We start from the raw sequence: 144,179 nt of genomic DNA on the forward strand, positions 1-144,179 counted from the left end.
ACAAATTCCGATTTCACAGGATTGAAAGGTTATTATTATTATTATTATTATTTTTTGGTTATGCTATATCTTTGTTGCTGCACGCAGGCTTTCACTAGTTGCAGTAGGGGGTAGGAGGCTACTCTTCCTTGTGGTGGCTTCTCTTCTTCTGGAGCACAGTTCAGTTCAGTCGCTCAGTCGTGTCCGACTCTTTGCGACCCCATGAATCGCAGCACGCCAGGCCTCCCTGTCCATCACCAACTCCGGGAGTTCACTCAAACTCATGTCCATCGAGCTGGTGATGCCATCCAGCCATCTCATTCTCTGTCGTCCCCGTCTCCTCCCACCCACAAACCCTCCTAGCATCAGACTCTTTTCCAGTGAGTCAACTCGTCGCATGAGGTGCCCAAAGTATTGGAGCACATGCTCTAGTAAAATGGGCTTCAGTAGTTGCGGCTCATGGGCTTAGTTACTCTGACGCCTGTGGAATCCTCCCCGACCAAGGATTAAATCCATGCCCCCTGCATTAGCAGGCTGATTCTTATCCACCATACCATCAGGGAAGACCAGAATATGGTTAATTATTGAAAACAGGTAGTTCAGTGCTCACTTTCTTATAGGAAGTGCTCGATAAACGTCACTCTCCAGTCCTCTAAAACACCTTTGACGGTCATGGTTTCTGTATCTACGAGGGTCTCCGGTGTGCATCCACTAACGCTAGGCCCAGCATGGAATGCACCCCTATAGTAACGGCGGCCAAGCGCAGAGCCGCGAGGTTCCAGGAGGTACTAGGAGAGGTCCGGCGCCTGGCTAGCCCAACAGGGAAACCGCCCGAGCGCGCCGGAGGGACTGCAGAATGACAACTCCCGCAGTCCTCAGGGCCCAAGACTTCTCGCTAGTTTATCACACTGTCGCTCCGGCGCAGCGTGCAGGGTTCCGCCCCGAGGGGGCTACGCTTCCCCTCTGTCGTCGCGAGCGCGCCGGCGCCTGGTCACCGGAAGAGGCGGGTGACGTCACGAGGGACGACGCTTTGCGCTGGAGGCGGAGTTGACAGAAGGTCTCCGGCTGAATCTCCGCGGCCCCCGGACCGCGGAAGAGGCTCCGAAGGGCGGCCGCGATGCCCAGCCCCCAGCGAGTCAGTCAGCTCCTGGATCTGTGAGTCAGCCCCGGCCCGCCTTCCTCTCGCCCCGCCCCGGCACGGCCCGCGCCCGCCGCCCCTCTCGGCACCCCATCCCCGCCCCCTTCCTGCCTCCCATCGAGGAGGTCCACAGGCTGTTTCTGCTCCTGGGTCCGTGATTTGTCCTGTCCTGGCTGAGGACGATCGTGCCAAGTGGGCTGCCCGGCAGGCTTGCCCCTCTGTCCCCCGATAGGTGTCCGAACTCAGCCTTGACAGCTCCTCGCCCAGGCGATTCCTGGCAGTGGCCTGTCTCTGACGGGAGCTAAAAGCCTTAGTAAAATAAAACAAAACACTGGATGGGGCTCTCAAAAGCCTTTAGCAGAGTTACACCCAGTTGCATTGGAAGGACTGATGCTAAAGCTGAAACTCCAATACTTTGGCCACCTCATGCGACGAGTTGACTCCCTGGAAAAGAGTCTGATGCTGGGAGGGAATGGGGTGGGAGGAGACGGGGACGACAGAGAATGAGATGGCTGGATGGCATCATCGACTCGATGGACATGAGTTTGAGTGAACTCCGGGAGTTGGTGATGGACAGGAAGGCCTGGCGTGCTGTGATTCATGGGGTCGCAAAGAGTCGGACACGACAGAGCGACTGAACTGAACTGTAATAGGGATAATTATTGATTCTTTGACACCGCGCTTAAATCCTTATTGCGCTTGCTGGGTTCAGCTCCCGGGTCTACCATTCCCCAGCTGTATGACTATGGGAGAGTAGCTTAACCTTACTGTGCCCAAGTTATTGATCTTCAAAGTTAGTATAATAACAGTACCTATCTAATGGCGTTATGTGCTGTGTGTGCTTAGTCGCTCATGTCTGACTCAACGACCGCATGAACTGTAGCCAGCCAGGCTCCTCTGTCCATGGGGATTTTCCATGCCTGTAAAATATTCATATCAAGTTAAGCTCTCTGAAATTTCTTTTAATACTAGGCAGTCTTCTAAGGATTTAAGTAAGTTAAATTTACTCCTCCCTGTACCGCTATGGCCTGTTCAGTTCAGTTCAGTCGCTCAGTCGTGTCCGACTCTTTGAGACCCCATGAATCACAGCATGCCTGTAACTGCCTATTATTAAATTTCAGAGAGCTTAACTTGATATGATTATTTTATAGGCATGTTGTTATAGAATGGCTTATAAAGTGAGCATGAGGAAGTTCTTTAACCTTTCCAATGGTTTATGACGTTAGGAGTTTACAGATGGTAGGAGATTGGTTAAAAGTGATTAGGCTATTTTAAGAAGACAATTTAAGTTGATTGTCAGAGGCATTTACAAGAAATAAGTTTCACTTATGTTCATGATGTAAACTAGATTTGGTTTTGCTTATGTGACTGAACTGGTTTGGTCACCTTGAGGGATTTTTCAAGCCTGGTCTCCATTTATTTTATTTTTAAAAATCCCCGACTTTCAGTCATTCTCTTAGCAAGCTGAGAGTGAACCAATATAGTGTTACTCTCACTACTTCTTCAATGTAGGCATTGGGATGGATGGTCTTGTAATTGCCCTTACCGGCAGTTGCATAGTCACCCTGGACACTGGCAGTAGGATCTTTGTGTTCTTCCAGTTGTCTAACACTAATGGATAACATTTGATGTGTGAGTAGCCACATTTAGAACTCTAGAGAGGATACAGTGCATTTAGGAGGCTAATATGATGACTATAAGGAGAATAATAGCCAAGTATTGAAAAGGATTCTCCAGAGCAGAGATTTCCAACTAAATAATCAAGAGAAGTGTGTGTGTGTTAAATTACCAAAGTCATGTCCAACTCTTTGCGACCCTATGGAATGTGGCCTGCCAGGGTCCACTGTACATGGGCTTCTCTAGGCAAGAATACTGGAGTGGGTTGGCATTTCGTTTTGCAGGAGATCTTCCTGATCCAGGGATTGAACCTGTGTTTCAGAAGTGTTGCCTGTTTGATAAATGATTGGCATCTAGTCTTTCAGATCTTTTTGGTATGTTAATATAGAAACTTTTTTTTTTTTAACCAGTTATGCTGTTAACAAATCACAAGTCTGTGTGCCCAGTGAGGCACATCAATACTAAAACATTAGAGTCTGAAACAGAGATTTATTACAGATTCATACAAGGAGATGGGTGGTTCATGCCCTAAGAACCCCAAAGTTACTGAAAGCTTTCAGCAAGCCCCTTTAAAAGTAAAAGGGGAGGGAGGGGCGTGGTTAGTTGTTATAAACATCTTGTGTAAGATCCTTTGCTCTTGAGATCAGATCATGGTCAGGTAACAACATTCTTGTAAATCTCTACCAAATGAATGTTATTCTGTGTCTCGACAAGAAAGGGCAAGGTCCCAAGGCACAACTTTCACTCTCCAAGAGCCCAGTCCTGGCTAATAGGAGGCAGATCTCAGTTGGCAGCTCTATCAGGGCCAGGTTCCCACATCCTGTCCAGATGTCATCTCTGAGGGAGCCAGGCGCCCAGCCCAACTGGCCCTCAGTCTCCTCAAGCCACCCAGATGGGGAGACCAGGTTCAAGGCCTGGGCCAAGGCTAGTAATGGAGGGCCTTCGTAAGGGCTCTGGAGCCCTATAGAAGAACACAGTTCTTAGTGTGTTCCCTGGGCGCTCCAGCTCACCTGCTTGCCCAAGGCTGAATGAGCTGGAGGGCCTCCAGGAGAAGGCCTGAATCTGCCTCTTACCTCACTCTCCACCTAATGACCACCACACCAATGACCCTTGGGTAAATCACTTCCCTAATGGTCCCTCATTGACAGTTACTTGTGGGCAGGGCCCACTGAGGCACTGAGCAATGACTGAGCAAGACCTGTTGCCTAGTAACAGGGTGCAGAGTAGTGAGGCATAGTAATGGCTACCTGCTAAGGGCTGTGCTCATCTTGCTCTCTTACAATAGTACATGTACCTCCATCTTGGGTAGTTAGGGTGTTTAAGGCTATGCAGTTGTCTAAAATAACTCTGGATAAAGATTGTCTAGATTCTTGCTGTGATTATAGAGATTTTGCAGAGGATAAGGTCTCTCCTAGTGAGATTTAAGTGCAGTTTTTTGTTGATGTCTTTTCCAATAAACAGAGTCTCTAGGTTTTAATATATGAGGCATTGTCTTGTTTTCGAAGCAGACCACAGAAACCTTTATGGACCTGGTGGAAATAAGCCTTTCAATATTACATTAGCATCTTATAGTACTGAACTATGTCAAGGTTACTTAGGATGGGATTAACATGAAGATGCCTTATTTTAGGAGGTTGTGTGATACGTAAGCTTCCATGTAAGTAACCTTCTATATGGTGTAAGCGATCAGTTATTTAATAAGTATTACTATGGAAAGAAAAGAAAGGCAAATATTAAAGATTAGTTGGAACAAAGTATAAATGCAGTTGTTGAGTCTAGAGAGCATTCAAGTCAAGAAAATTTTTGGAGCTGAGCTTAGATTTTTAGATGGTGGAATGAAGATGGCAGTTTCAAACTGATAGATTTTCCTGGTTTGCAGTTTGAATGTCAGTGATGATGTCATCAGGTGTTCTGCTGAGGTCTGAGTGGCCTACGTAGAAGTAAGTATGAAGGTTGTTTTTTTGTCTATATGTGATCCATTGTGGTGAATTCTCTGAAGTCTGTATCAAGAGCTATAGCTTTGTCTTGTAGGGTTTAAGGAAAAGAATACTTTTAGTTTTAATTTCAAATCAGAAGGGTGGGAGAAAATTGAAAATATTAGTTTGGAGAGTTGTAGCCAGATGTTAGAGAAAACCATAAGAGTTCAGGATCCAGTCCATTTTACAGTTAGAAACAAATCCCCAAAGAAAATAAGCAGGACTAGAATTTAATTATGGGTATGCCAAAGTTTTCTGTTTAAACATAATTTTTCTCTCTATAGTCATTTTTACCAAAGATAATCATAGTAAGTAATTTGTTTGTAAAATAAGTCTAGTCTCTTTAAACTTGACTTGTTATTTACATAAGTATAGCAAAAATAGATTTTATGTGCATTCTCAAATATGATATTCCAATCAAAGCTTTGGTAATATCCAAGGGCCTTTATTGACTCTGCAGAGTCAACTTTAGGGACTTCTCTGGTGGTCCAGTGGTTAAGAATCCACCTTCCAATACAGTGGACACAGATCTGATCCCTGGTTAGGAACTAAGATCCCACAGGCCCTAGGGCAAATAAGCCCCCACGTACTACAACTGCAGAGCCCACTGGCTCTGGAGCCTGTGTGGCAACAAAAGATCCCTCATGCAACAACTAAGACCCATCACAAAAATAAAACAAACAAATAAGTATATGTATATATTTATATATACAGCAAACATATATATTTTATATATACAACAAACAAGTATATTTATTTATATATATATTTTAAAGTCAACTTTAGATACTTAAAACTGACTTAACAAGGAAACTCAGGTTACATCTTTAAGAGCCTCTTTATGCTAAGAAGCCAAGCCAAGGACTTAGCAGTTATATCCTATTACAGGGAGAACAAATTCTTATTGAACTTATGCAAATATCTATTGCTGTGAAAATAGGAATACTCAATAACAGGGTTTTTAAAATTTGTTTTATTCTGAAGGAATCAGATAAGGAGAAAAAGAAAAATGTTTCATTTTTGTTTATAAAAGTATACCAAATTGTTGTAGGTTTAGATAACTTAGAAGGAGAGGGAAAAAAAGATTTTTAAATATGGAAAACAAGCATTAAAGAACCAACAATGTTTTAAGAAAAGTCATAAAAGTTAGTTATTTTCATCAGTTCATTTGGTCCCTTGGAATTAATCTTTATTTTCCCTAATCTTGGGTTAGAAGTTTTATTAATTAAGCAGTTTCTCTATTAGAGTTCTAGAAATTCTTACTCAGTTTACTGGTGTGGCCTTAAAGTTATCAGAAAGCTATATTCTAGAGTACTTGTCAGGATCATTTCTATGAATCTCCACAAAGACAAGGCATTCTGGCCTGTAGTTGATCGTAAATGCTTTCCGAGAAGAATTAAGAATAGAACAATAACTCTCTGTAAATGACAAAAGACTTAAAAATAGCCATGGTTAAAGATCTGATGAGAGTTCCCTATTAAAAAAAAATGATGAAATTGTCAGATAAATTCAGTTATTTCTATGATGTACAATATTTTAAGATGACTGATAACATTATACTAGGATTTCTAAGAATTTCATGCAATTTCTGGAACACATATTAATAACATTTTGCTGTTGTTCAGTCACTCAATTGTGTCCGACTCTTTGCAACCCATGGACTGTAGCACACTAGGCTTCCCTATCCATCAGCAATTCCTGGAGCTTCCTCAAACTCATGTCCATCAAGTCGATGATACCATCCAACCATTTCAACTTCTGTTGTCCCCTTCTCCTGCCTTCAATCTTTCCCAACATCAGAGTCTTTTCCAATGAGTTGGCTCTTTGCATCAGGTGGCCAAAGTATTGGAGCTTCAGCTTCAGCATCAGTCCTTATAATGAATAATCAGGATTGGTTTCCTTTAGGATTGACTGGTTTGATCTCCTTGCATTCCAAGGGGTTCTCAAGAGTCTTCTCCAACACCACAGTTCAAAAGCATCAATTCTTCTGCGCTCAGCCTTCTTTATGGTCCAACTCTCACATCCATACATGACTACTGGAAAAACCATAGCTTTGACTAAGCTGGACCTTTGTCAGCAAAGTAATGTCTCTGCTTTTGAGTATGCTGTCTAGGTTGGTCATAGCTTTTCTTCCAAGGAGCAAGCATCTTTTAATTTTATGGCTGCAGTCATCATCTGCAGTGATTTTGGAACCCAAGAAAATAAAGTCTGTCACTTGTTTCCATTGTTTCCCCATCTACTTGACATGAAGTGATAGGACCAGATGCCATGATCTTAGTTTTTTGAATGTTGAGTTTTAAGCCAACTTTTTCACTCTCCTCTTTTATTTTCATCAAGAGGCTCTTTAGAGAACCCCATGAACCCCATGAACAGTATGAAAATTCAGACAAAAATTAGTGTAAATAAATAATTTTTTTTATAAAACCAAAAAGCCTTACCTCTTATAATATTGCAAAGGTTCAGTTTTCCTAACTAATTACAGACCTGATAAAGATAACATGAAGCACAGGAAATTATTTTGCTAAGACACAGAATCTTTAGTTTCTAGATAGATTACACAAAAGGTAAAGAAAAACCTTTTATAATATTAAAAGCGGACCTGTAATCTAAGAAACTTTTTAACACGGCGGGGCGGGGAACCTCCAATTTGTATCAGTTTATTACTGACCTCATTTTTAAGACCCTTATAAATAAATCTATGTAAGATTAGCTAAATTTGACCTTTCAACATAAAATTTATAAACAAGCAACTTTCTATATTCATTTAGACTTTGTATTAGTCCTTTTTTTCATTTTGGAATAATCAGTAATTTTAGTTTACAAAGTTACTGTATAAAATTACTCCCTTTCTTTCCATAACAAAAACACAACCTATGTTCTTTACATATTCTTCCCTGATAGCTCAGTTGGTAAAGAATCCACCTGTGATGGGGAGACCCCAGTTCAATTCCTGGGTCAGGAAGATCCCCTAGAGAAGGGATACGCTACCCACTCCAGTATTTTTGGGCTTCCCTGGTAGCTCCGTTGGTAAAGAATCCACCTGCAGTGCAGGAGACATGGGTTTGATTCCTCGGGCAGGAAGATCCCCTGGAGAAGGAAGCAGCTACCCACTCCAGTTTTCTGGCCTGGAGAATTCCATGGACAGAGGAGCCTGGCAGGCCACCATCGGTGGGGTCTCAAAGAGTTGGACACAACTGATCGACTTTCACTTTCATATAGAAACACATCCCATTTCTCTTTCATACCTTGTATACAAAGTTGTTTTCTTTCATTTTAGTTTCTAGTATTTATTTTTATATATTGATTATTAAATTTAACTTTTATTAACTTTTAGTTTCCAGTGGAAACTCAGAAGCATGCAGTTGTTGAACTGTCTGTCATATAGCAGCATTCTGTAGTAGATTAGAAAATTCATGAATACATAATTACAAAACATTATATTTTTAGAGACATGTTTTTTTACAGTACAACTTTTTCTTACAGTTTCATTGAGAAATAATTGACATGCAGCACTGTGTAAGTTTGAAATATACTGCATAATGACGTGACTGACATATACAGTAAATTCAGTGAACATCTATCATCTTATATAGATACAAAATAAAATAGAAAAAAAGATTTTTCTCATGATGAGAACTCTTAGGAATTATTCTCATAACAACTTTTATATGTGACATATAGTGTTAATTGTATGTATCGTGTTGTACATTCCATCCCTAGCACCTATTTATCTTATAACTGCAAGTTTGTACCTTTTAATGCTTTCATCCAATTCCCCTGGCCTCTGGTAATCACAAAGCTGATATCTTTCTATGAATTTGTTTTTGTTTTTAAAGTATAATTGTCCTACCACACTCTATTAGTTCCTGTTACACAAAATAGTTGTTCAGTATTTCTACACATTTCAAAGTAATAACCGCAATAAATCTAGTTACAATATCTCACCATGTAAAGATATTTTATAGTTATTGATTATATTCTATACACTGTGTATTTCATACCCATGACTCATTTATTTTTCAGCTTTAAGTTTGTACCTCTTAATCCCCCTCATCTATTTCTTCCTCACCCCATCCCCTCCCTGCTGGAAGCCATCTGTTTGTTCTCTATATCTGTAGCTATATCTGTTTTGTTATGTTCAGTTTTGTTTTTTAGATTTCACATATAATTGAAATTACATAGTATTTGTCTTTCTCTATCTGACTTATCTCACTTAATCATCATGCCTTCTAGGCCCATCCATGTTGTTGCAAATGGCTATGTTTCATTCTTTTTAATGGGTGAGGAATATTCCATTTTGCAATGTATATCACATTATCATCTCTTGATGGGTGCTTAGATTGCATCCATATCTTTATTATAAGTAATACTGCATTGAACATAGTGTAGTATATATATTTTTTAAATTAATTTTGTTTCCTAAAAATAAATACTTAGGAGTGGAATTGCTGGATCACATGGTGGTTCTATTTTTAATATTTTGAGGAATCTCCATACTTTTTTCCATAGTGGCTGCACCAATTTACATTCTCACCAGCAGTGCACATGGCTTCCCTTTTCTTCACATCCTTGTCAGCACTTGTTACTTCTCTTTTTGATAATGTCCATTCTAACAGGTGTGAGTTGATATCTCGTGGTTTTGATTTGTTTTTCCTTGATGATTAGTGAAATGATCATCTCTTCACGTGCCTCTTGGCCATCTGTGTGTCTTCTTTGGAGACTAATTATTTATTGGAGGCTAATTATTTTACAATATTATATTGGTTGGTTTTGCCATACATTGACATGAATCCGCCCCGGGTGTACATGAGTTCCCCTTCCTGAACCCCCCCTCCCACCTCCCTCCTCCCTTTATCCTCCCTCTGGGTCATCCCCGCACACCAGCCCCGAGCATCCTGTAAACATGCATCGACCCTGAACTGGTGATTTGTTTCACATATGGCAACATACATGTTTCAATGCCATTCTCCCAAATCATCCCGCCCTCACCCTCTCCCACAGCGTCCCAAAGACTGTTCTATACATCTGTGTCTCTTTTGCTGTCTCGTACACAGGGTTATCATTTGCATCTTTTGAACCGTGGTGTTGGAGAAGACTCTTGAGAGTCCCTTATACTGCAAGGAGATCCAACCAGTCCATTCTAAAGGAGATCAATCCTGGATGTTCATTGGAGGGACTGATGCTAAAGCTGAAACTGCAATACTTTGGCCACCTCATGCGACGAGTTGACTCACTGGAAAAGACTCTGATGCTGGGAAAGGTTGGGGGCGGGAGGAGAAGGGGACGACGGAGAATGAGATGGCTGGATGGCATCACCGACTCTGTGGACATGAGTTTGAGTGTACTCCGGGAGTTGGTGATGGACAGGGAGGCCTGGCGTGCTGTGATTCATGTGGTCGCGGAGAGTCAGACACGACTGAGCGACTGAACTGAACTGAACTGAACTGAAATTCCATATATATGCGTTAGTATACTGTATTGGTGTTTTCTTTCTGGCTTACTTCATTCTGTATAATAGGCTCCAGTTTCATCCACCTCATTAGAACTGATTCAAATGCATTCTTTTTAATGGCTGAGTAATACTCCATTGTGTATATATACCAAAGCTTTCTTATCCATTCGTCTGCAGATGGACCTCAAAGTTGCTTCCATGTCCTGGCTGTTATAAACAGTGCTGCGATGAACATTGGAGTACATGTGTCTCTTTCAATTCTGGTTTCCTTGGTGTGTATGCCCAGAAGTGCGATTGCTGGATCATATGGCAGTTCTATTTCCAGGTTTTTGAGGAATCTCCACACTGTTCTCCATAGTGGCTGTACTAGTTTGCATTCCCACCAACAGTGTAAGAGGGTTCCCTTCTCTCCACACCCTCTCCAGCATTTATTGCATGTAGACTTTTGGGTAGCAGCCATTCTGACTGGTGTGAAATGGTATCTCATTGTGGTTTTGATTTGCATTTCTCTGATTATGAGGGATGTTGAGCATTTTTTCATGTGTTTGTTAGCCATCTGTATGTCTTCTTTGGAGAAATGTCTGTTTAGTTCTTTGGCCCATTTTTTGATTGGGTCATTTATTTTTCTGGAATTGAGCTGCAGGAGCTGCTTATATATTTTGGAGATTAATCCTTTATCAGTTGCTTCATTTGCTATTATTTTCTCCCATTCTGAAGGCTGTCTTTTCACCTTACTTATAGTTTCCTTTGCTGTGCAGAAGCTTTTGATTTTAATTAGGTCCCATTCGTTTATTTTTGCTTTTATTTCCAATATTCTGGGAGGTGGGTCTTGGAGGATCCTGCTGTGATTTATGTCGGATAGTGTTTTGCCTACGTTCTCCTCTAGGAGTTTTATAGTTTCTGGTCTTACATTTAGCTCTCTAATCCATTTTGAGTTTATTTTGGTGTATGGTGTTAGGAAGTGTTCTAGTTTCATTCTTTTACAAGTGGCTGTCCAGTTTTCCCAGCACCACTTGTTAAAGAGACTGTCTTTTCTCCATTGTACATTCTTGCCTCCTTTGTCAAAGATAAGGTGTCCATAGGTGCGTGGATTTATCTCTGGGCTTTCTATTTTGTTCCATTGATCTATATTTCTGTCTTTATGCCAGTACCATACTGTCTTGATGACTGTGGCTTTGTAGTAGAGCCTGAAGTCTGGCAGGTTAATTCCCCCAGTTCCATTCTTCTTCCTCAAGATTGCTTTGGCTATTCGAGGTTTTTTGTATTTCCATACAAATTGTGAGATTATTTGTTCTAGTTCTGTGAAAAATATTGTTGGTAGCTTGATAGGGATTGCATTGAATGTATAAATTACTTTGGGTAGTATACTCATTTTTACAATATTTATTCTTCCAATCCACGAACACGGTATATTTCTCCATCTATTCGTGTCCTCTTTGATTACTTTCACTAGTGTTTTATAGTTTTCTATGTACAAGTCTTTTGTTTCCTTAGGTAGATATATTCCTAAGTATTTAATTCTTTTCATTGCAACAGTGAATGGAATCAGTTCAGTTCAGTTCAGTTCAGTCGCTCAGTCGTGTCCGACTCTCTGCGACCCCATGAATCACAGCACGCCAGGCCTCCCTGTCCATCACCAACTCCCGGAGTTCACTCAAACTCATGTCCACAGAGTCGGTGATGGCATCCAGCCATCTCATTCTCCGTCGTCCCCTTCTCCTCCCGCCCCCAACCTTTCCCAGCATCAGAGTCTTTTCCAGTGAGTCAACTCGTCGCATGAGGTGGCCAAAGTATTGCAGTTTCAGCTTTAGCATCAGCCCCTCCAATGAACATCCAGGATTGATCTCCTTTAGAATGGACTGGTTGGATCTCCTTGCAGTATAAGGGACTCTCAAGAGTCTTCTCCAACACCACAGTTCAAAAGCATCGATTCTTCGGCGGTCAGCCTTCTTCACAGTCCAACTCTCACATCCATACATGACCACGGGAAAAACCATTGCCTTGACTAGACGGACCTTGGTTGGCAAAGTAATGTCTCTGCTATTTAATATACTATCAAGGTTGGTCATAACTTTCCTTCCAAGGAGCAAGCGTCTTTTAATTTCATGGCTGCAATCAGCATCTGCAGTGATTTTGGAGCCCAAAAAAACAAAGTCTGACACTGTTTCCACTGTTTTTCCATCTATTTCCCATGAAGTGATGGGACCAGATGCCATGATCTTTGTTTTCTGAATGTTGAGCTTCAAGCCAACCTTTTCACTCTCCTCTTTCACTGTCATCAAGAGGCTTTTGAGTTCCTCTTCACTTTCTGCCATAAGGGTAGTGTCATCTGCATATCTGAGGTTATTGATATTTCTCCCGGCAATCTTGATTCCAGCTTGTGCTTCTTCCAGCCCAGCGTTCCTCATGATGTACTCTGCATATAAGTTAAATAAGCAAGGTGACAATATACAACCTTGACGTACACCTTTTCCTATTTGGAACCAGTCTGTTGTTCCATGTCCAGTTCTAACTGTTGCTTCCTGACCTGCATACAGGTTTCTCAAGAGGCAGGTCAGGTGGTCTGGGATTCCCATCTCTTTCAGAATGTTCCACAGTTTATCGTGATCGACACAGTCAAAGGCTTTGGCATAGTCAATAAAGCAGAAATAGATGTTTTTCTGAAACTCTCTTGCTTTCTCCATGATCCAGCGGATGTTGGCAATTTGATCTCTGGTGCCCCTGCCTTTTCTAAAACCTGCTTGAACATCTGGGAGTTCACGGTTTATATACTGCTGAAGCCTGGCTTGGAGAATTTTGAGCATGACTTTACTAGCGTGTGAGATGAGTGCAATTGTGCGGTAGTTTGAGCATTCTTTGGCATTGCCTTTCTTTGGGATTGGAATGAAGACTGACCTCTTCCAGTCCTGTGGCCACTGCTGAGTTTTCCAAATCTGCTGGCGTGAATGGAATAGTTTCCTTAATTTCTCTTTCTATTTTCTCATTATTAGTGTATAGCAATGCAAGGGATTTCTGTGTGTTGATTTTATATCCTGCAACTTTACTGTAATCATTGATTAGCTCTAGTAGTTTTCTGGTAGAGTCTTTAGGGTTTTCTGTGTAGAGGATCATGTCATCAGCGAACAGTGAAAGCTTTACTTCTTCTTTTCCAATTTGTATTCCTTTTATGTCTTTTTCTGCTCTGATTGCTGTGGCCAAAACTTCCAGAACTATGTTGAAGAGTAGTGGTGAGAGTGGGCACCCTTGTCTTGTTCCTGACTTTAGGGGAAATGCTTTCAGTTTTTCACCATTGAGGAATATGTTTGCTGTGGGTTTGTCATATATAGCTTTTATTATGTTGAGGTATGTCCCTTCTATTCCCACTTTCTGGAGGGTTTTTATCATAAATGGATGTTGAGTTTTGTCGAAGGCTTTCTCTGCATCTATTGAGATAATCATATGATTTTTATTTTTCAGTTTGTTAATGTGGTGTATTACGTTGATTGATTTGTGGATATTGAAGAATCCTTGCATTCCTGGGATAAAGCCCACTTGGTCATGATGTATGATCTTCTTAATGTGTTGTTGGATTCTGATTGCTAGAATTTTGTTAAGGATTTTTGCATCTATGTTCATCAGTGATATTGGCCTGTAGTTTTCTTTTTTGTGGGGTCTTTACCAGGTTTTGGGATTAGGGTGATGGTGGCGTCATAGAATGAGTTTGGAAGTTTCCCTTCCTCAGCTACTTTCTGGAAGAGTTTGAGTAGAATAGGTGTTAGGTCTTCTCTAAATTTTTGGTAGAATTCAGCTGTGAAGCCGTCTGGACCTGGGCTTTTGTTTGCTGGGAGATTTTTGATTACAGTTTCAGTTTCCGTGCTTGTGATGGGTTTGTTCAGATTTTCTATTTCTTCCTGGTTCAGTTTTGAAAAGTAGTACTTTTCTAGGAATTTGTCCATTTCTTCCAGGTTATTCATTTTATTGTCATATAATTGCTGATAGTATTCTCTAATAATCCTTTGTATTTCTGTGTTGTCAGTTGTGATCTCTCCATTTTCATTTCTAATTTTATTGATTTGGTTCTTCTCCCTTTCTTTCTTGATGAGTCTGGATAGTGGTTTGTCAATTTTATTTACCTTCTCAAAGAACCAGCTTTTGGCTTTGTTGATTTTTGCTATAGTCTCTTTTGTTTCTTTTGCATTTATCTCTGCCCTAATTTTTATGATTTCTTTCCTTCTACTGACCCTGGGGTTCTTCATTTCTTCCTTTTCTAGTTGCTTTAGATGTAGAGTTAGGTTATTTAGTTGACTTTTTTCTTGTTTCTTGAGGTGTGCCTGTATTGCTATGAACTTCCCCCTTAGCCCTGCTTTTACAGTGTCCCAGAGGTTTTGGGTTGTTGTGTTTTCATTTTCATTCATTTCTATGCATATTTTGATGTCTCTTTTGAGTTCTTCTATAATTTGTCCATTATTCAGCAGCGTGTTGTTCAGTCTCCGTATGTTGGCATTTTTAATAGTTATTCTCCTGTAATTGAGATCTAATCTTACTGCATTGTGGTCAGAAAAGATGCTTGGAATGATTTCAATTTTTTTGAATTTACCTAGGCTAGATTTATGACCCAGGATGTGATCTATCCTGGAAAAGGTTCCGTGTGCACTTGAGAAAAAGGTGAAGTTCATTGTTTTGGGGTGAAATGTCCTATAGATATCTATTAGGTCTATCTGGTCTATTGTATCATTTAAAGATTGTGTTTCCTTGTTAATTTTCTGTTTAGTTGATCTATCCATAGATGTAAGTGGGGTGTTAATATCTCCCACTATTATTGTGTTATTGTTAATTTCCCCTTTCATACTTGTTAGTAATTGTCTTACATATTGCGGTGCTCCTATGTTGGGTGCATAAATATTTATAATTGTTATATCTTCTTCTTGGATTGATCCTTTGATCATTATGTAGTTTCCTTCTTTGTCTCTTTTCACAGCCTTTGTTTTAAAGTGTATTTTATCTGATATGAGTATTGCTACTCCTGCTTTCTTTTGGTCTCTATTTGCATGGAATATCTTTTTCCAGCCCTTCACTTTCAGTCTGTGTGCGTCCCTCGTTTTGAGGTGGGTCTCTTGTAGACAGCATATATGCGGGTTTTGTTTTTGTATCCATTCAGCCAGCCTTTGTCTTTTGGTTGGGGCATTCAACCCATTTACGTTTAAGGTAATTATTGATAAGTATGATCCCGTAGCCATTTTCTTTATTGCTTTGGGTTCAAGTTTATACACTCTTTCTGTGTTTCCTGTCTAGAGAAGATCCTTTAGCATTTGTTGGAGAGCTGGTTTGGTGATGCTGAATTCCCTCAGCTTTTGCTTGTCTGTAAAGCTTTTGATTTCTCCTTCATATTTGAATGAGATCCTTGCTGGGTATAGTAATCTGGGCTGTAGGGTATTTTCTTTCATCACTTTAAGTATGTCTTGCCATTCCCTTCTGGCCTGAAAAGTTTCTGTTGAAAGATCAGCTGTTATCCTTATGGGAATCCCCTTGTGTGTTATTTGCTGCTTTTCCCTTGCTGCTTTTAATATTTGTTCTTTGTGTTTGATCTTTGTTAATTTGATTAATATGTGTCTTGGAGTATTTCGCCTTGGGTTTATCCTGTTGGGGACTCTCTGGGTTTCTTGGACTTGGGTGATTATTTCTTTCCCTATTTTAGGGAAGTTTTCAACTATTATCTCCTCAAGTATTCTCTCATGGTCTTTCTTTTTGTCTTCTTCTGGGACTCCTATGATTCGAATGTTGGAGCGTTTAACATTGTCCCAGAGGTCTCTAATATTGTCCTCATTTCTTTTAATTCGTTTTTCTTTTTTCCTCTCTGCTTCATTTATTTCTACAATTCTATCTTCTAGTTCGCTTATCCTGTCTTCTGCCTCTTGTTATTCTACTGTTTGTTCCCTCCAGAGTGTTTCTGATCTCATCAATTGCATTATTCATTGTATATTGACTCTTTTTTATTTCTTCTAAGTCCTTATTAAATCTTTCTTCCATCTTCTCAATCCTTTTCTCCAGGTTATTTATCTGTAACTCCATTTTGCTTTCAAGATTTTGAATGATTTTCACCATCAAAATTCGAAATTCTTTATCAGGTAGATTCCCTATATCTTCTTCTTTTGTTTGTGTTGGTGGGCAATTATCTTGTTCCTTTACTTGCTGGGTATTTCTCTGCCTCTTCATCTTGCTTATATTGCTTTGCTTGGGGTGGCCTTTCCCTCTTCTTGCAGTTTGTGGAGTTCTCTTTATTATGTAGTTTCTTCGCCGTGTGTGGAGTTGGACGGGTGACTTGTCCGGGTTCCCTGGTTAGGGAAGCATGTGTCGGTGTTCTGGTGGGTGGAGCTGGATTTCTTCTCTCTCCTTTTGAAGACAATGGGCTGCTTTTCTGGGTGACCTGATGTCCTCTGCCAGTATTCAGAAGTTGTTTTGTGGACTTTACTCCGCGTTCAAATGTTCTTTTGATGAATTTGTGGGGGAGAGAGTGGTCTCGCCGTCTTATCCCTCCACCATCTTGTTCCTTCCTCCCCAAAACACTGGATTCTTATATTCCACTTGGTCGTGGAGTATCTCTTCCCAGCTGCTCCAGCAAGGTGCAGCTGCTGAACCTTACCTTGGACGAGGGGTATCTCCTCAAGGCCGCCCCTCCTGCTTTGAATGTGGAGCAGCTCCTCTCGGCCCTCCGGTGCCCAAGCAGCCACCGCCTCTTGGACGTGGTACAGCTCCTCTCGGCCACCGCCCTAACCCTGGGTGCGGGGTAGCTCCTCTCAGCCACGATTCTGCACGTGGTCGGTTGTGCCGGAGCCGGGCATCTCTCACGTCTGTGCCGCTGGAGCCGGGCGTCTCTCGCATCTGCCTCAAGCCCGTATGCTGCCAGACGGTAGAGCAGTCCTATCAAGGTGATGAATCAGCCCAGGGAACGGGTTGCACCCAAGGGAGCCACAGATCCCGTGGCCAGCGGGGTGGGCTCTCACCCCGAGCGCCACGTTGGGCACCAAATGTCCAGTCTATTAATATTGCCACACAAAAAAATGAAGACTGAGAAGAACAATTGCTTTAATCTACCAAATGCCTTCTAAAAGAGTAAAATTTGACATTTATGTTATATCTCATAAACTTCTGGCCCTCAGTCCACAATCACTTTTCATAAAAGAGATATCTGTTGATTCTCCTTTATGTAGACTCAGACTTGTATAGAGTCCTGAATAAAGTATCTTGGTTTAGTTCTTGGCATAGTTTTTATACTTCATCTGAACATAATATCTTTTCTGTCAGTAAAGACAGAGTGGTTCGGCATCTGAGAAAGCCAAGCCGCCATGGCACATCAAAGGGTTCTTGGGGCACATCAGAGTTTTCCCAAGGCCCATGGAAGAAGCAAAGTTCTCCTCCACCCACTGACGCCTCAGCCTTTGTTCAGAGCATCAGCCTAAGGCGTCATGGAAGTGAAAACAATCCAGGAGTAAGACAAAACCAATACAAATAAATCCACAAGTCAAAACAGCTACAGTCAAATTCAAGGAAAGCAAAGAACTTGATAAGCAAAAGTTACCAGAAAGATGCTGGAGCAGAAGGACGTGCACTCATCTTCTCCTACGAGAACTCCAAAGTTACAATAGCTGAACAACCGTCGACAGGAGAATGTTCAGTTCAGTTCAGTCGCTCAGTTGTGACCGACTCTTTGCGACACCATGAATCACAGCACGCCAGGCCTCCCTGTCCATCACAAACTCCCGGAGTTCACTCAAACTCGTGTCCATCGAGTCGGTGATGCCATCCAGCCATCTCATTCTCTGTCGTCCCCTTCTCCTCCCACCCCCAATCCTTCCCAGCATCAGAGTCTTTTCCAGTGAGTCAACTCGTCGCATGAGGTGGCCAAAGTATTGGAGTTTCAGCTTTAGCAAAAAAAGATACCACATGTCCAAGGGCAAAGGAGAAACCCCAACAATTCAGTAGGAGGGGCGAAATCATGTTTTGAATCAAACCCAATACCCACCAGAGAAACTCGGAGGGCTCAAACAAAACATGCATGCCAGGACCCAGGGACCCCACAAGAGACTGAGCCAGACCTGCCTTTGAGTGCTTGTCTCCTGTGGGGGCACAGATCAGCAGTGGCCTGCTGCGAGGACAGGGACTCTGGCTGCAGCAGACCTGATAGGAGTGGCATGTGAGCCCCACCATAGAACCACTGAGCAGACAACCCACAAACAGGAGAACAGTCATACCAAAGAATTTCTCGTACTGTTGCAAAAGTTCTAGGGCTGCAACATATTTTCCAACCTGGAGATCCAGTAAGAGGACTGAGAACCCCCAGGGAATTTGACTTTGAAGGCCAGTGGGATTTGATTATAGACCTTCCACAGGACTGGGGCAGCACTCTTGGAGGCCACAAACAAAACCTTGTGTGCACCAGGACCCAGAAGAAAGGAGCAGTGACCCCAATAGAAACTGAGCCAAACTTGCCTATGAGTGTCCAGGAGTCTCTGGGGGAGGCGTGGATCAACAGTGGCTGGCCATGGGGTAAGGAGCACTAAATACAACAGTCCTGGCATAAGTCCTTTTGAAGAAGGTCACCAACCCCATACCATAGTTTGGCCTAAGACCAAACTACAGGGAGGAAACACAACCCCACCCATCAACAGAAAATTCAATTAAAGATTTATTGAGCATGGTCCATCAGAGCAAGACCCATATTCCCCCACAGCCAGGCCCTCCCATCAGGAAGCTTCAGTTCAGTTCAGTTCAGTTCAGTCGCTCAGTCATGTCCAACTCTTTGAGACCCCATGAATCACAGCACGCCAGGCTTCCCAGTTCATCACCAACTCCCAGAGTTCACTCAAACTCATGTCCATCGAGCTGGTGATGCCATCCAGCCATCTCATTCTCTATCGTCCCCATCTCCTCCCACCCCCAATCCCTCCCAGCATCAGACTCTTTTCCAGTGAGTCAACTCGTCGCATGAAGTGGCCAGAATATTGGAGTTTCAGCTTTAGCATCAGTCCTTCCAATGAACACCCAGGATCGATCTCCTTTAGAATGGACTGGTTGGATCTCCTTGCAGTCCAAGGGACTCTCAAGAGTCTTCTCCAACACCACAGTTCAAAAGCATCAATTCTTCGGCACTCAGCTTTCTTCACAGTCCAACTCTCACATCCATACATGCCACTGGAAAACCCATAGCCTTGACTAGACGGACCTTTGTTGGCAAAGTAATGTCTCTTCTTTTCAATATGCTATCTAGGTTGGTCATAACTTTCCTTCCAAGGAGTAAGCTTCACAAGCCTCTTATCTTTATCCTTCAGAGGGCAGACAGAATGGAAACCACAATTACAGAAAACTAACCAAACTGATCACTTGCATCATAGTCCTGTCTAACTCAGTGAAACTGAGCCATGACGTATAGGGCCACCCAAGACAGATGGGTCTTGGTGGAGAATTCTGACAAGAAGTAGTCCACTGGAGAAGGGAATGGCAAACTTTTTCAGTATTCTTGCCTTGAGAACCCCATGAACAGTATGAAAAGCAAAAAGATATGACATGGAAAGATGAACTTCCCAGGTCAGTAGGTGCCCAATATGCTACTGGAGAAGAGTGGAGAAATAGCTCCAGAAAGAATGAAGAGGCTGAGGCAAAGTGAAAACAGTGCCCAGTTTATACAATTATATGTGCAAGTGGCAAATAGTTTCAAGAGATTAGATCTCGTAGATAGAGTGCCTAAAGAACTATGGATGGAAGTTTGTATCATTGTACCAGAGGCTGTGATCAAAACCATCCCCAAGAAAAAGAAATGCAAAAAGGTAAAATGCTTGTCTGAGAAGACCTTACAAATAGATGGGAAAAGAAGAGAATCAGAAGACAAAGGAGAGGAGGAAAGATATATCCATTTGAATGCAGAGTTTCAAAGAATAGCAAGGAGATTAAGGAAACCTTCTTAAGTGATCAATACAAAGAAATAAAGGAAAACAATAGAATGGGAAAGACTGGAGATCTCTTCAAGAAAATTAGATATATCAAGGGAACATTTCATGCAAAGATGGGCACAATAAAGGAGAGAAACAGCAAGGACCTAACAGAAGCAGAACGTATTAAAAAGAGGTGGCAGAAATACACAGAAGAACTATACAAAAAAAGATCTTCATGACTCAGATAACCACAATGGTGTAGTCGCTAACCTAGAGCCAGACATCCTGGAGTGCAAAGTCAAGAGGGCCTTAGGAAGCATTACTACGAACAAAGCTAGTGGAAGTGATGAAATTCCAGCTGAACTATTTAAAATCCTAAAATATGATGTTGTGAAAGTGCTGCATTTAATATGCCAGCAAATATGGATTAGTCAGCAATGGCCATAGGACTGGAAAAGGTCAGTTTTCATTCTAATCCCAAAGGAAGGCAATGCCAAAGAATGTTCAAACTACTACACGATTGCACTCATCTCACACACTAGCAAAGTAGTGCTCAAAATTTTCCATGCTAGGCTTCAGCAGTACGTGAACTGAGAACTTCCAGATGTTCAACCTGGATTTAGGAAAGTCAGAGGAACCAGAGATCAAATTGCCAACATCCACTACATCATAGAAAAAGCAAGAGAATTCTAGAACATCTACTTATGCTTCACTGATTACGCTAAAGCCTTTGACTGTGTGGATCACAGCAAACGGGAAAATTCTTCAAGTGATAGGAATATCAGACCTTATCTGCCTCCTGATAAATCTGTATGCAGGTCAAGAAGCAACAATTAGAACCAGACATGGAACAATGGACTGATCCCAATTGGGAAAGGAGTACGTCAAGGCTGCATATTGTCATTTACTTATTTAACTTCTATGCAGAGTGCATCATGTGAAATGCTGGACTGGATGAAACACAAGCTGAGATCAGGATTGCTGGGAGAAATAACAATAACCTCAGATGTGCAGATGATATCACCCTTATGGCAGAAAGCGAAGAGGAACTAAAGAGCCTCTTGATGAAAGTGAAAGAGGAGAGTGAAAAAGCTGGCTTAAAGCTCAACATTCAGAAAACTAAGATCATGGCATCTGGTCCTATCACTTTATGGCAAATAGATAGGAAAACAATGGAAACTGATAGACTTTATTGTCTTGGACTCCAAAATCACTGCAGACGGTGATTGCAGCCATGAAATGACGCTTGCTCCTTGGAAGAAAAGCTGTGACCAACCTGGACAGCATATTAAAAAGCGGAGACATTCCTTTACCAACAAAGGTCAGTGTATTCTAAACTATGCTTTTTCCTACAGGAAAAACATCTCACATCATGTATGGATGTGAGACTTGGACTACAAAGAAAGCTGAGTGCCGAAGAATTGATGCTTTTGAACTGTGGTGTTGGAGAAGACTCTTGAGAGTCCCTTGGACAACAGAGAGATCAAACCAGTCAATCCTAAAGGAAATCAGGCCTGAATATTCATTGGAAGGACTGATGCTGAAGCTGAAGCTCCAATACTTTGGCCACCTGATGCAAAGAACAATGAGCCATCATTGGAAAAGACCCTGATGCTTGGAAAGATTAAAGGCAGGATGAGACAGGATGAGATGATTGGATGGCATCACCAACTCGATGGACATGAGTTTGAGCAAACTCCGGCAGTTGGTGAAGGACAGGGAAGCCTGGCATGCTGCAGTCTTTGGGGTCGTTAATAGTTGGATACGACTTAGTGACTGAACTGAACTGAACTGAAAGACACAGTAAGTTAAGAGTAGAAGTTAGGAAAACAAGACTACCTGGGTTCTATACATACACTTAACATTTACTAGTTATACAGTCTTATGCAAATGATATAACTTGTCTGGGTTTCAGTTTTCTCATCTGTAAATGAAAGATCATGGTAAAATTACCTGCCTTATTGAACTGCTATGAAGATTAAATGCCAGTCATGTAAATTCCATGAAATAGTGGTTGGCACATAGTAATTATTCATTTATATTAGTTATTAATCTTATTTCCTACCTACCATGGAAAGCAGTGTACCAAGGGCTCTGTTACCTAAGGCCTGATCTTTTTTTCCTAAGATGTGGCTTAATTCCTATATCTTAGTTCTGAACTCTATTCTAAGGTTCCTTGAGGGTTCCATGCAAATGATCCTCTGAATCTCTGTGGAAAGAATCAAGTCTTCCATCTCTTTGTACCCATACTTTCTTATTATTAGGAGTTAGTATTCAGGTAAGCACCCTCTTCCAACAACACAAGAGATGACTCTACACATGGCCAATGTGTAGATGATCACCAGATGATCAATGCCAACATCAGACTGATTATATTCTTTGTAGTCAAAGACGGAGAAGCTATATACAGTCAGCAAAAACAAGACCAGGAGCTGATTATGGATCAGATCATGAACTCCTTATTGCAAAATTCAGACTTAAATTGAAGAAAGTAGGGAAAGCCACTAGACCACTCAGGTATGACCTAAATAAATCCCTTAAGATTATACAGTGGAAGTGACTAACAGATTCAAGGGATTAGATCTGATAGACAGAGTGCCAGAAGAACTATGGATGGAGGTTCCTAACATTGTACAGGAGGTGGCTATCAGAACCACCCCCTAAAAAGAAATGCAGGAAGGCAAAGTGGTTATCTGAGGAGGCCTTAGAAATAGCTGAGACAAGAAGAGAAGTGAAAGGCAAAGGAAAAAGGGAAAGATATACCCAACTGAAAGCAGAGTTCCAGTATAGCAAGGATAGATAAGAAAGCCTTCTAAAGTGACCAATGAATGCAAAGAAATAGAGAAAAACACTAGAATGGGAAAGACTAGAGATCTCTTCAAGAAAATCAGAGATACCAAGGAAACCTTTCATGCAAAGATGGGCACAATAAAGGAGAGAAACAGCAAGGACCTCACAGAAGCAGAAGAGATTAAGAAGAGGTGCAAGAATACACAGAAGAACTATGCAAAAAAGGTCTTAATGACGTGAATAACCACCATGTTGTGGTCACTACCTATAGCCAGATATCCCGAAGTATGAAGTCAAGTGGGCTTTAGGTAGCATTACTGCAAAGCTACTGGAGGTGATGGAATTCCAGCTGAGCTATTTCAGTTCCTAAAAGATGATGCTGTGAAAGTGCTGCACTCAATATGCCAGCAAATTTGGGAAAAATTCATCAGTGGCCACAGGACTGGAATAGGTCAGTTTTCATTCCAGTCTCAAAGAAAGGCAATGCCAAAGAATGCTCAAACTATGCCACAGTTATGCTGATTTCACATGCGAGCAAGGTAATGCTCAAAATCCTTCAAACTAGGCTTCAACAGCATGTGAACTGAGAACTTCCAGATGTACAAGCTATATTTAGAAAAGGCAGAGAAACCAGAGATCAAATTGCCAAACATCTGCTGGATCATAGAAAAAGCAAGAGAGTTCCAGAAAAACATTTACTTCTGCTTCACTGACTACACCAAAACCTTTGACTCTGTGGATCACAACAAACTGTGGAAAATTCTTAAAGAGATGGAAATACCAGACTACCTTACCTGCCTCCAAGAAACCTGTATGCAGGACAAGAAACAACAGCTTGAACTGGACATGGAACAACAGACTGTTTCAAAATTGGCAAATGAGTATGTCAAGGCTGTAGTCACTCTGCTCATTTAACTTATGGGGAGAGTACATCATTGAAATGCCAAGCTGGATGAAGCACAAGCTGGAGTCAAGATTGTGGGAAGAAATATCAGTAACCTCAGATATGCAGATGACACCACCCTAATGGCAGAAAGTGAAGAACTAAAGACTCTCTTGATGAAGGTGAAAGAGGAGAGTGAAAAAGCTGGCTAAAAACTCAACATTAAAAAAACTAAGCTCTTGGCATCCAGTCCCATTGTGCATACAGGCTAAATCGCTTCAGTCGTGTCAGACTCTTTGTGACCCTATGGACTGTAGCCTATCAGGGTCCTTTGTCCACCAGATTCTCCAGGCAAGAATACTGGAGTAGGTTGCTGTACCCTCCTCCAGGGGATCTTCCCCAGCCAAGGATTGAACCCACATCTCTTGCAGCTCCTGCAGTGCAGGTGGATTCTTGTTTGTTTGTTTTTTTTTTAATTTTCAAAATTTTTTATTAGGAAACTGAAATTTACAATGTGTTTATATCACTGAGTACATGGCATTTAAAAACAACACCATTACAGAAAGATAACAAAAATACAGTCTTAAAACCTACGGGATATGGAAAACATTATCCACTGAGGCCTTAAATGTAGTAGACTTTACATAAAAAGGAAAAGCAATGAGTATACAAGTATACAGCCAGTTTAAGAAGTTAGCAAAATAAACAGAATAATCATAAAGAAAAGAAAGCAACTAATACATAGCAGGTATTAATGCAATAAAAATAAAGATAAAATTGATAGGCTCAACAGAGTCAAAGCTGCCTTAAAAAGCTTCTCTAAAAAGGAAACATCAGGTAACAATAATCAACAAGAAAAATCTCGCAAATAAACAATACACAAAATGGGAATTACTAATGGAAGCATTAAGAATATAAATTATAGAAACAACTTTGTGCCTATACATTCAAAAATTGGTTGTCTCATGTACAGGGTTATCATTTTCATCTTTCTGAATTCCATATATATGCATTAGTATACTGTATTGGTGTTTTTCTTTCTGGCTTATTTCACTCTGTATAATAGGCTCCAGTTTCATCCACCTCATTTGAACTGACTCAAATGCATTCTTTTTAATGGCTGAGTAATACTCCATTGTGTATATGTACCAAAGCTTTCTTATCCATTCGTTGCCATATTCTTTATTGTTTTGGGTTCGAGTTTATATACCCTTTCTGTGTTTCCAGTCTAGAGAAGATCCTTTAGTATTTGTTGGAGAGCTGGTTTGGTGATGCTGAATTCCCTCAGCTTTTGCTTGTCTGTAAAGCTTTTGATTTCTCCTTCATATTTGAATGAGATCCTTGCTGGGTACAGTAATCTGGGCTGTAGGTTATTTTCTTTCATCACTTTAAGTATGTCTTGCCATTCCCTCCTGGCCTGAAGAGTTTCTGCTGAAAGATCAGCTGTTATCCTTATGGGGATCCCCTTGTGTGTTATTTGTTGTTTTTCCCTTGCTGCTTTTAATATTTTTTCTTTGTGTTTGATCTTTGTTAATTTGATTAATATGTGCCTTGGGGTATTTCGCCTTGGGTTTATCCTGTTGGGGACTCTCTGGGTTTCTTGGACTTGGGTGATTATTTCCTTCCCCATTTTAGGGAAATTTTCAACTATTATCTCCTCAAGTATTCTCTCATGGTCTTTCTTTTTGTCTTCTTCTTCTGGGACTCCTATGATTCGAATGTTGGGGCATTTAATATTGTCCCATATGACTCTAATATTGTCCTCATTTTTTTATTATTCTTTTTTCTTTTTCCGTCTCTGTTTCATTTATTTCTACAATTCTATCTTCTAGCTCGCTTATCCTGTCTTCTGCCTCCGTTATTCTACTGTTTGTGCCCTCGAGAGTGTTTCTGATCTCATCTATTATATTATTCGTTATATATTGACTCTTTTTTATTTCCACTAATTCCTTATTGAACATTTCTTCCATCTTCTCAATCCTTTTCTCCAGTTTATTTATCTGTAACTCCATTTTGCTTTCCAGATTTTGAATCATTTTCATAATTAAAATTCGAAATTCTTTATCGGGTAGGTTCCCTATATCTTCCTCTTTTGTTTGTGTTGGTGGGCATTTATCCTGTTCCTTTACTTGTTGGGTATTTTTCTGCCTCTTCATCTTGCTTATATTGCTGTGTTCGGGGTGGCCTTTCCGTCTTCTGGCAGTTTGTGGAGTTCTCTTTAGTATGTAGTTACCTCGTTGTGTGTGGGGTTGGATGGGTGACTTGTCAAGGTTCCCTTGTTAGGGAAGCTTGTGTCGATGTTCTGGTGGGTCTCTCTGGAGTGCAATGAAGTGTCCAGTAATGAGTTTGAGATGTCAGTGGGTTTGGGGTGGCTTTGGGCAGTCTGTATATTGAAGCTCAGTGCTATTCTCCTGTGTTGCTGGATAGTTTGCGTAGTATGTCTTTCACTGAAACTTGTTGACCCTTTGGTGGTGCCTGGTTTCAGTGTATGTATGGAGGCATTTGATGAGTACCTATCAATTAATGTTCTCTGGAACAGGAGATCTCTGGTGTTCTCAGGATTTGGCCTTAAGCCTCTGCCTCTGGTTTTCAGTCTTATTCTTCCAGTAGGCTCAAGTCTTCTCCCTCTGTTACTTCCAAGGCAGTTCCTTCTGTTGAAAAAGCTCTTCTGTTTTCTGGTCTCCTCAGTGTCTAATTCCCATCCTGACACCAGGATGCAGTGGTGGACACTGTTTTATTTCTTTTTTTTTTTTCCCGGCTCACCTACTCCGTCCTGCTATGGGGAGGGAGGAACAGCTAACAAATATCCCTGGCGTCTGTGGGGAGTGCTCACAGTGTCTCGGCTACACTGGGAATGCTCCCGCCGAGGTCTGTGTGCTTTCCCTGTTTATGCTGCTTAGGCTTTAGTTTGCTCTGCTGCGAGCTGTCCGCGGCTGGTGCTGGGTTGCATGCACTTCCCAGGTCTGAGCGGCTCAGGTTCAGGTCCTCGGGTACTCGACAAAGGCGCACACTTGGCTGGGCCTGCGTTTTGTGCCTTCCCCGGTACTAGCAGCTCAGGTGACCAGGCGTTTGGCGAGCGTGGTCGCTGCGACTTATCGCCTTCCCGGTCCCTGCCACTTGGTTTTCTGGGAGTACAACCGGCACGCTTTCTCAGGCGGATATCGACCGGCCGGAACCCAGCAAGGAAGCCTGCCTGCAGCTTGGCACGGGAATCCTCTCTGGGGCCGCAGCTGCCCCCGCTCCAGCGTTGGCTGCCCTCCCCGCCCGTGTTGGCAGGGGCTGGGGGATCGGCCGCCCGCTGCCGGCTCGCTCCGCTCCCTGCCGGTTCTGTGGGCAGGGCTGGCAGAGTCCTGGCTTGGGGCTTTTCACAGGCTTTTCCTAGCCTTTTCGCCTTTTGGTATCTTAAGTTCGAGCCCTCAGTTTGCCCTGGGGCGTTCAAGCCTGGTTCTCCCTCTAAGCGCTGCTGCCAGTTCTCCCTCTAAGCACCGCTGCGCTGCCGGCGCCTCCCTGCCCAGCCCCTGCCTGCTAGTGAGGGGCGCAGGCGTCTGCGCCGCTTCTCCGCTGAGAGTTTCCTCTGGGCACTTAGTCTGTGAGATTTAATTATTTATGTCTTTTGTCTCCCAGTTATGCGGCCCTCTGAGATTCCACTTGCCAGTGTTTCCAGGTGTTTGGAAACTTCTCTTTTTTTTTTTTTTTTAAGCCTCCCTTCCCGGGACGGAGCTCCGTCCCTCCCTCTTTTGTCTCTCTTTTTATCTATTTCCTACCTCCTTTCGTCGACTATGGGCTGCTTTTTTGAGTGCCTGATGTCCTCTGCCGGTATTCAGAAGTTTTTTTGTGGGATTTACTCAGTTTTCAAATGTTCTTTTGTTGATTTTGTGGGGGAGAAGTGGCCGCCCCGTCCTATTCCTTCGCCATCTTCCCGTGCTCCACCTCTAGTTGGCTTTTTTTAAAACTCCATTTATCTCTTACTGAAACCAGCAACTCAAGGATGATAAGGGATATGAAATGTCCATCAAATACTTTGACTATTGGTCCAGTGTTGAGTGGACTTTTGCATTAAAAGATATCACACGGTCTGACTGAATATGGTCTAAAAGGCCAAAAACATAATACATTTTATGTTATGGTCATTGTGGCTGGAGTTGGTTGATCAGATTGGAACAGTGGCACCATAAACTGAAAAGATATCAACAAGAGGCTTCAGTGGAGACGCCAAGACAAGTGGTCAAAGGCTCAATATCGCCAGCTTGTCTGGAGTGAGAGGGCCTATTTCACTTGGAGACAAACACGTTAACTTTGGAAAGGAGGCACAAGACTGGCATGTAATGGAAGTTTTAACATCAGGCACATGTAATCCTTACTTTCCTAAGCCATGATGGTGGATGTGTCACCATGTTCAGTATAATGATGAATTTCCAGTAGAAATGTCAGGGTTCTGGGTAGGGCAAACTTAATTAACAGTGTCATCCCAGCCCATTCCATTAGAGAATGAGCCATTGCCATATATATATCAGCTATAATTTGTTCTATAGTTCACAGTCCTAAAGAGAAATATCTTTAATCTTCCCATCTGTAGTCTTCCAAATTGCAGACTAAGTGACTAGGCTGTTGACAATAGTCCAAAAGTCAGTAAAAACATATGGCTTAATCTTATAGTATTACATTATCTAAGGTAGGTGTTGGCAAACTGCCTATAAGTTCTAGACAGTAAATATTTTCAGCCTTTCAAGAAATACAGTCTCAGTTCTGTCACTATAGTGTGAAAGCAGCCATAGACAACACATAAATGAACAGATATGGCTGTGTTCTAAGAAAACTTCATTAACAAAAGCAGATAACAGGCCAGATTTGGCCCATAGGTCATAGTTTTCTGACCACTGGACCTAAGGGAGGCCCAGGTCAATGGTAACAGCTTTTATTTACCAGAAAGCTTCCCTGGTGGCTCAGAGGTTAAAGCGTCTGCCTCCAATGCAGGAGACCCGGGTTCGATCCCTGGGTTGGGAAGATCCCCTGGAGAAGGAAACGGTAACCCACTCCAGTATTTTTGCCTGGAGAATCCCATGGACGGAGAAGCCTGGTAGGCTACAGTCCACAGGGTCGTAAAGAGTCGGACACGACTGAGCGACGGAACGGACGGACCTTTAAGAGGACTCAGATGTTGGACTTAGCAAAATCTTAAAGAAACTACTATAAATATGTTCAAAGAAATAAATTATGCCATACTTAAGGGTAAGGGTACAAAATAAGAAGTAAGGGTAAAAATAGTCTGGCAGTTCCTCAAAAAGTTAAACATAGAATTACCATTTTTACCCAGAAATTCACTCTTAGATATATAACCAACATAATTGAAATTGAGTACTCAAATATTTCTACACAAATATTCATTGCAACACTAATCACAGCAATCCAAAGGTGGAAACAACCAATATGTCCATCAACAATGAATCAATACACAAAATGTGGTATATCCATACAATGAAATATCATTCAACCATTAAAAGGAATGAAGTACTGATACATGCTACAACATGGATGAACCTGAGAAACATTATGCTAAATGGAAGAAACCAGACATAAAAGTTCACATTCATATGAATAAATTTATATGAAATACTTGAAACAGAAAATTCCATAGCAAAAGAAGCATATTGATGGTTTCCTGGTACTGGGGAAAGAGAGGAATGGAAACTGACTCCTAAGTAAAAGTAAATTTTCTTTTGGGCTAATGAAACCATTTTGTAAGTGGATAGAAGTAGTGGTTACGCAACATGAATATACAAAATGCCAAAGAATTTTACACTTTAAAAGGTTAGTCTTATGTGAATTTCACCTCAATTTCAAAAAAAAAAGGAAAATAAGTAAAGGTATGATGACAGTGTCTTATGATATAGATAAAATCGTCATCATCATTCAGTTGATCAGTGGTGTCTGTTTGGGACCCCCATGGACTACATACAGCACACCAGGCTTCCCTGTCCTTCACCATCTCCCGGAGTTTGCTCAAATGCATGTCCGTTGCATCAGTGATGCCATCCATCTCTGTTGTCCCCTTCTCCTTCTGCCGTCAATCTTTCCCAGCATCAGAGGCTTTTCCAATGAATCAGCTCTTTGCATCAGGTGACCAGAGTATGGGAGCTTCTGCTTCAGCATCAGTCCTTTCAATGTACATTCAGGGTTGATTTCCTTTAGGATTGACTGGTTTGATCCCCTTGCAGTCCAAGGGACTCTGAAGAGTCTTCTCCAGCACCACAGTTCAAAGGCATCAGTTCTTTGGCGCTCAGCCTTTTTTATTGTCCAGCTCTCACATCCATACATGACTACTGGAAAAACCATAGCTTTGACTATACAGACCTTTGTTGGCAAAGTAACGTCTCTACTTTTTAATATGCTGTCTGGATTTGTCATTGCTTTTCTTCCAAGGAGCAAGCATCTTTTAATTTCATTACTGAAGTCACCATCCATAGTGATTTTGGAACCCAAGAAAATAAAGTCTGTCACTGTTTCCATTGTTTCCCCATCCATTGCCATGAAGTGATGGGACTGGATGCCATGATCTTCATTTTTGAATGCTAAGTTTTAAGCCAGCTTTTTCATTCTCCTCTTTCACCTTCATCAAGAAGCTCTTTAACTCCTATTCACCTTCTGCCATAAGAGTGGTGTCATCTGCATATAACAGATAATATCGATATCTAAGGTTATTGATATTTTTCCCTGAAATCTTGATTCCAGCTTGTGCTTCATCTGGCCAAGCATTTCACATGATGTACTCTGCATATAAGTTAAATAAACAGGGTGACAATATACAGCCTTGATGTATCTCTTCAACAATTTTGAACCAGTCTGTTGTTCTATCTGGTTCTAACTGTTGCTTCTTGATTTGCATACAGGTTTTGCAGGAGGCAGGTAAGGTGGTCTGGTATTCCTATCTCTAAGAATTTTCCACAGTTTGTTGTGATCCACACAGTCAAAGGCTTTGGCATAGTCAATAAAGCAGAAGTAGATGTTTTTCTGGAATTCTCTTGCTTTTTCTAGGATGCAGCAGATATTGGCAATTTGATCTCTGGTTCCTCTGCATTTTCTAAATCTAACCTGTACATCTAGAAGTTCTCAATTCGGGTACTATTGAAGCCTAGCATGAAGATTTTGAACATTACTTTGATAGCATGTGAAATAAGTGTAATTGTGCAGTAGTTTGGACATTCTTTGGCATTGCCCTTCTTTGGGATTGGAATGTAAACAGACCTATTCCAGTCCTGTGGCCACTGCTGAGTTTCCCAAATTTGCTGGCATACTGAGTGCAACACTTTCACAGCATCATCTTTTAGGATATGAAATAGGTCAGTTGAAATTCTATCACCTCCACTAGCTTTGTTTGTAGTGATGCTTCCTAAGGCCCACTTGACTTCATACTCAAGGATATCTGGCTCTAGGTGAGTGATCACACCATCATGGTTATCCACGTAATTAAGATCTTTTTGTATAGTTCTGTGTATTCTTGCCGCATCTTCTTAATTGCTTCTGCTTCTGTTGGTTCCATACATTTCTCTCCTTTATTGTGCCTATCTTTGCACCATAGAGGCTATTACTTTAGAAATACAATAGAGACTATTAATAAAGAAATATAAATTATATATAAAAAGAACCAAATGGAAATTCTGGAATTGAAAAAGTACAATAACTGAAATTTAAAAATCACTCGAGGGATTCAGTAGTAGATTTGAACTGACAGAGAAAGAGTTATGAAGTTGAAGATAAATAATAGTATGCAATCTGAAGAATGGAAGGGAAATGGGGTGGAACCTCAGAAAAGTACAGAATAAGCATGGCAACATATATGTGGATGGGAACACAAAAACAAAAAGAAAGAGAAGAAAATAGATTCTTGAAGAAATAATAGCTAAAAGCCAGATTTAATGAGAAGTATTAATCTACACATCCAAGGAACTCACTGAATTGAAATTAACTGAATGAATTGTTAGGATAAATACAAAGAAATATAAACATACATATCAGGAGAATTCCCTGGTTGTCCAATAGTTAGGACGCCACACTCTTACTACTGAGGGCCCAGGTTCAATCCCTGATCAGGGAGCTAAGATCCTGTAAGCTGCAAGACATGGCCAAAAACAAAACAAAAATATTATAGTAAAATTGCTGAGGCCAAAAGAAAATCCTGAAAGCAGTAAGAGAAAAATTACTCGTGTATAAGAGAACCTTAATAAGATTAACAATGAACTCCTCTTCAGAAACAATGAAAGCAGAAAACAATGGGATGACATGTTTAAAGTGCTGAAAGAAAAACCTCAACTAAGAATCATATAAATAGCAAAACCCAACTTAAAAGTGGGAAGAGGATCTAAATAGATAGTTCTATAAAGGAGATATACAGATGACTGACAAGCACATGCAGAGATGCTCAATGTCCTTAACTAGCAGTGAAATGTAAGTCAAAACCATAATGAGCTATTATTACTTCATAGCCACTAGGATGGCAATAATAAAAGACAGATAAGATCAAATATTGGAAAGGATGTTGAAAATTTGGAACCCTCATACACTTCTGGGAGGAATATAAAATGTTGTAGCCACTTTGTAAAAATAGTTTGGCAATTCCTCAAATGTTTATACTTAGAGTTACTGTATGACTCAACAGTTTTATGTGACCCAGTAAGTGAGCTCTTAGATATGTTCCCAAAATAAATGAAAACATATGTCTACCCCAAAACTCATACATGAACATTTGTAGCAGGATTATCCATAATAGCCCCAAAATAGAAACAACCCAAGTATCAGTAAACTGATACATGGATAAACAAAAGGTGGTGTATCCATATGATGGAATATTATTTGGCAATAAAAATGAAGTGCTGATACATGTTACAACTAGATAAACTTGAAAATGTTAAGTGAAGGAAGCCAGTAATAAATTATCACATATTTTATAATTCCATTTATTTGAAAAATGCAGAGTAGGCTAATCTAGACAGACAGAATGAGGCACTCTGTCTCTATGTGTCCTCACATGTAGAAGGGCTTGAGATTTCCCTGGAGTTTCTGATAGTTCCCTGGGCTATAGAACGTGGGAGGATTGGGAGGTGACTGCTAATGGGTATAAAATTATTTTTAGTGTATTGAAAATCTTCTGGAATTAGATACTGATGATGGATGCATAACTCTGTAGATTCACTAAAAACCACTGTTATGTCAGTTATATCTTAATAAAACAGTTACTCCCCAAATGATCCTTTTTTTGCTAAACTTTTAACTTTTAAAATAAGTGACATAAATTTCTGTTAATGGTAGAGCATCTGATTTCAACATCATAACAGAGTTGAAGAGAATGAGATCTGAGAGTGTGTAAACTTGTCACCCTTCTTATTCCTTGCAGTCTATTAAATGTGAATTACTTAAAATGTACAAACATAATGATACATAGTTTTGGTAAGTGAGAGTGATAGCCATGGAGATGTGCTACCCAGATCACGCTTCAAGGAAGGACTTTCTGCCCATCTTCAGAATCTACTTCTGCTGACTCTGCAGTCACCTCACTTCAAGTCACACTCTTCCAAGAGCAGTCCACATCGATGGCAAGGGTATAAAATCCCAGTCAAAACTAGAATTCCTGTTTAAAACCTAGTATCTCATGCCTTTATTATGAACAGGTATATGGTCTGAATTTTCACTGTTAATATCCTGAGATGGAAAAATACCATTTAACTATGCTTTGGAATTTGTGAATATTCCTAAGGCCCTATTATGGTCTAAATGTTTTTGTATCATATGTTGTAATCCTACCTCTAAAGGTGATGCCTTTAGTAACTGGAGCCTTTGGGAGGTGTTTAAATCATGAGGGTGGAGCTGTTATCAAAAAGTGTGGGATCTGGCTGCTCACTGCCCAAAATCCAGTAAACAGGCCAGGTTGGTGGAAAGGAACGTTTGCTTTATTTCAGATGCCGGCAAATGGTGGGGAGGGCGAACATATGTCCAAAGGCCAACCAACACCCCACCCCAACAAGCAGAGAGTATATACAAGAGCTTTTATACACAGAGTCGGGAGTGGGGGTTGCTACATGGAGAAACAGAAGTCATCTCTGACAGTAATCCTCAAATTGGTCATTAGTGATCTGACCAGTGTCATCTTGGTTGTTTTCAGTTCAGTTTAGTTCAGTCGCTCAGTCATGTCTGACTCATTGTGACCCCATGAACTGCAGTATGCCACGCTTCCCTGTCCATCACCAACTCCCGAAGCTTGCTCAAATTCATGTTCATTGAGTCGGTGATGCCATCTAATCATCTCATCCTCTGTCGTCCCCTTCTCCTCCTACCTTCAATCTTTCCCAGCATTAGGGTCTTTTCCAGTGAGTCAGTTCTTTACATCAGGTGGTCAGAGTATTGGAGTTTCAGTTTCAGCATCAGTCCTTCCAATGAATATTCAAGACTGATTTCCTTTTGGATATACTGGTTGGATCTCCTTGCTGTCCAAGGGACTCTCAAGAGTCTTCTCCAACACCACAGTTCAAAAGCATCAATTCTCTGGCATTCAGCTTTCTTTATGGTCCAATTCTCACATCCATACATGACTCCTGAAAAAACCATAGCTTTGACTATATGGACCTTAGTTGGAAAAGTAATATCTCTGCTTTTTAATATGTTGTCTAGGTTTGTCATAGCTTTTCTTCCAAGGAGCAAGTGTCTTTTAATTGGTTTTAATTGGTTGTTTTAGGTACGGTTAATCTTGAGTTCCAAAATCCATTTGTTACCATTTCTTTGAGGCCAGTTCTGGGAGTTGTGACAGCTCATGTCATGGGTACTGTCTGGTCATTATGTAGTTAACTTCTTCACCAATATGTTTTAATAGCTATAAGACAGTTCACAGGATATGGCTCAGAATATTGTCTGTAGCCCTTGAGAAAGAACTAAAGGTCCTTGACTATGCTTAATGCCTACATTTTTATTTGGTCTCTTTTGACTGTTTTTCTTTGTTTTCCACATTTCTCACTTCTCTGATTAAACTTTCTGTTTGACTAAAGTTTTACACAGACAAAAGGCAGACAGAGGACATGGGGTAGGGGTAAGGACGATAGGGTTCTGCTCCATTTCAAAATCTTACAAATTGGATTAGTGTCTTTACAAAGAAGCTCCAGGGAAATCTCTAGCCCCTTCTACATTGAGAAGGTGCCAGCTGTGAATCAGGAAGAGAGTCCTAACTCAACCATGCAGGCACTTTGATCTTAGACTTCTAGCATCCAGAACTGTGAAAATTAAAGTTCTTTTGTTTAACAAATCTATCCAATCTATGGCATTTTGTTATTGCAATTCAACCAGATAAAGACAATGTCCTTAAGTGGAGGAAAACTCAAACTTTCACCATGAAGTTTGCTTTCACAACACAAAGAACACAGGATTCTCACGCAAAACTACTTCTGCCAAAGAATGTTAACAGTCAAAATTTACAAAGTACCTAAAGAACAAAATAGCATGAAAGAGACTCAACAGAAAATAGGACAATTGACATTTTATTAACTACGGACAATAGAATAACTTGAAAGATATTTTAAAACAAATATATTGGAAATGTTCAAAAACAAAGGAACAGCTATCCTTAAGAGATGAATATAGACAAAATAACAGATAAATTAAAAAAAATTAAAAGCCCTAAGAAAGAAAAATGTAGTCATTGAAATAACCACCTAAATTCTCTTGTAAGTTTCCTAAGAGGTGATAGATTGGACTTTGACCACATCCTGTTTGTTGAAAATAAGACCTACTGGTTCCCTTCCCCCACTCCACACTTTTTCACAGTTAGCTGAATCTGGGGCCCAGCAGTTACTTTTGAGGTCGTTACTGCAGGTTGACCCTATCCTGCTACTTGGTGTACTATTGATATGTCAGGAGACGTTCAACTTTAAGGAATCCAACATGTTGTTTTCTTCCTTTGTGTGCTGTTTCTCAAGGGCCCTCTGTTCCTTATCAGTTCCTGGAAAACAGGAAGGAGCAGAGCTGCACACAGTTCTCAGGACTGAGGTCATGAGACAGAGCACATACATGGATTGCCTTCAGTGACCTTTTAATTTAATGTAAACTATTCAGTCACGTCCCTATTACTCAGATATGGATTGTCTTTTGTCCCTGTGATGATTGTTATTCACCTGGTTATTCTATTTTTTTTCCCGTGGTCATGTATGGATGTGAGAGTTGGACTGTGAAGAAAGCTGATCGCCGAAGAATTGATGCTTTTGAACTGTGGTGCTGGAGAAGACTCTTGAGAGTCCCTTGGACTGCAAGGAGATCCAACCAGTCCATTCTAAAGGAGATCAATCCTGGGTGTTCACTGGAAGGACTTATGCTAAAGCTGAAACTCTAATACTTTGGCCACCTCATGAGACGAGTTGACTCACTGGAAAAGATTCTGATGCTGGGAGCGATTGGGGGTAGGAGGAGACAGGGACAACAGAGAATGAGATGGCTGGATGGCATCACCGACTCAATGAACATGAGTTTGAGTGAACTCCGGGAGTTGGTGATGGACAGGGAGGCCTGGCGTGCTGTGATTCATGGGGTCGCAAAGAGTCGGACACGACTGAGCGACTGAACTGAACTGAACTGAACTGATTCTATTTTTGCTCAACTTTATTTTTGCTGCCTAAAGCTTCCTTGTTTGGGGATATATAAGCACACGCTGCCACAAATAAAGCACCCTTGTTTCACTTGAGACTTGGGTCCCCTGCATCCCTCTTTTTGTCGACTCCAGTCCCCAGGTGCCAGTCTATAAAGACCATGACATTGATAGTTGTTCACTCAATAAGTGATATATCCAACTCTTTGTGACCCTATGGACTGTACACACCAGGCTCCTCTGTCCTCCACTATCTCCAACAGTTTGCTCAATTTCATGTGCACTGAGTCAGTGATACTATCTAACTGCCTCATCCTCTGCCACCCCTTTCTCCTTTGCTTTCAATATTTCCTTGGATCAGGGTCTTTTCCAATGAGTTGGCAATTGATAGTAGCTTTAATTAAGTGCTTTAAGAGACAAATTGAACAGATTAGGTTTTAGCCTCTGTTGGTCAAATTAAAGTAGCGGATAGAGTGACATACTTCCATGAATATTTGAATTCATCCAAGAACTTATTGGGGTGGATTGTTAGAAGAGGCAACACTATGGACCTGCACATTCTTGCTGGGTATACCAAGAATGCAGGGCCTTGATTACCTAGGCCATTTCTCAAGGTTGCATTTGTAGTAAACAGCCTTGAGAGATGAAGTATTTTCTCCTCCAAAAAGAGCAGTCTTGCTTCAGTTTGCTATAAAAATGGTGAACCCCCTCAAGCTCAGTGTTTCTGTCTTGTAATACAACCCACTACATGAGTAAACATCTATCTGGACCAACCTTCCTACATTATACTATGGGACTAGGGGCATGGAGAACTAACACAAACATGAAGCTCCAGCTACTACTCTTTTTCTTTTTTTAAACTTATTTATTTTTGACTGAGCTGAGTCTTTGTTGCTGCCCATGGGCTTTCTCTAGTTGCAGTGACCAGGGGCTACTCTGCTCATTGCTGTGGCTTCTCTTGTTATGGAGCACAGGCTCTAGTGTGCACAGACTCGTGGTTGTGAAGTATGGGGTTAAGTTGCTTAATAGCCTGTGGGTTTGACCAGGGTTCGAACCCCAGTCCCCTGCATTGGCAGGCAGATTCTTAACCACTGGACCACCAGGGAAGTTCCCTGGCTACTGTTCTTATCATGAGTAATAAAGTCGTTTTTCACTGACCCAGCATTCTTCTGCCAGCATTCATAAAATGGTAATAAAGCTAACTCATAACCTAGTAAGTAGGTCAACTCTCAGATTCTGCACGACTCTTGACAGTTACAAAAATCAATTACAAAAGAGTTTTTAAGTCAAAAATGAAAGGTAAGGGACTCCCTTTGTGGTCCAGTGGTTAAAACTCCACGTTCTCACTGCAAGCGGCATGGCTTCCATCCCTGGTCAGGGAACTAAGATCCCACATGCTGCAACTAAGACCCAGAACAGTCAAATAAATGTTTTTTTTTAAATACAAGTATTGCAAACTAAGAATTCTACAGATTTAGTAGAAAGAATAAGAACATAGAAGAATTAAATGATACTAATCAATGGCTAATCACACACACAGTGGCTCAGATGGTAAAGGCCTGGGTTCGATCCATGGGTTCGGAAGATCCCTTGGAGAAGGAAATGTATTCTTGCCAAAAAATCCCATGGACAGAAGAGCCTGGTAGGCTACAGTCCATGGGGTTGCTAAATGTTGGACACGACTGAGAGATTAACACTAACACACATAATGTATCTATGTGCACATAAAAGCACATACATGGCGAGAGATATTTAGACATGCACATATAAAACATAGAAAGAGAACATTACCACTCTCAGAAAATATACATTTGTTGAATATTTATAGAGCACATACAAAAATCAGTCATGTATTTGACCACAAAAATAGCTCATAAATTTAAGTAAAAAACATAGCAAAATAGATAAAGGATATGAATAGATTATTTTGAGGAAAGAATATCTAGATAGCCAGCAACTTTATGAAAAGATGTCAAATTTACTAGCAATTAGAGAAATAAGAACTAAAGTAGTAATGAGATACTACTTTTCACCTATGATATCTGTCAACATTTAAGAGTAAGCAGATCTTAAAAATAGTGCTCAGTGAAAAACTAAACAAGTCTATGACAAATACCACACATAAAAATTAGAAATACATCCATAGAACAATCATGTTAAAAGGATACATACAACAAAAGTATTCATATTAGACATTAGAATGACTTCCTAGAGCGGGGGGATGAAACTGGGAAATAGACATAATGAAAATAAATGGAAAAATAAATAAAGAAAATGAACAATAACATCTGTTGCTTAGCGATGTAGAAGAAAAGGAACTCTCCAGCACTGCTGATGGAAATATGAAGAAAATAATCTGATAACATATGTTATGTCCTAGAAACAATGGAATGCTCAATAGGGGATGACTAAGTCATCCATACTATGAAATACAATATTTAGCCACTAAAGGAGAATTAAAACTATACTTGATGCTTTAAAGAATTATTATTAAATGAAAGAGTTTGTAGAAAAGTGAGTATACACTGATGCCATTCTAAGAACAGTGATCTCTCCCCACCCCCACCCTAACCTTTAAATGCATGTGTGAGAACATAGATATATGTGTGAGTGAATGTGTGTGTATACAAGCACAGAGGAAAAATAAGAATATACAAGGAATAGCATGAGGAACTAAACTAATGGAAGGGGGAAAGATAAGAAGAAAGAAAGGCAGAGGCAACCAAAAGAAGAAAAGAAAGACTGCACTAAAAAATTTCAAGTGTGTGTATGTGAAAGTATTTGTAGGCAGAAACTAAGAAAGATTTGTATTTATTTAACATACAAGTGAAAGTGAAGAGGAACTCAAAAGCCTCTTGATGAAAATGAAAGAGGAGAGTGAAAAGATTGGCTTGAAGCTCAACATTCAGAAAACAAAGATCATGGCATCTGGTCCCATCACTTCATGGGAAATAGATGGGGAAACAGTGGAAACAGTGTCAGACTTTATTTTTGGGGGCTCCAAAATCACCGTGGATGCTTATTGCAGCCATGAAATTAAAAGACGCTTACTCCGTGGAAGGAAAGTTATGACCAACCTAGATAGTATATTAAAAAGCAGAGACATTACTTTGCCAACAAAGGTCCATCTAGTCAAGGCTATGGTTTTTCCCATGGTCATGTATGGATGTGAGAGTTGGACTGTGAAGAAAGCTGATCGCCGAAGAATTGATGCTTTTGAACTGTGGTGCTGGAGAAGACTCTTGAGAGTCCCTTGGACTGCAAGGAGATCCAAGCAGTCCATTCTAAAGGAGATCAATCCTGGGTGTTCATTGGAAGGACTGATGTTAAAGCTGAAACTGCAATACTTTGGCCACCTCATGCGACGAGTTGACTCAATGGAAAAGACTCTGATGCTGGGAAGGATTGGGGATGGGAGGAGAAGGGGACGACAGAGAATGAGATGGCTGGATGGCAACAATGACTCGATGGACATGAGTTTGAGTGAACTCTAGGAGCTGGACAGGGAGGCCTGGTGTGCTGTGATTCATGGGGTCGCAAAGAGTCGGACACGACTGAGCGACTGAACTGAACTGAACTGAACATACAACTATCTCAGATAGTTGGAATTTCAGACCACATATCAATATGAATTATGTTGGTTGTATGGGTCTTGGTTGTTGCCTGCCTTGATAACTCTGTGATATATAATACTGGTACTATGTTTCTTATCTCTCTGATTTGTACTATTTGTGGAATCTTTGTGGTTACAGTTCTTTCTTGGTTCTTCTACCTGTACAATTTTTAAGAAAAGTAGTGAAAGAAAGTTTGTTGGATTAACACATAAAATTTGTCCATTAATAGGCCCTAGTTTAATGTTTACTTAGGAATATATGTGACTAAAAGCTTGGCAGTAACTGTATATCTTAGGAATTGGACAGACTGACTTAAGAAAAATTCTTTATAATTTAGAATGCATTTTAGTAACTGATGGATGCTGAGAAAAAGTTGTAGAGGAAAAGGGGAGTTTGTTCATAACTGAGGCTTTTGAATCTTACCAAGCTTAAGTTGTAAATATTCATATAAAATGTGCACCCATTTTTTCTTTCTTGTTTATGAAAGAACTAAGTGCTAACAAATGCATTAAACAAATATTAGGAGTCAATACCTGTATAGTGTAATTTACTGTATTGTATTTGTATTTCAGATGCCTTTGGTGCTTCATGAAGAATATTTCTAGATATATCACAGACATTAAGCCTTTGCCACCCAACATAAAAGATAGACTCATCAAAATTATGAGCGTGCAGGGGCAGATAACAGATTCAAACATAAGTGAGGTAAGAATATATACAACTGTAAAGCAAGCTTTTTATATTTTACTGTTCAGCTGTGGTTTCAGATTTTTGGAACAATGTTTTATATTAGGATGAGTAATTTTAGAGTATACTAAAGTTATTTTTTTCTCCAGATAACCATAATGTCCTTGTGTGATAGCTTCTAAAAAAATCTCCCGTTGACTTCCCTGGGGGTCCAGAGGTTAAGACTCAGCGATTCCAATGCAGGGGATGCAGATTTCATTCCTGGTTGGGAAGCTAAGATCCCACATGCAAAAAACAAATAAAATAAAAATTAAAAATCTTCTCCCACTGTTCTTTCAGTTATTCCCCTTGTCTTCATAGTACCAACATCCATGAACTGTATATTTTCAAGAAATGTTAAACTTTTCGGTTACGTATACCTTAGTAAATCTAGAAAAAATTAAAATGCAGAGTGAAAAAACAAATGGCAAAAAGAAAGACCCACAAGAAGAAATATGAATGTTACATTGTGACTCTAGGACACAAACCACACCTATGTGTTTAACAGTACAGTGTGCAGTACACTTGGATATTTTCTACTTTATTCTAGTACGTCTTATTTTAATTTAAAAATGTTGATCATAGCCTACTAGATTGATTTTATCCATTCAGGGATAACAATCAGTTAAAAATCATTCTTCTAAACTCTTTTCATTCTTCTGGCTACCTCATGCCATTTAACTTATACTTACTCCTTTTCCCTATATATATGTTAGTTGCTCAGTCGAGTCTGACTCTTTGCGACCCGATGGACTGCTGCCCACTAGACTCCTCTGTCCATGGGATTCTCCAGGCAAGAATACTGAGTGGGTTGCCATGCCCTTCTCCAGAGGATCTTCCATATCCAGGGATTGAACCCAGGTCTCCCACATTATAGGCAGATTCTTTACCAACTGAGCTTCCCAGGAAGCCCTTTCCCTGCTGCTGCTGCTGCTAAGTCACTTCAGTCGTGTCCGACTCTGTGTGACCCCATAGACGGAAGCCCACCAGGCTCCCCCTTCCCTGGGATTCTCCAGGCAAGAACACTGGAGTGGGTTGCCATTTCCTTCTCCAATAATTAAGCTAAAATTAACAATTCTGTAAGGGAGAATGTATAGTAAAGCTTCTGGCCTGAATAAAAATACCAGCTTTGCCACTCTTTCAGACCCTGAACCTCAGTTCTCTTAACTGTAAAATGGTTTTGCAACTATCATCACTCACTGCCTACAGAGATTAAAGACGCATACCTGCTGAGCAAAGAGGCACATAGCTTGAATCTCTCATGATAGTCAGAAACTACTGGAAGAGGATAAGCACCCCACTACCTTGGTTCTGCTTCCATATCTAATGGGTTCTTATTCTGTACCAGCTGTCTCAGTAGAGCTCTGTGTCCCGATAAGACTTTGGGGACACTATAAGCTGCACCCTCAGTTGGAAGTAGACTTGGTTTTTTCTGCTTTTTGTATCTGTTTTCACACAAATGCATTTCTTTATTCTTTGCTATAGTTTTCACCTGCCACTTCTCTGTTTTGACCATCAAAACACTGAATATGGAATAAATATTTTTGTTTATAGGAAATTTTAATTTTTCAAAATAATGTATATCTTATAGATTTTACATCCTGAAGTCCAAACTCTAGACCTACGAAGCTGTGATATTTCAGATACTGCTCTCCTGCACCTATGTAACTGCAGAAAACTGAAGAAATTAAATTTAAATTCCTCAAAAGAAAACAGAATTTCCATAACTTCAAAAGGTATGTTTTGAACGAATTGGTAGAGAGCTATTCACTGTAGTTTTGGAGCAGAGAAGGGGAAAATATGTTAAAAGATAGCATGAAGATGTCAGTCAGTCAGTTCAGTCACTCAGTCGTGTCCAACTCTTTGCTGCCCCATGGACTGCAGCACGCCAGGCTTCCCTGTCCATCACCAACCCCCAGAGCTTGCTCAAACTCATGTCCATTGAGTCGGTGATGCCATCCAACCATCTCATCCTCTGTCGTCCACTTCTCTTCCCGCCTTCAATCTTTCCTAGCATCAGGGTCTTTTCCAATAAGTCAGTTCTGAGAACCCCATGAACAGTATGAAAGTGTCAAAGAAATAGAAACTATATTTATCAATAAAAACATTCAAAATAAACTAGAGAATCCTAATTAGAGTTTTTGCTTATAATCAGTGCTGAAAGTTAAGAAATACATCGTCACTGCTTTAATTTTAAACATATTTAAAATAAACATGGCTAGATAAATATTTTAAATATTTTGCCTTGTATAGTGAAACAAGAAATGACCAGTTCATAACTTTGTTAAGGCTTTTTTGTTGTAATTTTACAACAGAAAGTTAATCATTAGCAAATATTTACTAGGTTCTCTCCTATCAGCCTGTATAACACATAGTTTTGTAGCCAGAATTGCCCCATTTTGAACTGCACAAAACTTGAAATGTGATTTTCAAGTTGCCCCATTTTGAGCTGCACAAAACTTGAAACATGTATTTTCCACTCCTGCTGACCAAAGCATGCCTCAAAACTATTTTAGACAATGACTAATTGACTAAGAAAGAACTAATCTTGCTTGCCTAATTCCAGATACCAACCTCAAGGACATGGGCAGGGAAGCTGAAACAATTTAGACTATAAGCCAGTCACATAGCAAAATCACCAAATGTCCAGTTCTCTGAAAGATATAAAGATCTAACACACACTCCTAAGTTGTTTTCACAGGAAGCAGACCAGATGAAAACTGCAGACTGCAAGCATGTAGACCCCAGACCAGTTGAAACCAGAAGACTGGTGATGTTTGAAACTTTACCTTGCTGCCAACCAATCTGAGAACTGTGTATGAACTGCTTGTGTACCTTGCAGCCCCCTCCCTCACATAGGCTTTAGAACCTTTATCTCCCAACTGGCAACTTGGAGGTGCTCTTAAGGACGTCAGTCTACCATCTTCCCAGTTTGCCAGCTTCCTGACTAAAGCAATTTTAAGTTTTCCACCAACACTTGTCTCTTGAGTATTGACCTTCTGAATGGCAGGAAGCCGAAATTGAGTTTGGTACCGACCTTGTCCAGTTAGTGTTTTATAACCAGGCAGACTGCACGTATCAGTGTGACTGTTACATGAATTAATGGATTTTTACCATTTTTAAAAAATAAAATTTTTACTCTTTTCAATATAGGAAAGAGGGAGTTATTTGGCTACCTAGGTTTCTGGAAAATTTTGTAGGTAGTTGGCTCTGTTTTACAATTAGCTTGGTTAGCAAGTTAGGATATTCATAATATTGCAAGGAAGAATAAGTTTTAAATTGTTTACACAAATACTGACTCTCTAAAAGAACTTTCATGCTGAACATTAATGAATAAAGTAGGAGTTCTTTCTTAAGACATAGTAAACAATAAAAATGACCTACACAAGAATTTACCATCTTCCATTTTGTGTATTTTGCCCATAAAGGTGTCTTTTAACAGTGCTATACTGTTTGTCCATGACTGAAGGGCCCAGGATTCCTTCAGTACTCAATTTGTTTATATGGCACATCATCACATACCTGTCACCAAAATGTTTTTATATCATTTTAATTGGATTTAAGGGCCTCTCTTTTCTTAACTCTCGGTAAAATCTAAGATTCGTCTAGGCTAACAGAGAAGGAGCATGGTAGTAGGAAAGAGTAGAATCAAAGAGAGAGGAGAAAACACCGAAACATGGATATGATTTCGAAGGATAAGTATGAAAGCTATTACTTAAGACATTTGCGGCATTTAACTTTTGATTTCTTTTCAGAGTCTACAGGAAAATTAACTTTATTACTTTAAAACTTTTAACAAAAAGGAGAATCAGCTACTATTTAATTACCTAATTTGGTTCTGAATGATATTTGGTCATTTCCTAAAAGCAAATCTAATTATAAAAAAGGCATGTCAAAAAAAAAAAAAAGGCATGTCATTAATTGCAGATATTCTGAAGACTATACTACAGATTGTATAGAGAATTATTGAAACATTCTAAAAGAGTTTTAAATAATGACAGCATCACTGAAAAAATAGTATATTCCTCACATGAACTACTTTGGAAAAGGCTAATTGGATGTATCAGTACCGGTGATTACTAAAGTAAAAATCAGTCACATTTCTCATATATAAACATCTATAGCTCATTGATACAGAATTATATTTTCCCTCAGGAATAAAAGCTGTGGCTTCATCTTGTTCTTACCTGCATGAAGCTTCTTTGAAAAGATGCTGCAACCTCACTGATGAAGGAGTCCTTGCTCTTGCACTCAATTGCCGGCTGTTAAAGATCATTGATTTAGGAGGCTGCTTAGGTATTACTGATGTGTCCTTGCAGGCATTAGGAGAAAACTGCGCATTTTTGCAGTGTGTTGATTTTTCAGCTACTCAGGTAAATGAAATAAAACTTGAAATGTAGAGACTGTATGTATTTATTTGCCCAGTGTATTTCCATAACTCATCAGAACACAATATTCTTGTTGTTGTGGAAATTATTGACTTCACATTTTGATAGTTAAATAATTGCAATATAATTTGTCACCCTCCCCTCAATTGTTTTAAGTAAGGGTGGAAGGTATGTGGTGGCTAAAGCACATGTTTGCTAAAGGGGAGGAAATAAAACAATATCTAAATAATAATTTTAGAAAAATATGCTTCCATCATCTCCATTTATGTGCTGTGTTCTTTTTCCCTTTGCTTAGGTATCTGACCATGGTGTGGTTGCACTTGTTAGTGGACCTTGTGCCAGGAAATTAGAGGTAATTTTAAAATATCTATAAAGATGATGATAACTGAATTTATATTATCCTCAAATTCTTTATTAAACCTAGAAGACAACCAGTGCCTTATTATCAGTTAGGTATTTCCAAGGACTTTTTTCCCCTCCGCCTCTTTATTCCAGAGTGAAAAAAAAGCTGGTAAAGTTAGGAGATAAAGTTTGCTTTATAAAAAACCCACTTTACTTCCAATAAATGTTCTTATTTTCCAGAGGTTTTAACTTCTAATACATTTAAGGATAGTCTTATTATGGATTATGGATAAAGATAATGAAAATTTATCAATGTAAAATGACATCCTTTAGAATTTTCATGTCTGACTGATATTTTTACCAGGATTACTTATGCTCTTGCCAGTGTATTTTTCTTGACATCATCTTTCTTCTCTCTTGATCATCTTTTTCTGCATCTATGAAGGCATCCGGAATATACCACTGTATATTTGCAATATACTCACTGTATGTTTGGAGTATATTTGGAATATACTCAACATAAAGATTATTTTGAGCTGAAGATGTCTAAGAAACAACAGAAGTTAAAAAAAAAAACTTCACCTGAACCGCCTCCCACCCCCACTGTCTGCCTAAAAGCAGACACTTCCAGATGAATTCAAATGCCTCAAATCCTTTTTAAGGAAGATTTTCAGATGAGAAATTGCATTAAACAGACATTGTCACAAGAGTCTCATAATTCCCATCTATTTTCCTAAAGGTCCATTTTATCTTCCCTAAAAGTCATTTGTGTGACTGTTAAGTATCCTTTCTTCCCCTCCTCTTCCCCTATTAAGATGGTATATAAACTAAATTCTAGCCATTTCTTTGAACCACGACTTTTATGAGCTTGTGAATACATTTTGCCTTTCCTCTTGTTATTCTTATTGTCAGTTTAATTTAAAGGCTTCCAAAGACAAATATAAGCGGATAGAGAAAAGGTTTTTCCTCCCCCAGAAGCCACATTGTGCAGCTGTTTAAAAAGATCTTAAATTAGTATTCTTCCTTTGTATTCAGTGACAGATATGGCACCTATAACCTGTTTCTAAATATTAAGAAGTCTTTTGTCCCAAGAATTTGATTTTTTTCCTTTCCCAGTTTACAGTGTTTTAGTTTGTTTTTACTCTTGATTAAAAGCTGTGCTTTTCAACAAAAAGTCACATCAAATCCTTTTTGGAAGTAAGCAGCCTATAAATGAATTATACATGTTAGTAACCACTATTAGAATGGTGGTGCCATGTTTTTGCCAAAATATTTCTGCTTGATTTATTGCCCAAAGAATTTTTTATGATGTTTATACATCTGCATCCTGCTTATATGTATATATATGTGTGTGTGTTTCTATATATAAAATAGCATATATATTTTTATGAATCTTTTCATTAAGAATTTTTTTTTTAAATGAAGTTCCAAATTCTAAATTGCGTTCTAACTGTAGGGGCAATAAACTGCCAAAACTTTTACTGTTTTAAATACAAACATTTGTTGAGCAGTTAATATGCTATCCTCCATGCTACTGCCTTACACTCATTAGGTTATTTTATTTTTACAACTTTATCCTATAATCACCATCAATTTTATCAGAGCTCTCAAACAGTTAACATAGTTTATTACTTCGTAATAAAACCACCAGGAAATTAGTTGTTGTCCAATGGTAGGGGATATACCTACATATTTACTTCGGCTTTATAAAATAAAGAGTACCTAGGCAGACTGAGGAAAAAAATCCAATAACCAGTACATTGATCATTGTAATGTTATTGAATTTTTCATTTTTTCAGTTATCCAAAGCTTATTTCTATAAATACAAAAATATTTTAATGAAAATCTTTCTAAAATTCGTTAGAACTTAATACCTTCCTTAAACAAAGGAGCGTATTTTAACATTTGACTCATTGCATCTTTGTGATCACAATTTCTGACAAATTGAAATGCAAATATCTTCATTTTTTTAACTGATTCTTCTCTTTTGGGTAATATATATACCTACATTTTTCAGATACCCCATTTTTAACCTGTTGCTTTTAATTTGTTCAGTTCCCAGAAGTTAGGGGCTTCCCTCATAGCTCAGTTGGTAAAGAATCCACCTGCAATGCAGGAGACCCCGGTTCAATTCCTGGATTGGGAAGATCCACTGGAGAAGCAATAGGCTACCCACTCCAGTATTCTTGGGCTTCTCTTCTGGCTCAGCTGATTAAGAATCCACCTGCAATGCAGGAGACCTGGGTTCGATCCCTGGGCTAGGAAGATCCCCTGGAGAAGGGAAAGGTTACCCACTCCAGCATTCTGGCCAGGAGAATTCCACAGACTGCATAGTCCATGGGGTCTCAAAGAGTTGAACACGACTAAGTGATTTTCACTTTCATTTTCTGGGAAGTTAAATACCAAGTTTGCTAAATAGTTTATAATTTGAAAATAAATTTGATTAAAGTCTAAGAACCTCTCCTAAAGATTGCCATTTAGTAAAAACATATATTACAGTATTTATGGGCTTCCCTGGTGACTCAGATGGTAAAGAATCTGCCTGCAATGTGGAAGACCTGGGTTTGATCCCTGGGTTGGGAAGATCCCCTGGTGAAGGAAATGACTACCCACTCCAGTATTCTTGCCTGGAGAATTCCATGGATAGAGGAGCCTGGCAGTCTACAGCCCATGGGATCGCAAACAGTTGGACATGACTGAGCACCTTTCACATACACACAGCATTAATTGAATGTCAGTATTGACGCTGAAATCTTTATTGGTCTGAGTTCTCAGTGAGAGCGGATCATTTTGTTCATCACTTGGTCATCATTCTATACCTAGGTTTTACTACAGTTCCAGTCACACAGTAGTACCTCAATAAATGTTGTCATATTTTAAACTTTATATCACAGTCATTTTATAGTTTTCTATAATCTTCATGGTTAAAATTTAATTTGCTGTGAAAGAATTATTCATTTATTAAATAAATATTTATCGAGTATCTGCTAAGTTCTAGGCACTGTCATATCAGAGAACAAAATCTGTCCATGTTATGTATCACTTTTCCTTAATTGTTTTTCTGATGTTGGTACTTCAGCTATTTATAGCTTTTATCTATTGGAAATAATCACGTGTTGGGAAATATCACTTTTTCTTCCTTTACTATAATTAAGTCCCTAAAACAACACAATGGATCAATTCTACGTCACTGTCTATTGCTGTTCTTCAGTCTCTTAAGTCATGTCCCACTCTTTGTGACCCCATACCATGGCACAGCGGGCTCCTCTGTCCTCCACCATCCCCTACAGTTTGTTCAAATTCATGTCCATTGGGTTGTGATGCTATCTAACCATCTTGTCCTCTGCTACGCCCTTCTCCTTTTGCCTTCAATCTTTCCCAGCACCAGAGTCTTTTCCAATAAGTCAACTCTTCATATCAGGTGGCCAAAGTATTGGAGCTTCAGCTTCAGCATTTGTCCTTCCAAAGAATATTCAGGGTTGATTTCCTTTAGGAATGACTGGTTTGATCTTGCAGTGCAAGGGACTGTCATGAGTATTCTCCAACACCACAGTTTGAAAGCATCAATTCTTCGATACCCAGCCTTTCTTGTGAGGACAGAAAAGCCTGGTGTGCTACAGAATGGGGTCACAAAATGTTGGACAAGACTTAGCAACTGAACAACAATAACATACAATGAGAACAACAGATGAAAGGAACAGTGTTCAACTCAGGTTTCATTTAAAATATATTAAGGCATTTTAAAAAAGAAAATATTCAATTCTGGCAAATACAGGTCCTAGCAAAAATTTCAAATTCACAATATAAACTTCATGGGAAACAATATAGCAATGTGAATTTAGGACCTTTTAAAAAATTCTCACATCTATACATGACTACTATGGTTTTTCCGGAAAAACCGTAGCTTTGACTATAAGAACCTTTGTCTGCAAAGTGAAGTCTCTGCTTTTTAACACACTGTCTAGGTTTGTCATTGCTTTCCTTCCAAGCAGCAAGCATTTTTTCATTACATGGCTGTAGTCACCATTCACAGTGATTTTGGAGCCCAAGAAATATAACCTGTCACTTCTTCCACTTTTTGCCTCCTGTTACTGCTTCCACTTTTTGCCATTGAGTGATGACACCAGACGCCATGATCTTGTTTTTTTTTAATGTTTAGTTTCAAGGCAGCTTTTTCACTCTCCTCTTTCACCTTCATCAAGAGGCTCTTCAGTTCCTCTTCACTTTCTGCCATTAGAGTGGTATCATCTACATATCTGAGATTGTTGATATTTCTCCCAGCAGTCTTATATTCCAGCTTGTGCTTCATCCAGCCTGGCACTTTACATGATGTACTCTGCATATAAGTGAAATAAGCAAGGTAACAATATACAGCCTTGTTGTACTCCTTTCCTAATTTTGAACCAACCCATTATTCCATGTCCGTTTCTAATTGTTATTTCTGATCTGCATATAGGTTTCTCAGGAGACAGGTAAGGTGGTCTGCTACTCTCATCTCTTTAATAATTTTCCACAGTTTGTTGTGATCCACACAGTCAAAGGCTTTAGCATAGTTGATGAGGCAGAAGTAGATTTTTTTTGGAACTCCCTTGCTTTCTCCATGATCCAAAGAATGTTGCCAATTTGATCTCTGTTTCCTCTGCCTTTTCTTCTTCAGCCTGTGAAGTTTCTTTGTTCACGTACAGCTGAAGCCTAGCTTGAAGAATTTTGAACATTACCTTGATAGTATGTGAAATGAGTGCAACTGTATGGTAGTTAGAATATTCTTTAGCATTGCCCTTCTGTGGGATTGAAATGAAAACTGACCTTTTCCAGGCCTGTGGCCACTGCTGAGTTTTCTAAATTTGCCGGTATATTGAGTGCACCACTTTCACAGCATCATCTTTTAGAATTTGAAATAGCTCAGCTAGAATTCCATCACTTCAACTTGCTTTGTTCATAATATGCTTCCTAAGGCCCACTTGACTTCTCACTCCAGGATGTCCAGCACTAGGTGAGTGACCACACCATCATTGTTATCTGGGTCATTAAGGCCTTTCTTGTATAGTTCTATGTATTTTTGCACCTCTTCTTAATATCTTCTGCTTCTGTTTGGTCCTTACCATTTCTGTCCTTTATCATGCTCATCCTTGCATGAAATATTCCCTTGATATCTCCCGTTTACTTGAAGAGATCTCTAGTCTTTCTCATTCTATTGTTTGCCTCTGTTTCTTTGCATTGTTCATTTAAGAAAGCTTTCTTATCTCTCTTTGCTATTCTCTGGAACTCTGCATCCAGTGCATGTATCTTTCCCTTTCTCCCTTGCATTTTGTTTCTCTTCTATCCTCAGCTATTTGTAAAGCCTCTTCAAATAACCACTTTGCCTTCTTGCATTTCTTTTTCTTTGGGGTGGTTTTGGTCACTGCCTCCTGTACAATGTTATAAACCTCATTTAATAATAACCTCATATAAATGTCCATCGGAGAAGGCAATGGCACCGCACTCCAGTACTCTTGCCTGGAAAATCCCATGATGTAGAAGCCTGGTGGGCTGCAGCCCATGGGGTCGCTAAGTCAGACACAACTGAGTGACTTCACTTTCACTTTTCACTTTCATGCATTGGAGAAGGAAATGGCAACCCACTCCAGTGTTCTTGCCTGGAGAATCCCAGGGACAGAGGAGTCTGGTGGGCTGACGTCTATGGGGTCCCACAGAGTCGGACACAACTGAAGTGACTTAGCAGCAGCAGCATATAAATGTCCATAGTTCTTGAGGCATTCTGTCTATCAGATCTAATCTCTTGAATCTATTCATCACCTCTACTGTAAAACCATAAGGGATTTGAGTTAGGTCATACCTGAATGACCTAGTGGTTTTCTCTATTTCCTTCAATTTAAGCCTGAATTTTGCAATAAGGAGCTCATGATCTGAGCCACACTCATCTCTGGCTCTAGGTATAAAGCTTCTCCATCCTCGGCTTAAAGAATATAATCAGTCTGACTTTGGTATGTGTAGAGTCAACTCTTGGTTTTTGGAAAAGGGTGTTTGCTGTGACCAGTGTGTTCTCTTGACAAAATTCTGCTAGCCTTTGCCTTGCTTTATTTGGTACACCAAGGCCAAACTTGCCTGTTATTCCTGGAATCTCTTCACTTATCTACTTTTGTATTCCAATCCCCAAGGATGAAAAGGACATCTTTTTTGGTGTTAGTTCTAGAAGGTGTTATAGGTCTTCATAGAACAGGTCAACTTCAGTTTCTTCAGCATCAGTGTTTGGGCATAGACTTGGATTACTCTGATGTTGAATGGTTTGCCTTGGAAATGAACCAAGATCTTTCTGTTATTTTTGAGGATGCACCCAAGTACTACATTGTGGACTCTTATCGTCTGTGAGAGCTATTCCACTTCTAAGGGAGTCTTCCCCACAGTAGTAGACTTTATAGTTATCTGAATTAAATTTGCCCATTCCCATCCATTTTAGTTCACTGATTCCTAAGATGTCAATGTTCGCTCTTGCCATCTCCTTCTTGTCCACATCTCATTTACCTTGATTCATGGACCTTACATTCCAGGTTCTTATGCAACATTGTTTCTTACATCGTCAGACTTTACTTTCACCACCAGAAACATCCACAGGTGAGTGCTGTTCCCGTTTTGACCCAGCCGCTTCATTCTTTCTGGAGCTATTCATAATTGCCATCCACTCTTCCACAGTAGCATATTGGACACCTTCCTACCTGGGGGGGGCGGGGAGCTCATCTTCTGGTGTCATATCTTTTTGCCTTTTCATACTGTCCATCAGGTTCTCCAGGCAAGAATATTGGAGTGGGTTGCCAACCCCTCCTCCTGTGGACCACGTTTTATCAGAACTCTTCAGTATGACCCATCTGTTGGGTGGCCCTGCATGGCATGGCTCATAGTTTCAGTGAGTTATGCAAGCCCCTGCCCCACAACAAGGCTGTGATCCATGAAGGGGTTCATTGTCTGTCACCTTGCCAATTCATATCGTAGGATGTCTTTTCCATGTAGAATATGATGCTTTCTCCTCAGTTTTCAAGAATTTTCAATATATTCAAGTTTCCTTTAAGACATGATTAATTATAATAATATGTACACCAACATAATATCAACTTTTCAATAGAAAAGAAAAACTACTACCATAAGTATACATATCAATTATTAGTTGAATCTTACTTTCAGAATTGTTAAAAAGTTTTTGATGTTGGCAAATTTAAATAAAATTTACTATTTTAATCATTTTTAGGTACAATTCAGTGGATTTAAGTACATTCACATCGTTGTGCAGCCATCACCATTAACTATCTCCAGAACTTTTTCATCATCCCAAATAGAAACTCTTTACCGTTTAAACAATAACTCCCCATTATCCTTTCCCCCAGGCTCTGACAACCTTTGTTCCATCTTCTGTCTTTATGAATTTACCATTATAGTGACATTTTTAAAAACCATTCATCCACTGATATGGTTCCACCTTTTGCCTTCTGTGAATATCTCTACTATGAACATAGCTGTGTAGACATCTACTTATATCCCTGCATGCAATTATTTTGATTATATCCCTAGAAATGAAGTAGCTAGATAATATTCTAATTCTATATGTAATTGTTTGAGGAACTGCCGTACTGTTTCCATAGCAACTGTACCCTTTTACATTCTCACTTGCAATGAGAAAGTTTTTCATATTAGAACATTAAACAAAAGATAGATAATATTTCAAATATATGAAAATGTATAGAAATTTTTATAACAGAGACCTGTGAGCCAACCACTTGAATTTCAACATTGTCTGCATTTATTCCAGCCAGTTCTTTTTTTAAAAATTATAAAATGTGATATATAAAGCTCCCTCCCCTCGTTTAGTCCCCTTCTTCTGTCAGAGGTAACCACTCCCCTGAAGATGCCTGTGTATCTTTCCTTCCATGTTTGAATATTTCATCTGTCTTTCTACATATGTGTGTGTATACCTGTGACTGTTGGTTGTTCAGTCACTCAGTTGTCTGACTCTGCAGTCCCATGGACTGCAGCACGCCAGGCTTCCCTGTCCTTCACCATCTCCCAGAGCTTGCTCAAATTCATGTCCATTAAGTCAGTGATGCCATCCAATCATCTCATCCTCTGTCATCCCCTTCTCCTCCTGCCTTCAACCTTTCCCAGCATCAGGGTCTTATCTAACGAGTCAGCTCTTAGCATCTGGTAGCCAAAGTATTGGAGCTTCAGCTTCAACAGCAGTCCTTCTAATGAATATTCAGGACTGATTTCCTTTAGAATCAACTGGTTTGATCTCCTTGCAGTCCAAGGGACTCTCAAGAGTCTTCTCCAACACCACAGTTCAAAAGCGTCAGTTCTTTGGCATTCAACCTTCTTTATGCTCCAACCCTCACATCCATACATGACTACTGGAAAAACCATAGCTTTGACTAGACAGACCTTTGCTGGCAAAGTAATGTATCTGGTCTTTAATATGCTGTTTCGGTTTGTCATAGTTTTTCTTCCAAGGAGCAAATGTCCTTTAATTTTGTGGCTGCAGTCACCATCTCCAGTGATTTTGGATCCCAAGAAAATAAAGTCTCTCACTTTTTCCATTGTTTCCCCATCTACTTGCCATGAAGTGATGGGACCAGATGCCATGATCTTCTTTTTTGAATGTTGAGTTTTAAGCCAGCTTTTTAACTCTCCTCTTTCACCTTCATCACGAGGCTTTTTAGTTCCTCTCTGCTTTCTGCCCTAAAGGTGGTGTCATCTGCATATCTGAGGTTATTAATATTTCTCCCTGAAATCTTGATTTCAGCTTGTGCTTCATCGTTTGTGATCAGTTCAGTCGCTCAGTCATGTCCAACTCTTTGCGACCCCATGGACTGCAGCACGCCAGGCCTCCCTCTCCATCACAAACTCCCGGAGTTTACTCAAACTCATGTCCATTGAGTTGGTGATACCATCCAACCATCTCATTTTCTGTCATCCTCTTCTCCACTGCCTTCATTGTGATATATTCATAAATAAGATATGATATTGTTTTATGTGTTTTTCAGTTCAGTTCAGTCTCTCAGTCATGTCCGACTTTTTGTGACTCCATAGACTGCAGCACGCCAGGCCTCCCTGTCCTTCACCAACTCCTGGAGTTGACTCAAACTCATGTCCATTGAGTCAGTAATGCCATCCAACCATCTCATCCTCTGTCATCCCCTTCTCCTGCCTTCAATCTTTCCCGGCATCAGGGTCTTTTCAAATGAGTCATGTTTTTAAATAGTGCATAGTAGTTTCATATCATATGTGTTGTTTTACAATTTGATTTTTTATTCAAAATCATGTTTTAAAATTTTTTTCAAGCTTTATTGGAGTTTAATTTACACACAGTAAAATTCACCTATTTTAAGTGTTTGATGAATGTTGGTAATTGTTTTACAGTCTTAAAACCACTACCACAATTAAGTGTAGAATATTTCCATCACCCCAAGAGGTTTTCTCCCATCTCCTTGCAGTCAGTGCTCTGCTGTGGCCTTCCCCCAAGCAACCACTCATTTGTCAATGTAGTTTTGCTTTTTCTATAATATTTTATATGAATGAAATCATGCAGTATATCATCTTTTGTGTGTTTTTTTTTTTACTGTTTTCTTTACTTCTTTCATTTGGCATAATATTTTTGAGATTCATCCATGTTGTTAAACATGTTAATATTTCATCCCTTTTTTTGGCTGAGTAGTATTCCATAGTCTGGGTATAATACAGCTTGCTCATGGAGAATCCCAGGGATGGGGGAGCCTGGTGGGCTTCCATCTATGGGGTCACACAGAGTCGGACACGATTGAAGTGACTTAACAGCAGCAGCATATATTCACCTTTCAGGTTGTTCCAATTTTAGACTATTATAAATACTGCTGTGGACATTTGCATACAAGTCTTTGTGTAGACATATGGTTTCATTTTGGGGGGTAAATAACTAGAATGGAACTGCTGTGTCATACAGTAAGTACATCTTTAGCTTTATAAAATGCTACAACACTTTTCTAAAGTGTCTGAACTAACATTATGTTTAAGATTTATGTCTGTTAATACAAGTAAATATTTTTCTTTGTAACTGTTTTATCCTATTACAATATATTAATGAACCACCATTTACTTACCCAATTTCCATTTATTTACTATTACAAGTAATATTTTAGTTGACATATTTATAAGTTATTTCCTTAACACACATGTACAAGCATTTCTCTCTATATAGTGGGTGTCTGCAGTTGGAATTAATTGCTGGGTTCTGGAGGATACTTATTGTCACTTTTCATAGATACTGCCAAATTGCCTTATAAAGTGGTTGGGCATTTAACTTTTAAATACCTTCCAAATTACTATAGACTTTCATTGGTCCTTCCTAAAGTTTTTCTTGCAAGTAGGTATTGGGGGTTTTGTTATCAGAGTACAGTATTTCCCAAGCATTTCACACTGTTCTTATTGTCCTGTTTTTTCTTTTGATAATACTTTATTTTTAAACAGGAGATTCATATGGGACATTGTGTGAATCTGACTGATGATGCTGTAGAAGCTGTCCTTACTTGCTGTCCTCAGATATGTATATTACTCTTCCATGGATGCCCTCTAATAACAGGTTAGTATAAAGCTGTGTGTGCGTGTTAGTTGAGCAATCATGTCTGACTCTTTGTGACCCCATGGACTGTAACCCACCAGGCTCTTCTGTCTGTGGAATTCTCCAGGCAAGAATACTGGAGTGGGTTGCCATTCCCTTCTCCAGGTGTGTGTGTGTGCTACGTTGCTTCAGTTGTGTCCGACTCTTTGCAACCCTATGAACTGTAGCTTGTCAGGGTCCTCTGTCCATTTGGATTCTCCAGGCCAGAATACTGGAGTGGGTTGCCATGCCCTCCTCCAGGGGATCTTCCCAACCCAGGGATCAAACCTGTGTCTCCTGAAGCTCCCGCATTGCAGGTGGATTCTTAACCAGTGAGCCACCAGGGAAGCCCCTCCTTCTTCAGGGGATCTTCCCAACCCAGGGATTCAACCCAGGTCTCCTGTATTGCAGACAGATTCTTTATACCATCTGATCCACCAGGGTAAGTATGAGGCTGCTTGGGTTCAAATCTTGGTTTCATCTTTTAATAACTGTGTAACCTTGAGCAAATTACTTCACCCATTCCGTTATTCAGTTTCCTCATCTGAAGGTGAGTATAATGACAGTATCTCCCTTATAAACTTGATTATGACAACACATATTTTGGTGCCTAGCATCTACTGAGGGCTCAGTAAATGTTAATCATGATGACAATGGTGATAGTGGTGATGGCCAAGGCTCAATAAATGCTAACTGTTATGATAAGGATGATGGTGGCAGTAGTAGTGGTCATGATACTAAACATGATGCTTTATGTAGTCGTTTATAATATTACATCTATCAGATATGCTAAATGACCTGTTAACTGTAATCACACCAAGCTGTAGCCATTGAGATTCAGAATCGTTTGGCTGATGTGGTACTTCACTTGATTAGTCACAGTCTTTGGCTTGTATAAGAGCCATGACACCTCTTTCACATTATTCCTACACATGGGTCCCCTACCACAATATAACCTGGTTCTCACTTGTAAGTCAGTACTTAATGCCTGGCCTTCCAGCTTATTTTCCTAATTATAGTTTAATAGTTACTGTTCTTTTGACAACTTCCACTTTTTCTGTTTGAACTGCCAATCTAAACTAAGCCTGTAATGGGTTATATTTGGTTATCAAAGACATCTGTAATGAAGACTAAAATCTTATTTTAGGTAGACATTTTTCAGAACACTAACGCCAAAACTTTAGTTGGAAACTATTACCAGTGGGTACCCCTGGGGAAGGTTGTGGAGAGACAAGAGTAGGAAAAAGCCTTCACCATATACCCTTTTATCCTTTTGAGTTTTGTACCATGTGAATGATTTAACCTATTAAAAATTAATAATCATAATTTTAAGAAAGTAATTTAGAACCAGAAAAATTCATGTGACTGAGTACAAAGAATCAGTTAATGTGAATACTATTCTGAGGGTTATGAGAAGGCAGACAGAGGCTCTCTAGTCATCAAACAAGGCAGAAAATTATATTTTAACAAGAAGGCTATTATTGTAAGGTGGAAGAGTCCACAATACGTGAAATGTAATTGCAGCCATTTTTGATAATAGGTCTTTTCAGAGTACCAACTAAAAATGTGTAAATCTACTCAGTGAGGTATATGTGTGTTTAATCAATACACTGAACAAGAAAGTGGTATTCATAAAGTGACTCCATTTTCCTCTCACTATATTAATTACAAATTTGCTCTACAGGAGTTAATTTTTCCCAAACCCAAATGAACATCTCAAACATGTGCCACTGACTTTTCTTATCATTCTCATCCCATGTAATACTCCAAATGAGTTCAAATTAAAGCTTTTCACTCCTCCAGTTAGCTCAGGTTTGCTGTAGGTGGAAAGGCTGCTGTGTTAAGGGACCATTGTTAGTTTCCCTGTTTTCCCTCCTGATTTTCCTCTTCCTTTCCTAACTCACCCACCATGGTTTCTGACCTCAGCAGTGTTAGTGTAGGGTAGGACTGGGATGAGCAGGAGGGCAGGTAAGGGAAAGAAAAGTCTTACTTGAGCACTTCTGCTGTGATCTAGTGGCAGCACCATGGGCTCAGTGGATGAGCTGATCCTGATCCATACTCTCACAAAAGTGGGGCACTGTTGACCTTCTTCAGAGTCCACTTTCTGCCACTCCCCTCCTCACTGCGTGTATCTCCTATCTACAGTTCTCTTGATTCAAGCAAATGTGTGTCCTGGCTAGTAGCAAGCGTTTTCTTCCTCTGCCCTCATGCCTTTAGCAGCATACCTTCAGTTTCTTTCTATTGAGGTTGCCTCAACCATCTAGGTTGCTTTCATTAGCAAAATACAAGGCAACCCATGCTAGCCCACATCTGTCCACAGGGAACACAATACTTTAGATGGTGAGAGTGCAGATATTTCCCCGCTTCAGTCGTCTCTTTAGCCACATGAACTCTTAACATAGCCTGCTTTTTAGTTTTTTTAGGTCTGATGTGTACTGTTTGTGAGGTGTATTGTGTTCCCCAAGCTCTAAGAGACATATCAGATTCTCCAACTGATCCCCTTGGAGCCCTCTCTCACTAGGCTTGAAGGGAAGAGCAAGCACCTGCAGCCCTCTTTCTAGAACTCAAATCACAACTATCTTCAAAGAAATCCATTCTTTAATTTCCAATTTTCCATCACTTCCCATTTTTACACTTTTATATCTTTGAATGGATAAGGCACTAAAGATTCCAAAATCAGTTTTCAGCCAAGCATTTGCAAGTCATGTACAAGTGGTCTGGTATCTCATTTTGGAATGAGAGAGTAGCTGGTACCTCTAGTCCTAGAACCTTAGCTAGAATAATTTTGGTTTAATGTTCTATTTGTCTCAGATCAGCTTGACTACCTAACACGTTATAAACTCAACCTTTGTTAATTTTACCTTGATCATCTTTCTGGTTACAATTTGGAAATAGTTAATTTGGCATTTTGTCTCTACTTTTAATAGAAGTGAAAACAGACTATACACAGTCAACCAGAAAAGCTTCTCCTTAGGCAAACTGATTAAAACAATTATCAAAGACCTTATAGGTAATGAAATATTTAGAAGGTACAACCAAAAACTGAAAATTTGAGTACAAGACCAATATTAAAATGCTTAAATGTGCCTGTATTAATATAGACATGACTAACGAATATGAATTGAAAATATGTTGCAGTAATTAGTCTGATTTTTAAAGCAAAAAGACAGTTTTGAGATAAATTATATAATTACTGAGATCACTAGAAACCAAAGATATATTATCAGCTGGTGAATTAAAGAGAAATGCCTATCTGGTATGATTATATAACACTGGATATAGACTACTGGAGTGGGTTGCTATTTCCTTCTCCAGGAGATCTTCTTGACCCAGGGATCAAACCCAGGTCTCCTGCATTGTAGGCAGATTCTTTACTGCTGCACCACTGGGGAAGCCCCTGACTACAGACACTAGGAAAGCTTAATCCCACTCTTTTCCCATACATATAATGACTCAAAATACTGAATTTACCAACTCACATGTGGCCTAGAAAGGGATGACAAATAACCTCCCTCCTCAGTCTCCTGGGAGTTCCCTTACCTTACTTCCTTTCTGAGACTCATACACACACCGCTTTGGAAGTTCTTCTGTTGTGTGGGACTCCCCGTCCCTGCAAACCTAGCAAAAGGCTGCCCAAGTAAATCTCCTTGTATGCTACTGCTACCTTGTGGTCATAGCTCTTTTCTTGTTGTGCCACACAATCCCTTGCTCAAGATATGCAGCATAAAACAAAATATGTTTATATGTCCAAAAAGTTTAGGAAATATATCATTATAATGAATATTCATTCTTCAAAGGCTCTAAGAAATACTATAGCTAAGAAACATTTTTTATCCGAGTGTCAAGGAGTTAGAAATTTTCCTCTATCCTTTTAGATTCTTCTGGCTTTATCTGAGAATTAAATTGACAGGAGGCAGGTAAAGAGGAGAAAGTCAGAATTTACATACATAGGAGAGACCTAAGAGAACTGAGTAACTAGCCAAAATGAAATATCTTTAGCAGCTAAAGAGGACATGCAGGGGTAGACGTTTGGAACTTCAAAGGAGATGAAGGCAATTCACATGGAGATAAAAAAGCAAATGCTTGGTAAACAAATATTTGTTGGGCCGTGCAGAGACAATGGAACATAAAGGTTCTCTGAAATCTAGGTCGCTCACTGAGTTTCCCCCCACCATACCTAGCCCAGATTCTTTGCAGATAATCTCTGATGGGGGTAGGAGGACTTGGTCTGTACTTCCTTTAGGCGGTAAGGGGAAAGGGCAAAGTTTCTTCTTGAGTCTTTTGGGCCTTGATTGTTTTCGGCTTGAAATAATCCTGATGCCAGACACTTTGGGATGGCTACAAAGTTTTGCTCCCCTAAACAAGCATTTCCCAATTTTTTTTTAACACAGGATAATTTATGTGTTTTTTTAAAAATCCCTGCTTTCCCAGAATAGGAAAGTGAGAAACTGAAACGGTACTTGCCCATTGTGACAGAGTTTTTAATAATAGTGCTAAGATTAAACAAAAATCTCAAGATGAGGTGAAATGATCACCGATACTCAGTGTCAGCCACACATAGGCACTTGCCATGGGAGCCTGCCATCTACCTCGACAAGGATTCAATCTTGTGCTGCTGTAGCTGCTGACCTTCAACACCCCTGAAAGGAGTTCAGGGTGGAGAAATGAGGCACTCTGTGCTGGTGGGGAGGGGAAAACTGGCAGGTCAGGTCTTCAGATAGTTAGATATTTTCAGGAGCCGATTTTATATACCCAATTCTTGTATCTCCTCATCTGTAGAAAAGCACTAAACCTTCATGGAGACGATTGTTTCTCGTGACCAGCAGAAAGCGTCACGAGGCTAGAGGCAACTTTCTGGGAAAATGTGTGCTTGATTGCATACTCTCCCTTCCCCAAGATCACATATATCCTGACCTTTCCCCCTACCTCTTTGGAGCAGTTTCTCTGAGGCTGCAGTCCTCATTTTGCCCCCAAATAAAATTTATCTCGTAACTCTCACATTATGCATTTTTTTAAAGTCAACATTGGTCTCCTCAGTTCAGTTGAGTTCAGTTGCTCAGTCGTGTCTGACTCTTTGCGACCCCATGGACTGCAGCACGCCAGGCCTCCCTGTCCATCACCGACTCCTGGAGTTGACTCAAACTCATGTCCATTGAGTCAGTGATGCCATCCAACCATCTCATCCTATGTCATTCCCTTCTCCTTCTGCCCTCATCTTTCCCAGCATCAGGGTCTTTTCCAGTTAATCAGTTCTTCACATCAGGTGGCCAAAGTATTGGAATTTCAGCTTCAACATCAGTCCTTCCAATGAACACCCAAGACTGATCTCCTTGAGGATGGACTTGTTGGATCTCTTTGCAGTCCAAGGGACTCTCAAGAGTCTTCTCCAACACCACAGTTCAAAAGCATAAATTCTTTAGCGCTCAGCTTTTTTTATAGTCCAACTCTCGCATCCATACATGACCACTGGAAAAACCATAGCCTTGACTAGACAGACCTTGGTTGGCAAAGTAATGTCTCTGCTTTGTAATATGCTGTCTAGTTTGGTCATAACTTTCCTTCCAAGGAGTAAACATCTTTTAATTTTATGGCTGAAGTCACCATCTGCAGTGATTTTGGAGCCCAGAAAAATAAAGTCAGCCACTGTTTCCACTGTTTCCCCATCTATTTGCCATGAAGTGATGGGACCAGATGCCATGATCTTAGTTTTCTGAGTGTTGAGCTTTAAGTCAACTTTTTCACTCTCCTCTTTCACTTTCATCAAGAGGCTCTTTAGTTCTTCACTTTCTGCCATAAGGGTGGTGTCATCTGCATATCTGAGATTATTGATATTTCTCCCAGCAATCTTGATTCCAGCTTGTGCTTCATCCAGCCCAGTGTTTCTCATGATGTACTCTGCATATAAGTTAAATAAGCAGGATGACAATATACAAGCTTGACGTACTCCTTTCCCAATTTGGAACCAGTCTGTTGTTCCATGTCCAGTTCTAACTGTTGCTTCCTGACCTGCATACAGGTTTCTCAAGAGGCAGGTCAAGTGGTCTGGTATTCCCATCTCTTTCAGAATTTTCCACAGTTTATTGTGATCCACACAGTCAAAGGCTTTGGCATAGTCAATAAAGCAGAAGTAGATGTTTTTCTAGAACTCTCTTCTCTCCAAAACAGTGAATAACTTAACTTTATGGACCTCAACTTTCCCTTATGTATAACTGTCAGTCATAAAATTGGGTGATCTGATAATAATACAGGAGTTCCTATACAATGCTTTTAATCATTAAAGTTTCTTAAAAAGAAAAAAGCTGAAGTTTTTCAACTACCCAGATCGTCTCTACTCTTCACTCTTTCCTGTCAGCACTGCACCATTGTATATTTTTGCTACCATCATTGAATAAAAATAAATCAGTTCAGTCGCTCATTGTGTCCGACTCTTTGCAACCCCATGGACTACAGCATGCCAGGCCTCCCTGTCCATCACCAACTCCCAGAGTTTACTCAAACTCATGTCCATTGAGTTGGTGATGCCATCCAACCATCTCATCCTCTGTTGTCCCCTTCTTCTCCTGCTTTCAACCTTTCCCAACATCAGGGTCTTTTCTAGTGAGTCAGTTCTTCTCATCAGGTGGCCAAAGTATTGGAGTTTCAGCTTCAGCATCAGTCCTTCCAATGAATATTCAGGACTGGTTTCCTTTAGGATGGACTGGTTGGATCTCCTTGCAGTCCAAGGGACTCTCAAGAGTCTTCTCCAACACCACAGTTCAATAAAAATAAAATGAGTTAATATATTCACCTTATGTTTATCAGTTTCTTTTTTCTCCAAAGAAGACAAATGCTTTTTTTTACCTGATAAATGAAAGTTCTTTCTTCTTCCCTATCCTAACACTTTATATGCTTCCTCTTTTGTATTCACGTGATTTGTCACATCTGACTAGATAAAACAATATGATTTACATTCTGTAAAAAGAAAGTATGTATAGGACTTCCCTGGCAATCCAGTGGTTAAGACTTCACCTTCCAGTGCAGGGGGTATGGGTTTGATCCCTGGTGGGAGTTTCAGTTGGTAAAGAATCTGCCTGCAATGCAGGAGACCTGGGTTCAATTCCTGGGTCAGGAAGATCCCATGGAGAAGGAAATGGCAACCCACTCCAGTATTCTTGCCTGGAGAATCCCATAGACAGAGGATGGGGTCTCAAGAATCAGACATGACTTAGCAACTAAACTTCCTCCTCCTCATCTTCAGGGAGCTAAGACCCCACATACCTCTAGGACAAAAAACCAAAACATGAAACAGAAGCAATATTGTAACAAATTCAATAAAGACTTTAAAAATGGTCCACTTTAAAAAAAGAATGTATGTATATACATATGTTTGTGCAATTCCAGTATTATGTTATCCTCAAAGCAACCTGACCCCCAGATTGGCAGTTACTCATCTGATTCCCTGAATTAATAAGTTTATCTTCTCCTCCGTGTTTCTAAGTTTTTATAAAATTTCTTAACATTACAATCAGAATGTAAGGAAAACTACACATTATAAATTAGGTATGGAAACTATTAGAAGCACTCTGATTTTATATTTGCAGAAGAGACAAAAAATTAAGCTGCTGTTTAAAAGACTGTAAATCATAGACATTATGGAAAACATGAAAATAATTTTAAAAGTATTATTTTAAATTCAATTATGTCTGCTATGATTTTCAGTAATATCAACTCACACAGTTTTGTTAATCTCCTTAATTGGACATGCATTTCTATTTCTAACCATTAACTAAACATGTATTCATAGCCATCTAGGTTTACATTTTAGAAGGGCAATAAAGCAATTAGCACAGACATCCTTATGTTTATATTGAAAGGCAGGAAAACCCAACAGGAAATCTGACACTTTTGGTTGACTTGACTCAAATTTTAGTGATATCTGAGGATTTGTTTCAGCTTGATTACTTAACAAGCAAATTCTTTAGATTCCTGGATAATAAATATGTCAAGATTTACCACATTGAGCCAAATGGTTTGTTTCAGAATTTCCTGTGTGGTAGCCACGCGTTCCGGTAAACAAACTCACTCAGAAGGATAATGCAGGTAGTGAAGTGCAGTTTATTACACCAGCGGGCCCAAGGCAGAGTCTCCTCTTAGCCAAGGACCCTGACCAGCATTTGTGAAAATCTTTTATAACCCATGTGTATGTGTCTGAACTCACCACTCCAAATTCCTTGAGAGTTACATAAACAAAGGAAGGGTAAATACAATCCCAATAACCCCATCATTCACATGTTATGTGCTCAAACAGTTAAACAATTGGCCAATAATCAATAAGCCCGAGGTCACACTTCAATAGGTACGGAAAAATCTGTGGCCTGTCCGAAGGGGATCTTATCTTTCTGTTGTTGTTTCCATAGGCACTATACACAGAGTTCAGAGTCCATTGGAGAGGTGGCCGAACATGATCAGCATGAACAGGCCTAAGATGGAGTCCAGGCCCTATGAATTCCCTCTTCACCTGTAATTAAAGCTGATTCCTTGCTTCAAGGACAACTACTTTTTAAATTTCATATATTTCATTTTCTATATCCTATATTATTCTGTTTCTTCATCATTCTTTAGTCATCTGTTACTAATCTAGCATGACAGAACTTCTTTATGCCACACACTGTAATGGCATATTAGAAAATATGTGCACAGCCTCACTTATTTACCTGTGTATTTTATTAAAATGTGTTAATTACATTCCCCTTGATCATTTGAAAAACTTATTTTGTTAATTTATATTCCCATAGTTTCTTCTTTTTCTTGGGTCTTCAATAGCTCCCAAGAGAATCTCTTTCAAAAAGTGTTCTCCATCTACATTAGACATAGATTTTTAAAAAGATGGTAAAGTAAAAGAAGTCATCTACACAGTTTCTTTGTTTGAAAGATAAGGGAACAGAAATACAGTGAATTTAGGTGGCTTGTCCCAGATATTAGACATAGGTACTAATAGAACTGGAAGTAAAAAACCTAAATCACCTAATCCACAATCTCTACTTCTTTTTCCAATAGAGCAATTTCCTAAGCCTTTGGTGTCAAGTGGCTTAACTACTAGTAGAGAAGGAAAGGAAGTAGGAGAGTGACATCAAGCATCAGTAGTGTGGTTGGTATAAATGACCTTTAGAGTCTTTTTCAGTCCTGAGTCTGGTTTTGGTGAGTAGCAGAATTGTTGTTATTTAGTTGCTTAGTCATGTCTGACTGCCAGGCTCCTCTATCCATGGGATTTCCCGGCAAGAATGCTGCAGTGGGTTGCCATTTTCTTCTCTGGGGGATCTTTCAGACCCAGGGATCGAACCCAGGTCTCCTACATTGGCAGGTGGGTTCTTTACACTGAGCCACCAGAGAAGCCCAAGTAGCAGAATAAGCCACCCCAAATATGCCTCTTTGGCATGAGGATTATTTTAAGCTATTTTTCCTGAGAATCAGCAGACACTGGAGGAGCTCTGAAAAGAGTAGAAATTACCCTTTTGTAAAGAGAGTTTACATTTTTAAAGAAAATCTTCATTTGTAAAATGTCTCCCTTGGTGTCTCCCTCTCTGTACCAAGAGGAAAGTGAAAGTGAGAAGAGAGGGGTGACTAAATCAGAATCATATTCAGTGGATAAGGCACTTTAAATCTTTATAGTGAATCTTACTGTTACCAAACTGAAATCAGGTCTCCTCACCCCATGTGCAGCAAAGCCAATCTTCTGACGCCAAGTTGTGGCAAGGGAAAGTGCAGGGTGCCAAGCAAGCAGCATGGGCAGCTGATTCTCAAAAGGCGGGAACTCCCTGATGGCTTTCAGCCAAGGGTTTTTAAAGGCAACATAAGTGATGAGGGTCACAAGGTGCATGATCAGCTCATGCATGTTTTTCAGGTTGGTTGGTGGTGAAATAGCAGGTTGATGTTTTGGGAATCTCAATCATCAGTCTCCTGGTTTCAGCCAGTCTGGGGTCAGCCAGAATGCTGGTGGTCATCATGTAGTCAACATCTTCTATTTGGTGAATGGGGTGTTAGTTTCTGCATAAAAACTCAAAGATATGCATCAGAATGTTATCTGTATCCCTTCAGGAGGAACTAGGAGTCCTGTGACTCTATTGTTCAAGATATTATTACTTTTCTTGCTTGACTGCTTTCTTTGTTTCTGCATTTTCTATTTCTCTAATCATTAACTGTTTAAGTCTGTTCTTTGAAAAAAAAAAAGTCTGTTCTTTGGAATTCAGGGAAGGCCTAGTAGACACAAGGTTTTTCTATAAATAAGAAGTGGGAGACATGAAGGGGCTTACCTAGGAGGGCCTGGCAGAGTTTGGTTTCATTCAGTTCAGTTCAGTTCAGTCGCTCAGTCGTGTCCGACTCTCCGCGACCCCATGAATCACAGCACGCCAGGCCTCCCTGTCCATCACCAACTCCCGGAGTACACTCAAACTCATGTCCACAGAGTCGGTGATGCCATCCAGCCATCTCATTCTCCGTCGTCCCCTTCTCCTCCCGCCCCCAACCTTTCCCAGCATCAGAGTCTTTTCCAGTGAGTCAACTCGTCTCATGAGGTGGCCAAAGTATTGCAGTTTCAGCTTTAGCATCAGTCCCTCCAATGAACATCCAGGATTGATCTCCTTTAGAATGGACTGGTTGGATCTCCTTGCAGTATAAGGGACTCTCAAGAGTCTTCTCCAACACCACAGTTCAAAAGCATCGATTCTTCAGCGATCAGCTTTCTTCACAGTCCAACTCTCACATCCATACATGACCACGGGAAAAACCATTGCCTTGACTAGACGGACCTTGGTCGGCAAAGTAATGTCTCTGCTTTTTAATATACTATCAAGGTTGGTCATAACTTTCCTTCCAAGGAGCAAGCGTCTTTTAATTTCATGGCTGCAATCAGCATCTGCAGTGATTTTGGAGCCCAAAAAAATAAAGTCTGACACTGTTTCCACTGTTTTTCCATCTATTTCCCATGAAGTGATGGGACCAGATGCCATGATCTTTGTTTTCTGAATGTTGAGCTTCAAGCCAACCTTTTCACTCTCCTCTTTCACTTTCATCAAGAGGCTTTTGAGTTCCTCTTCACTTTCTGCAATAAGGGTAGTGTCATCTGCATATCTGAGGTTATTGATATTTCTCCCAGCAACCTTGATTCCAGCTTGTGCTTCTTCCAGCCCAGCGTTCCTCATGATGTACTCTGCATATAAGTTAAATAAGCAAGGTGACAATATACAACCTTGACGTACACCTTTTCCTATTTGGAACCAGTCTGTTGTTCCATGACCGGTTCTAACTGTTGCTTCCTGACCTGCATACAGGTTTCTCAAGAGGCAGGTCAGGTGGTCTGGGATTCCCATCTCTTTCAGAATGTTCCACAGTTTATTGTGATCCACACAGTCAAAGGCTTTGGCATAGTCAATGAAGCAGAAATAGATGTTTTTCTGAAACTCTCTTGCTTTCTCCATGATCCAGCGGATGTTGGCTATTTGATCTCTGGTGCCTCTGCCTTTTCTAAAACCTGCTTGAACATCTGGGAGTTCACGGTTTACATACTGCTGAAGCCTGGCTTGGAGAATTTTGAGCATGACTTTACTAGCGTGTGAGATGAGTGCAATTGTGCGGTAGTTTGAGCATTCTTTGGCATTGCCTTTCTTTGGGATTGGAATGAAGACTGACCTCTTCCAGTCCTGTGGCCACTGCTGAGTTTTCCAAATCTGCTGGCATATTGAGTGCAGCACTTTCACAGCATCATCTTTCAAGACTTGAAATAGCTCAACTGGAATTCCATCACCTCCACTAGCTTTGTTCGTAGTGATGCTTTCTAAGGCCCACTTGACTTCACATTCCAAGATGTCTGGCTCTAGGTCAGTGATCACATTATCGTGACTATCTTGGTCGTGAAGATCTTTTTTGTACAGTTCTTCTGTGTATTCCTGCCACCTCTTCTTAATATCTTCTGCTTCTGTTAGGTCCATACCATTTCTGTCCTTTATCGAGCCCATCTTTGCATGAAATGTTCCCTTGGAATCTCTAATTTTCTTGAAGAGGTCTTCATTATCCTTGTTGATTGTACTTTTACTGGTAACTTTCCATAACCAGTTTCCCAACAATCCCAACATCTCTCAAGTTTATTCATTTTTCCTGATTATCTCCCATATATACATGAAGTATTCTTGTTGATAAACTTCTGTTTTTCTTTTGTTAATTTGTTTGGTTACAAGGGGATCTCAGCCAAGAGCTCAGAATGGTAAAGAATTTTTTTCCTCTTCCACAGTTTCTACAAAATATTCTGGCAAGCGATCATGAAATATTTTGAGATGCCACAGTTTCTCCCTATAGCATAAGAAACTTACAGGCATCAAATATTCCTACTATTGACTCACTGCCCTATGTCCTCTATATATGTATCAGGAAAGGCTGCCTGAAGAGACTGAATAATGTAATATTGGAAAAGATTGAGGGCAGAAAGAGATGAGGGCATCAGAGGATGAGATGGCTGGATGGCATCACCAATGCAATGGACATGAACTTGGGCAGACTCCAGGAGATGGTGAGGGACAGGGAGGCCTGGCATGCTATAGTCCATGGCATTGCAAAGAGTCAGACACAATGACACAACTGCCTTCTAGCATCAAATTTTGTAATTATATTAATATACACTGTATACTCAGAGATAGAGGGAAAAGTGTTTTTTCTATATATGTGTAATAATAGATTCCTACAGAAGAATGACACAGATATAATCAGAAGTTAAATATTTACATATATTTGATAATAAATTCATAATTAGTAAAAATGCCAAGTCTTAGAAACACCAACTAAAGTATATCAGGAAGTATATGTTTCCCATTTTGTTATTTTTCAAAACCATATTGACTGTTCTGATTCCTTTAAATTCCTGTGTAAATACTAGGATCGCTTTGTCAATTTCTTTTTTAAAATTTAGGTGGCATTTTGCTAAGGATGGCATTGAATCTGTAGATCAGTTTGGGGAGTACTGCCATCTTAACAAAAACTCTTCTGATTTATGAAAAAATGGATCATGATCCATGAATCATTTATTCTGATCTTTGAATAAATGGACATCTTCCCATTTATTAGACCTACTTTCATTTCTTTCAACAGTCTTTTGTAGTTTTCAGAGTATAAGTTTTCACTTATTTTTTAAACTTATTCCTCAGTATTCTTTTTGATGGTAATATAAATGAAATTATTTTCTTAATTTTATTTTGTAACCAAACCCAGGTTTGGCTGCTTGCCTCTCACATGCCAGTAATTCAAGAGGCAAGTGTCAGTAGAAAAGAAAGTGCTTTAATCAGAAAGCTTGAAGGAATTTCCTGGCATTCCAGAGGTTAGGACTCCATGCTTTCACTGCTGAGGGCCTGGGTTTGATCCTTGGTGGGAGAACTAAGATCTTGCAAGCTGCCTGGTATGGCCAAAATAATATAATAATAATGAAGGAGAGTCTTCTCTTGTGTTGTTGGAAGAGGGTGTTTGCTATAACCAGTGTGTTCTCTTGGCAGAACTGTGTTAGCATTTGCCCTACTTCATTCTGTACTCCAAGGCCAAATTTTCCTATTATTCCAAGTGTTTCTTGACTTCCTACTTTTGCATTCCAGTCCCCTATAATGAAAAGGACATCTTTTTTGGATGTTAGTTCTAGAAAATCTTATAGGTCTTCATAGAACTGTTCAGCTTCAGCTTCTTCAGAGTTACCGGTCCGGGCATAGACTTGAATTAAAATGATATTGAATGGTTTGCCTTGGAAATGAACAGAGATCATTCTGTCATTTTTGAGACTGCCTCCAAGTACTGCATTTTGGACTCTTTTGTTGACTATGATGGCTACTCAATTTCTTCTAAGGGATTCACGCCCACAGTAGTAGATATAATGGTCATCTGAGTTCAGTTCAGTTCAATTCAGTTCAGTCGCTCAGTCGTGTCCAACTCTCCACGACCCCACGAATCACAGCACGCCAGGCCTCCCTGTGCATCACCAAATCCCGGAGTTCACTCAAACTCATATCCACAGAGTCGGTCACCCATTTCAGTCCATTTTAGTTCACTGATTCCTAAGAATTTCAATGTTCACTCTTGCCATCTCCTGTTTGACCACTTCCAATTTGCCTTGATTCATGGACTTAACATTCCAGGTTCCTATGCAATATTGCTCTTTACAGCATCGAACCTTGCTGCTATCCCAGTCCCATCCACAACTGGATGTTGTTTTTGCTTTGGCTCCATCCCTTCATTCTTTCTGGAGTTATTTCTCCACTGATCTCCAGTAGCATATTGGGCACATACTGACCTGGGGAGTTCATCTTTCAGTGTGTTATCTTTTTGCCTTTTCATACTGTTCATGGGGTTCTCAAGGCAAGAATACTGAAGTGGTTTGCCATTTCATTCTCCAGTGAACTACATTTGAAGAAGAACTAAAGAGCCTCTTGATGAAAGTGAAAGAGGAGAGTGAAAAAGTTGACTTAAAGCTCAACATTCAGAAAACTAAGGTCATGGCATCTGGTCCCATCACTTCATGGCAAATAAATGGGGAAACAGTGGAAACAGTGGCTGACTTTATTTTTCTGGGCTCCAAAATCACTGCAGAGGGTGACTGCAGCCATGAAATTAAAAGATGCTTACTCCTTGGAAGGAAAGTTATGACCAACCTAGACAGCATATTAAAAAGCAGAGATATTACTTTGCCATCTAAGTTCTGTCTAGTCAAGGCTATGGTTTTTCCAGTGGTCATGTATGGATGTGAGAGTTGGACTATAAAAAAAGCTGAGCGCTAAAGAATTGATGTTTTTGAACTGTGGTGTTGGAGAAGACTCTTGAGAGTCCCTTGGACTGCATGGAGATCAGTCTTGGGTGTTCATCGGAAGGACTGATGTTGAAGCTGAAATTCCAATACTTTGGCCACCTGATGCGAAGAGCTGACTCATTTGAAAAGACTCTGGGCAGACGCGAGAGACGCCCGGCTCCGGCGGCGCAGACGCGAGAGACGCCCGGCTCCGGCGGCGCAGACGCGAGAGACGCCCGGCTCCGGCGGCGCAGACGCGAGAGACGCCCGGCACCGGCGGCGCAGACGCGAGAGACGCCCGGCTCTGGTGCAACCGACCATGTGCAGAATCGTGGCTGAGAGGAGCTGCCCCGCGCCCAGGGTTAGGGCGGTGGCCGAGAGGAGCTGTACCACATCCAGGAGGCGGTGGCTGCTTGGGCACCGGAGGGCCAAGAGGAGCTGATCCACATTCAAAGCAGGAGGGGCGGCCTTGAGGAGATACCCCTCGTCCAAGGTAAGGTACAGTGGCTGCACCTTGCTGGAGCAGCTGGGAAGAGATACTCCACGACCAAGTGGAATATAAGAATCCAGTGTTCTGGGGAGAAAGGAATAAGATGGCAGAGGGATAAGACGGTGAGACCACTTTCTCCCCCATAAATTCATCAAAAGAACATTTGAACGCGGAGTAAAGTCCACAAAACAACTTCTGAATACTGGCAGAGGACATCAGGTTCCCAGAAAAGCAGCCCATTGTCTTCTAAAGGAGAGAGAAGAAATCCAGCTCCACCCACCAGAACACCGACACATGCTTCCCTAACTAGGGAACCCGGACAAGTCACCCGTCCAACCCCACACACAGCGAAGAAACTACATAATAAAGAGAACTCCACAAACTGCAAGAACAGGGAAAGGCCACCCCAAGCAAAGCAATATAAGCAAGATGAAGAGGCAGAGAAATACCCAGCAAGTAAAGGAACAAGATAATTGCCCACCAACACAAACAAAAGAAGAAGATATAGGGAATTTACCTGATAAAGAATTTCAAATTTTGATGGTGAAAATGATTCAAAATCTTGAAAGCAAAATGGAGTTACAGATAAATAACCTGGAGAAAAGGATTGAGAAGATGGAAGAAAGATTTAATAAGGACTTAGAAGAAATAAAAAAGAGTCAATATACAATGAATAATGCAATAGATGAGATCAGAAACACTCTGGAGGGAACAAACAATAGAATAACAGAGGCAGAAGACAGGATAAGCGAACTAGAAGATAGAATTGTAGAAATAAATGAAACAGAGAGGAAAAAAGAAAAAACGAATTAAAAGAAATGAGGACAATATTAGAGACCTCTGGGACAATGTTAAACGCTCCAACATTCGAATCATAGGAGTCCCAGAAGAAGAAGACAAAAAGAAAGACCATGAGAGAATACTTGAGGAGATAATAGTTGAAAACTTCCCTAAAATAGGGAAAGAAATAATCACCCAAGTCCAAGAAACCCAGAGAGTCCCCAACAGGATAAACCCAAGGCGAAATACTCCAAGACACATATTAATCAAATTAACAAAGATCAAACACAAAGAACAAATATTAAAAGCAGCAAGGGAAAAGCAGCAAATAACACATAAGGGGATTCCTATAAGGATAACAGCTGATCTTTCAACAGAAACTCTTCAGGCCAGAAGGGAGTGGCAAGACATACTTAAAGTGATGAAAGAAAATACCCTACAGCCCAGATTACTATACCCAGCAAGGATCTCATTCAAATATGAAGGAGAAATCAAAAGCTTTACAGACAAGCAAAAGCTGAGGGAATTCAGCATCACCAAACCAGCTCTCCAACAAATGCTAAAGGATCTTCTATAGACAGGAAACACAGAAAGAGTGTATAAACTTGAACCCAAAGCAATAAAGAAAATGGCTACGGGATCGTACTTATCAATAATTACCTTAAATGTAAATGGGTTGAAATTTTCAAAAAGGCTAGGAAACAATTCTCATAGCCATCAATAGTTCAGTGTTGAGTTCATGAATAGTTTTTAAAGTTTGGGACAAACTGTAGTATTTGCTATTTGAAGTACTGTTTGTAATTGGCATATTACGATGTAACATTGGTCTTCATTTCCAACTTAAAACACCTAAAAATGCCTAACAGGTTTTTAGATTTGTGAATTTTAGTTGAAATGTATTTATGATGTTACTAAACCTGCAGAAATATTGAAATATTTCAGAGAACTTATTCACTGTACATTAATTTATTTTATTTATAAAAGTTATGAACTGTAAAAAAAAAAAAAAAAAAGTCAATCAGTGCAATTTGTTTCTTTTGTAATTCCGGGGTATAGATAAGCTAATTAAGCTATCCATTTTGGTGGCTCTATGTGTATTATTTGTTTTTAAATAAAGTGTACAAATATTTTTTAAAAGAAAAAAAAAAAGACTCTGATGCTTGGGAAGATTGAGGGCAGGAGGAGAAGGGGCTGACAGAGGATGAGATGGTTGGATGGCATCACTGAATCAATGGACATGGGTTTGGATGGACTCCAGGCGTTGGTGATGGACAGGGAGGCCTGGTGTGCTGCAATTCACGGGGTCGCAAAGAGTCGGACACGACTGAGCAACTGAACTGAACTGAATGAAGGAGAGGAAGAAAGCAAAAATGTGGCAATCGGGGAAGATGGTGGACTCATGTCTAGAGACCAACTCCAAGGATGATTCTCAGCGATAACAGTTTTTAAAGGGAAAGATGGGAGAAAGAATCTTAGTGACACATCAAGGTAGGAGGTTGGGTTTTACATCATTCTCCATGGAGTGCAGACTGGCTGACTCTTCCGAGAGAAGAAAACCTTGCCTGCATGATCTGCCTGCAAGATTGCTAAGGGGACTATTGGGGTTAGAGAGCCAGTCATTTTTTAAACTACTTAATTCTTCACTCTGACTTCTTGTTTATCCAGGAAAAGAATCAACAGGTTAGACAAGGCACAATGTACATTCAGGAGAGCGAAAGTCAGGTGTTCATTTCAATTGCTTACTGATTTCATTTGTATAATTAGTTATTTTACGATTAGAGGGGAACAGAAATGGGCAAACATGAAAGGGGCAAAGAGCTACTTTCAGTTTTTGGATTGTTCATTGTATAGAAATAAATTTATTTTTGTATATTGATCTTATGCACTGCAACATTTCTGAACTGATTTATTAATTCTAATTTTTAGTAGATTCCTTAGAAAATTCTATAAACCATATTATGTAACTGCTGCTGCTGCTGCTAAGTCACTTCAGTCGTGTCCGACTCTGTGTGACCCCACAGACGGAAGCCCACCAGGCTCCCCCGTCCCTGGGATTCTCCAGGCAAGAACACTGGAGTGGGTTGCCATTTCCTTCTCCAATGTGTGAAAGTGAAAAGTGAAAGTGAAGTCGCTCAGTCATGTCTGACTCGTAGCGACCCCATGGACTGCAGCCTACCAGGCTCCTCTGTCCATGGGATTTTCTAGGCAAGAGTACTGGAGTGGCTTGCCATTGCCTTCTCCGATATTATGTAACTACAATTAGAAAAAAAAAAGTTTTACTTTTTCCTTTCCAACATGAATGGTTTTTCTTTTTCTTCCCTAATTTCCATGGTTAGAACCTCCAGTGCACTGTAGTATAGAAATGACAAAAGCAGAAATCCTTGTATTTGTTCCTGATCTTAGGGGGAAAGTAGTTAGTCTCTCACCACGAAGGATGACGTTAGTAGAGCTTTTTCATAGATGCCCTTTATCAGGTTGAAGAAGTTCCTTTCTGTTTCTAGTATGCGAAATATTTTTATCATGAATGTTGGATTTTATCAGATGTCTTTTCTTTTGAAATGATTATGTCATTTTTATCCTTTATTCTATTAACATGCTATAGCTATAAACAAAATAATGTCCCCACCCAAATACGTCCATGTTCTAATGGTTAGAACCTACAAATATATTGACCTTACAATAGGAAGATGATCCTGAGTTACCCAGGTCAGCCCAATGCAATCATTCTTGTTCAGTTGCTAAGTCATGTCCAACTCTTTGCCATGCCATGGACTGCAGCACACCAAATTCCCTGTCCTTCACTATCTTCCAGAGTTTACTCAAATTCATGTCCATTGAGTTGGTGATGCCATCAAGCCATTTGGTCCTCTGTCATCCCCTTCTCCCGCCCTCAATCTTTCCCAGCATCAGGATCTTTTCCAATGGGTCAGCTCCTCCTATCATGTGGCCAGAGTATTGGAGCTTTGACTTCAGCCTCAGTCCTTCCAATGAATATTCAAAAATTTATTTTCTATAGGATTGACTGGTTTGATCTCTCTTGCTATCCAAGGGACTCTCAGGAGTCTTCTCTAGCACCACAATTTGCAAGCAACAAATCTTCAGCATTCAGCTCTCTTTATGGTCCAACTCTCACAACCACATTCAGCTCTCTTTATGGTCCAACTCTCACAACCATAGATGTTGTTTTTCAGTCACTCAGTCGTGTCCAACTCTTTACAACCCCATGGACTGTAGCACGCCAGGCTTCCCTGTCTTTCACTGTCTCCCAGAGTTTGCTCAGATTCTTGTCCATTGAGTTGGTGATGCCATCCAACCATCTCATCCTCTGTCGCCCCCTTCTCCTCCTGCCCTCAATCTTTCCCAGCATCAGGGTCTTTTCTAGTGAGTTGGCTCTTCCCATCAGGTGGCCAAAGTATTGCAGCTTCAGCTTCAGCATCAGTCCTTCCAATTCAAGGTTGATTTTCTTCAGGAATGACTGGTTTGATCTCCTTGAAGTCCAAGAGACTCTCAAAAGTCTTCTCCAGCACCACAGTTCAAAAGCATCAATTCTTTGGAGAACAGCCTTCTTTATGGTCCAACTGTCACATCTGTACATGACTCCTGGAAAAACCATATCTTTGACTATGTGGACCCTTGTTGGCAAAGTGATTTCTCTGGTTTTTAATAAGCTGTCTAGGTTTGTCATTGCTTTCCTTTCAAGGAGTAAGTATCTTTTAATGTCATGGCTGCAGTCACCGTCCACAATGATTTTGGAGCCCAAGAAAGTAAAATCTGCCACTGCTTCCACTTTTCCCCTTCTATTTGCTATGAAGTGATAGGACCAGATGCCATGATCTTAGTTTTCTTCAATGTTGAGTTTCAAGCCAGCTTTTTCACTCTCCTCTTTCGTGTTCATTGAGAGGCACTATAATTCCTCTTCATTTTCTGACATTAAAGTGGTAGCATCTGCATATCTGAGGTTATTGCTATTTATTCAGCAGGCTTGATTATAGCATTTCATATGAGGTACTTTCCATAGAAGTTAAATAAGCAAGGAGACAATATACAACCTTGGCATACCACTTTCCCAATTTTTAGCCAGTCAGTTATTTGATATCAGTTCTAATTGTGGCTTCTTGACTCATACAGGTTTCATAGGAGGCAGGTAAGGTGAGTTGGTATTCCAGTGTCTTTAAGAATTTTCCACAGTTTGTTGTGAACCAGACAACCAAAGACTTTAACATAGTCAATGAAGCAGATGTCTTTTCTGGAATTCCCTTGTTTTCTCCATGATCCAACAAATATAGCCAATTTGATCTCTGGTTCCTCTGTCTTTTCTAAACCCAGCTTATATATCTAACAATTCTCAGTTCATGTACTGCTAAAGCCTAGCTTGACAGATTTAGAGCATAGCCTTGCTAGGATGTGAAATGAGTGCAATTGTATGGTAGTTTGAACAGTCTTTGGCATTGTCCTTCTTTGATATTGGAATGAAAACTGACCTGTTCCAATTTCTGTGGTCCCTGCTGATTTTTCCAAACTTGCTGACATATTGAGTGCAGTGCTTTAACAGCATCATCTTTTAGGATTTTGAATAGTTCAGCTGGAATTCCATCACTTCCACTCTCTTTGTTCATATTGACAGTAATGCTTCCTAGTGAAAGTTGCTCAGTCATGTCTAACTCTTTGCGACCCCATAGACTATACAGTCCATGGAATTCTCCAGGCCAGAATACTGGAGTGGGCAGCCTTTCCCTTCTCTGGGGAGTCTTCCCAACCCAGGGATTGAAGGCAGGTTTCCCACATTGCAGGTGGATTCTTTACCAGCTGAGCCACAGGGAAGCCCAAGAATACTGGAGTGGGTAGCCTGTCCCTTCTTCAGCCAATTGTTCCAACCCAGGAATCGAACTGGGGTTTCCTGCACTGCAGGTGGATTCTATACCAGCTGAGCTACCAGGGAAGTCCTCTATAGGTTTGGCCTGCTTTAATTTAAGGTTCCAGTTCTCACATAATCCAGTGAATACATCCCATTCACTAGCTAACGAGCAGTAGGGTGAATCTTCCCACCTAGGAATAAAAACTTCATCAACCTTAATCTCTTTTTCTTAAAGAGTGGCATTTTGTCTCACAAATCCTGCTCACAGCACCAATTAATGTTTTGCTGAAAGTTTTCACTTTCATCTCAGGTTCAAAGGATTTGTTAACAAAATAAGCCATTCATTATATACAAATAAATAATACAGATATTTATTAGAGAACTATCTACCTACTTTCAATATACTAACATTAAAAGGAATGAGAAATAAAAAGAGCAGAGAGTACATCACCAAATTGGGTTTGACCAACATCCAGACTTAAACAGTGCTGGAAAGTCCTGTGTCACAGCACATCTGGAGTCCCAGTTGGGAAAGGGTCCCAGGCAGCATGTCTGCTCCATGAGTGAGACTTCCAGGGCTTCCTAATGCCCACTTGATTTCACACTCCAGAATGTCTGGCTCTAGCTGAGTGCCCACACCATTGTGGTTATCTGGGTCTTTAAGACCTTTCCTGTATAGTTCTTCTGTGTATTCTTGCCACTTCTTCTTAATCTCTTCTTCTTCTGTTAGGTCCTTACCATTTCTGTCCTTTATCGTGCCCATCCTTGCATGAAATATTCCCTTGATATCTCCAATTTTCTTGAAGAGATCTCTAGTCTTTCTCATTCTATTGTTTTCCTCTATTTCTTTGCATTATTCATTAAAGAAGGCCTTCTTAATTCTTCCTTGCTATTCTCTGGAACTTTGCATTCAGTTGGGTATATTTTTCCCTTTCTTCCTTACCTTTCACTTCTCTTCTTTCCTCAGCTATTTGTAAAGCCTCCACAAACAACCACTTTGCTTTCTTGCATTTCTTTTCCTTTGGGATGGTTTTGGTCACTGCCTCCTGTTCAGTGTTCAAACTTCTGTCCATAGTTCTTCAGGCACTCTGTCTATAGATCTAACCCCTTGAATCTATCTGTCACCTCACTGTATAAGGGATTTGATTTGGGTCATACCTGAATGGCCTAGTGGTTTTCCCTACTTTTTTCAATTTAAGCATGAATTTTTCAATAAGGAGCTCATGATATGAGACACAATCAGCTCCAGGTCTTGTTTTTACTGACTGCAAAGAACATAATCAGTTTGATTTCAGTATTGACCACCTGGTGATGTCCATGTATAGAGTCATCTCTTGTGTTGTTGGAAAAGGGTGTTTGCTATGACCAGTGTGTTTTCTTGACAAAACTCTGTTCACTTCTGTCCTGCTTCATTTTGTACTCCAAGGCCAAACTTGCCTGTTACTCCAGGTATCTCTTGACTTCCTACTTTTGTATTCCAATCCCCAAGGATGAAAAGGACATCTTTTTTGGTGTTAGTTCTAGAAGGTGTTATAGGTCTTCATAGAACCAGTCAAGTTCAGTTTCTTCAGCATCAGTGTTTGGGCATAGACCTGGATTACTCTGATGTTGAATGGTTTGCCTTGGAAATGAACCAAGATCTTTCTGTCATTTTTGAGGATGCACCCAAGTACTGCATTGTGGACTCTTTTATTGACTGTGAGAGGTACGCCACTTCTTCTAAGGGAGTCTTCCCCACAGTAGTAGACATTATAGTTATCTGAATTAAATTTGCCCATTCCCATCCATTTTAGTTCACTGATTCCTAAGATGTCAATGTTCGCTCTTGCCATCTCCTTCTTGTCCACATCTCATTTACCTTGATTCATGGACCTTACATTCCAGGTTCTTATGCAACATTGTTTCTTACATCGTCAGACTTTACTTTCACCACCAGAAACATCCACAGGTGAGTGCTGTTCCCGTTTTGACCCAGTCGCTTCATTCTTTCTGGAGCTATTCATAATTTCCCTCTACTCTTCCACAGTAGCATATTGGACACCTTCCTACCTGGGGGACTCATCTTCTGGTGTCATATCTTTTTGCCTTTTCATACTGTCCATCCGGTTCTCCAGGCAAGAATATTGGCGTGGGTTGCCAACCCCTCCTCCTGTGGACCACGTTTTATCAGAACTCTTCAGTATGACCCATCTGTTGGGTGGCCCTGCATGGCATGGCTCATAGTTTCAGTGAGTTATGCAAGCCCCTGCCCTACAACAAGGCTGTGATCCATGAAGGGGTTCATTGTCTGTCACCTTGCCAATTCATATCATAGGATGCCTTTTCTAATGTAAAATATATGATGTTTTCACCTCAGTTTTCATGAATTTTCAATATATTCAAGTTTCCTTTAAGATATGATTAATTATAATAATATGTACACCAACATAATATCAACTTTTCAATAGAAAACTACTATCATAGGTATACATATCAATTATTAGTTGAATCTTACTTTCAGAATTGTTAAAAAAAAATTGACATTGGCAAATATACATAAAATGTACTGTTTTAAACATTTTTAGGGTACAATTCAGTGGATTTAAGTATATTCACATCATTGTGCAGAATATCCCCAGAACTTTTTTGTCATCCCAAATAGAAACTCTTTACCCTTTAAACAATAACTCCCCATTATCCTTTCCCCCAGCCTCTGGCAACCTCAATTCTATCTTCTGTCTTTATGAGCTTGCCATTATAATCAGATTTTTTAATGTGACAATTAATGTCTCCTGTCACCACAAGACTGTCCATGTACTACATTAATTAATTCCCAAATGTTAAGCTAACCTTACATTCCTAAGATAAATCCCAGCTGATCATGTCATATAAACCTTTTTCTATGTTGCCAGATTTGGTTTGCTCTTGTCTTATTGAGTATCTTTGAATACATATTCATAAGAAATATTGACCTGTTGTTCTTTTTCTCTGTGTGTGTAATGTCTTTGTCTGGCTCTTGTGTGAAGGTAATACTGTTTTCATAGAATAAACTGCAAAGTGTTCCTCCCTCTCCTATTATAGTTGAGGTATAAACTTCTATACATAGTTTTATTATAGTTGCTGTCTTTATCTTTTTACTTTACTTTATCCTTTTACTTTCAACCTATTTGAAATCCGCCATTAATCTAGATTTCCTTAATAATAGACTTTCTCTGTAATAACTAATGATACTTTTAAAACAATGCAAACTCCACTTGTTATATTTTTAGGCACTTAACAAAATTAGCTGCCAATGTAAACCTTGATTTCACAACTATAATTTCTTGTTTCCAAACACTCTATGGTTCTCTTTCTTGTACTAAATCTTAATGTTTGACTTATTTTTGTTTTACTTAAAATCTAGTAACCATATGTTGGGCCCTCTTTTTTTCCTTGTTGTTGCTGTTGTTTAGTCATGTCCGACTCAGCGACCCCATGGACTGCAGCACGCCAGTCTTCCCTGTCCTTCACTATCTCCCAGAATTTGCTCAAACTCATGTCCACTGAGTCGGTGATGCCATCCAACCATCTCATCCTCTGTTGCCCCCTTCTCCTCCTGCCCTCAGTCTTTCCCAGCATCAAGGTCTTTTCCAGTGAGTCAGCTCTTTGCATCAAATGACCAAAGTATTTGAGCTTCAGCTTCAGCATGTGTCCATCCAATGAATATTCAGGGTTGCTTTCCTTTAGGATTGACTGGTTTGATCTCCTTGCAGTCCAAGGGACTTTCACAAGTATTCTCCAGCACCATAATTCGAAAACATCAATTCTTTGGCATTCAGCCTTCTTCTTTATGATTCAACTCTCACATCCATACGTGACTACTGGAAAAACCATAGCTTTGACTATACGGACCTTTGTCAGCAAAGTCACGTCTCTGCTTTTTCATATGCTGTCTAGGTTTGTCATAGCTTTTCTTCCAAGGAGCAAGTGTCTTTTCATTTCATGGCTGTAGTCACCATCTGCAGTGATTTTGGAGCCCAGAAAAATAAAGTCAGCCACTGTTTCCATTTTTCTCCCTTCTGTTTGCCATGAAGTGATGGGACCAGATGCCATGGTCTTAGTTTTTTCAATGTTAAGTTTCAAGCCAGCTTTTTCACTCTCCTCTTTCACCTTCATCAAGAGGCTCTTTAGTTCCTCTTCGCTTTCTGTCATTAGGGTGGTGTCATCTGCATATCTGAGGTTATTGATATTTCTCCCAGCAGTCTTGATTCTAGCTTGTGCTTCATCCAGCCCAGCATTTCGCATGATGTACTCTGCATATAAGTTAAATAAACATGGTGACAGTATACAGCCTTGACGTACTCCTTTACCAATTTTGAACCAGTCTATGTCTGTTTCTAACTGCTGCTTCTTGACCCACATACAGGTTTCCCAGGAGGAAGGTATAGTGGTCTGGTATTCCCATCTCTTTAAGAATTTTCCACAGCTTGCTGTGATCCATATAGTCAAAGGCTTTAGCATAGTCTCTTTAAGTCTGAGAACCACTAAGACTAGGTTAGAGATATGCTATACATACAACATAGATTGTTAATTGCTTTACAATGTTTTGTTGGTTTCTGCCAAACATCCAATCAACCAGCCATAGGTTTACATATGTCCCCTCACTCTTAAACCTCCCTCACACCTCCCACCCTATCCCACTCCTCTGGGTTGTCACAGAGCACTGCTTGAGCTACTTATGTCATACAGCAAATTCCCACTGGCTATGGCAATGTATGTTTCAGTGCTACTCTCTTAATGTGTCCCACCTTCTCCTTCCCCCACTGTGTCCACAAGTCTATTCTCTTATGTGTGTGTCTCTATTGCTGCCCTGCAAATAGGTTCATCAGTATCATTTTTCTAGATTCCATATATATATGATAATATACGATATTTGTTTTTCTGACTTACTAACAGACTCTTAAGTTCATCAACCTCACTACTACTGACCAAATTCGTTCCTTCTTATGGCTGAAACTCCTGAATAATTTTTAATTAATTTATTTATTTTAATTGGAGGCTAATTACTTTACAATATTATAGCGGTTTTTGCCATACATTGACATGAATCAGCGATGGGTGTACATGTGTCTCCCATCCTGAACCCCCCGCCCACCTTCCTCCCCATCCCATCCCTCAGGGTTGTCCCAGTGCACTGGCTTTGAGTGCCCTATTTCATACATCAAACTTGGACTGGTCATTTATTTCACATATGGTAATATACATGTTTCAATGCTATTCTCTCAAATTATCACACCTTTGCCTTCTCCCACAGAGTCCAAAAGTTTGTTCTTTATATCTGTGTCTCTTTTGCTGTCTCGCATATAGGTTCATTATTACTATCTTTCTAAAGTCCATCCGTTCCGTTCCGTTCAGTCGCTCAGTCGTGTCCGACTCTTTGCGACCCCGTGGACTGTAGCCTACCAGGCTTCTCCGTCCATGGGATTCTTCAGGCAAGAATACTGGAGTGGGTTACCATTTCCTTCTCCAGGGGATCTTCCCGACCCAGGGATCGAACCCGGGTCTCCCGCATTGGAGGCAGACGCTTTAACCTCCGAGCCACCAGGGAAGCCCTCTAAAGTCCATATATACGCGTTAATATACTATATTGGTGTTTTCCTTTCTGACTTACTTCATTGTATAATAGGCTCCAGTTTCATCCATCTCATTAGAACTAATTCAAATGTGTTCTTTTTAATAGCTGAGTAATATTCCATTGTATATATGTACCACAGCTTTCTTATCCATTCGTCTGACGATGGACATCTAGGTTGCTTCCATGTCCTAGCTATTGTAAACAGTAGTGTGATGAACACTGACCCCAATGTTCTCTTGGGGAGACCCCAATGTGTCTCTTTCAATTCTGATTTCCTCATTGTTTATGCCCAACTGTGGGGTTGCTGGGTCGTATGGCAGTTCTATTTCCTGTTTTTTAAGGAATCTCCACACTATTCTCCATAGTGGCTGTACTAGTTTGCATTCCCATCAACAGTGTAAGAGGGTTCCCTTTTCTCCACATCCTCTCCAGCATTTATCCTGAATAATTTTTAAAGTAATAAAATTTTAGCAGTATTTTTGCATTAGAAGATATTATAAAACTGACTTTGTAAACATAAACCATATTAAAATCACTGCTATATATTGTGAATAACTGAAAATCATCTAAATGTCTAGTCATATACATTGGTTAAATTACAAGGAATTCATATAAGTTATCTATTTAAAATCATGTTTTGTAAGTATATGACATGGAACATGTTCAACAATTGGTTAAGCTGTCCTGTTCTAGTAACTATTCTCTCCCTTAAATTTTTCAGCATGTTTCAGCTTCCCAAGGTGTTTTACCATACCTGCTGACTCTCTTTAATCATGCTTTCTTTAATCACTCCTTTGTAAATAGTCACTTCATTAACCGCTGTTCAAACATGCTACTTTAGTGTGTCATCTAATTCCTGGCAGGACCCTGAGAAAGTTTAACCCTGTTACTCTCTGTTTGGTGTAATTAAGATAAAATTACAGGACTTCCCTGGTGGTCTAGTGGATAGGAATCCAGCTGCCAAACCAGGGGACATGGTTTGAACCCTGGTCAGGGAAGTTTCCAGATGCTGCAGAGCAACTAAGCCCGTGTACCACAACTACTGAGCCCATGCTCTAGACCCTGTGAGCCACAACTACTGAGCCCTTGTGCCTACAGCCTGTGCTATACAAGAGAAGCTACCACAAAGAGAAGCTCGCTCACTGCAAAGAAGAGTAGCCCCCACTCACCACAATGAGAGAAAGCCTCTGAGCAACAGTGAAGACCCAGCACAGCCAAAATAAAAAAGATGAGATTACCGAGAAAATAAGAAATGCCTGTTTTTTCAAAGTATTACTGTGTTTACTGCAGCTGTGTTAGTCTCTCAGTCATGTCCGACTCTGCAATCCCATGGACTGTAACCCACCGGCTGCCCTGTCCATGGAATTTTTCAGGCAAAAATACTGGAGTAGATTGCCATGCCCTCCTCTAGGAGATCTTCCCAGCCCAGGGATCAAACCCAGGTCTCCTACATTGCAGCCATATTCTTTACCATCTGAACTACCAGCAGGGAAGTCCAATAATAGTGATGGCTACCATTAATTAAATGTATTTTTAGTTTATACTATGCTTTGAATATCATCTAAGTCTTTTAACCCTATGAGATATAATAGTCATCATCCCCAGTTTATACATGAGGATACATTCAATATCTTTGATTACTATGTATTAATATATTGTCATTGTTTTCTTTTGTAGATCATTCACGAGAAGTCCTGGAGCAATTAGTAGGCCCGAACAAACTAAAGCAAGTGACGTGGACTGTGTATTGATGCTCACTGAAGCTTATCAAATCTATGATCTTCATACTACTTTCCCTGGAAACAATGGTCTCAGAGATTGGCTTTCCAATAGTATGATTTATGCTTTGAAGTTAACCTGGCTTTTAAACATTTTAATAGTGCTTTTACTTCTATATATAAGTTTGTTGATGAGTGAGTGTTCTTGTAAAGGCAATTATAGCGTGCCCTCTGATATATTGGGGGAGGGTATTTTTTTTTTTCTTAAATAAGAAAGTTTTAAGTTACCTGTTTCCCCTGGAAATTTCCTTCTCCTAACTAGATATTTGAGCTGCTATAAGAGATATTTATCACTGTGTATAAACAGGAGAATTCTAAGTTATTTCTAAAAGCATAATTACCTTCCTAGCTATTTTCTGACTGCTGCCTTCCAAAGTATTTAAATGTCCACTGGCCAAAAAGTAAAACTGAATATCAGGCCTATATATTCATCACAAAAATTATTATTTCAATGAAACAAAGAAATGTAATAGTTTAATGTCATAATCTCGGATATGATACCTTAGCCATTTAGCATATGAGTGATACTGAGGCCTTTGCCTGGCCACTTATTACATTGATTTTTATGGCTACTCTCCCCCAATACATGCTATTCATCTACAAACTTTCTTCCTTAAAAACTGCACTCAAGAATGTGTAAGAATGAGTAAATATTAAATAGCATCACAGAGGCTGTATCCTAAAGCTCTACTGGTTTCACATTGTAAAATAAACAGCACAGATCTTAGTTTTCAAATGAAATGTATTACTATCTATAATCACAAAATTCTCTGAAATATACCATGCTTAAACTACCCCCAAATTCACCATATTCCCTGTGCCAAAAGCTTTTGTCAGTGGGACCTTCTTAAAGACTTCCTATTTTAACTGTGATACAGTGAATCACAGGGAAAGTATGGTATGGTAGATTTCTTGGACATATGTAGAGGGACAGGTTTACATATTCAACTCTACTTCTTCTTACTATTAACTACTTTATAAATGTGCTGTGTTTATAGTGTATAGTATACAATATAGTGTATTGCCACTGCAAAAGTGGTACACATGTGTGTATGTATAAAATGGGTAAGGCCTGTTCCTTCTATGAAATTTCTCTAAAGACAAATTCAGTAAGATTTAATATTGAACACCTAACCAAGTCACTACCTTTTTCCCCTTTTGAAGAAACTAGTTTCAAGATCTAAAGTGTCAGATTTTTAAGGTCTATAAAGGACTTATCATCCTAAAGCAGCTTGTGGCTTGATCTTTTTTATATCACTGGTTGTATCAGCTATTTTTCAGCACCCTGCTTAAAAGTCTGGTCTCCCATCCCTATCCTACCTATAACTGTCACCCTTACCTGTCATTCTGAACTCTATTTTTCCCCTCTCCATCTTTTACCATCTGACATCTTATTTTTTATTTATTATCTGTCTGCCCACCCTAGTCTATAAGCTTCATGAAGACAGACGTTATTTCTCTTTATTCACTGCTGTATCTCCAGTACCTAGAATAGTGTCTGGTATATAATAAGCACCCAAATATTTGTTGAATAAATAGACAAGAAAATAAATAAAAGTAATACCCATACTTCAAGTTTCTGGTCTGTGACATGTACAGAGATTAGAAGTCATCACTCATGTCCTCACAAGATAAAAGCTGAACAAACTGAAAATCATGAAGCAGTACAGCATTGTTTGAAAGTAGAGTTGTATTAGTTGTAGATGCACACTGAAAACTGCAAACTCTAGGGCAACCAGTAAAATAAATTTTAATAAATATGATTGATGTCCTAAGGGAGGGGAAATGAAACCATATAAAATGCTCAATTACACCAGAAAAGGGAGCTTCCCTGGTGGCTCAGTGGTAAAGAATCCGCCTGCCAATGCAGGAGACACGAGCTCAATCTCTGGTCTGGGAAGATCTCACATGCCTTCGAGCAGCTAAGGCAGTGCACCTCAACTATTGAGTCTGTGCTCAGGAGTCCAAGAGCCACAACTATGGAAGCCAATGCACCCTTGAGCCCATGCTCCACAAGAAGAGAAGTCATGGCAATGAGGAGCCCACACACAACTAGAGAAAGCCTAAGCAGCAACAAAGACCCAGCGCAGCCAAAAACCAAAAAAAAGGAGAATTCCCCAGTGGCTAAGTACTCTGCACTTTCACTGACAAGAGCCTGGGTTCTATTCCTGGTCCAGGAACTAAGATCCCATAAGACTTGCAATGCAGCCCCACCCCCACCCCCATCCCGCAAAAAAAGATAAAATCAGAAAAGAAAGAAAAAGCAGAACACAAAAAAGAAAGAACAAAGGCAAGGAATAGGGAACAGCTATAATGATGGTAGAAATTAATCCAACTATATCAATAAGGTCTTTAAATGTGAACAATCTATTTGTTAAAAGATTTATTTATTTAGGGTTTTGGCTGTGGTGGGTCTTTGTTGCTGCATGCAGGCTTTTCTCTAGTTGTGATAAGTGGGGGCTACTCTGATACAGTGTTCAGGCTACTCTTGTTGCAGAGCACAGGCTCTAGACACTTGAGCTTCAGTAGTTACAGCAAGTGCACTCTAGAGCTCACGCTTAATGTTGCATCACACAAATTTAGTTGCTCTGTGGCATGTGTGTTCTTCCCAGAGGAGGGATCGAACCAGCTTCTCCTGCATTGGCAGGATCTCTGAAGAAGATTTAGCTTCGGGTACAGGGACCAGTCTCGATCACTCAAGAGCTTTTGTGTAGCACAGTTTTATTAAAGTGTAAGAGGGAGAGAGAAAGCTTCTAACATAGATATCACAAGGGGAATGGACAGCACCCCACTTGCTAGTCTTAGCAAGGGAGCTATATACTTTTTCATTGGTTATAACAATAAATCAAAAGAATGTCTCAAGGTTACAGAGATCTTACTAGATCCACTCCCACAATTTACATTTTCAGATGACTCTTCAGTTCAGTTGCTCAGTCGTGTCCGACTCTTTGTAACCCCATGAACTGCAGCACACCAGGCCTCCCTGTCCATCACCAACTCCCGGAGTTCACTCAAACTCATGTCCATCGAGTCGGTGATGCCATCCAGCCATCTCACTCCCTTCTCCTCCTGCCTTCAATCTTTCCCAGCATGAGGGTCTTTTCAAATGAGTGGACTCTCGCATCAGGTGGCCAAAGTACTGGAGTTTCAGCTACAACATCAGTCCTTTCAAGGAATACCCAGGACTGATCTCCTTTAGGATAGAATGGTTGGATCTCCTTGCAGTCCAACGGACTCTCAAGAGTCTTCTCTAACACCACAGTTCAAAAGCAACAATTCTTTGGCGCTCAGCTTTCTTCATAGTCCAACTCTCACATCCACACATGACTACTGGAAAAACCATAGCCTTGACTAGACGGACCTTGGTTGGCAAATGATGTCTCTGTTTTTTAATATGCTGTCTAGGTTAGTCATAACGTTCCTTCCAAGGAGTAAGCATCTTTTGATTTCATGGCTGCAGTTACCATCTGCAGTGATTTTGGAGCCCAAAAATATAAAGTCTGACACTGTTTCCACATCTATTTGCCATGAAGTAATGGGAGCGGATGCCATGATCTTAGTTTTTTTAATATTGAGCTTTAAGCCAACTTTTTCACTCTCCTCTTTCACTTTCATCAAGAGGCTCTTTAGTTCCTCTTCACTTTCTTTCACAAGGGTGGTGTCATCTGCTTATCTGAGGTTATTGATATTTCTCCCAGCAGTCTTGACTCCAGCTTGTGCTTCTTCCAGTCCAGCGTTTCTCATGATGCATAGAAGTTAAATAAGCAGGCTAACAATATACAGCCTTGACATACTCCTTTTCCTATTTGGAACCAGTCTGTTGTTCCATGTCCAGTTCTAACTGTTGCTTCCTGACCTGCACACAGGTTTCTCAAGAGGCAGGGCAGGTGGTCTGGTATTCCCATCTCTTTCAGAATTTTCCACAGTTTATTGTGATCCACACAAAGGCTTTGGCATAGTCAATAAAGCAGAAGTAGATGTTTTTCTGGAACTCTCTTGCTTTTTCCATGATCCAGCAGATGTTGGCAATTTGATCTCTGGTTCCTCTGCCTTTTCTAAAACCAGCTTGAACATCTGAAATTTCATGTTTCACGTACTGTTGAAGCCTGGCTTGGAGAATTTTTAGCATTATTATACTAGCGTGTGAGATGAGTGCAATTGTGTGGTAGTTTGAGCATTCTTTGGCATTGCCTCTCTTTGGGATTGGAATGAAAACTGACCTTTTCCAGTCCTGTGGCCACTGCTGAGTTTCCCAAATTTGCTGGCATGTTGAGTGCAGCATGTTCACAGCATCATCTTTCAGGATTTGAAATAGCTCCACTGGAATTCCATCACCTCCACTAGCTTTGTTCGTAGTGATACTTCCTAAGGCCCATTTGACTTCACATTCCAGGATATGTTGGCTGTAGGTGAGTGATCATACCATCATGATTATCTGGGTCGTGGAGATCTTTTTTGTATAGTTCTTCTATGTATTCTTGCCACCTCTTCTTAATATTTTCTGCTTCTGTTAGGTACCTACCATTTCTGTCCATTATTGAGCCCATCTTTGCATGAAATGTTCCCTTGGTATCTCTAATTTTCTTGAAGAGATCTCTAGTCTTTCCCATTCTATTGTTTTCCTCTATTTCTTTGCACTGATCACTGAGAAAGGCTTTCTTATCTCTCCTTGCTATTTTTTGGAACTCTGCATTCAAATGGGTATATCTTTCCTTTTCTCCTTTGTTTTTCACTTCTGTGTCAGAGCTATTTGTAAGGCCTACTCAGACAGCCATTTTGGTTTTTTGCATTTGCTTTTCTTGGGGATGGTCTTGATCGCTGTCTCCTGTACAATGTCACAAATTTCCATCCATAGTTCATCAGGCACTCTATCAGATCTAATCCCTTAAATCTATTTCTCACTTCCACAGTATAATTGTAAGGGACTTGATTTAGATTATACCTGAATGGTCTAATGGGTTTCCCCACTTTCTTCAATTTAAGTCTGAATTTGGCAATAAGGAGCTCAGAACATGAGCCACAGTCTGCTCCCAGTCTTGTTTTTGCTGACGATATGGAGCTTCTCCATCTTTGGCTGCAAAGAATATAATCAATCTGATTTCAGTATTGACCATCTGGTGATGTCCATGTGTAGAGTCTTCTCTTGTGTTGTTGGAAGAGGGTGTTTGCTGTGACCAGTGCATTCTTTTGGCAAAACTCTATTAGCCTTTGCCCTGCTTCATTCTGTACTCCAAGGCCAAATTTGCCTGTTACTCCAGGTGTTTCTTGACTTCCTACTTTTGCATTCCAGTCCCCTATAATGAAAAGGACATCTTTTGGGGGTGTTAGTTCTGGAAGGTCTGTAGGTCTTCATAGAACCGTTCAACTTCAGCTTCTTCAGTATTACTGGTCGGGGCATAGACTTCGATTACCATGATACTGAATGGTTTGTCTTGGAAACGAACAGATAATTCTGTCGTTTTTGAGATTGCATCTAAGTACTGCGTTTCGGACTCTTTTGTTGACTATGAGGCTACTCCATTTCTTCTAAGGATTATTCAGAAGGTTCTTAGTAAAGAGAAATATGTCCTTGAGCAGGATACATTTTTGTTATATAGTGATTGGTACAGAGTTTAAGGAAAAATATATCCTTGAGCAAGATGAGTTGTTTTGTTGTGCAATCATCAGCTCTGGATTTAAAGACAAAACATTTGTCCTTTTATCCTCCTTGAGAACTCCAGACCCCTATCTTCTTCTCAGGACCCCAGACTTCTTATCAACCTACCTAGGAATTGACTCTCAGATTCTCAACCACTGGACCACCAGGGAAGCTCATATGTAAACAGTCTTAATACAAACCTGTTTGTTAGCTATTAAGTCATTTCAAGGATCATTGTTTTATATATATATATGGGAGATTTTAGATATTTTAAGTAATATTTGAATATCTCAAACACCTTCTTGTACCCTCCTCATAAATAATTAAGAGAAGATAACAGAAACAGTGTTGTAAATATTTAAAATTAAATCTACTCTTGGCCTCTTCAAGTCAATGTCCAACAGTGCTCCAGAGTATAATTCCTTTTAATTTTCTCCTTCTTATCCTGCTGAGAAAGACATTACCCAGCAGAATATCCTGAATTTTCAAAGAATATGTCAACAAAACTCTTTCTCCTCAAATACCATCCAATACCACTGTAGCCTACAATTTCCATTAATGTTTACCAATGTGGAATCAAACTTTGATTTTATAATTGACCCCCAGTAGATCAAAGGAAATTGGATACAAGAATTGATTTATTGGGTTATAATAAACTCTGACTTGTAAATTCAGGAATCAGAAGATCCTCTGTTGGCCCCAGCTCCAAAACTCCCATGTAATGATCCTGTTTTCCTATCTAAGCAACAACTTGCTCCTAACTGCTTTCTCTACATTTCTGTTGAATGACTATAACTATGATCACATCTCCCTGGTATCCTAATCCCATTGGCATGTGTGTATTATTAGAAAGCACATAGTGCAAGTGTTATAACCAATTCCTAAGTAGTATGTAAGAACAAGAGAGTACAGCTGACCCTTGAACAACATGGGTGTGAACTGCACTTTATGTGTTTTTGTTTGTTTGGTTGGTTTTCAATAAACACTACAGTATTATACAATCCACCCTCGGATGCAGAAACTTGGATTTGTAATGTAAAGTTATACATAGATTTTCAATTCTAAGGGGGTGGTTGGTGATTGTCAGCACCCTAACCCCCACATGTGTACAAAATTGCATTTTATACTTCACTTGTAATATATATTGTGGTCATGTTTTGTTTTAAATTGAAGAATAGGAAATATAGTACATAAAACCAGTACAAAATTACAAGACCCAAAAGTAAAAACTAGGTCTCACTCCCACCCTTATCCATCAGCCATCTGGTACCCTTTCAGAACACAACCACTCTGACGAGTTTCTTACTCATCTTTCCGAAGACATATGTCTACTGCAAGTAAATATATATCCTTTAAACATACATTCATATGTAGGTATATACACATCTTTTTTTTTTCATAAATAGTGGTATACTATACATGTAATCCTTCACATTGTTTCTCATTTATGTCCTAACATTCTTACTGATATATAAGATCCTGACAACCTGGGGCATTTGTGGTATACCAAAATGTTACTGACCTTAATAAACCATAAAAATGTATCATAAGGTATCAGAGTACTGAGTATGTTGTTGTTGTTGTTGAGTCACTCAGTCCTGTCCAGCTCTTTTTGAGACCCCATGGACTGCAGCACATCAGGCTTCCCTGTCCTTCACCAATTCCCGGAGCTTGCGCAAGCTCACGTCCATTGAGTCAGTGATGCTATCCAGCCATCTTATTCTCTGTTGTCCCCTTCTCCTCCTGCCCTCAATCTTTCCCAGCATCACAGTCTTTTCTAATGACTCACATCTTCCCACCAGGTGACCAAAATATTGGAGCTTCAGCTTGAGTATCAGCCCTTCCAATGAATATTCAAGGTTGATTTCTTTAGGATTGACTGGTTTGATCTTCTTGCAGTCCAAGGGGCTCTCAAGTGTCTTTTCCAACACCACAACTCAAAAGCCTCAGTTCTTCAGTGCTCAGCCTTCTTTATGCTCCAATTCTCAAAACATCGGTACATTACTACTGGAAAAACCATAACTTTGCCTACACAGACCTTTGTTGGCAGAGTAATGTCTCTGCTTTTGAATATGCTGTCTAAGTTGGTCATAACTTTTCTTCCAGGAGCAACTGTCTTTTAACTTCGTGAATGCAGTCATCATCCGCAGTGATTTTGGAGCCCAAGAAAATAAAGTCTGTCACTGTTTCCATTGTTTCTCCATCTATTTGCCATGAAGTGATGGGACCAGATGCCATGATATTCATTTTCGAATGTTGAGTTTTAAGCCAGTTTTTTTCACTATCCTCTTACACCTTCATCAAGAGGCTCTTTAGTTCCTCTTTGCTTTCTGCCATTAGGGTGGTGTCATCTGCTTATCTGAGGTTATTGATATTTCTCCCAGAAATCTTGATTCTGGCTTCTGATTCTTCCAGCCCAGCATTTCCAATGATGTACCCTGCATAGAAGTTAAAATAAGCAAGGTGATAATATACAGCTTTGGTATACTCCTTTCCCAATTTTTAACCAGTTCATTGTTCCATGTCTGGTTGTAACTTGCTTTTTGACCTGCATACAGGTTTCTCAGGAGCCAGGTAAGGTGGTCTGGTATTCCCATCTCTTGAAGAATTTTCCAGTTTGTTGTGATCCACACAGTCAAAGGCTTCAGCATAGTCGATAAAGCAGAAGCAGATGGTTTTCTGGAATTCTCTTGCTTTTTCTGTTATTCAGTGGATGTTGGCAATTTGATCTCTGGTTCCTCTGTCTTTTCTAAATCCAGCTTGTATATCTGGAAGTTCTTGGTTCACATACTGTTGATGCCTAGCTTGCAGGAATTTGAGCATTAGCTTGCTAGCATGTGAATGACTATAATTGTGCGGTAGTCTGAACATTCTTTGGCATTGCCCTTCTTTGGGATTGGAATGAAAACTGACCTTTTCCAGTCCTCTGGCCACTGCTGAGTTTTCTAAATTTGCTGGGAGCAAATTTTCTAAATTTGAGTGCAGCACTTTAACAGCATCATCTTTTAGGATTTCAAATAGCTCAGCTGGAATTTCATCACCTCCACTAGCTTTGTTCATAGTAATGCTTCCTAAGAACCACTTGACTTCACACTCCAGAATATATGGCTGTAGTTGAATGTTGGCAATTTGATCTCTGGTTCCTCTGTCTTTTCTAAATCCAGCTTGTACGTCTGGAAGTTCTTGGTTCACATACTGCTGATGCCTATAACTACACCATAGTAGTCATCTGGGTCATGAAGATCTTTTTTGTATAGTTCTTCTGTGTATTCTTGCCAGCTCTTCTTAATATTTTCTGCTTCTGTTAGGTCCATACTGTTTCTGTCCTTTATTGTGCCCACCTTTGCATGAAATGTTCCCTTGGTATCTCTAATTTTCTTGAAGAGATCTCTAGTTTTTCCCATTCTATTGTTTTCCTCTATTACTTTACACTATTCACTTAGGAAGGCTTTCTCATCTCTCCTTGCTATTCTTTAGAACTCTGCTTTCAAATGGGTATATATTTCCTTTTCTCCTTTGCCTTCTGATTCTCTTCTTTTCTCAGCTATTTGTCAGGCCTCCTCAGACAACCATTTTGCCTTTTTGAATTTCTTTTTCTTGGGGATGGTTTTGATCACATCTCTTGTACAATGTTACAAACCTTCTAAACTCTTTATTTTTATCTGTTTCTTAACTGATGCCCTATTATGTACTTAACCTATACTAGGCACTTTATACTTTCATTTAATACAATAACCTTTTGAAGTACAGTACAAATGTACTACTATTAACATGTTATAAATTAAGAAATGAAATCTCAGAGAGCTTAACTCACCCAAAATGCCAGCTAGAAAGTGACAGAGTGGTCACACTCTAAAGCCCATGTACTCAGTACCATACTAATTGCATCTCCAATATTTACAGGTAATATTTTTTAATATAGTATTCTTCTGTATTTTTTATTTTAATTCAAAGATACACTGTAGTTGTTCTCAACTATAGAAATAGACTCTGCTAAAACATCTAATTCCAAAAAACTTTAAAAAATTGAATTCCTCTCTGCTACTTAAATTACATGTGGTTACTATTGGATACTGCCTTGTGTAATTATATTCCTATAGCAGGATGAGGGCATGGCAACCCACTCCAGTATTCTTGCCTGGAGACTCCCTATGGACAGAAGAGCCTGCTAGGCTACAGTCCATGGATCGCAAAGAGTTCGACATGACAGAACAACTAAACACAGCAGTAAAACTAGAAAAAAAATTACAGATAGAGATTTCTGCATTTGGCTTACTGTAGAACAAGTTATGAAAAGGCTGACAAAATTTTAATCTTCATATTTTCGAAGCAAGATTTACCATTTAACAATAACGAAGTGGCAACCCACTCCAGTGTTCTTGCCTGGAGAATCCCAGGGACGGGGGAGCCTGGTGGGCTGCCGTCTGTGGGGTCGCACAGAATCGGACATGACTGAAGCGACTTAGCAGCAGCAGCAGCAGCAGCCTTCTTTGAACCAGACAGTCTTTTCAGGTTAAACCCAAACATAGCTATATCCCCTACTGGAGGAACTTCAACAGCTCAAGGCTGAAACTGCCACACCGTGCTTGTTGTCAGTCCATTGTTATCCTGCCTTGTAGGCTCTGGAAGTGAATATTCTGCTACTTTGTGCAGTTGATGCTGAATGCTATGTCCAGTGAATTGGGGTCGCCCAGGGTCACCAATCAGTACTTGAGTTCTGTGGGTCTCAAAGCAGTTCTTCAGCCATTGAAGCAGACTGTCTGCAAGGTCTTCATCATAAAACATATCTCCAAGCACAACAAGGTCCCATTTATCTTGTTCCAAATCCAAAATGTTTTTGATTAAAATGGGAAAAGGATTCAATTGGTTCAACTCACAATTTAGTGTAATAGCCATTCCTGCAACTTTAAAAAAAAGGACATGGTGAATTGGTATATGCTAGGTTATTTTAATTTCCTGCTGATTAATTTAAATAATTTAGAGAATCTCCAATAGGTTTTTTCCCCTTTCTGTTGAAAGCTGTTTTTTTAGGTAAAGAAGCCTAAACTATATGCCAATATAAGCTATTTCCTACAATGCTCAAATATATGACTATTCTGAAAATAAAGCAAACAATACCACACACCTGGAAAAGGAGAGGTTTTAAGGAATATTTGCTTATCTTAACAAGACCATTTAGAACTGACACCAAAAAAAGATGTCCTTGTCAACCTAGTGGGGTGGAATGAAGTCAAGAGTTACCTGGAGTAACAGGAAAGTATGGCCTTGGAGTACAAAATGAAGCAAGGCAAAGGCTAACAGAGTTTTGTCAAGAGAACACACTGGTCATAACAAACACCCTTTGACAACAACACAAGAGACAACTCTACACATGGATATCACCAGATCACCATCATCATCACCGATACCAAAATCAGATTGATTATACTCTTTGCAGCTGAAGACTGAGAAGCTCTATACAGTCAGTAAAATCAAGACGTGGATCTGACTGTGGCTCAGATCATGAGCTCCTTATTGGAAAATTCAGGCTTAAATTGAAGAAAGTAGGGAAAACCACTGGGTCATTCAGGTATGACCTAAGTCAAATCCCTTATAATTATATAGTGGAGGTGATGAATAGATTCAAGAGATTAGATCTGGTAGAGTGCCTGAAGAACTACAGACAGAAGTTTGAAACATTGTACAGGAGGTAGTGACCAAAAGCAAAAGAAATGCAAGAAGGCAAAGTGGTTGTCTGAGAAGGTCTTACAAAAGGTTGAGGAAAGAAGAGAAGCAAAAGGTGAGGGAGAAAGGGAATGATAAACCTAACTGAATGCAGAGTTCCAGAGAATAGCCAAGAGAGATAGGAATGTCTTCTTAAATGAACAATGCAAAGAAATAGAGGGAAACAACAGAGTAGAAAGACTAGAGATCTCAAGAAAAATTGGAGACATTAAGGGAACATTTCATGCAAGGATGGGCATGATAAAGGACAAAAATGGTAAGGACCTAACAAAAACAGAAGAGATTAAGAAGAGGTGGCAAGAATATACCAAAGATCTATACAAAAAAGGTCCTAATAACTCAGATAATGACGATGGTGTGGTCACTCACCTAGAGCCAGACATCGAAGAGTGTGAAGTCAAGTGGGCCTTAGGAAACATCACTATGAACAAAGCTAGTGGAGGTGATAGAATTCCAGCTGAGCTATTTCAAATCCTAAAAGATGATGCTGTTAAAGTGCTGCACTCAGTGTGTCAGCAAATTTTAAAAACTCAGCAGTGGTCACAGTACTGGAAAAGGTCAGTTTTCATTCCAATCCCAAAGAAGGGCAATGCCAAAGAACATTCAAACTACTGTACAACTGCACTTATTTCACATGCTAATAAGATTATGTTCAAAATCCTTCAAGTTAGGCTTCAGCAGTCAGTGAGTGGAGAACTTCTAGATGTACAAGCTGGGTTTAGAAAAGGCAGAGGAACCAGAGATCAAATTTCCAACATCCAATGGGTCATAGAGAAAGCAAGGGAATTCCAGAAAAACATTTACTTCTGCTTTATTGGCTATGCTAAAGCCTTTGACTCTGCGGATCACAATAAACTGTGCAAAATTCTTACAGAAATGGGAATACCAAACCATCTTCCCTGTCTCCTGAGAAACCTGTATGTGGGTCAAGAAGCAGTAGTTAGAACTGGACATGGAACGTTCAAAATTGGGAAAGGAATACACCAAAGCTGTATATTATCACCTTGCTTATTTAACTTCTTTGCAGGGTACATCTTGTGAAATGTTGGGCTGGATGAAGCACAAGCTGGAATCAAGATTACTGGGGGAAATATCAATAACCTCAGATATGCAGATAATACCACTCTAATGGAAGAAAGTAAAGAAGAACTGAAGAGCCTCCTGATAAGGATGAAAGAAGAGAGTTTAAAAAAAAAAAAAACTGGCTTAAAACTCAACATTCAAAAAACTAAGATCATAGCATCTGGTCCCATCACTTCATGTCAAACAGAGGGTGAAAAGTGGAAGCAGTGACAGGTTTTATTTTCCTGGGCTCCAAGGTCACTGCTGATGGAGACTATAGCCATGAAATTTTTTAAAATACTTGCTCCTTGGAAGGAAAGCTGTCACAAACCTAGACAGTGTATTAAAAACCAGAGACATCACAAAGCCAACAAAGGTCCATATAGTCAAAGCTATGGTTTTTCCAGTAGTCATGTATGGATGTGAGAGTTGGACTTTAAAGAAGGCTGAACACTGAAGAATTGATGCTTTTGAACTGTGGTGTTGGAGAAGACTCTTGAGAGTCCCTTGGACTTCAAGGAGATCAAACCAGTCAATCCTAAAGGAAATCAATCCTGTATATTCATTGGAAGGACTGATGCTGAAGCCCCAATATTTTGGCCAACTGATAGGAAGAGCCAACTCATTGGAAAAGACCCTGGTGCTGGGAAAGATTGAAGGCAAGAGGAGAAGGGGCAGCAGAGGATGAGATGGTTAGACAGCATCACCGACTCAACAGCCATAAATTTGAGCAAATTCTGGGAGACAGTGAAGGACAGGGGAGCCTGGTGGGCTGCAGTCCATTGGGTCACAAAGAGTTGGACATGACTTAACAACTAAATAACAACAACAATGAAGACTTGGTTTGTCCCAGCTGTACAAGAGACAGGAAAACAAGGCTTATGTTTGAGCAGGATGACAACTTGGTACTGAGAGTCCTATATACAATAAGGCTCCTCAAGGGCTAGATCCTCAATGAAAGGGAAGACTAGAGAAAATCAGATAAAATTAACACTTACCCGTCTCAACTTGGGTTCAAATGGAGTAAAATCTCCCTCAAATGCCCAGGTCTATCTTCACTTGGGTTTTGGTCAAATAAACACTACCTACATATTTCAGGAAATCCCTAGCCCACAGATGACCAACAGTAACTGTTCTCAGGTTGGTATCACTTTGGGATATCTACCAGACACAAACAGAAGTCCTCCTGTCAAAAATGCACCATCAAGTCAGGCCTTACAGGGTTCCCACAGACAATGTCCCACTGAGTTCACCATATTAGATTATGAAATACAACATGGAAATGGCTTATGGTGTTGGAGCAACTGTAGATATTTATCCTGGAGGAAAAAAAAAAAGATGAGCTCAAAATATTTAAAAATATGACAGTCTTACTAGGGTCTATGTCATTGGCCAAGATCCTTAAGGCTCCACTCATCTTAGCAGCGATGGCTGTAGCTCCACATCCACTCCCAATATCTAACACAGATTTTCCTCTGACAACATCAGGATTATCCAAAAGATACCTAAATTAGAAAAGGGAAAATATAATCTAAGACAGATGGGAGGTCAGTAAGAGGTGTCCAAAATTTTTTCTTTGGATTGATTGGACAAGGAAATAGTGAAACTTATCTGAAGAATTCAGTCCAACATTGGCAAGTTTGGCCTGAATAGAGTGAGAAAAAAATGTCAGTTGTAAGAGCTGGGCAGAGATGGGAGAGAGAGGACCTAGTCATTTTGGTCTGCTTCTTTATCAAGTGTGAAGAGCAGATCCATACAACTGATTGATCATGCTCTTCAAGTCAACTTTTTAAAGTATTGAGCACTTACTATGATTCAGAAACTACCAACCACCAAAAATACAGACTGACCAAATACTGCTATAATCAGGACTCAGTAAGCTAGGTCCAAAATTCACTGTCTCCTTTTCATTGTTCATCAGAAAGTGGTTTTACCTACAGCTCGAACTGTATAAAAATGACCTCTCTGGAAAAGTACCATCAAAGTCCAGCTCAACCAAAGAATGTGGACCTGGGCTAAGCAGTTACCAAACAAGTGAAGATGAATGGACAAACACTGAAATAATAAATGTCAACCAACACTTGACCTCAGTACTAGAAAAATAAAGAGCAGAGGAAATTCCCTGGTGGTCCAGTGGTTAGGAGTCCACATTTTCACTGCCAAGGGCCTATCCCTGAGATCCTGCGATCCAAAAAAAGACTAAGATGGGGTGTAGAGCCCCATCTAAAGGGCCAGCTGTTACCCATCTTGAGGTAACAGTTGGTACAAGAGAAATTAGGTCTTAGCAGAGATTTAAATCTGATGTTAGCAGAGATTCTTGGTTTTTTTTTTTTTTTTTGGCCATGTGTTTTGGCTTGCAGGATCTCAGTTCCCAGAATAGGGATTGAAGTTGGACCAGGCAGTGAAAGTGCCGAGTAACTCCCCAGAGATTCTTATTTTTCAATTGAAGTAAATTTTTACATGCTTCAAGTTTTAAATGATAGCAACCGATTGTTTTAAAGTTTATAAGTAAAACAAGTTTACAAAAATATATCCATTTTTTTAAAACAGAAAACACATCTGTGGATCATCAATTTGTGACATCTGATTCAGTCTTTTAAGGAATCTGATTGCCCTTAGATTTGAAGTTGATACACAACAATTTGCATAGGTATCACTTGCAAAAATATCACTTATTTTTTTAAATGATTCAAGTAAATATAGGAAAATTTCACAACACAATAGCCAGAAAACTGGAATTTATACCACCTGGAAAGTTTTCCGGAACTCAGGATTTTCCAAAAAGCTCTATGTTTGCATTTATTTATTTTACATTTAAAACTGGATACAAACTGGATTTCCCTGGCAGTCCAGTGGTTAAAACTCCATGCTTCCAATACAGGGGATGCAGGTTCGATCCCTGGTCAGGGAACTAAGACCCCACACGCCACATAGCATAGCCAAAGAAATAAAAATAAATTTAAAAAACTAAATACAATCTGAGTTCTGCTAGACCATACCATACCTGTGAAAGAGAAGCTCTTATGCATTTCCTTTCACCGTTTTGTTACATCAAGGCATTAAAAAATTAAATCATTTACCAATCTAAGAGCAAAGACTAGATTAAAATGCTGAAAGTTCTTGCATTTGTTTCAGCAACTGTTTTAATAAAAAGCATTGTGTGTATATGTGAGAAAATGTCCTAAAGAAGACCTTTGCATTATGGGGAGTTGGAAGGAGGGAACTTAAAATGCAGATTCAAGTCCACCTGAGTGATGTCCTAATCACTCATATCCCTCATTCTCTGGGAGCTTGAGAAAAGGCGGTGGAGGGAGCAACATTTACAGAATTAAACCAGGAGAAGGAGTGGGGGGCTTTAAGTTCCACCAAGGATCTGCATGGGCATCACAAACCATGAACCTGAGGACAGTGTGAGATTTCTGGATCATTACCAGTTACCTAGGGTCTTGACAGCTGACCTAGGATTTCTCTTGGGGAAAGAACTATATATGGGGAAACACCTTGGTAAGCTTGGAATAGAAGAGAAAACCATGCAACAAAGCAACCCAGAACTGTTTCTAAACTCTAATAAAAGAATTTGGGTTTTTTTTTGAGGAGCAAGGAGAATGTGGAGTTGGAAGGGACAGAAAAGAGAGAGGTGGTGAGGAGCCCTAAAAGTTCCCGCTTCACATAAGGCCATACGTACCTAGACAGGGCTTGGCCCCCTGGCCAGTAGATTGCCCAGTAAGGATCCCTGAGGGGCCACAGGTCAGCTCTCTCCCACCAGAACTTGCATCTGGGGGTCAAAAGTCGCAACTGGATTTCAGGGGTGAGGCTGCCACTGCTGGTGACTTCAGTGTTCTCCTCCAGGAAAGCTTTCATCTCAGGGTCCAAAAGGCTTCCAGTTCCTCTCCAGGGGCAGTGACCCCAGGGAAACAAGGGGAAGCCACTGCTTCTCACAGCCTTCCAGAGGACAACATAGCGGTTCATGGGAAATGATGCAAACACTCTCCAGCCTGGGCTCAAAGCCATCAGTCTGGTCCCAAAGCACAGGTATGCTGGTGTTGCTCTTGATAAGAGCTGCTTCTCCTGGGGAAACAGTCTGGTTGCCAAACTGATCTCAGCTGGAGTCACTGGACCTCTAAAAACATAATAATAATGAAAACTCGAACACTTCCAAATCCTATTACATAGTAAGAAAATAGTGTTACCTCTGTAGCAGATGATGCACAAGTGCAAGTTCACTTTAGATGAAAGTTTCTGTGCGTTAATTTAGGAAAATCCAATCTTCTAAAACATGCCTTTTCATTCTTTGTGAACAACAGAATCCTTTTAATAATTTAGAAAACCAAATATACAAGCATTTGATTTTGATAGAATCCTCAGGAACATTCCTGTTACATAAAATAAGGTATATCCTTAACATGCCTTCATTCATTTAATAAATCATTTTCCTTTAAGCAGACACTGCTTGATAACCTTGAACAAAATAAACAAAAGTCCCCATCTTCAGGAAACTTAGATTCTAGCGATGCAATAGAGCAGGTAATCAGGGCAAACACAGTTCTTGCCTTTATGGAGTCCTAGCCAAGAGTTGTGCAGATTATTAAACTGTAACTGTGGTTAGAGATATGTAAATTATACTGACTGCTCAATAAAGATAACCCTAGCATATGGGGACTTTCCTGGTGGTCCAGGGGTTAAGAATCCACCTTTCAATGCAACAGATTCAATCCCTGGTCTGAGACTAAGACGGCTTGTCACAACTACTGGGTCCTCACGCTCTACAGTCCGTGCACCCCAGCTAGAGAAGCCTGCCCACTGCAACAAAGACCCAGCCCAACCAAAAAAAAAAAAGATAGCCCTAGCATAAATCATCAATGTAATTAAGATTGTTTTTTTCCTAAAACAAAAAAAAAAACTATGGATTTAATTGTAATAAAAGAATATCAAATCACTGTAAATACCTCTGATGAGTCATCTTCACCAAACCTGGACTTAATAGAAAGACATTTTGATTAATAAGTAGGAATGAGGAAGAGAAGTTTAAACACAAATTGTACACCAAGTTGTTTGGGACCTTTGGTCTGTTCTGCATAAATATTTTAAATAGTCTTGAATTCACCCAAATATTTAGAGTTGTTCAGTTGCTAAGTCAAGTCCAACTCTTGCAACACCATGAACTGCAGCACTTCCAGGCTTCCCTGTCCTCCAGAGTTTGCTTAAACTCATGACCAGTGAGTTAGCGATGCCATTGAGTCAGTGATGCCATCCAACCATCTCATCCTCTGTCACCCTCTTCACCTCCTGCCCTCAATCTTTCCCAGCATCAAGGTTTTTTCCAATGAGTCAGTTCTTCCCATCAGGTGGCCAAAGTACTGAAACTTCAGCTTCACCATGAGTCCTTCCAATGAATATTCAGGTTTGATTTCCTTCAGGATTGACTGATTTGATCTCCTTGCTGTCCAAGGGTACGGGGCACCAAACTCAAATGCCTACCCGAGGCCAGACTGGTGATAAATGAGTGATGCAGGCTGGCTTCTGATAACAGAGAGGTTGTGGCAAACTAAAAGGTGTTTCAAAATAGTCCAACGGAGCCAGCAAGCTGCTGCCTGTCCTGGAACGTATAGCCAGATCTTTCCATTTTTCAAGATATTCCACGGACTTCCCTGGCAGTCCAATGGCTAAGACTCCCAACGAAGAGGGCACAATCCCTGCTCCTGGAACTAAGATCCCATCTGCTGCAAGTCCCCACCCGAAAAAAACCAAACACAAAAATTCCCACTTTTAAACGCGGGAAATTAATTAAAATATCAAGACAGAAGGAGGGTCAAAAATGCCTGTCAGGCCACTAGTCTGTGAACTCAGGATAGATTTTAAGTGGGTGTCAGCCCACATTTATGCCCTTGTAATCATTGGACTAATTGCGTAGGAAGGATTGGGTCAGCCCTTGAGTCTACGGTTTAAAAAGAAAGCAGAGCAAAAACGAGACGATTTTGGACACAGTGTCATCCAAACCGATGCCGCCCCCTCCCACGCCAAGCACCAATGAAGCATCTGTTATGAATATGTGATTAAGCGGTGGACACTGGGTATTTGGATTAATTAGTAAGAAGACAGGTTTAAAAGTGCAAGCTCCAAAAGTGTTAGCACGTTATTTCCCTCCGAGAAGGACGGGAGTCAGCCTTAAAGGGGCAGGCACAGTCTTCCTTTTCTCCTTACCTGTCTGTGCTAACACCACCCTGGGGAGCAAAGCACAGGGCAAGTCCGTCACTTTGCCTTTGCGCCTCTTTTGGCGCTTTCTTTACAACTGCACTCGGGATCCAGAGTTACCAGCGGAGCCTGCTACCCTGCCCCGACCTCCTGCTCCGCCCACCTTCCCGGCAGCGTTCTCTCCCTTCACCCGGGCTTCTTAAAGGGACAGAAATGTAAAACCACAGGGTGCCCTGGCCTCGCTTGGAAAATAAGGGAATGTTAAATACTCATATCTAAAAAATACCCCCTGAAGCCGTGGAGCATCTGCTTTGTGCCAATCACACTTCTAGGTACTGGGCATAGGGTGGTGAGCCAAACAGACACAGCGTAAACCCTTAATAACACATTCAACTGGGATTAAATCATAATATGTCCTCCCTATTATAATAATTTTCATACACGTACAATCTTTTTTGTTTCTTTAGTTGTAACTTGTCATTTCAATTAACGCTCACTGATCCTATTGTTAGTAATAATTCCTAATAGATGTTCAATATCTATTGACCTGGCAGTCCAGTGGTTAAGACTCTCATTATCCAAATGCAGGGGGCATGATCCCTTGTCTGAAAACTAAGATCCCACGTGCCACACACAGTGTGCCCCCCCAAAAAAAAAAAAATTCCAGATCTGTTTGTCTAAGGATTTTAGTCCCTGGGATTCTCCAGGCAAGAATACTGGAGTGGATTGCCATTTCCTTCTCCAAGGCATGAAAGTGAAAAGTGAAAGTGAAGTCGCTCAGTCGTGTCCGACTCCTAGCGACCCCATGGACTGCAACTACCAGGATCCTCCGCTCACGGGATTTTCCAGACAAGAGTACTGGAGTGGGGTGCCATTGCCTTCTCCTAGTTTTTAACCAGCTAATGTATTCTATACCAGAGACAGTTTTCAAATTGATCTTCTTTCCATTCCTCTTGCCTTTCCTTTAGTTCTGCCTTATGATTGCTTGCCTGAATTCCTGCAACTGGTCTCTCTGCAATCCTGCCTTCCTCTATCCCATTCATTATTGTGCAGTTTAAGTGTTTTTTCTGAAACTTTCATTCCATAGTCCAAAAAAAAAGGATTCCTACAAGATAAGCTAAGTAGATAAGCCAAAGAAACAGACTGTAAGCCCTGAGAAGCAAACCTGGACTTTCTTTGCTATTGTTTGCTGTTGATTATTTATTTATTTATTTTTGTCTCAGGGCAAAATCTTAGTTCCTTGATCAGGGATTGAACCTGTGCTCCCTGCAGTGGAAGCCTGGAGTCTTAACCACAGGACAGCCAGGGAAGTCCCTTTTGTTCTTTTTAATTGAGAGAAAGAATTGTCTCTCTTTTATCAAAATTGACCTAAATGCAACCAAGCAGACCTGTCAATTGTTTGGTAACAACTGCCAAAGCCTTTGACTGTGTGGATCACAATAGACTGTGGAAAATTCTGAAAGAGATGGGAATACCAGACCACCTGACCTGCCTCTTGAGAAACCTGTATGCAACTCAGGAAGCAACAGTTAGAACTGGACATGGCACAACAGACTGGTTCCAAATAGGAAAAGGAGAATGTCAAAGTTGTATATTGTAACCCTGCTTATTTAACTTATATGCAGAGTACATCATGAGGAACGCTGGGCTGGAAAAAGCACAAGCTGGAATCAAGATTGCTGGGAGAAATATCAATAACCTCAGATATGCAAATGACACCATCCTTATGGCAGAAAGTGAAGAGGAACTCAAAAGCCTCTTGATGAAAGTGAAAGAGGAGAGTGAAAAGGTTGGCTTGAAGCTCAACATTCAGAAAACAAAGATCATAGCATCTGGTTCCATCACTTCATGGGAAATAGATGAGGAAAGAGTGGAAACAGTGTCAGACTTTATTTTTGGGGGTTCCAAAATCACTGTGGATGCTGATTAAAGCCATGAAATTAAAAGACACTTACTCCTTGGAAGAAAGGTTATGACCAACCTGGATAGTGTATTAAAAAGCAGAGACATTACTTTGCCAACAGAGGTCTGTCTAGTCAAGGCTATGGTTTTTCCAGTGTCATGTATGGATGTGAGAGTTGGACTGTGAAGAAAGCTGAGTGCCAAAGAATGGATGCTTTTGAACTGTGGTGCTGGAGAAGACTCTTGAGAGTCCCTTGGACTGCAAGGAGATCCAACCAGTCCATTCTAAAGGAGATCAATCCTGGGTGTTCATTGGAAGGACTGATGCTAAAGCTGAAACTCCAATACTTTGGCCACCTCATGCGACGAGTTGACTCACTGGAAAAGACTCTGATGCTGGGAGAGATTGGGAATGGGAGGAGAAGGGGACGACAAAGAATGAGATGGCTGGATGGCATCACTGACTCGATGGACATGAGTTTGAGTGAACTCCGGGAGTTGGTGATGGACAGGGAGTCCTGGCGTGCTGCGATTCATGGGGTCGCAAAGAGTCGGACACGACTGAGCGACTGAACTGAACTGAACTGAGCTATCATCTGACCTTGTGATTTTTGTCTTTAAATATCTGCCTACATCTTTGTACACATTGCAATTCCCTAATAACTGGACACTCTTGCAAGTAAAATATATATATATATATATATATATATCTCCAATCTCAAATTTGTCTTTAAAGGTTTTTTTGAACAAGTTATTTAAGTATACTTATTAGCTGTGTGCCCTTGGGCACATTATTAAAACTTCCTAATGAAGGGGATCAGGATACGCCACTGTGGCACAGGAATTGTTTTGAGTGAAAGAGATCTGAGTTTCTGAAATCTCTTATCTGCCTAAAGCAGACTCTCCCCAAAGAACTCAATTGTCATAAAACCCCTCCTTGAGAACACCCTTAATCTTCTTGGACTTGAAAAATAGACACCACACCCAAACAGACATTGGCTCAAGATTATCATATCTCTTATCTATTCTCCTAGAAAACCACTTATCTTTCCAAAATGTCATTCCTATAAGTTCCCTTTCTCTCTTTCCCTGTCACCTATGATGGAATAAAATGTATGCTTTTTAAGGCAGGACAAGAAAATTTAAGCATAACACATGCCCTCCCGGACAGGGCTCTCCCTAATGTGCAATGTGGTTCTTCATTATACATTAACCAGACCTCCTCAAACACAGAAATGTCTGCTCAACCATAAAGTTGGTTTTTCCCTTCTTCTGACGCCAGCAATGTGACTCCTTAGAAGATAACATTCCTTTCCTAATCCTGTAAGGGGTCATGGTGACCTGCTGCTCCCTTCCTACGTGTAGGTCTGGACTTCATATCTCTGCTCAACTGTAAAATGTCAGTGTACCAGTTTGATGAACGATCCTTTGTCTCAAAAATGTATATAATGTGCTTTTGACTTCCAACCAAAGGGAACAGTCTGCAGAGTTATCTGACTGTCTCTAGTGTTATAGCCTTCAGGTTGGCTAGGAAAAAAAAAGGCTCTATTTCTTCTTTAGATTGACTATTGATTAATTTTTCATCAACACCAACTGAGTTAGATATATAAACACAAAAATTTAACCATTCCTTATGAGCTACTCATCACTGAATTCTCCTGTGTGTATGGTATGTGTTGCATATGTAAACTCGGGTCTTTTTCCTCCTGTAATCTGTCTTTTGTCAGTTTAACTTGCAGATCCCAGACAGTGAACATAAGAAGGTAAAGAAAAGCTCTACCTCCCCTACACTAAGTATCAGTTTTCTCATCTGTAAAATAATGATGATGATAATAACAATGTATTGAGAGGATTTAATGAGATAGAAAGTAAAGTGCTTGGTACAGTTCCTGACATATCGTGAACAGTGTGATTATCATTATTGAAACTATGGGGTTAGTGTTGGTATTAATAAGACACAAGACTGGAAGATGAAGATCGGGTTTTCAGTGAAGAGTGACAGGATCAGATTTGAGTTTTAGAAAACAGTTTTAAACTGTGGGTATCAAAGAGAGAGGTTAGACTGAAGGAGACATCAGTTGAAGAACCTGGTGGTAACCCAAGCAAGAAGTAATGAAGGCATGGGAAGAAATGCACACATCTAAGTGTGACTCAGCAAAAGCCATTGGCAGGACTTGGAGACCAATTAAATATGCTTGCTTAACCTGTGCTTAGTCACTCAGTCGTGTCTGACTTTGTAACCCCATGGACTGCACCCCACCAGACTCCTCTCTCCATGGGATTCTGCAGAAAAGATACTGAAGTGGGTTGCCATTCCCTTCTCCAGGGGATCGTCCCAACCCAGTGATCAAACCCAAGTCTCCCGAATTGCAGGCAGATTCTTTACTGTCTGAGCCACCATGGTTAAGCTAGCTATGCTTAACCATAATGATAGACAATCTAAGGACAAGATGTCATTTTTTTCTTTATCAGCTTGGCCTGGGCTCTTAATCACCATGCTATCTGATCTCATTCTTCCCTGTTTGAAATCCTGTCTGACTTCCCAAGCAGTCAATATCAGAGCCAAATTCCTGACCACAGCTTCCTAAGCTCTTAGTAATCAGTCCCTGCTTACCCATCTTGCCTTTAGAAAACTCTTTCTCTCCTACAGTTTGTTTTCTTGTAGCAAGCCCTTGTCCTCTACTTCATGCCTTTCTTCCAGCAAAGTTACTAGGCCCATCACACATACATCCCCTCCTCACTGTCCCTAAACACCTCCTCATTTTTCAGAATGCAGCTCAGAGTTAAAGCTCTCAGAAACCGTCCCCAACACACACACTGATCTTGACATTTCATTGGCTTCCTATGGGCGTATCTAGCAAGAATACCATGCAAACTGTCATTGTCTGGCTCCTCTACTGGACTTAGAGGAAGACCATTTCATTCCTCTTTTATCTTCTGCCACAGTTAAGACACTCAATAAATTCTGTTAAGTGAAAGAAAAAGCAAATAAAGGAGAAAATTAACAAATATTACATATCAGTATCTCATTTCCAAATTTTATTTTTAACAGATTTTTTGAGGTAGAATTGACATACAATAAATTTCACAAATTCCAAGTGTGTACTCTGATGTCTTGCTATGAAATTGTCCCCAGAATCAAGAGACTGAACATCGTCAGTGCCTTCTGTTATCCCTTCCTCTTGCCTTTCCCTACATCCTCTCCATCCCCAGGTGGACTCTGATCTGCTTTCTGTCGGTATAGATTAGCTTGCATTTTCTAGATATTTATGTAAATTCAGTTTTACAGTATGTACTCTTTTTTTTGTCTTTTTTTCACTCATCATAATTATTTTGAGATTCATCTATGCTATTTCATGCATCAATTATTCATTCCTTTTCACTGCAAAGTATTCTTCCATTGCATGTATGTATTGTTGCTGCTGTGTTGTTCAGTTGCTAAGTTGTGTTCAACTCTTTGCAACCCCATGGACTACAGCACACTGAGCTTCCCTGCCCTTGACTATCTCCCAGAGTTTGCTCAGACTCATGTCCATTGAGTTGGTGATGCCAGTCAACCATCTCATCCTCTGTCTCCCCCTTATCCTCCTTCCTTCAACCTTTCCCAGCATCAAGGTCTTTTCCAATGAGTCGGTTCTTCCCATCAGGTGGCCAAAGTATTGGAGCTTCCTTCTAATGAAGATTCAGGGTGATTTCCTCTAGGATTGACTGAGTTCAAGGAACTCTCGAGAGTCTTCTCCAGCACAATTCAAAGCATCAATACTTCAGTGCTCAGCATTCTTTATGGTCCAACTCTTGCATCCTACATGACTACTGGAAAAGCCAGTATGTATGAATAATATGTGCTTATTCATTTATTTGTTGATGAATATCTGGGGGATTTTGTTTGTTTACTACTACAAACAAAACTGCTTCAAACTCTTGTGCACTAGTCTTTGTATGTGCTCAGTCGCTTCAGTCACGTCTGACTTCATGCAACCCCATAGAATCCGTGGGATTCTCCAGGCAAGAACTGGAGTGGGTTGCCATTTCCTTCTCAAGGGGATCTTCCTGACCCAGGGATCGAACTTGCCTCTCTTACATCTCCTGCATTAGCAGCCGGGTTCTTTACCACTAGCATCACCTTCAGAGCCCCAAGTCTTTTACAGACATATGCTCTTTTTTTCATTGGGCAAATACTAGGAGTGAAATGGCTAAGTCACATGGTGGTGTGATTAACTGCAAACCTTTCCTAAAAAGGTTGTCATTTTACATTTCAATCATCAGAGAATGAAAACCCCAGTCTTTCAAAGAGATGAGAAAAATAATTTCATTTTTCTGAGTTGCTTCAGTTCAGTTCAGTCACTCAGTCGTGTCCGACTTTTTGTGACCCCATGGACTACAGCACACCAGGCCTCCCTGTCCATCACCAGCTCCTGGTGTTTACTCAAACTCATGTCCATTGAGTCAGTGATGCCATCCAACCATCTCATCCTCTGTCGTCCCCTTCTCTCGCCTTCAATCTTTCCCAGCATTGGGGTCTTTTCAAATGAGTCAGCTCTTCGCATCAGGTGGCCAAAGTGTTGCTACCTATTCGTTTTACAATATGAAAACACCACTCACACCAAGAGTCAGAACATTTAGAAAAAACCTGAGTTGAGGATATCCACAGTAAGTTCCTGCTTTGCTTTCTGCAGGGCACTTTTTAAAATAACAACTTAGGGGAAAGCCTGATGAAAGTTAGCAACCTCTGCCCAACCACCTTGAGTAACAGGTGCTTGCTACCCTGCTCTCCACTTCCTACTTGCCTAGCTCTCCTTTCCCACAGCTCAGTGTACCCCGTTTGCTTCTAGGATCTGTAAGTAATAATAAATCTTGTGATTCTACTTCCTTTGTGTGTGTATATTGAAACTGCATCTTCACTTAACATGACCCATGGGCTTCACTTCCCCAAAGTGGGAGCTTATTTGCTGATGGAGCTACATGCTGATCCTGAGTGACTTTTGCCCCTTCATCATTCAAGTCATAATCTACATATTCTTATATATGTGCATGTGTGCTTAGTAACTCAGTCATGTCCAACTCTTTGTGACCCAATGGACTGCAGCCCACCAGGCTCCTCTGTCCATGGGGATTCTCCAGGCAAGAATACTGGAGTAGGTTGCCATGCCCTCCTCCAGGGGATCTTCCCAACCCAGGGATCAAGCCTAGGTCTCCCACATTACAGGTGGATTCTTTACTGACTGAGCCACCAGAGAAACCTACTCTTATATGTACATATAATTTATTTTTAGCTGCACTTGATCTTTGTTGCTGCATGGACTTTCCTCTATTTGCTACTAGTGGGCACTATTCTCTAGTTTTGGTGCACAGGCTTCTCATTGTGATGGCTTCTCTTATTGCAGAGTACAGGCTCTAGGGCAAACAGGCTCAGTAGTTGCGGATCCAAGGCAATAGTGTACACACTTAATAATTGTGGTGCACAGACCCAGTTGCTCTGTAGCATGTGAAATCTTCCTGGACCAGGGATAGAACCTGTGTCTCCTATATTGGCACTAGATTCTTTACTACTGGGCCAACAGGGAAGCCCTCTACATAGACTTAACTCAATACACAAGCTCTGGCTTCTCAACACATTTCACATCCTCATCCACACTTCTTTCTTTCTGATTATAGAGATCCTAGCAGGCATGAAGTGCTAGTTCATCATGGTTTTGATTTTCATTTCCTCAAAGACTAACATTGTCTCAGAATCCAAATTGTGGCATTATTTTTCTGATATTTCATAATTTAGGCACATTAAAAATAGGCATTTTTTATCTATGTTTTTCCTCAGTGCTGGAAGAATAGTTCAATAAAACTAGTGGAATTATCTGGAATTATGAGAGAAAAATAACTTATTTTAGAGAATTTATTTATAAATATAACACAATTGGCAGATGTTTATAAATACTAATCTAAATAAATTTGTAAATATAGTTATTTTTAAATTGTTATTTATTTATTTATTTTGGGCTGCACTTGGTCTTTGTTGCTGTGTATGGGCTTTCTCTAGTTGCTGTGAGGTGGGGTTTACATTGCACGGGCTCCTCATTGCTGTGGCTTCTCTTGCTGTGGAGCACAGGCTCCTGAGTACAGGCTCAGTATTTAGTTACTCCCCAGCATGTGGGATCTTCCCTGACCAGGGATTGAACCTGTGTCCCCTGCATTGGCAGGTAGATTCTTAACCACTGGACCATCAGGTAAATGCTTGTAAATATATTTCTAATAAAATATTTACTTCAATCAGCCTTGACATGTGAACAACAGATAAATTGTACTCAGAAAAGTATGATTTGCCTCTGCCATCCCAGAATGTGTTTCTTGCCAGACTTTTAAATGAAGTTTGAGTCCAGCAATCACACTCCTGGGCATACACACTGAGGAAACCAGAATTGAAAGAGACACATGTACTCCAATGTTCATCGCAGCACTGTTTATAATAGCCAGGACATGGAAGCAACCTAGATGTCCATCTGCAGACGAATGGATAAGAAAGCTTTGGTACAAACACACAATGGAGTATTATTCAGCCATTAAGAAGAATACGTTTGAATCAGTTCTAATGAGGTGGGTGAAACTGGAGCCTATTATACAGAGTGAAGTAAGCCAGAAAGAAAAACACCAATACAGTATACTAATGCATATATATGGAATTTAGAAAGATGGCAATGATAACCCTGTATATGAGACAGCAAAAGAGACACAGATGTATAGAACAGTCTTTGGGACTGAGGGAGAGGGCGAGGGTGGGATGACTTGGGAGAATGGCATTGAAACATGTATATTATCATATGTGAAACAAATCACCAGTCCAGGTTCAATGCATGATACAGGATGCTCGGGGCTGGTGCACAGGGATGACCCAGAGGGAGGATAAAGGGAGGAGGGAGGTGGGAGTGGGGTTCAGGAAGGGGAACTCATGTACACCTGGGGCGGATTCATGTCGATGTATGGCAAAACCAACCAATATAATATTGTAAAATAATTAGCCTCCAATAAAAAAGAAAAACAAATAAATAAATGAAGTTTGAGGTTTTGGATTTTCTAGAGCTTTGGCTTCCTCTTTTCTCCCTCAAACTGCCCTTGCAAAAAGTCTATAGCACCATGTCTTTTTTAGGCTTCCTTTACTCAGTTCCTTATCTGCATTTGCAGTCTTCGGTTGGTCACTTGGCAAGCTTTTATTTATTTAATTTTATTTTTTTGGCTGCACCTCACAGCACATGAGATCTTATTACCTTGATCAGGGATCAAACCCATACCCCTTGCAGTAGGGGCACAGAGTCTTAATCACAGGACCACCAGGGCAATCTCTAGACAAACTTTGAACACCTGTCACTAAATCTTGCCTAAAAATCCTCACATCTGGCCCTTTAAGACCAGTCTGTTATAAAAAACGATTGTGGGCCCACAGAGATGGGAAATCCTCTAACCAACTAAATACATAGTGCCATCTAGTGGTAATTTAGGTGTCTCTGAGCAAAAATGGTAAAAATTTAAAATACACAAGATTCTCACCCACAATTTGACCACACACTGGTATACATGTTTAGTTGTAAGATGCAGCAGAAATACTTATCACTGATTAAAGTTAAGGCCTGCTGCTACTGCTAAGTCACTTCAGTCGTGTCCGACTCTGTGTGACCCCATAGACGGCAGCCCACCAGGCTCTCCCGTCCCTGGGATTCTCCAGGCAAGAACACTGGAGTGGGTTGCCATTTCCTTCTCCAGGCCTAAAATTTATGAAAGAATTGGTATCACTCATGATTCTATCTCTGTCTCACACAAACACACGCACACACACTCCACAACTAACCCATCAAGAAATCTTAGGCTTTACCTTCAAAATTTACTAGAATCTGAGCTCTCTTCACCACATGCAGTGCTTCCCTCCAGTACAGCCACTGTCAGGTGATCATTGTGACGGTCTCTGAACCAACCCCTAGATTTCCGCCCTTCTCCCAGTGGTCTATTAACAACAAAAAAGCTAAAAGTGATCCTTTGAGAAGGAAGTGAAGTTATCAGTTCACTGGAGCCCTCTGACAATGCCCTCTTGTTCCTTCCCATCATGTCCAGCCCAGCTCCTTCTCTGACTTCCGCTCCGACTGCTTTCCCCCGTTTTGACGACCTTTCATACACACTCGACCAACTTCTGCTGTTCTGTTTTATGTTTGGCAATGGTGTGCGGCTTTGTGAAGTCTGTTTTTGTTTAATTACTTTTTTAATTTGTTTTTGGTTATCCTGAGTCTTCGTTGCTGTATGAGCTACTCGAGTTGCGGTGCACTAGCTTCTCACTGCCGGAGAAGGCAACGGCAAGCCACTCCAGTACTCTTGCCTAGAAAATCCCATGGATGGAGGAGCCTGGTAGGCTGCAGTCCGTGGGGTCGCTAAGGGTCGGACACGACTGAGCGACTTCACTTTCACTTTTCACTTTCACACATTGGAGAAGGAAATGGCAACCCACTCCAGTGTTCTTGCCTGGAGAATCCCAGGGACGGGGGAGCCTGGTGGGCTTCCATCTATGGGGTCGCACAGAGTCGGACACGACTGAAGTGACTTAGCAGCAGCAGCAGTTTCTCACTGCAGTAACTTCTCTTGTTGCAGAGCATGGGCTCTAGGGCATGTGGGCTTCAGTAGTTGCGGCTCCCCCACTCTAGAGCACAGGCTCAGCTGTGGTGGCACAGGGATTTAGTTGCTCCACGGTGTGTGGGATCTTCCCAGATTGAACCCATGTCTTCTGCATTCACAGGCAGATTCTTTACTACTGAGCCACCAGGGAAGCCCAGCTTGTGAGATTTTAGTTCCCCAACCAGGGATTGAACCCCATCCCTTGGCATGAAAGCATGTAATCCTAACCACTGGATGGTCAGGGAGTTCCTTCAACAATTGTGTTTTGTTTTTGGCTGTGCTGGGTGTTCTTCGGTGCAGGTGGGCTTTTCTCTAGTTGTGGTGTGCGGACTTCTCTTTACTGTGGCTTCTCTTGTAGCAAAGCATGGGCTCTAGAGCTCTCAGGCTTCAGTAGTTGTGTCATGTGGGCTCTAGAGCAAGGGCTCAATAGTTGCGGCACATACGTTTTGTTGCCCCAAGGCATGTGGAATCTTCCCAGACCAGGGATCAAACTTGTGTCTCCTGCATTGGCAAGCAAATTCTTAACCACTGGACCACCAGTGAAGTCTCGATTAACTTTACCTGTTCTAGAGTTTCACATAAATGAAATTACACAGTTTTTTGTATCTGAGCTTCTTTTGCTCAGCATAATGTTTTTGAGATTCAGCTACACTGTTGCTTGTATTGTTGTATCGATCCTTCACGCCTTTTTCTTGTTCAGTAGCATTCCACTTGGAGAAGGAAATGGCAACCCACTCCACTGTTCTTGCCTGGAGAATCCCAGGGACGGGGGAGCCTGGTGGACTTTCGTCTGTGGAGTCGCACAGAGTCGGACATGACTGAAGCGACTTAGCAGCAGCAGCAGCATTCCACTATGTGAACATAATTCAGTTTGTTTACTTCTTTTTCCGATTATTGACAATTGTATTCTTTCCAGTTTGAGGCCATTATTAATACAGTATCTATGAATATTATTCTGGAATTCTTCTTGTGGGCATATATTTTAGTTTCTCTTGGGTAAATATCTAGAAGGGAATTACTGGACTATAGGATAGGTATATGTTTAACTTTATAAGAAACTACCAAACAGTTTTCCAAAATGGTTATAACATTTTAAGATTCTCACCAGCTGTAAGAGGTCTACATCATGGACTGTGGTCCATTTCAATTTTAGCCATTCTACTGGCAGTAGGGTAATATTTCATTGTGGTTTTTAACTTGTGGTTTTCTGTAACTTAGTTTCCACATGCTTATTGAAGGCTGGGATTTTGTCCATTTTATTTATTGCTCTATTCCCTGACCATTAGTGTAAGATGGAACTCACATTAGAAGATAAATAAATATCTACCACAGTGCTGGAGAAGACTCTTGAGAGTCCCTTATACTGCAAGGAGATCCAACCAGTCCATTCTAGAGGAGATCAATCCTGGATGTTCATTGGAGGGACTGATGCTAAAGCTGAAACTGCAATACTTTGGCCACCTCATGCGACGAGTTGACTCACTGGAAAAGACTCTGATGCTGGGAAAGGTTGGGGGCGGGAGGAGAAGGGGACGACGGAGAATGAGATGGCTGGATGGCATCACCGACTCTGTGGACATGAGTTTGAGTGTACTCCGGGAGTTGGTGATGGACAGGGAGGCCTGGCGTGCTGTAGTTCATGGGGTCGCGGAGAGTCGGACACGACTGAGCGACTGAACTGAACTGAACTGAACCACAGTGCTTTAGTTCCCAAAAAGATTGTTTAAATTTTTTAAAATTATTTTATGCCTATGGTGGTGGGAAATGTGAGAACTATTAATAAAATGAAAGGGCTTCTCCCATGGCTCAGTGGTGAAGAATCCACCTGCAATGTAGGAGATGTAGGAGACCTGGGTTTGATCCCTGGGTCAAGAAAGATCCCCTGGAGGAGGGCATGGCAACCCACTCTAGTAGTCTTTCCTGGAGAATACCATGAACAGAAGAGCCTAGTGGGCTACAGCCCAATGGGTCATAAAGAGTTGGACATGACTGAAGCAACTGAGCACACACACACAACTGAAAATTATCCTTGGATTTTTAACTCATATGCTCACAATTCTTAAAGTGTTGTTGTTCTTCACTTGCTAAGTCATGTCCTACACTCTGCAACCCTATGGACTACTGCATGCCAGGCTTACCTGTCCTTCACTATCTCCTAGAGTTTGCTCAGATTCATGTCCATTAAATCAATGATGCCATCAAACCATCTCATCCTCTGCCACCCCTTCTCCTTTTAGTTTCAATCTTCTCAGCATCAGGGTCTTTTCCAATGAGTCAGCTCTTGACATCAGGTGGCCAAAGTATTGGAGCTTCAGTTTTAGTATCAGCCCTTCCAATGCCTATTCGGGGATGATTTCCTTTACGATTGACTGGTTTGATCTTGCTGTCCAAGGGACTCTCAAGAGTATTCTCCAGCATCACAGTTCGAAAGCATCAATTCTTCAGTGCTCAGTCTTCTTTATGGTCCAACTCTTGTATCAGTACAAGATTACTGGAAAAACCACAGCTTTGATTATCCTGACCTTTGTTGGTAAAATGGTGCCTTTTTTTTTTTTTTAATATGCTGTCTAGGTTTGTCATATCTTTCCTTCCAAGGAGCAAGCATCTTTTAATTTCATAGCTGCAGTCATCATCAGCAGTATTTTGGAGCTCAAGAAAGTAAAATCTGTCTCTGCTTCCACTGTTTCCCCTTCTATTTGCCATGAAGTGATGGGACTGGATGCCATAATCTTAGTTAATATAGAATTGTAAGCCAGAATTTTTTTTAAGATTTAAGGAAAGTCCTTTAATCAATAGTATTCCATCTATAGCTTGTTTTTACTATGTTTTCATTGATTACATTTTAAACTTCTCAAAATCAACTATAAAAATGGATCATAGCAAAAAAGAGTATCACTAAATCATTGATTCATAATGTTGTAATCAATAATGTAACATTGAAATGCTTAAAATATGCTTTGCTATACTTAGAACTTTTGAAGAAAGTAATCCTTTTTATTTCCTTTAAAAATTTTTTTTAATTTTATCATTAACTGGATGATAATTACTATACAACATGTAATGGTTTCTGCCATACATCAACTTCAATGAGCCACAGGTATACATATGTCCCCTCCCTCTTAAACCTCCCTCACAACTCCCTCCCCAGCCTGCCCCTCTAGGTTGTCACAGAGCACCGGCTTTGGGTTCCCTCTGTCATACAGCAAATTCCTATTGGCTATATAATTTACATATGGTAATATATTTGTTTTATTGCTACTCTTTCAAACAATCCCACCTTCTCTCTCCCCCACTGTGTCCAAAAATCTGTTCTCTGTGTCTGCATCTCTATTGCTGCCCTATAGATAGGTTCATCAGTACCACCTTTCTAGATTCCATGTATATGCATTAATATACAATATTTGTCTTTCTCTTTCTGACTTACTTCATTTTGTATAATAGGCTTTAGCTTTGTCCACTTCATTAGAACCTTTTTGAATTCCTTTTTATGGCCGAATAATATTCCATTGTGTATGTGTACCACAACTTCTTTATCCATTCATCTGTCAGCGGACATCTAGGTTGCTTCCATGTCCTAGCTATTGTAAATAGTGCTGCAGTGAACATTGGGGTACATGTGTCTTTTTCAGTTATGATTTCCTCAGAGTATTTGCCCAGTAGTGGGATTTCTGGCTCATATGGTAGCTTTATTCCTAGTTTTTTAATAAGGAATCTCCATACTATTCTCCGTAGTAGGAAAATCAATGTGCATTCCCACCAACAGTGGAACAGGGTTCCCTTTTCTCCACATTCCCTTCAGCATTTATTCTTTGTAGACTTTTTGATGATGGCCATTCTGACCAGTGTGAGATGATACCTCATTGTAGTTTTTATCTGCATTTCTCTAATAATGATTGATGTTGAGTATCTTTCATATGTTTATTAGCCATCTGTATGGAGAAATGTCTCATCCCTGGAGAAATGTCTGCTTAAATCTTCTGCCCACTTTTTGATAGGGTTATTTGTTTTTCTGGTATTGACCTGAATGAACTGGTTGTGTATTATGGGGATTGGTTGTCAGTTGTTTCTTTTGCTATTATTTTTTCCCATTCTGAGGGTTGTCTCTTTTTTTATTTATTTATTTTTAATTGAAGAATAATTGCTTTACAGTATTTGTTGGTTTCTGCCAAACATCAACATGAATCAGCCATAGGTATACATATGTCCTCTCCCTGAAGGTTGTCTTTTATTCTTATTTATTGTTTCCTTTGCTGTGCATAAGCTTTTATGTTTAATTAGCTCCATTTGTTTATTTTTGTTTTTATTTCCATTACTTTAAGAGGTGGGTCAGAGAGGATCTAACTATGGTTTATGCCAAACAGTGTTCTGTCTGTGTTTCCCTCTAAGAGTTTTATAGTTCCTGGTCTTTAGTCCATTTTGAGATTTTTTGTGTAAGGTATTAGTATGTCCTTTTCATCATATGGGACTGAAATGCAAAAGTAGGAGTCAAGTATATCTAGGGTAACAAGCAAGTTTGGCATTGGAGTACAAAATGAAGCAGGGCAAAGGCTAACAATTTTGCCAAGAGAACATGCTGGTCATAGCAAACACCCTCTGCCAACAACCCAAGAGACAGCTCTACACATGGACATCACCAGATGGTCAATACCAAAATGAGATTGATCATATTCTTTGCAGCTGAAGATGGAGAAGCTCTATACAGTTAGCAAAAACAAGACTGGGAGCTGACTGTGGCTCAGATCATTAATTCCTTATTGCAAAATTCAGACTTAAATTGAAGAAAGTAGGGAAAACCACTAGACCATTCAGGTATGACCTAAATCAAATCCCTGATGATTATACAGTGGAAGTGCCAAATAGATTCAAGGGATTAGATCTGATAGAGTGCCTGAAAAACTATGGGCAAAGGTTTGTAACACTGGACTAGAGACTGTGATCAAAACCATTCCCAAGAAAAAGAAATGCAAAAAGGAAAATGGTTGTCTCAGGAGGACTTAAAAATAGCTGAGAAAACAAGAGAAGGCAAAGGAGAAAATGTAAACAAGAGAAGGCAAAGGAGAAAATGAAAGATATATCCATTTGAATGCAGCATTCCAAAGAATAGCAAGGAGAGATGAGAAAGCCTTCCTCAGTGATCAGTGCAAAGAAATAGAGGAAAACAATAGAATGGGAAAGACTAGAGATCTCTTCAAGAAAATCAGAGATACCAAGAGAACATTTCATGCAAAGATGGGCTCAGTAAAGGACAGAAACAGTATGGACCTAACAGAAGCAGAAGGTATTAAGAAGAGGTGGCAAGAATACACAGAAGAACTATACGAAAAAGATCTTAATGACCCAGGAAACCACGATGGTGTGATCACTCACCTAGAGCCAGACATCCTGGAGTGTGAAGTCAAGTGGGCCTTAGGAAGCAATTCTACGAACAAAGCTAGTGGAGGTGATGAAATTCCAGCTTAGCTATTTCAAATCCTTAAAGATGATGCTGTGAAAGTGCTGCACTCAATATGCCAGCAAATTTGGAAAACTCAACAGTGGCCACAGGACTGGAATAAATCAGTTTTCATTCTAATCCCAAAGAAAGGCAATACCAAAGAATGTTCAAACTACTGCACAATTGTACTCATTTCACACGCTAGCAAAGTAATACTCAAAATTCTCCAAGTTAGGCTTCAACAGTATGTGAACCATGAACTTCCAGATGTTCAAGCTGAATTTAGAAAAGGCAGAGGAACCAGAAATCAAATGGCCAACATCTGCTGGATCATAGAAAAAGCAGGGGCATTGCAGAAAATCATCTACTTCTGTTTCATTGACTATGCTAAAGCTTTTGACTGTGTGGATCACAACAAACTATGGAAAAGTCTTCAAGAGATGGGAATATCAGACCACCTTACCTGCCTCCTGAGAAACCTGTATTCAGGTCAAGAAGCAACAGGTAGAACCAGACATGGAACAACAGACTGGTTCAAAACTGGGAAAGGAGTTCGTCAAGGCTGTATATTGTCACCCTGCTTACTTAACTTACATGCAGAGTACATCATGCCAAATGCTGGGCTGGATGAATCACAAGCTGGAATCAAGATTGCCAGGAGAAATATCAATAACCTCAGATATGCAGATGACACTATCCTAATGGCAGATAGAGAAGAACTGAAGAGCCTGTGGATGAAGGTGAAAGAGACAGAGAAAAACCTAGCTTAAAACTCAGCATTCAAAAAGCAAAGATCATGGCATCACTTCATGGCAAAAAGATGGGGAAACAATGAAAACAGTGACAGACTTTATTTCCTTGGGCTCCAAAATCACTGCAGATGATGACTGCAGCCATGAAATTAAAAGACATTTGTTCCTTGGAAGAAAAGCTATCACCAACTTAGCTTATTAAAAACCAGAGACGTTACTCTGCTGACAAAGGTCCATATTGTCAAAGCTATGGTTTTTCCAGTAGTCATGTATGGATGTGAGAGTTGGACCATAAAGAAAGATGAGCACCAAAGAATTGATGCTTTTGAACTGTGGTGTTGGAGAAGACTCTTGAGAATCTTTTGGACAGCAAGGAGTCAAACCAGTCAATCCTAAAGAAAATCAATCCTGAATATTCATTGGAAGGACTGATGCTGAATCTGAAGCTCCAATGTTTTGGCCACCTGATGCAAAGAACTGACTCATTGGAAAAGATCCTGATGCTGGGAAAGATTGAAAGCAGGAGGAGAAGACAGAGGATGAGATGGTTGGATGACATCAGCGACTCGATGGACATGAGTTTGAGCAAGCTCCAGGAGTTGGTGACGGACAGAGAAGTTTGGTGTGCTGCAGTTCATGGCTTCACAAAGAGTCAGACACAACTGACTGACTAAACTGAACTGATGGTGTTAAGAAGTGTTCTGAATTCATTCTTTTACATGTAACTGCCCAGTTTTCCCAGCACCACTTCTTGAAGAGACTGCCTTTTTTCCATTGTATATTTTTGCCTACTTTGTCAAAGATAAATTGCCCGTATGTGGGTGGATTTGTCTCCAGGCTTTCTATTTTGTTCCATTTGTCTGTGTTTCTATTTTTGTGCCAGCCCATACTGTCTTGAAGACTGTAGCTTTACAGTAAAGCCTGAAGTCAGGGAGGTTGATTCCTCCAGCTCCATTCTTCCTTCTCAAGATTGCTTTGGCTATATGGGGTCTTTTGTGTTTGCATACAAATTGTGAAATTATTTGTTCTACTTCTGTGAAAAATACCATTGGTAGTTTGATAGGGACTGCATTGAATCTATCGGAGAAGGCAATGGCAAGCCACTCCAGTACTCTTGCCTGGAAAATCCCATGGATGGAGGAGCCTGGTAGGCTGCAGTCCGTGGGGTCGCTAAGGGTCAGACACGACTGAGCAACTTCACTTTCACTTTTCACTTTCACACATTGGAGAAGGAAATGGCAACCCACTCTAGTGTTCTTGCCTGGAGAATCCCAGGAACGGGGGAGCCTGGTGGGCTTCCGTCTATGGGGTCACACAGAGTCGGACACGACTGAAGTGACTTAGCAGCAGCAGCAGCAGCATTGAATCTATAGATTGCTTTGAGTAGTATAATCATTTTCACAATATTTATTCTTCCAATCCAAGAACACTGTATATCTCTCCATCTGTTAATTAATTTCTTTCATAAGCATCTTACAGTTTTCTGCAAACAGGTCTTTTTTCTCTTTAGGTAAGTTACTCCTAAGTATTTTATTCATTTTGTTGCAATGGTGAATGGGATTGTTTTCTTAATTTCTCTTTCTGATTTTTCATTGTTAGTGTATACGAATACAAAGGAGTTCTGTGTATTAATTTTATATCCTGTGACTTTATTATTTTCATTGGTTCAGTTCAGTCGCTCAGTCATGTCCTACTCTTTGCGACCCCATGAATCACAGTACGCCAGGCCTCCCTGTGCATCACCAACTCCTGGAGTTCACTCAAACTCACGTCCATTGACTTGGTGATGCCATCCAGCCATCTCGCTCTCTGTCATCCCCTTCTCCTCTTGCCCCCACTCCCTCCCAGCATCAGAGTCTTTTCCAGTGAGTCAATTCTTCACATGAGGGGGCCAAAGTATTGGAATTTCAGCTTTAGCATCAGTCCTTCCAATGAACACCCAGGATTGATCTCCTTTAGAATGGACTGGTTGGATCTCCTTGCAGTCCAAGGGACTCTCAAGAGTCTTCTCCAGCACCACAGTGCAAAAGCATCAATTCTTCAGTGCTCAGCTTTCTTCACAGTCCAACTCTCACATCCATACATGACCACTGTAAAAACCATAACCCTGACTAGATGGACATTTGTTGGCTTAGCACTAGTAATTTTCTGGTAGAATCTTTAGGGTTTCTATATAAAGAAACATGCCATGTACAAACAGTGTGAGTTTTACTTCTTCTTTTCCAATCTGGATTACTTTTACTTCTTTTTCTTCCCTGATTACTGTGGCTAAGACTTCCAAAATTATGTTGAATAATAGTGGCAAGAGTGGGCAGCCTTGCCTTGTTCCTGCTCTTAAAGGAAATGCTTTCAGTTTTTCACCATTGAGAATAATGTTAGCTGTGGGTTTGCTGTGCTGTGCCTGCTAAGTTGCTTCAGTTGTGTCTGACTCTTTGTGATCCTAAAGACTGTAGCCTGCCAGGATCCTCTGTTCAAGGGATTCTCCAGGCAAGAATACTGGAGTGGGTTGCCATTTCCTCCTCCAGGGCATCTTCCTGACCCAGGGATCAAAACCACATGTCTTATGTCTCCTGTATTGGCAGGTGGGTTCTTTCTCACTAGTGCCACCTGGGAAGCCTGGGTTTGTTATATATGGCCTTTATTATGTTGAGGTATGTTCTTCCTATGCCTACTCTCTGGATAGTTTTTATAACAAGTGGGTATTGAATTTTATCAACAGCTTTCTCTACATCTATTGAAATGATCATATGGTATTTATCTTTCAATTTGTTGATATGGTGTATCACATTGATTGACTTGTGTATATTGAAGAATCTTTGTACCCCTGGGGTAAAGCCCATTTTATCATGATGTATGATCTTTTTAATGTGTTGTTGGATTCAGTTTGGTAGAATTTTGTTGAGGATTTCTGCATCTCTGTTCATCAGTGATATTGGCCTATAAGTTTTTTTGTGTGTGGTATCTTTGTCTGGTTTGGTATCAAGGTAACGGTGGTCTTGTAGAATGGGTTTGGGAGTTTTCCTTCCTCTGCAATTTTCTGGAAGATTTTGAGAACAAAAGTGTTAGCTATTCTCTAAACTTTTGGTAAAAATAGCCAAACAGCCTGTGAAGCCATCTGGCCTTGGACTTTTGTTTATTGGAAGATTTTTTATCACAGTTTTGATTTCCATGTTTGTGGTTGTTCTCTTCATATTTTCTATTTCTTCCTGGTTCGGTTTTGGAAGTTTTACTTTTCTAAGAATCTGTCCATTTCTTCCAGGTTGCCCATTTTATTGGCACAGAATTGCTCATAGTACTCTCTTATGATCCTTCTGTGGATCATATTTCTGTGTTGTTTGCTGTATGTCTCCTTTTTCATTTCTAATTTTATTGATCTGAGTCTTCTTTTATTTTTGATGAGTCTAGCTAATGGTTTGTCAACTTTGTTTATTTTCTCAAAGAATCAACTGTTAGTTTTATTCATCTTTGTTACTGCCTCCTTCCTTTCTTTTTCATTTATTTCTAATCTGATATTTACAATTTCATTCATTCTACTAATTTTGGTAGGTTTTATTTTTCTTTTTTTTTCTAGTTGCTTTAGTTGTAAGCTTCAGTTCAGTTCAGTTCAGTCGCTCAGTCGTCTCCGACTCTCAGCGACCCCATGAACCACAGCACGCCAGGCCTCCCTGTCCATCACCAACTCCCGGAGTTCACTCAAACTCATGTCCATCGAGTCGGTGATGCCATCCAGCCACCTCATTCTCTGTCGTCCCCGTCTCCTCCTGTTTATTTGATGTCTGTTGTTTCAAGGTAAGCTTGCGTTGCTATAAAATTCCCTCTTAGCATTGCTTTTACTACAAGAGTACATCATGAGGAACGCTGGGCTGGAAGAAGCACAAGCGGGAATCAAGATTGCTGGGAGAAATATCAATAACCTCAGATATGCAGATGACAGCACTCTTATGGCAGAAAGTGAAGAGGAACTCAAAAGCCTCTTGATGAAAGTGAAAGAGGAGAGTGAAAAAGTTGGCTTGAAGCCCAACATTCAGAAAACAAAGATCATGGCATCTAGTCCCATCACTTCATGGGAAATAGATGGAGAAACAGTGGAAACAGTGTCAGACTGTATTTTTTTGGGCTCCAAAATCACTGCAGATATTGATTGCAGCCGTGAAATTAAAAGACGCTTACTCCTTGGAAGGAAAGTTATGACCAGCCTAGCATATTAAAAAGCAGAGACATTACTTTGCCAACAAAAGTCCGTCTAGTCAAGGCTATGGTTTTTCCCGTGGTCATGTATGGATGTGAGAGTTGGACTGTGAAGAAAGCTGATCGCCGAAGAATTGATGCTTTTGCACTGTGGTGCTGGAGAAGACTCTTGAGAGTCCCTTGTACCGCAAGGAGATCCAACCAGTCCATTCTAAAGGAGATCAGTCCTGGGTGTTCATTGGAAGGACTGATGCTAAAGCTGAAACTCCAATACTTTGGCTACCTCATGCGAAGAGCTGACTCACTGGAAAAGACTCTGATGCTGGGAGGGACTGGGGTGGGGAGGGGATGACAGAGAATGAGATGGCTGGATGGCATCACCGACTCGATGGACATGAGTTTGAGTGAACTCTCCAGGAGTTGGTGATGGACAGGAAGGCCTGGCCGTGCTGCGATTCATGGGGTCGCAAAGAGTCGGACATGACTGAGTGACTGAACTGAACTGAACTGATAGGTTTTGAATTGCCGTATTTTCATCGTCATTTGTTTCTAGGCATATTTTGACTTCCGGTTTGATTTATTCCGTGATCTGTTGGTTATTCAGAAGCATGTTGTTTAGCCTCCATGTTTTTGTGTTTTTTATAGGTTTTTTTCTTGTAGTTGATGTCTAATCTTATAGCATTGTGATCAGAGAAGATGCTTGAAATGATTTGAATTTTTTAAAACTTACCAAGGCTTAATTTGTAGCTCAAGATGTGATCTATTCTGGAGAATGTTCAATGTGCACTTGAGAAAAAAACGTGAAATCTATTGTTTTTGGGTGAAATGCCATGTAGATCTCAATCAGGTCCAACTTGTCCAATGTATCATTTAAAGCCTATGTTTTCTTGTTAATTTTCAGTGTGGATGATCTGTCCATTGCTGTGAGTGGAGTATTAAAGTCTCCCACTATTATTGTGTTACTGTCAATTTCCCCTTTAATAGGAATTAGCATCTGCTTTATGTGTTGAGGTGTTCCTATGTTGGGTGTATCTATATTTATAATTCCCATATCTTCTTGGATTGATCCCTTGATCATTATGTAATGTCCTTCTTTGTCTCTTGTAATGGTCTTTATTTTAAAGTCTATTTTATCTGATATGAGTACTGCTACTCCTGCTTTAATTTGATTTCCACTTGCATGGAATATCTTTTTCCAGTCCCTCACTTTCCATCTATATTTGTCCCTAGGTCTGAGGTGAGTTTCTTGTAGACAGCATATACAGGGGGTCTTATTTTTGTAACCATTCAGCCAATCTGTGTCTTTTGCTTGTCTGTAAAGCTTTTTTCTCCTTCAAATCTGAATGAGATCCTTGCTAGATAGGGTAATTACGGTTGTAGGTTTTTCCCTTTTATCACTTTAAGTATGTCCTGCCATTCCCTTCTGACCTGCAAAGTTTCTGTTGAAAGATCAACTGTTAGCCTCATGGAGATCCTTTTGTATGTTATTTGTTGCTTTCCCTTGCTGCTTTTAATATTTATTCTTTGTGTTTAATTTTTGTTAGTTTGATTAATGTGTGTCTAGGCATGTTTCTCCTTGGGTATGTCCTGTATGGTACTCTCTGGGCATTCTGGACTTGGGTAGCTATTTCCTTTCCCATTTTAGGGAACTTTTCAACTATAATCTTCTCAAATATTTTCACATGGCCTTTCCCTTTGTCTTCTTCTTCTAAGACCCCTATGATTAGAATGTCACTACATTTAATGTTGTCTCATAGGTCTCTGAGCTTATCCTCATTACTTTTTACTCTTTTTTTTTCTTTCTTGTATTCTGTTTTAGCTATTTCCACCATTCTATCTTCCAGCTCACTTATGTGTTCTTACGCCTCAGGTACTTTACGGTTGGTTCCTTCCAGTGTATTTGTAATCTCAGTTGTTGTGTTGTTCATTGTTGATTGTTTATTCTTTAATTCTTCAAGGTCCTTGTTAAACATTTATTGTATCTCCTTAATCTATGCCTTTAGTCTAGTTATCCATGCCTCCATTTTATTTTCAAGATTCTGTATCGTCTTTATTATTATTTCTCTGATTCTTTTTCAGGTAGACTGCCTATTTTCTCTTCATTTGTTTGTGAGTTTTTACCATGCTCCTTCATCAGCTGGATGTTTCTCTGGCTTTTCATTTTGTTTAATTTACTGTGTTTGGGTCTCCTTTCTGCAGGCTGGAAGTTGTAGTTCCTCTTAATTTTGGAGTCTGCCTCCCCTGGGTGGGGTTGGACCAATGCAATGCCTTGTGCAAGTTTCCTGGTTTGTGGGATTTGTGCCTGTGTTCTGGGGAACGGAGCTAGATCTTGTGTCTCTGAAGGGCAGTGCTGTGTCCAGTAGTGTGTTTTGGGGTGTCAGTTGGTTTTGTATGGCTTTGGTCAGCCTGTCTGCTAATGTGCAAGGCTGTGCTGTTTTGCTGAAGGATTGGTGTGGAGCAATTGGCACTGGAGCTTGCTGGCTTTTGGGTGGGGCTTTGTCTTAGTGTTGAAATGGAGGGTTCTCACCTATTAATGTTCTGTGGGGTCAGTTCTCTAGTGGTCCAAAGTCCTGAAGTTGAGTCTCCCTCCTCTGTAGTTCATGCCCAACCCCTTACTGTAGCATCAAGATTTCACAGGACACACAGCAGAAGACAAAATAGCGAAGATCACCCAAAGAGATTCACACAGAGAAGAAAAGAGGGGAAAGAGAAGGAAAGAGGGGACAGACAAAAAGATAAAAGGAGGAGTCAAAAGAGAGCAATCAAGCCAATAATTAAACCCCTAAACGAAAGTGGATACAAAAAATATTAATAGACTCTCAAAAATACAAAATAAAAAACAAAAGATTTTTTTAAAAAACCCCAAATCAAAAATGTAGGAAAAAATTAGACTCTCAAAAATACAAAATCAAAAATAGAACATCTAAAACAAAAGTCAAAAACTTGGAATTTATTTTTAAAATAGGTCTTTTTTTACAAAAAAAGAGGGAAAAGTAGGTTATAAAAAAAAAAATTAAAGGAGTAATAAAGAATGATATTAGGACAGTATGAGGGGAAAAAATAAAAGGGGGGGAAATGGAGGGGAGAATATATATATTGAAAAGTGAGAGGAATATAGTCAGAGGAATGTCCAAGTAATTTCTCTGAGTTCCTGCTCCAGTTGATTTGCCTACTCAGAAAGTCTAGTATATCTAAGAAGGTCTCTGACCTGTTTTGCGCAGTGTGGGGTCTGCTCAGTCTCAGGTCTTGTCTTGCTCCTGCTTGTACTTGCTCTTATAGTCTATAATTGCTCCTAAAGCATAGTCTCAGGCTAAATTCTGGGGTTTAAACCGCTACAGCTATAACTTCTGGGATGATTTCCCCTTTTTTCCTTTGCTCACACAGACCCTGGTGTTCTGCTTTGGTTTGGGGCCCACCTTTGCTTTTAAACCTCTCTCCGATATCTGTTCACTGCCCAGACAGGAGGGGGTGAAAGGAGCCACTTATTCAGGCTCACTTGTTCAGTTGTGCTGGCAAGAGGGGTTCAGCAAACTCCGCTGTGGTATGTGGGGAGTGCTTGCCTCAGCTGGGCTATGCAGGAGGTCACCACAGTCTGAGGCGGTCGTGTACTTCCCCAAAGGAGTTGGCTCTGGGCTGTGGCAGAGCCAAGCCCCTCGGGCTCCCAGGTAGACATGGGTGGTGACCCACAGCCACTCACAGGTTGGCAGTATTTGCAGTCTCTGGGACTGAGATCGTAGCTGTCCACTGCCTTCTGCCTCAGCATGGCACCTGACTGTCTCTGGGGCCACAGACCGTATTCCCGCTTCCGCATTCACTTGGGCAGGATCCCTTGTTCTGTGAGTGTGTGGAATCAAAGCCTGGCGTTACAGCCTTCCTGGGGGAATGATTGTTTCTCGCAGAACCAGAGTTTTCCTTGTCTGCCTCTCCTGTGCTGTGCCAGCCCCCTCAAAATATATTAACATCAGTCAGCCCCGGCCCTCTCCCTGAGGCCCGACTGCCGGAAGCCTGGGCCTCAGCACCCAGGTCCCTCTTGCTGTGGGAGGACGTGAGCACAAGAGCTGCTTCTTAATTGGAAAGTGCCATTAGGTGCAATCTCTGTGCTGAATTTCATCTGCTTTGCCTTTGGAGCACTTGTCTTGCTGTTTTGCACTTCTCTCTGAGGTTCTGAAACTTCCACTGACCCTACCTGTGAGGAGTTTCCTGGTGCATGGAAACCTCCTCTCCTTTATGGCTCCCTTCCCCAGAGTGCAGGTTCCCATCCAGAAATCCATTGTCTCTCCTTTAGTCTCTATCTTTTGCCCTACTTCAGTGAGATTTGTTTGCCTTCCTGGAAGTCTGGGGTCCTTTGCCAGTGTTGAGAAAATGTTCTCTGGGGGTTGTTCTACATGCAGGTGATATTTTGATACATTTGTAGGGGAGAAGGTGTTCTCCCCATCCTATTCCTCTGCCATCTTGAAGGTCCCCACCTTTAAGCCAGCTTTTCCATGCTCCTCTTTCACCTTCATCAAGAGGCTCTTTAGTTTCTCTTCACTTTCTGCCATTAGAATGGTATCATCTGCATATCTGAGGTTACTGATATTTCTTCCAGCAATCTTGATTCCAGCTTGTGATTCATCCAGCCCAGCATTTTGCATGATTTACTCTGCATATAAGTTAAATAAACAGGGTGACAATATACAGCCTTGATGTACTCTTTTCTCAATTTTGAATCAATCATTTGTTCCATGTAAGGTTCTAACTGTTACTCCTTGACAAACATACAGGAGGAGAAGGGAATGACAGAGGATGAGATGGTTGGATGGCATCACTGACTCAATGGACATGGGTTTGGGTGAACTCTGGGAGTTGGTGATGGACAAGGAGACCTGGCGTGCCGTGGTTCATGGGGAGTCGAACACGACTGAGTAACTGAACTGAACCGAACTGAACTTGTCTATTAAATTTCCCTGGAGTCAGGAGTTCTCTGATGTTCTAAAGTTTTGGAGTTAAGCCTCCTGCCTCTGGCTTTTGGTCCTTCTCTTACAGTAGCCTCCAGATTTTTCCATCCATACAGCACAGATACGCTGATGACACTACCCTTATGGCAGAAAGTGAAGAAGAACTCAAAAGCCTCTTGATGAAAGTGAAAGAGGAGAGTGAAAAGGTTGGCTTGAAGCTCAACATTCAGAAAACAAAGATCATGGCATCTGGTCCCATCACTTCAGGGGAAATAGATGGAAAAACAGTGGAAACAGTGTCAGACTTTATTTTTTAGGGCTCCAAAATGACTGCAGATGCTGATTGCAGCCATGAAATTAAAAGACGCTTACTCCTTGGAAGGAAAGTTATGACCAATCTAGATAGTGTATTAAAAAGCAGAGACACTTCTTTGCCACAAAGGTCCATCTAGTCAAGGCTGTGGTTTTTCCCGTGGTCATGTATGGATGTGAGAGTTGGACTGTGAAGAAAGCTGATCACCGAAGAACTGATGCTTTTGAACTGTGGTGTTGGAGAAGACTCTTGAGAGTCCCTTGGACTGCAAGGAGATCCAACCAGTCCATTCTAAAGGAGATCAATCCTGGGTGTTCATTGGAAGGACTGATGCTAAAGCTGAAACTGCAGTACTTTGGCCACCTCATGCGATGAGCTGACTCACTGGAAAAGACTCTGATGCTGGGAAAGTTTGGGGGCGGGAGGAGAAGGGGACGACAGAGAATGAGATGGCTGGATGGCATCACCGACTTGATGGACATGAGTTTGATGTCCATCAGGGACAGGAACTCCAGGAGTTGGTGATGGACAGGGAGGCCTGGCGTGCTGTGATTCATGGGATCGTGGAGAGTTGGACACAACTGAGCGACTGAACTGAACTGAACTGAACTGAACTGAACAGCACAGAAGATAAACCCCCTAGGTTAATGGTGAAACAATTCTCCACATCCAGGAACACCCAGAGAGATTCACAGGTTTATATAGAGAAGAGAACAGCAAGGAGGGAGGGAGAGGTGACCAGGAGGAGAAAAGGGAGAGCCAAAAGGAGAGAGAGAAATCTAGCCAGTAATCAAATCCCTAAGTGCTCTCCACAGCCCAGAACACCCAGAGAGATTTGCAAAGTTATGCAGAGAAGAGAAGAGGGAGGAAGGAGATAGAAGTGACCTGCTAGAGAAAAGGGAGAGTCAAAAGGGGAAAGAGCAATCAAGCCAGTAATTAAATCCTTAAGTGAAAATGGATACGAATTAGTTTCTTAAAGGTACAAAATTGATACCAAATATCAAAAAGCAAAGATTAAAAAGCTAGAATAGAGGTTAGACTCTCAAAAATACATTATAAAAAATACAAAACAAAATCAATCACAAAAATTAAAAAATATATATAAGGAATTTGTTTTTTTTTTAAAATAGGGGGGTTTTTGGAAAGGTAAATAGTAGGCTATAAAAAATGAAAGTTAAAGGGGTAATAAAGAACTAAAAATTTTGTAAATTAAAAAGTGATAATAGTAAAAGTGTATCTAGGAATTTCTCTGGAGCTGTTGTGGGCAATGTGGGGTCAGTTCAGTGTGTTCTGGCTTGTACTTGTTCTCAAGTTCTATAGGTGTGCCTCAAATGCACAGTCTCAGTATTAATTGCTGGATTTTAATCTATTGCACCTGTCACTTCCAGAGTGGTTCCCCTTTCTTGGTTTATTTTGACTTCCTCTGTTTGCAAGTCTCTTCAGTAGCTAATTTCCGCCCTGACACAAGGATGAAGGTGACCACTTATTTAGGCTCACTTGTTCAGTTGTGTTGTGGGGCAAGAGAGAGACTGCAAACCTACTGCCATCATGTGTGGGGAGTGCTCTCAGTGGATGGACCACACTGGGTTTACCACAACCCACGCCAGCGTGTACTTCCCAGGTCTCCACTGCTCAGGCTCCAGGGTGCTCTGCAAGGGCACTGTCCCAAATGGGCCCTGCATTTTGTGCACTTCCCAGGTCTAAGCTGCTTAGGTTCTTGGGTGTTCAGAAGGGGCACAGACCCAGATGGGCTGTGCATTTTGTGCCCATCCCAGGTCCAAGCAGCTCAGTCAACTGGGTGCTTGGTAAGTGCACTGTCTTACTCACCTCCCTGGTCCCAGCTGCTTGGTTTCCCAGGTGTGCCATGAGAGCACAGTCCCAGGTATGCCATGTGTCTCTTCTGGGGAGCTGATCTTAGGCTGTGACACTCTTGTCAGATGTCAACCATCCAGGATCCCAGAAAGACATGGTTAGCAACTGGGAACCTGCTCACAGTCTGATGGAAGATGCATTCTCTGGAGCCGAAATTGAAGCAGCCCCTTGCCTTCCAACTCTGGCTGTCACAGATCTGCCTCTCTGCCTCTGGGGAAGGAGAGCCCTATAAGGCAGCCAGTTTGCTCTCCTTTGGTATTTGCTCAATTCTTTGTCCTGGGAGTGTGCCAGGGGTCACGGTGCAGCATTAGAGCCTTCGTGGGAAAGGTCTTTTTTTTCTTGTCTCTCTGGCAATTCCACAGTTTGGGTTGCAATCTCACATAAGCTCCCTCATATTGTCCTCAGGGCATTCAGACCCAGTCCTTATCCTAAGGGCTTATCCTATGATGCAGCCCACACCTCCCTGCCCAGCCCCCACTTGCTGGTGGCAGATGCGAACATCTGTGCCACTTCTTGGTCTTCACTTGTAGTTGAGTTAGGTGCATATTCTGTGGGTTTTTTGTTTCTTTTTCCCTCCTGGTTATGTTGCCCTCTGAGATTCCAAAATTCCCCCACAGACACACCTGTGAGAGGGTTTCCTACTGTGTGGAAACTTCTCCTCTTTCACGACTCCCTCCCCCAGATGGATCTCTGGCCCTAAATCTTTTGTCTGTTTTTGTCTTTTATATTTTGTCCTACCTCCTTTTGAAGAGATTGGGCTGCCTTTCAGGGATTTCCTGATGTCCTCATCAGGATGTCTAATGTCCTCCAACTGTGTTTAGAAGTTGTTTTGTGGAAATTGCTCAACATTGAAATGATCCTTTGATGAATTTGTGGGGGAGAAAGTGGTCTCCCTGTCCTATTCCTCTGCCATCTTGGGACCACCCCCCAAAGATCAACTGTCTTAATTTCCTGGCTGCAATGGCTGTCCTCCATGATTTTGGAGCCCAAGAAAATAAAATTTGTCACTGTTTCCATTTTTTCCCATCTATTTGCATAAAGTGATGGGACAGGATCCCATGATCTTCGTTTTTTGAATGTTGAGTTTTAAGCCAGCTTTTTCATTCTTCTCTTTCACCTTTTATCAAGAGGCTCTTTAGTTCCTCTCTGCTTTCTGCCATTTAAGTGGTATCATCTGCATATTTGAGGTTGTTGATATTTCTCCTAGCAATCTTGATTCCCACTTTTGATTCATCCAGCCTGGCATTTTGCATGATGTACTCTGCATATAAATTAAATAAACAGGGTGACAATATACAGCCTTGATGTACTCCTTTCCCAATTTGGAACCAGGCTGTTGTTCCATGTCTGATTCTAATTGTTGCTGCTTGTCCTGCATACAGGTTTCTCAGGAGATAGGTAAGGTGGTCTGGTATTCCTATCTCATTAAGAATTTTCCATATTTTGTTGTGATGCACACAGTCAAAGGCTTTAGCTTAGTTAATGAATCAGAAGTAGATGTTTTTCTCAAATTCCTTTGCTTTTTCTATGAGCCAACTAATGTTGACAATTTGATCTCTGGTTCCTCTGCCTTTTGTAAATCCAACTTGTACATTTGGAAGTTCTTGGTTCATGTACTCCTGAAGTCTAGCTTGAAGGATTTTGAGCATGTGAAGTGAGTGCAATTGTACAGTAATTTGAACATCCTTTGGCATTGCCTTTCTTTGGGATTGGAATGAAATCTGACCTTTTCCAGTCCTGTGGCCACTGCTGAGTTTTCCAAATTTGCTGACTCATTGAGTACGGCACTTTAACATCATCTTTTAGGATTTGAAATAGCTCAGTTGGAATTCCATCAGCTAGACTAGCTTTGTTCATAGTAATGCTTCCTAAGGCCCACTTGACTTCATATTCCAGATGTCTGGCTCTAGGTAAGGGACACTCCATTGTGGTTATCCAGGTCATTAAGATCTCTTTTTTATAGTTCTTCTGTGTATTCTTGCCACCTCTTCTTAATCTCTTCTGCTTCTGTTAGATCCATACCACTTCTGTTCTTTATTTTGCCCATCTTCAGATGAAATATTCCCTTGGCATCTCTAATTTTCTTGAAGAGATCTCTAGTCTTTCCCACTCTATTGTTTTCCTCTGTTTATGTGTATTGTTCACTAATGGCTTTCTTAGCTCTCCTTGTTATTCTCTGGAACTCTGCATTCAGTTGGATATATCTTTCCATTTCTCCTTTGCCTTTCATTTCTCTTCTTTTCTCAGCTATTTGTAAGGCCTCCTTAAACAACCACTTTGCCTTCTTGCATTCTTTTTCTTGGGGATGGTTTTGGTAACCACCTTCTGTACAGTGTTACAGATTTCCATCTACCAGATCTAATCCCTTGAACATATTTATCACCTCCACTGTATAATAAGGGATATGAGGTAGGTCATAGCTGAATGGCCTAGTGGTTTTCCCTCCTTTCTTCAATTTGAGCCTGAATTTATAGATGCCTATTAGGTCTAGTTGGTTTGTAATGTAGTTTGTCTTCTATTTCTTCATTGATCTTCTGTCAATTTGTTCTGGTTATTTTGAAAGTGAGTTATCCCCATTTATTACTAAATTTTCTACTTCTTTCAATTCTGTCAGTTTTTGCTTCATCTATTTTAGGGCTTAATTATTAGATGTGTATATGTTTGTAATATTAACATATTTTTGATGGATTGGCTATTTGTCATCATATACAGTCCTTCTTTGTTTTTTGTAACTATTTTTGTCTTAATTGTCTGTCTAATAATGTTATAGCAACTCTTTGCTTACTCTTTTCATGGAATATCTTTTTCCATTCTTTTACTTTCTTTTATGTCTTTAAATGTAAAGCAAATCTCTTCTGGACTGCATATAGTTAAATCATGATCTTTAAAAAATTCATAATGCCAATTTCTGCCTTTTAATTGGCATTTAATCCATTTAAGTGTATACTGCTAAAGCCGGACTTACTTCTGCCATTTTGCTACTTATTTTCTCTGTCTCATGTCTTTTTGTTGTTGTTCTTTGTTCTTCCATTGTTCTGCCTTCCTTTCTGTTAAGCAGATCTTTTCTGGTGTACTATTTTAATTCCCTTGTTGTTTGTTCTGGGATTCATTTTTTAGTTATTTTCTTAGCAGTTGCTCTGGGATTACAATTAATATATTAACTTATAAAACCAGTTCAGATTAATACCAACTTAATTCTAATAGTATCCAAAATTTTTGCTCTTCCATAGCTTCATTTCTCTCCCTCTCTTTTGTGCCATTCAGTTCAGTTCAGTTCAGTTGCTCAGTCGTGTCCGACTCTCTGCGACCCCATGAATCACAGCACACCAGGCCTCCCTGTCCATCACCAACTCCCGGAGTTCACTCAAACTCATGTCCATCGAGTCGGTGATGCCATCCAGCCATCTCACTCTCTGTCATCCCCTTCTCCTCCCGCCCCCAATCCCTCCCAGCATCAGAGTCTTTTCCAGTGAGTCAGCTCGTCGCATGAGGTGGCCAAAGTATTGGAGTTTTGCCATACATATTACATCTTCATACAGTCTATGCCCATTCTGTCCATGAAGTTCTCCAGGCAAGAATACTGGAGTGAGTTGCCATTCCCTTCTCCAGGGAATCTTCCCAACCCAGGAATCAAACCCAGGTCTCCTGCACTGCAGGTGGATTCTTTACTGTCTGAGCCACCAGGAAGTCCTTCTATGCCCATTAGCATGAATTTATATTTATTGCTTTCTGTAGTTTCCTTTTTAAATCATATAGGACAAGAAAAAAGTGTTACAACAAAAAACATATTTCTAGTGTCCTTTTATTTCAACCTCGAAAGACTTATTTTACTATTCATTTTCTGTAAACAAATTCTCTTGTTTTTTGTTTATCTGGAAATATCTTAATTTCTCTGACATAGACAAATCTGAACTTCCCTGGGTGATCCAGTGGTTAAGAGTCTGCCTGACAATGTGGAGTACATGGGTTCCATCCCTGGTCCAGGAAGACTCCACACACTCCAGGGCAGCCAAGTCCATGTGCCACAACTACTGAGCCTCAGTTCTAGACTCCGCGAGCCACAGCTACTGAACCCACATGTTGCAACTACTGAAGCCCGTGGGCCCTAGAGCCCATGCTCCCCAACAAGAGAAGGCACCCAACAGTGAGACGCTCGCACGCTGCAACTAGAGAAAGCTGTGAGCAGCAACAAAGACCCAGCACAGTCATTAATAAATAAATAAAATCTTTTCCAAAATAAATAAATACAATAAAATAGATAAGGTCCCTCAGCTCACAACCCACCTTCTTGGTAACCACCTTCCCTTCAGTCCAAAGAAAGGCCCAGGCTCTGTTCTAGAGGGTTGTCTCCTCCAGCTTGTCTGCACTGTGACCCTGCCTCCTGACTCAGATGGCCTAAGAGAGGAAATGACTGAATTTGGACTTGGAACCAAGAAGACTCCTTGGAACCACCTGACTCCTAGGAGCTGTCAGAATATATTTCCCACCAAGAGAAATGGACAGTAGATATATTGAACAGATAAAGTCATGCATGGAGAGGTACAGTGTAACCAGGCCCTATGGAAGATACAAAGAACAATTAAACACTGTTCTTATCTTCAAGGAAGGGACAGGAAAGATAAATTGAGCAAAAAGGAGTTCATATTGTGCCCAGATCATCAGGCAGCCCCTAAAAGTCAATGATAAATTAGTCAAAGTCCTCAGGAAACTTATCATCTTATGGAGAAAATTATCAGAAGGATAATTACAGTTTGATCAATTCTAACACTAAGTATAGGATGCTGAAAGCACTTAGAAGTGATCTTCCTAATCCTAATTAAGGGCCAGGGAAGAAGCTTCTTTAAGAGAAAAAAGTGAAAGTGAAGTCACGCAGTCGTGTCCGACTCTTTGTGACCCCGTGGACTGTAGCCCACCAGGCTTCTCTGTCCATGAGATTCTCCAGGCAAGAATACTGGAGTAGGTTGCCATTTCTTTCTTTAAGAGAAGCCTAAGCTAATTCTTGGTATAATAGTAGTTAGCATTATTAACAGATCATCATCTCATTTAATCTTCTCTATATCACTACATGGCTTCCCAGGTGACTAAGGCATGAAGAATTTTCCTGCCAATGCAGAAGACGCAGGAGACACAGATTCAATCCCTGGGATGGGAAGATCCCCAGGAGGAGGAAATGGCAACCCACTCCATTATTCATGCCTGGGAAGTCCCATGGACAGAGGAGCCTGACAGGCTACTGTCGATGGGGTCGAAAAGAATCGGACACGACTTAGCGACTGAACACATGCACAACACTATGTGGTAAGTACAAACATTATGTCCAATTTACAGATGAGGAAACTGAGCTTTGGTGAAGTTCAGGGACTTGTTAAAGGTCACACAGCTCTTAAGTGGTAATGCTGAGCAGCTCTAACCAGGCATAATGAGTTTAAGCACCACCCATACTCATAACCACTGTGCTGCTGCAGCTCTCTAGCAGTTCATGGGGCTGGATTGGGAAAGGGAAACTTCAAGTCAAGGGGGTCAGGAGGAGAAAGGTGGATGGGTGAGAGCGCAGGATGTGTTCTGGAACTGAAGCAGTTCAGAGTGGCTAGATTGAGAGAGTGAAGGGGGAAAGAAGGTTGGAGGAGGGACTCATAAAAGAGAACCACTGATGATTTTAAGCATCAAGATCTCAGATAAGATTTTGAAAGTATGCAGAATGGATCATGGAAAGTGTACGACTAGAGTCAAGGAAATCAGACAAGAGATGGTTGCTTAATTCCAGCAAAAATGATGACCTAAATGAAGATTGCAGCAGGAATGGAGAGAAAGAACAGATTCAGGAGACACAGAAACATTGTACTCAGAAATGTGGCAGTCAGCTGTTTTTCTACGTGAGTAACACACTCTAAGAGACCTTTTCAGATTCTTGGTAAAATCTAGAAATTTTGCGCAGTACTAAGGCAAATGCACTGCAGACTTTTTTCCTTTGATGATAACACCCATCATTCTGACTTGAAGAATTGTGTGTGTGCTTAGCTGTGCTTACCACTCAGTCATGTCCGACTCTTTGTGACCCCATGGACTGGTGCCCACTAGGCTCCTCTGTCCATGGGGATTCTCCAGACAAGAATATTGGAGTGGGTTACCATGCCCTCCTCCAGGGGATCTTTCCAACCCAGGGATTGAACCCAGGTCTCCTGCACAAACCCAGGTCTCCCGCATTACAGGCAGATTCTTTACCATCAACAATGGAAAGTGGCAATACTCCCCTAAATAGAGAAGTCTAAGAAAAAATTTTGTATGGAATATATAAATTCAGCTTGAGTTCATCTTGAGTTTGAGGTAACTGAGGGAATCTGGGATTAAGGGATATTCTAGAGGCAGCTGGATATATTTCTGGAGTTCAAGAAAGTCCTGGTTTGGATGTGGTATAGACAGTCTGCAAGATGACCAGGTGCCCAGACCTGAGAGGTTTCCTGAAACATGAGATTTACAGTGCTAAAACCAGGACAGTTGCAGGCAGAGCAGGACAGCTAGTTACCCTAGGACAAGTCTGGGACCCCAGAGAGAAAGCTGAGTTAGAAACATATATGTAGGCTGCACCAGTCTATAAGTGACAGCCAGGAAAGGATGGAATCACCCAAGAAAGATATTTGTGGTATAAAGAAAAAACTGCCAAGGAACGAATTTGAGGATTGCTAACACTAAATGAAAAGGTAAAGAAATAAAAAACTGGCTCTCTGTTGGTTGTTTACCCAATAGCCATTCTCCTTTCTTTAATTTTGGGCCACAATGTACTCAACTGAGGCTGAGCGGTGGACAGTCCAAGCCAGTTAGCGGCAATCATCTCCCCCTTTCCAGGGATGGGTTTAAGGATGGGCATATGACCCCATTCTGATAAATGAAAGTCATTGGTCTCTTCAGCTAGTAAGGACTGAATACCTAGCAAGCACCAAAGCTGTGGGGATACAGTTGAGATGAAAATCCTTAACTTCACGGAGTCTACTTTTTCATGGATAAGAAAGAAAGGAAGGCGTATGTCGGCTGTTGATAATCGCTAAGAAGAAAAAGCAGAATAAGGGGAATAGGTTAAAGTGGGTTGAGGTAAACCAAAATTTTATTTGGAGGAAAGGCCTCAGTGGTAAAATGATATGAAATACACGGGACACTGTCCTGGTGGCAGATACCTACCAGAGATTTCAGCGCCACCTGGTGACCACAGAGGGAGATACCACTGAATCAAATACAAGGGAAAGAGCCTGGATTCTTGATGACATCACTGAGCAGCCAAACGGGTGGGAAAGGAAAGAAGGAAAGGAGGGAAGAAAGTCATAAAGCTTCATGTCCTAGAAACTAAGAGGAAGGAAAGTTAACAGTTTCAAATGCTACAGGGAGGCTAAGGAAGATAAACGTTTGAAAAGTGTCTAATGGTGACCTTGATCAGGGCAGAGCAATGATCACATGATCACACATTTTGGGGGACCCTGGTGTGGAAATGGAAGGTGAGGAGCGGACACAGCCGCCAGATGAGGGATATAAACCAGAGGACGAAACTCACAACTCCATAACTATATCTAAGCTTGTTTTACACTGAGGCAAAGTAAAAAGCAATAGACGAGGGAAAGCTAAAGACATGGGAGTTAATTGATAGAGACAGTATTCAGGGGCAGGGAAACCACACATGTACAAGCTGCTTTTCTTCTCATAGAAAGCCAAGTCCTTTCGGGCTTTCAAGGCCCCCAGTACAGCCCTGCTCCCAGCCCCAGCCCCCACCCCGCACCACTCTGAGGCTTTCGTCCTGGCCTCCAGCTGCTCATCATTCTTCCCCCAGATATCTAAGTTCTCCCTTCCCTCCTTCTATGCTCTGCTCACAGATCACCTTTTCAAGGAGTCTCCTTGACCAACTGATTTGGAATAACACCACCATGGGCACTCCCAATCCCTTGCCTAATTTATTTCCATTGCATTTATTACCACCCGACCTACCATTCGTCTCACTTTCTTAATCGTCCACTGCCTGTCTCCCCACAACTAGACTACAAGCTCCACAAAAACAAGGCTTTTGCTTTGTTTTCAGCACTGAGTACATTGTGTGGCACATAACAGGCATCCAACCAATATTTGTGGAATGAATGAATATGTGGTAAACAAGTAGCAGAGACAACATATGAACTTAAAACTTAGAACATATGAACTGCTGTGACATGGTGGTCATAAAAGGCTCACTTCCAAGAAGGCAGCATGAACAATAGGAGCTCACATCCTGCCCGCTAGATTTTGTTCTTAGTACTTCACATAAATTGTCTTTTAAGTTTCAAAATGGGTCTAGAATTGTAGGTGTTCTTGTGACCTCTGGAGGCACAGAGAGGGTAAGTCGTGTGCTTGAAATCTCATACATAATTCACAGCAGAGCTGAGATGACAGACATAGGCAGTCTGGTTCCAGAACTGAGCACATAAAGACCAGGTTCTGTTCCCTTATCCTTTAAAGATATTTTGGGCACAGAAAAAAGGCCAGAATTTACAAGTTCATTATGGAAAGAATAAAGAGCCCAGTCTAACTGGAGAGGGGCGTTCATGGGTTCCAGGAAATGGGAGACAAAATTAGAAAGACAGGGTGGGGCCAGCTGGTGGACAGCTCAATTGCCAGACTTAGAAGCTTAGATTCCATTAGGAATTTCAGCTGGGAGTCATAGCAGACATGTGATCAGAGGAGTAACAATATGTCAACAGCAGTGCAGTGGGCATGTTAATGGCCTCTGAAAATAAAGCAGACACAGCTAGGAGTATTGGGAGGGTGAAAGAAAAGCTTTTTCGTCACCAAGCTCAAACTACTCTGTATGCTAATTATGTGTTTTAAACAGATGAAAGGGTAGACTGACAATCCTCACCAACTTTCCTGTCTCCAGCAGACAGATTTAGACCTCCTAGTCCATAACTGCGGAGAAGGCAATGGCAAGCCACGCCAGTACTCTTGCCTAGAAAATCCCATGGATGGAGGAGCCTGGTAGGCTGCAGTCCGTGGGGTCGCTAAGGGTTGGACACGACTGAGCGACTTCACTTTCACTTTTCACTTTCATACATTGGAGAAGGAAATGGCAACCCACTCCAGTGTTCTTGCCTGGAGAATCCCAGGGAAGGGGGAGCCTGGTGGGCTTCCGTCTATGGGGTCACACAGAGTCGGACACGACTGAAGTGACGCAGCAGCAGTCCATAACTGGGATTCCCAGGTGGTGCTGTGGTAAAGAATCTGCCTTCCAATGCAGGACACAGGCGATGCGGGTTCAGTCCCTGGGTGGGAAAATCCCCTGGAGGAGGGCATGTCAACCCTTTCCAGTATTCTCACCTGGGAAGTCCCATGGACAGAGGGCCTGGCAGGCTGCCGTCCATGGGGTTGCCACCGTGAATAGTGATAATGCAGTCATGACAGGCAGCACCTGAGTACTGCATTTCACATCATTTACATAAAGTATTTCATTTCATCTGCATAGCAACCTGTTCATGAGAGGAAACCGATGCTCAATTCTAGAATCATAGACTGTTAGAACGTAAAGGAACTTTACTATCATCCACGCTATCATTTAGTTTTCTCTACAACATCTGAAACGCACCAGAGTCTGGCCTGTCCAGTTCTAGCTGCTACTGAGAAGAGGGACGGAAAGTATTTCACAAAGTCAGCCTCTCACTCTCAGCCCAAAGTAATCCTTAGAAGCTTAAAGAACATTGAAGAAGAGACTTCCCTGGCAGCTCAGTGGCTAAGACTTAGAGTTCCCAGTATGAGCAAGGACGGGGCCCTGGTCCAATCCCTGGTTAGGGAACTAGATCCCACACGCTATAACCAAAGATCCCAACTAAGAGCCAGCACAGTCAAATAAATAAGTACATTTTTAATAAATCAAATAAAAATATCACAAATAGCTCAAGGATAGTAAGTGTTGTTACTTCAGAAATTAGAATATGTATATCTTTACACAGAAACATTGTGATAGATAATATTTAGTTCCTAGGCTCTTAAACAAAAGACTGTTTAAGCCATGTGTCACTTAAGTTTAAACACAAATTTAAAACCGTTCTTTGGGGAGGGAAAGGGGAGAGAGGTTCAGAAGGGAAGGTATATATGTATACCTATGGCTGATTCATGTTTAGGTTTGACAGAAAACAACAAAATTCTGTAAAGCAATTATCGTTCAACAAAAGAAATAAACCATTCTGTTGCAATAGCAGAAAATAACAAAAAAATATTCTAAATATAATCAATAGCTTTTTATTTATCTTGAAAGTTGACACTTTAAGAAAAAGAAAGTAGACTTTTAAATGAATGAAAAGGAATATGGAAATTCCTGACAAGATGAAAAGAAACATCTGGGTACTTGAAAGGCTTTAGAAGTTGACACTGTATGTTTTTAGAAAGTCTTACTTCATTCAGGATTTATATGGCTTTTGTCCAAAGTCACTATTAGCAGTGGTTTTGCACCTGTACGTGGAATTAAAAGAAACAGAAGACATTTTCCTTAAAACAATATGTATACATATGGAAGAAAAACCTGGAAGGCAAGTAAATCCATTTTAAGAAAAAAAAAAAAAAAGATAGAATCTCCAAAAAGAAAAGGAAAATATTATAACAGTTATTGATTTTCAAGCACTGTATATTCAAACCTACACTTTTACATGGTAAACAATGGTACTCAGCAAATAATGGAGTTGGGCTCTTGTCCAAAGTTTCCTGCCAGCCAGAAGTACAGGGTGCCATTTGTGGCACTGTTTGCCCATGTGATTTAATACTTTACTGTTTCCTCTTATTTTATTTTTTATTTTTTGCCTTTTTAAATTTATTTTTAACTGGAGGATAATCGCTTTACAATATTGTGTTGGTTTCTGCCATACATCAAAATGAGTCAGTCATAGGTATACATATGTCCCCTCCTTCTTGAAACTCTCTGCCACCTCCCACCCATCCCATCCCTCTCGGCTGTCACAGAGCACTGGTTTTGAGCGCCCTGAGACATGGTTTTCCCTTATTTCAATGGAAAAAATCAGAGAAAATTTTTGAATGAAAACATGTAGACCACATTAATAGAATACAATTGAGACAGAGTGGGTTCTCAAAAGAGCATCTCCTGAGCTTCAGTTGAATGCTCACTAGTCGAACTATGAAAGAAAAGAAAAAAATTTAAGAATATGAGCCAAGTATTAGAGATAAATATTTGAAGAGTCTGAAATAAAATTAAAGATTCGATTACTCATTTTAGTTCTCTTTAGGTTTAACAGCTAAAGCTCCCATAACATATAAGTTCATATAGAGTACCTAAATCCAACTTTCAAACTTTTGATTCTCAGAAATGCTGCACTGTAAATATAAGAGTGAAGTGATGGCCAGTACAAAGCAAGGAAGCCCCTGTGCCAGGTGATTTCCCAGGATGGCTACCAAGGGGCACCATCAACTCATTCATAAATAACTTGCTGAGGGAGCTGTGAGGGAGGGCTATTTCACGCATTCATTCAGTTGGGACTTGTACAACTTAGTATTTGTAGCTGAGAGACTGCCAGAGATTCAGAATGTAATTTAATTTTTTCTATGTCACTGAACACATCTCCTGTATAAATGTAGTCTTGATTCTCACTTCTCCATTCTCTTAAGGGCTTATAGAATTATTCCATTTCTGACAAGGTCCCAGTAGCTTCATCTGCTAGAGTGGATTCTCTTATCTCTTTGAACTCTGAAACACCGAATCTAAGTAAGAATCTGACCTTAAATTTTTTATTTAAATTAGATAAACTGTTGCACTTACATTTATCTGCATAAGTACTATTTGTGTCAAGACAGGAGGCAGATTCTAGACCAAACTAAACTCTCAGTCAAGACAATGGCAGCCACACAGTCCCCTCGGCTCCCATGGCTCTGCTCCCAGGAAGACATCCAGTGTTGCTGAGTGATCTTGCACTAATTGCTGTCCAGCATGCTTTCCCTTTTCAGGTGTTTCCTGTTGCTGACAATCTGCTTATTTTAAGGCCTGCTGCTGCTGCTAAGTCACTTCAGTCGTGTCCGACTCTGTGCAACCCCATAGACGGAAGCCCACCAGGCTCCCCCGTCCCTGGGATTCTCCAGGCAAGAACACTGGAGTGGGTTGCCATGTCCTTCTCCAATTTTAAGGCCTAAGTTACTATAAATCATTTAAAAGACAACTTGGTGTGAGAAGTTTTGGCTGGTAAGCCTTACTGCCTTCTAAAGAGCATCTGGGAAGCAGAAAACTGGTAGGAACCTCACATTCAGGATCTGGCCCCAAAGTCAGCTTTGACAAGACACAAAGATAGAGACTTACACCACCACATTCCCAAGAGTCTACTGTACAAAGAACAATACACAGTGATTTATTACAGCATAATGAACAAACAGGGTAGAGGAACACTGATGGAGGCTCCTCCATGGTTTGATGAAAAGAGCTCTTATTGAGTTGTTTCAACTGATGGTAGCCCAATCCATCAGAAGTAAGTTTTGTTTGTTCATTTCTCAAGGGGAACGTCATTTCCACATATGGGGAATGCATTTTCCTGTAATGTCCCTCACATACTAGAGTGTGTGTGTGTGAGTGTGTGTGTGTGTGTGTGTATGTGCGAGCACGTGCACGCGCACATGCACACTTAGTCGCTCAGTTGAGTCCACTCTGTGATGCCATGGACTGTAGCCCACCAGGCTCCTCTGTCCATGGAATTCTCCAGGCAAGAATACTGGAGGGGGTAGCCATTCCCTTCTCCAGGGGATCTTCCCAACCCAGGGATAGAACCCGGCTCTCCCGCACTGCAGGAAGATTCTTTACCACCTGAGCCACCAGGGAAGCCCTTTAAAGTTAAAAGTAAAAGTGTTAGTCACTCAGTCGCATCCAACTCTTTTGTGACTCCTACCAGGCTCCTCTGTCCATGGTATTTCCCAAGCAAGAATACTGGAGTGAATTGCCATTTCTTGAGTGGACCTTCCCAACCCAGGGATCAAACCCACGTCTCCTATAGGAGATCCTGCATTAGCAGGCAGGTTCTTTACCACTTAGGAAGCCCAGGGAAGCCCTTAAAACAGTATGAATATGCCTTATTGTGCAGTCACTCCCCACACTGTACATCCCACACGCTGTTCCTCCTCATGTTGAGGTGGCCCCTCTTTCCAATAAAGAGTAAGGATGATCATAGTATGGTGTTAAGTTAGTTAGGCTCTGCCAGGTAA

The 144,179-nt window shown here is 40.5% G+C and overlaps 2 protein-coding genes across 12 annotated transcripts; one reads left to right on the forward strand and one right to left on the reverse strand.

Moving 5' to 3' along the window:
- The first annotated feature begins 991 nt into the window (after nucleotides 1–991).
- On the forward strand, nucleotides 992–85,894 carry AMN1 (antagonist of mitotic exit network 1 homolog). Of its 2 annotated transcripts, XM_055396825.2 has the most exons (8): nucleotides 1,015–1,134; nucleotides 4,614–4,674; nucleotides 40,543–40,675; nucleotides 42,288–42,432; nucleotides 44,852–45,069; nucleotides 45,380–45,436; nucleotides 55,912–56,023; nucleotides 84,225–85,894. In XM_055396825.2, the coding sequence occupies exons 3-8, from the start codon at nucleotides 40,559–40,561 to the stop codon at nucleotides 84,296–84,298; spliced, it is 723 nt and encodes a 240-aa protein (XP_055252800.1). In that variant the 5' UTR covers nucleotides 1,015–1,134; nucleotides 4,614–4,674; nucleotides 40,543–40,558; the 3' UTR covers nucleotides 84,299–85,894. The 2 variants fall into 2 exon arrangements, with proteins under 2 accessions (XP_055252799.1, XP_055252800.1); XM_055396824.2 differs by lacking the exon at nucleotides 4,614–4,674 and having other exon boundaries at nucleotides 992–1,134.
- Nucleotides 85,895–86,738: 844 nt separating this feature from the next.
- On the reverse strand, nucleotides 86,739–103,105 carry ETFBKMT (electron transfer flavoprotein subunit beta lysine methyltransferase). 10 transcript variants are annotated; one of them, XM_088837242.1, is made up of 5 exons: nucleotides 101,696–103,104; nucleotides 100,940–101,038; nucleotides 100,435–100,869; nucleotides 98,124–98,254; nucleotides 86,739–94,867 (listed from the first exon to the last, which is right to left on the reverse strand). In XM_088837242.1, the coding sequence occupies exons 3-5, from the start codon at nucleotides 100,758–100,760 to the stop codon at nucleotides 94,524–94,526; spliced, it is 801 nt and encodes a 266-aa protein (XP_088693368.1). In that variant the 5' UTR covers nucleotides 100,761–100,869; nucleotides 100,940–101,038; nucleotides 101,696–103,104; the 3' UTR covers nucleotides 86,739–94,523. The 10 variants fall into 10 exon arrangements, with proteins under 10 accessions (XP_088693368.1, XP_055252792.1, XP_088693371.1 ...); XM_055396817.2 differs by lacking the exon at nucleotides 100,940–101,038 and having other exon boundaries at nucleotides 101,696–101,720; nucleotides 102,951–103,094; XM_088837245.1 differs by having other exon boundaries at nucleotides 100,435–101,038; nucleotides 101,696–101,720; nucleotides 102,951–103,094.
- Nucleotides 103,106–144,179: the final 41,074 nt, after the last annotated feature.

Source organism: Moschus berezovskii, chromosome 6 (assembly GCF_049115385.1).
Source record: "Moschus berezovskii isolate FMDL1 chromosome 6, NW_MosBer_1.0, whole genome shotgun sequence".
In the NCBI taxonomy this organism is placed as follows: domain Eukaryota; kingdom Metazoa; phylum Chordata; class Mammalia; order Artiodactyla; family Moschidae; genus Moschus; species Moschus berezovskii.

Excerpts from the sequence above, each read along its gene's own strand:
- AMN1 (XM_055396824.2), top strand. The coding sequence starts at position 1,097 with ATGCCCAGCCCCCAGCGAGTCAGTCAGCTCCTGGATCT. Across the intron at positions 1,135-40,542 it reads GTCAGTCAGCTCCTGGATCT|ATGCCTTTGGTGCTTCATGA; the intron begins GTGAGTCAGCCC and ends TTTGTATTTCAG. Across the intron at positions 42,433-44,851 it reads AATTTCCATAACTTCAAAAG|GAATAAAAGCTGTGGCTTCA; the intron begins GTATGTTTTGAA and ends ATTTTCCCTCAG.
- ETFBKMT (XM_055396815.2), bottom strand. The coding sequence starts at position 101,826 with ATGCAGAACAGACCAAAGGTCCCAAACAACTTGGTGTACAATTTGTGT. Across the intron at positions 100,870-101,695 it reads GTGAAGATGACTCATCAGAG|AGGTCCAGTGACTCCAGCTG; the intron begins GTATTTACAGTG and ends TTATGTTTTTAG. Across the intron at positions 94,868-98,123 it reads GGCCAATGACATAGACCCTA|TTGCAGGAATGGCTATTACA; the intron begins GTAAGACTGTCA and ends TTTTTTTTAAAG.